This window comes from Amborella trichopoda, chromosome 3 (genome assembly GCF_054954075.1).
Source record: "Amborella trichopoda isolate Santa Cruz 75 chromosome 3, AtrichopodaSantaCruz75HAP2 v2.0, whole genome shotgun sequence".
NCBI classification, from domain to species: Eukaryota; Viridiplantae; Streptophyta; class Magnoliopsida; order Amborellales; family Amborellaceae; genus Amborella; species Amborella trichopoda.
Window position 1 is genome coordinate 16987249 of NC_142338.1, and position 144179 is coordinate 17131427.

General features: G+C 36.8%; 2 protein-coding genes, 1 long non-coding RNA gene and 1 other non-coding gene across 14 annotated transcripts; 2 read left to right on the top strand and 2 right to left on the bottom strand.

Annotated features, from left to right (window-relative positions):
- The first annotated feature begins 1122 nt into the window (after positions 1-1122).
- Positions 1123-16599, top strand: LOC110006935 (uncharacterized). 2 transcript variants are annotated; one of them, XR_002280332.2, is made up of 3 exons: positions 1123-1327; positions 2080-2160; positions 16040-16599. It is a non-coding gene; the product is annotated as an uncharacterized LOC110006935 (long non-coding RNA). The 2 variants fall into 2 exon arrangements; XR_002280333.2 differs by lacking the exons at positions 2080-2160; positions 16040-16599 and adding an exon at positions 1532-1836.
- Positions 16600-25609: 9010 nt separating this feature from the next.
- Positions 25610-81718, bottom strand: LOC18430470 (RNA-binding (RRM/RBD/RNP motifs) family protein). 10 transcript variants are annotated; one of them, XM_088860265.1, is made up of 9 exons: positions 81309-81716; positions 79571-79654; positions 65419-65499; positions 47610-47749; positions 47012-47144; positions 46812-46881; positions 41292-41351; positions 40973-41114; positions 25610-25702 (listed from the first exon to the last, which is right to left on the bottom strand). In XM_088860265.1, the coding sequence occupies exons 1-8, from the start codon at positions 81371-81373 to the stop codon at positions 41004-41006; spliced, it is 744 nt and encodes a 247-aa protein (XP_088716391.1). In that variant the 5' UTR covers positions 81374-81716; the 3' UTR covers positions 25610-25702; positions 40973-41003. The 10 variants fall into 10 exon arrangements, 7 of the variants coding, with proteins under 7 accessions (XP_088716391.1, XP_088716389.1, XP_020520709.1 ...); XR_016050839.1 differs by lacking the exon at positions 25610-25702 and adding an exon at positions 25723-26164 and having other exon boundaries at positions 47644-47749; XM_088860263.1 differs by lacking the exon at positions 25610-25702 and adding an exon at positions 25723-26147.
- LOC148782782 (U6 spliceosomal RNA) lies at positions 80818-80919 on the bottom strand. The gene has a single exon (XR_016053150.1). It is a non-coding gene; the product is annotated as a U6 spliceosomal RNA (small nuclear RNA).
- Positions 81719-97508: 15790 nt separating the features above from the next.
- LOC18430471 (phosphoenolpyruvate/phosphate translocator 1, chloroplastic) lies at positions 97509-117761 on the top strand. Its single transcript, XM_006840624.4, has 9 exons — positions 97509-98257; positions 102624-102746; positions 102866-103018; positions 103309-103394; positions 116002-116086; positions 116261-116380; positions 116478-116546; positions 116650-116779; positions 117517-117761. The coding sequence occupies exons 1-9, from the start codon at positions 97883-97885 to the stop codon at positions 117597-117599; spliced, it is 1224 nt and encodes a 407-aa protein (XP_006840687.1). The 5' UTR covers positions 97509-97882; the 3' UTR covers positions 117600-117761.
- Positions 117762-144179: the final 26418 nt, after the last annotated feature.

Consider the following 144179-nt stretch of genomic DNA (forward strand, 5'->3'; position numbering starts at 1 on the left):
CAAAGGTTTATGTTGTGATTGGTGTATTTATCAAAATAATCATTATTTTTTTTATTAAAAAAGTATTTAAATAGATAATTTTTCCATCAAGCAAAAACAAATTTAAAATTTTCATAAAAGTACAATGGTATTTTAGAAGTTGTGTGCTGGAATTTTATTTATAGAGTGCCATTGTCTTTTTGTTAAAATTTCAACTTTACCTTTTATGAAATTGACAAAAGTACTCTTTGCCTTGTAGTAAGATTTACAAAATTGCCCCACAAAATTAACTTTTTTTAAAAAAATAGACTACAAAATTAATAAATCCACTCTTCACAACTCTCTATATCTTGGACCTTTGTAATTAGAAGGTTGTGAAGTTTAGATTATCCCTATATATATATATATATAAAAGAAAAAGCTTTTGTGAGCCAATGGGCTAACAAGAAAAAATAAACTCAATGGCCCTGATTGAATCTGGGCCGATCTAACGATCACAAATGCCCAATAGTGTTTGAATTTTAATTTTTTTTTTTACAAATCAAAATCACTTGAAATTTTAGATGTGTGTTGATAAAAAATAGGTTAATATTAAAAAAATATTTTACATGAAAAATAAACAAAATAGCCCCATAAATTTTCGAGGGTATTTTGACTATTTTTAATTTTACGGATTATTTTTTTTATATTTTTATTAGATGCATCTTGATGAAAAGAATATTTATCTAAAATTTCAAGTGATTTGAATTCGTAAAAAAAAAAATTAAAATTCAGACACTTGTGGCTGTCAGATCGGCCTAGATTCAATCTGGACCATTGGACTTATACTATTCTGTGAGCTTGTGGGCACACTCTAGCATCTTCTATATAAATATATATATATATAGGATTTTCTAGCGTTAACAACCCTCCAAATTTCATAGATTCCTTTTAGAGACTCTTGTAAACCGTATTTTTACATTTATTGTACCTATATATATATGAAAAGCCCGCCGATGCCAATGGAGTGAGCCGAACGGGTGGGATCAACTTGAGGAGTTTGAATGGTTGTGATTCTTCTTAGCTTGATTTTAAGCTCAACCAATGGAAATAGCCTGACGAACTATATTCCTATATCTCTCTAGTGTCATGGGACAGGGGCCTCTCTCTCTCTCAAGCAAAAACCCCTTATCTCTCGCTCTTCTGCTGCCCCCTCTCTCTCATATCTGGTTCAGGCCTGTGCCTTTTCGCCCGCCCTGCTTCTCTCTCTCTCTCTCTTTCGAATTTGTGCCCCCTGCCCTCTCTCTCTTGTTTGTGCCCTACCCCCTCTCTTTCTCTTTGTGCCCTCTGCAGCCTGGTCGAGAAAAAGGTACAACTCTCTTTCTCTCTAGAAAAACTTTTGCATTCTCTCTCTAGGAAAATCTTCTCTATGATCACAGGAGCCAGAGGTACAAACTCTCTCTCTCTAGAAAAAAATTTTGCATTCTCTCTCTCTCTAGGAAAAGCTTCTCTCTGATCACAGAAACCATAAGTAAATTTTAGTTCACGCAATGGAAACCCTTTGTGGCCACAGGAACCAGAGGTAAATCTAGGAGAGATGGGTTAATGTTCAAACAGCAATGGCTGCTATTGTTTTCACTGCAAAGAGTGCAGGCACCAGGATCTTTGTGGCCTTTCTTTGCCTTTTTCATGGAACTGTGATTTCCAGTTTTGCCATTGTGGATTTCTTTTAAGCTTCGAAGAGTTCTCTTCCTGTAACAAACCCGTGAAATCTTTTTTAAGGGAACAATTGAACATTGCTGAGTTTGTGCACTTTATGCACAGAGAACTAATAATATTTGAATGACATAGATATGCTCAATTAATCTTATAGACCAACCATTTCAGCATGGGTAAATGCTCTAATTCACAGCATGTTTCAAGGGCTAGTCTTATGAAAAGTTTGAGTAGATTGTTATTCTGTTCAACTTCAAAGAAACACTTACTCCACATGAAGTCCCTTTTATTAAAATATATCTGATTTATATTAATGTGCACCTGCTGATGTTTTCCACATGGTCTTGTGGTGGTGCTGCTGTTGTTCCATTATACATGCTTCTTCCTGTTGTGAACTTCATCTAGATCTAATATGCACTTGACAAACTTTACAAGTGGCTCCTTATGAACGTCCAACACTTAGCAAGAGCTATCTTTTTCCTGAAGGTATGGGAAAACCCTTGAGCTTGAGGAGTTTGTAAGCATTCATGCCTATTAACTATCATTTAAAAAGAAACGTACTAATATTGCTGATTATGCAGTATTCATATGTTAATGTCTATTTGATTTGTGTGGGTATTAGTTGAATTTCCCTTATTTTATTGGCATCAAGTTGACACTTAATTTTGTGCATATGCAGTGCGCAACATACTTTTAATTTTAGGTGATGTGTGCATTCAAATGTTAGAAATTGCAACACCATCAATGTACTTGATTTTTAAACGATGCATTAGCACAACGTTTAGATCATTATTGCATCGCTTTATTTTTGTTTGTCATGCAATATGAGTTAGCATTGCCAATAAGGTAACTAGCTGCCTCATGTAAACCAGCTGATGTGTGCATTCAATAGGTTTGAAAAAATCCCTAACCTAAATGCTGATGCAGCCTTGTTCATCTTTAGCTTACTCCATGCATCGGTTTCCTTTGGAGCTATGTCAAAGTTTAGGTTTGGGGTACTTTACCTTAGGGTAATAATATCCAGCAACCGGGATCGCCCATTTATATTCTTATGCAGTTTTGATGCCTTCCATGATTGTTAGTGTCTTGTGTAACTGCCACAATTTCATGCTCCACCATATAAAAATTGCCATTCATTTACATTTATTCTTTTGAGTGATTGGTTATTGTATCCATATCTTTATAAGTATTACAGTACTAAGAACTTTGTGTTTATTGTAGGGTCTCTCGGACCAATTTTCTTAGATGTAAATTTAAGTAGGTTTCTACAGTAATCTTGTAACGTTTAACTCTAACAGTTTTACTGTTTGGCTCTGATACCACAACGCGCCAAGATCTACAGTAAAATCTTATGGTATTGTTTAGAGTAAATATGTGAATATCATGCTATTATATTTGACTATTTCTTGTAAAATTCTGTAAAAATTGAGACAGAATAAAATTATGCAAATAAAAGGTATTACCGATATATCAATGACTAACCACTGTGTGTGGTTGAAATCTCCTATTTTTACACTAAATAATATTTTAAATTGCATAATATTGGTTAACAATCATTCATGCAAACTGAGACAAATTGTATTAACCAAAGTATAATCTTACAGACAGACAAACCATACTATTACAAACAAGTTAAAGGATTACAGACTATATCTGAAAAGATTACAGGAGAAATTCAACTTGAAAATATGAAAACAACACACTTACTGTGTACATATGCAATAACTGGAAAAAAGTTTCCAGTGTCGCAGGCAAGAGGAAGGCAGAGAATTTATATTGCAATCACACATGCTGATATAAAAGAAAAGAGGAGAGATAGAACCTGGTAGGTGAATAGATATGAAGCTATGAGGTCAAGATAGCTTGAGGATGATGCAGTATCTCCAGAGAGAAAGGTAGAAGAGAAAAGAGGAAGAGAAAAGATGATGAGTAGAAGCGGAGCAGAGGAAGTGGTGTTTAGAAGAGAGGCTCAGAACTCAGAGAGGTTTGAGATCTCTGATGGGGATTAAGCAAGGGAGTCCTGAAGGCTTTGGACTGAGGAGTGAGCGACCTGCCGAGGAGTGAGCGACCTGCCGAGGAGTGAGCGACCTGAGGATTAAGGAAGAGAGAACCTCCTTATATAGGCGAGGTTCCTTCGAGGCGAAGCAAAGGAGATAAGACCAAAAGGGAGAAAAGACAGCGGAGGAATCAAACAAAAAAGAAGAAGACAAAAAATAAAAGAAAAGGATGCTTTGAAAAGCATCTTTGTACAGTATTTCTTTTTGTTTCTTATGACGTGGCTACAGTAGCAGCATCTTGCACAGGGAGATTTGTCGGGGAAGTGGCCACAGTAAACTACTTTATGTACAGTGCCTTGTTGTCGTTTATAAAAGTGGGCACAGTGATTGGTATCTTTGAATAGTCTTTTTTGTCTTTTCTGTCGGTGGAGCTTTGTCTTTTATGGAGCTTTGTCGGTGGAGCTTTGTCGTGAAGCTTATGGTCTTTGACTGCATTCATCTAGATCTTCTTCTTCCGGATCTGTTTCTTCTTTTGGATCTGCTTCACTGAGTTGTAAGTATCTATTGGTGTGTAGTGGAGAGGACTGGACAGTTTCTTTTGAGGACACTGGTTTTCGTCCTGCCTCAGCAAATATTTCTTTCATTTGTTGCTCTAACATTTCTTTTGAGGCATTGGGATTGGATTGGAGCATGTTTCTCAAATATGTAGGGAAATCAAAAGAGGTATTGGCTGTATTTGGGCTTGGTTGATATATAGGTGTTTTCTGGGGTATTCTTTTAGGAGTGATGGTTGTGGGATCCATGTTAAATATGTCCCACCATTTGACTGAGATAGTTTTGCGCAGTCTAGGAATATAAGTATGGTCAGCCGTATTATTAACAGAGATTGTATATTCCCATTTCATGATCCATGAGATTTGGTATAATGCCATAAAGTAAAGGTGAGTGTCAATAGTATTATCAATATTGTTGTATTGCACAAATTGTTTCTGCACTGTTTTGTAAGCAGGAGGTAAAATTGAAGTTGTTGATCCCCATACTAAAAACCAGTTTTTAAACCATGTGGGGAATCTTTCAAAAACAGGTAACCGGAACTGGATGTACCAGCTGTGAGTATTGTTTGGATTTTGGTAGTAAAAGAATTTATGCCAGGCTTCAATATATTCGGCATATTTGTAATATTTGTATGAGAAATCTGGGTTGTGTAATTTCTTGCCTTGAGCGGGATTGTTACCCCACTCATCATAAGAAAGCAGTTTCTTTATTTGGATTTTTGAGTAAGCAATTACTCGAGTGTTCTGCTGGTAATAATGGACAACAGAGATGGACCCTGTTTCCATAAGAATAACCTCATAATATTCTCGGGTTTTAACCCCATTGGTTGGGTTTAGATGGTTGATCAAATATAAAGGAGCAAGTTTAATAGGTTCTGTATTGATATGATGTTCATCAATAGTGATGTCCATCAAATAGGCTCGTTCAATATATGAGGACTTAGGCATAGTAGGTCTTGAAGTGGATTTTGATTGGGCTGGAGTATATATAGGATTTGAAGTATGAGCCTCAGGGTAAGTGATCTGATGTATAGGAGAATTTGAAGGTGAAAGGGTTGCCAAAGGCGGAAAGTCACCTTCGAATGGTATTATATTCATTGGGCGTTTATCGTTGCGAGAAATGCCACGAGAACCCATGGAATGAGGTGAAGGTGAAAGTGTAATATTATTATTTCTATTAGCTTTGAAAAGCTGTAGTGCCAAGGACAGTGGTGATTCTTCGTCGTTGGCGTCAGTGTTGCCCCCTTGCAAAAATTCACGGGTGAGAAAATCAGGAAGTGCATTGGAAGTCCCGGGAAGGTGTTCTATTTAAAAATCGAAAGCGGACAGGATAGCCTGCCAGCGAGCAAAAATTTGCTTGGAAACTAAATTTTGAACATCTTTTTGCAGAATGTCCTTGGCTGCTTTGCAGTCAGTTCGTATAAGAAATTGTTGATTGAGAATATCACTTTGGAATTTGGTAACACAATGAACAATGGCTAATAATTCTTTTTTAACCATGGAATAGTTTTTCTGAGTTGGATTCCAGGCCTTAGAAGTATACCTGAGTAGTTGTTCTTGGGTATCAATACGCTGCTTGAGAATACCACCCAAGCCTATATCTGAAGCATCACACTCTATAATTTTGAAAGCAGTGGGATGAGGAAGGGAAAGGCAAACAAGGGTTTTTACCTTTTGTTTGATTACTTGAACTGCATGGGTATGGATATTTGTCCATGGTGGATGATTCTTTTTGAGTCTATCATGTAAAGGTTTAGCATCGATAGCCAAATTAGGATAAAAATCACTAACATAATTTAAACATCCTAATAATCTTTGGAGTTCTTTTTTATCAAGTATTTGATCAGGGAATTTATCAGTAAATTGTATAGATCTGTCTATTGGAATAATAGTGCCGTGGTTTATCATGTGTCCTAAAAACCTAATATTCGTTTTAAATAAGGTGATCTTTTTAGCAGACATTACTAACCCAGCATTCTGGACTGCATGAATAAAAATATTAATATGTTTGATATGGTGATCTATAGATTCAGAGAAAATCAAGACATCATCAATATATACAATCATGAATTGGTAATAAGCATTAAAAACATCATTCATTATTTTTTGAAATTCTGATGGAGCATTTTTTAAACCGAAAGGCATTACATTCCATTCATACTGGCCAAATGGTACATTAAATGTTGTTTTATATTTATCTTGTTCTTGGATTTGTATTTGCCAATATCCAGACTTCATATCGAATTTAGAAAAGATACAAGCATTGGCTACTCTATCTAATAAATCTTTTTTTTTTGGGATAGGATAGCGAATCCATCTTAAGACTTTATTAAGAGGTTTATAATTTATAACTAATCTGGGAACTCTTCTTTCTTTCTCAGCATTTTTATTTACATAAAAAGCTGCACAGCTTCAAGGTGAGGAGCTTGGTCGTATTAATTTCTTTGATTGGAGATCACTGATTTCTTTACGACACATTTCTAGTAAGGTAGTATTTATTTGTATTGGTCTAGCTTTTGTAGGTATTTGTTTTTCATCAAATCCTTGTTCATATGGTAAAGAAATACTATGCTTTTTTCTTTCCCAAAAAGCATTGGGATGCTCACTGCATATCGAAGTTTCTATTTGTTGTTGTATTGATTGGATCTTTTGTTGGATCAAAGGATTTTGTATTTGTTCTTCTATATGCTTATATTTAAGCTCTTGTTTTAACGTACAGAGAAATTTTTCTTTATTCTGTAATTGATCTTTAACATGATTAATTTCCTTTAATTTTGGTTTATGAATAAAATCAAAATGTATTGGTACATTTTGATATTTTGAAGATATTCCTGTTTGATCTATTGACAATGGATATAAAAGGGTAAGGAATGGAACTCCAAGTATAACTGCTTGGCTTAACCCTTTGACCATAATAAATGGTGTATTAATACATTGATGATTATTACAAACAGAAGCATTAGATAATTTATAATTGATAAATAATCTACTTCCATCTGCTGTATTTAATATTTGAGTTGTCTTATCAAAATATTTTGAGGGTACTAAACCTTTATTGATACAGTTGAGATCAGCCCCTGAATCTATTAAGGCTGAAGTTTCAAAACTATAATCTTTTGCAACTATGATTTTGACTTGAATGAACCATTTTTGAATCATAATTTTATCGATTAAATTAACAGAGGGAATAGTTATCACATGAGGTTTAGCTTCTGAAGTTTCTGGTATATCTGGCTCATAAGTCATGAGTCGATCAAATTCTATTTCATCTGTATCAGTTTCTGGTTGAGATAATTGTTGTAATTCTAAAGTTTTAATCCTATTTTTTAATTGATATACGTCTTTTTTGATTTCTTTGATTTCCTGCTTTAAGTTTGAAATCGAAGGTTCTTTTTGTTGAGAAGTATGTTGTTCACTAACTCTTTTCATAATTGAAGCAAAATTGTATTCATCAGGTGATTTATTTATTGGAGGTGTTTTTGCTTTTGTTTTTGTTAATGTGATAAATTTTATGATTACAGATCTTTTTTCCTCTGGATCTGTAATTTTTTCAATAATATCTAATATTAAATTATCTTCCTGAATAAGTGTATGAAGATTATGTGTAGGTATGGGACAACGACAACTATTATCTTTTATTGACTTGGATGATTCCGTATCTGATGAAGAATTGGAAGAATCAGATGATTCAGTCCATAAAAGGTCATCATCCTGAATATTTTCTATATGTGATTCAGTGGAATTGGAAGATGTAGAATCATAATTAATTATATTGTATAATTTTGATTTAATTGTGTCATCTAAATGTAATGATTCTATTTTCTTTTTTAATTTACATTGGTGTTTATAATGACCAACCTTTCCACATTTATAACATACTGGAAGCTTCTTTTTATTCTTTGTGTTTGGAGAGAATTTATTTATAAATTTTCTTTTAGATTTTTTGTATTGTTTATGTACTTTATTGGATTAGGATGTGTACTTGTCTTTCTTATATTTTTTCTTTTTCTTATATAATTTTTCAGGCATATTTTTTCTATCAAAATAATATCCAAATTGTTCACAAAAGTCACCAAGTTCTTTCCTCTTGGTTATTTGTTGTTTATCCAATTGTCTTTTGAGTTTCATATCTGTACATAAAGCTAAGCCTTCAGCACATATTTCTGCTGAGAGTTCTCCTAGTGTATAATCTGAATAAACTATAATTCCATTATGTTTTTTTCTTAGTCTATCTTTGACTTTTTCAGCAAATAAATATGGTAGTTCGGTTATGAATTTTTCTTTCCAGTGGTCTAATTGACAGTCTTCTCGTATTAATAATCGTGAGAAAAATACATCTTTATACCATTTATAATGAGATAATGTAGAACAACGAAGATTGGAGAGCAGATCTTTTGATCTGGCTGCTAATAATGTTGTGCTTCCTACGAAATGAAGTGTAATGGTATATATTAAGGTGTTGACGGCATCACTTTCAGTGTAAATTATTTCTTGATTTTGTTCATTCCTGACGGTCCATTGTCTTGTATTGGTAAGGATTCTATTCTTAGTTTCATCATCTACATAGAAATTCCAACATCCCCTTAACCAACCAGTGAATCCATTTACTATTGCTTTAGCAACTTCTTGATCTGGGTTGCCTGCCATTTTGTTTGCAGAAGCAAACATTGTCATATGCCTCATGACATCTAATATTTTTAATTCTGATAGGCCATCTATTGTCCAATTGACTATTGATCTTCCTGAATATGACACAACTTGTTGTATAGCATCTTCTTCAAGTTGAACGTCAACAGGTGTGGGTCTTTTATGATATGGTAAGGCTGTAATAGGTTTCAAATTTTTTCCATAAGCTATTCTATTCAAATCAATGGGTGTAGTATCCATGAAAGCATTTTCTTGGTTTTGTAAAGTATCTTCTATGATTGGTTCTTCTTGGAGCATCATTGTTTCATGCTCTGGTATTTTGGCTTTTCCTTTATCTGAAGATTCAGATATTGGACTAGTTAATAGCCAAATTATCCCAATTAGACATAAAAGGAATTCTTTCCCCTAAAATCAGTATTCCTACACCAACTATACCATATATATATATATATATATATATATATATATATATATATATATATATATATATATATATATATATATATATATATATATATATTGCGAACAATTTGGTTATTACCTTGATAAAAACAATATGCCTGACATGCTTTATAAGAAGAAGGAAAAATACAAAAATAAAAATAAAGATAAAGACAGAAAGAATTATAAAAAATCTAAAAAGAAACTAATTAATAAATTTTCCCCCAATATCAAGAAAAAGAAAAAATTACCACCAACTTCGGCCAGGATCTACAGTACTGTCATAACCCTTTGTTTATAGGTTGAAACCTTATTAATTTTGTAGGAAAGGTATGTACTGATTTTATAATAAATAAGTGAACAATGAACTATTGTATTTAACTAGTTCTTTTAGGATAAATAAGTGAACAATGAACTATTGTATTTACCTAGTTCTTGTAGGATCTTATAGTAATTAAGAATAAATAGGATTATGCCTGATAAAGGGATAATTGAAATATCAATTACAAACCACTGGGCATAACTATGTTCACCAAGTTTTATATTAAATAAAATCTTGAATTGCATTATCACATATAACCATAAGATATAACAAAATCTTAAACTATTACAGATAACCAGAAGATATAACTAAAACAAACGTACTGTTTTTATTTATCAGAAACTTTACACCCTGATAGTAGGCGAAATATTTTACAGAGAAGTAAATAGCATAGCAGAGAAGAGAGAGAGTATCAAAAAGCATATTACAGAGAATAGAGAGAGAAAGTATATCACAGAGAATAAAGAGAGAGAGTATCAGAAAGCATATTACAGAGAATAGAGAGAGTAATACCAGGGAATATCAGAGAATAGCAGGATAGCAGTATAACAGAGAGACTTACTGTTTGCACAGACAATAACTGGAAAACAATTTCCAGTGATTTGGGCAGTATGAGGGAAGAGATTTGAGATTACAGTCACACATAATAAAGTGAGAAAGGTAAAGATAGAACCTGGTTATTTGAGCTATGAAGGTCAGGATAGCTCTGATTGCACTATTACTTCGGGAAAGCGGTTTGTATCAGAAGAAGAGATTGGCAGATGGTAAACACGGTTTTAGAAGAAGAGGTGAGAAGGTTGAAGGTTTTGAAACGGTTGAAGGCTTTGAAAAGGTTGAAGGGGTTGAAGGCTTTGAAAAGATTGAAGAGGTTGAGGGCTTTGAAACTCTTCTGGGTAGAGAGTGAGAAGAAAAGTAGAAGAGTGTAAGAGAGAAGCGGAAGACCCTCCCTTGAATGAAGAAGGTTGGGTCCTTTTATAGAGGGAGGTTGCTTCTTCCTTAAGAAAGGAATAAAGGAGCTGGAGGAAGAGGACAAGAATGAGAAGACTTAAAGGAGATTCGCCACAGTGGAAAAGGGTGAGCGAGGAGACATAAAGAGATTCGCCACAGGGGTAATACAAAAAAGACAAAAGAAGAAAAAGAAAGAAAAAGGATGCTTTTGAGCATCTTTGTACAGTGTAGCTTTTGTCCGTATTGAATTATGGCTACAGCAGGGCATCTGGAACAGTGTCCTTTGTCGGTGACGTGGCCACTGTTTCTTGTCGTATCTGTCGGTGCTTAGACTCTGGGAATAGTATTTTGGCGTTTATTGTTGATTGCTTTTGTCGTTTATGTGCCAGTGTTGATGGAGACTTTATGGTCTTTGACTGAATTCTTCTGGATCATCTTCTTCTGGATCTGTCTCTTCTGGATCAGTCTCTTCTGGATCAACTTGACTTAGTTGGAGATATCTATTGGTGTGGAGTGGGGAAGACTGTACTGTTTCTTCGGAAGATGTTGGTTTCCTTCCGGCTTCAGCAAAAATCTCTTTCATCTGTTTTTTTAGTTCTTCTTTTGATGCATTGGGATTGGTTTGCAACATACTTCGGAGGTAAGTTAGAAAGTCAAAAGAGGTATTTGCAGTATTTGGGTTTTCCTGGTATTTAGGTGTTTTTGGGGGTATACGTTTTGGTGTGGTCTTGGTGAGACCCATTTGGAAGATATCCCACCATTTTACAGAAATGGTTTTACCCAATCGAGGGATATAGGTATAGTCATTTGTGGTATTGGATGAGATGGTGTAATCCCATTTCATAATCCATGGGATTTGATATAAGGCCATGAAATATAGGTGAGTGTCAATCATATTATCAATATTATTATATTACACAAATTGTTCCTGCAGGTTTTTGAAAGCAGGAGGTAGAACCAAAGAAGTTGAGCCCCACACTAAAAACCAATTTTGAAACCATGTGGGGAATCTTTCAAAAATAGGCAGCCGGAACTGAAGATACCAGCTGTGTGTGTTGTTTGGATTTTGATAGTAAAAAAATTTGTGTCAGGCTTCTATATACTCGGCATATTTGAAATATTTGTATGAAAACTCTGGGTTGTGTAATTTCTTTCCCTGTGCGGGATTGCAACCCCACTCATCATAGGGAAGAATTTTCTTTATTTGAACTTTGGAATAAGCAATGATTCTGGTATTTTGCTGGAAGTAATGGACAACAGAGATGGACCCTGTTTCCATGAGTATGGCTTCATAGTATTCTCTGGTCTTTACCCCATTGGTAGGGTTGAGGTGATTTAGTAAGTATAAAGTTGCAAGTTTGATAGGATCCATATGAACCTGATGTTCATCTATGGTGATATCCATTAAGAATGCTCTTTCAATGTATGCAGATCTTGGGATATTTGATGTAGGAGCAGATTTTGATTGAGCTGGAGAGTATGTAGGAGTAGAAGCATGTGCTTCTTGATAAGTAATTTGATGTATTGGGGACTGTGAAGGTGAACGGATATTTAGAGGTGAAGGTTCTCCTTCATAAGGTACTATGTTTCTCATGGGTTGTTTATCCCTGCGAGAAGTGACACGGGATCCCATGTATTCAGATTAGTATAAAATATCAGTATTAATTTGGTTCTCTTTAAATAATTGGAGAGCAAGGGATAATGGGGATTCGTCGTTGGCGTCAGTGTAGCCCCCCCTGCAAAAATTCGCGGGTTAAAAAATCAGGCAAGGAATTAGAAGACCCGGGAAGGTGTTCGATGGAAAAATCAAAGGCGGACAATATAGCCTGCCATCGAGCAAAGATTTGTTTTGAAACCAAATTTTGAACATCTTTTTGCAAGATATCTTTGGCTGCTTTGCAGTCAGTTCGTATTAAGAAATGTTGATTTAAAATATCACTTTGAAATTTAGTCACAGTGTACTATTGCTAATAGTTCCTTTTTTACCATGGAATAATTAAGTTGAGTAGGATTCCAAGCTTTGGAAGTATAACGAAGTAATTGTTCTTTTGAATCAATTTGTTGTTTTAGAATTCCACCTAGACCTTTATCGGATGCATCACATTCAATGATTTTGAAAGCAGTTTGATGTGGAAGGGAGAGACATTCTAGTGTCTTTACCTTTCTTTTGATTACCTGGACTGCTCGAGTATGAGTATTTGTCCATGGTGGAGGATTCTTTTTGAGTCTATCATATAAAGGTTTAGAATCTAATGCAAGGTTAGGATAAAAATCACTAACATAGTTCAAGCAACCTAAGAATCTTTGAAGTTCCTTTTTATCAATTATTTGATCAGGGAATTTATCAGCAAATTGTATCGATCTATCTATGGGAATGATAGTGCCATGATGAATCATATGGCCTAAAAATCTTATATTGGTTTTGAATAGTGTTATCTTTTTGGCTGAAACAACTAGTCCAGCATTCCTTACTGCATGTATAAATGTGTGAATATGTTTGATATGTTGATCTATTGATTCCGAGAATATTAGGACATCATCAATATATACTATCATAAAATGATGATAAGCATTAAACACATCATTCATAATTTTTTGGAATTCTGATGAAGCATTTTTCAAGCCAAATGGCATAACATTCCATTCGTATTGTCCAAATAGAACATTAAATACAGTTTTGTATTTATCTTGTTCTTGGATTTGTATTTGCCAGTAACCAGATTTCATATCGAATTTGGAAAAGATACATGCTTGAGCAACTCTATCCAATAAATCTTTTTTATTGGGGATTGGATATCTTATCCATTGCAAAACTTTATTTAGTGGTTTATAGTTAATAACAAGTCTAGGAACTCCTCTTTCCTTTTCAGCATTTTTATTGACATAAAAGGCTGCACAGCTCCAAGGTGAGGAGCTTGGTCTTATAAGCTTTTTGTTTTGAAGATCTTGAATCTCTTTTCGACACATATCCAATATGATAGTATTCATTTGTATTGGTCTAGCTTTTGTAGGTATTTGTTTTTCATCAAATCCTGGTTCATAAGGTAGACTTATACTATGCTTTTTTCTTTCCCAAAAAGCATTAGGATATTCACTACATATTGAAGTTTCGATATGTTGTTGTAACGTTTCAATCTTTTGTTGTATTGAAGAAGTTTGTAATTGTTCTTCAATAACCTTATATTTAATTTCCTGTTTTAGAGTACAAAGAAATTTTTCTTTGTTATTTAATTGACTTTTGACACTATTAAGTTCTTTCAATTTTGGTTTATGTATAAAATTAAAGTGTACTGGAATATTTTGGATAACTGACGATATTCCTGTTTCATTTGTAGTTAAAGGATATAGCAGTGTAAGAAATGGAACTCCAAGTATGATTGCTTGGCTGAGTCCTTTGATCATTATGAATGGTGTATTTATACATTGGTAATTATTACAAACAGAAGCATTGGATAATTTATATCTAATAAATAATCTACTTCCATCTGCTATATTTAGTATTTGAGTAGTTTTGTCAAAGTATTTTGAAGGTACAAGTCCTTCATTGATACAGTTTAAGTCAGCTCCGGAATCTATTAAAGCTGATGTTTCAAAACTATAATCTGGAGCAACAATTATTTTAACATAGACAAACCATTTTTGGACTACTATTTTGTCTATTAGATTGATAGAAGGAGGAGGTATTTCTTTGGCTTCTGAGGATTCAGGGATGTCTGATGATGGATTAATTTTTATTAATTCATCAAAATCTATTTCATGTGTGTCTGACTCTTGCTGTGACATTTGTTGTAATTCTAATGATTTAATTCTATTTTTTAAGTGAACTATTTCAGTTTTTATTTCTTTGATTTCTTGTTTAAGATCTGAAATGGTTGGTTCTTTTTGTTGAAAAGTATGTTGATCACTTACTCTTTTCATTATTGAAGCAAAATTATATTCATCAGGGGTTTTATTAATAGGACTTGGTTTTGCCTTATTTTTTGTAATATTAATGAATTGAGTAATGACGTTTCTTTTCTCATTTGGATCCACTATTTTATCAATAATGTCTAGGATGAAATTATCTTATTGTGTAAGTGTGTGAATATTATGTGTTGGTATTGGACAACTACAATCATCATCCTTTGAGCTAGATGACTGTGTATTTGAATTACTAGTGGAGTCAGAGGAGTCTGTCCACATGAGATCATCATCTTGGATTTGATCAATATAAGAATCTGAAGAAGTGGTAGATGAAGAATCATAATCAAATATGTTATATAATTTAGTTTTTATTGATTCATCCAAATGTAATGATTCTATTTTCTTTTTTAATTTACATTGATGTTTATAATGTCCTACTTTACCACACTTATAACAAACTGGTAATTTTCTCTTTTTTTTGGTATTGGGGGAAAATTTATTAATTAGTTTCTTTTTAGATTTTTTATAATTCTTTCTGTCTTTATCTTTATTTTTATTTTTGTATTTTTCCTTTTTGTATTTTTTCTTCTTCTTATAGAGCTTGTCATGCATATTGTTTTTATCAAGGTAATAACCAAATTGTTCGCAAAAATCACCAAGTTCTTTTCGCTTAGTGATTTTCTGTTTATCCAATTGTCTTTTGAGTTTCATATCTGTGCATAAAGCTAAACCTTCAGCACATATTTCTGCGGAGAGTTCTCCTAATGTATATGAGGAATAGACAATAATTCCATTATGTTTTTTCCTTAGTCTTTCCTTGACTTTTTCAGCGAATAAATATGGTAGACCGGCTATAAACTTTTCTTTCCAGTGGTCTAACTGACAATCTTCTCTTATTAATAATCTTGAGAAAAATACATCTTTATACCATTTATAATGTGATAGGGTAGGACAGCGTAGATTAGATAGCAGATCTTCTGATCTTGCTGCGAGTAAAGTTGTACTGCCTACAAAATGAAGTGTAATGGTATATATTAGAATGTTGACAGCATCACTCTCTGTATATATTATTTCTTGATTTTGTTCATTTCTGGCTGTCCATTGCCTAGTATTGTTGAGGATTCGGTATTTGGTTTCATCATCTACATAGAAATCCCACCATCCTCTTAACCAGCCAGTAAATCCATTAACAATGGCTTTTGCAACCTCTTGATCAGGATTGCCTGCCATTTTATTTGCAGATGCATACATAGTCATATGTCTCATAACATTCAATATTTTTAATTCTGATAATCCATCTATTTGCCAATTGACTATCGATCTTCCTGAGTATGATACTACCTGTTGTATGGCATCTTCTTCCTTTTGTATATCAACAGGTGTGGGTCTCTTATGATATGGTAAGGCTGTTACTGGTTTCCAGTATTTTCCATAGGCAATTCTATTTATGGTTTCTGTAATGGGGGTAGTATCCATAAATGCTTTTTCTTGATTTTGAATTGTATCTTTTATGATTGGTTCTTCTTCCTGAAGCATCATTGATTCATGTTCAGGTATTTTTGCTTTACCTTTATCAGAGGACTCAGGTGGTGTATTACCAATAGGTGAAGGAGGGATATTTATTGTTGGAGAAGGGATTCCCTTGATATCTAGTTGGGATAATTTTGATAGCAATTGATCCATAAGAGATTTATTATTATCTCCAATATGAAATTTATTCTTATTCAATTCTGGAGGTGGTTTGAACAAAACTGATTTAGGTATTTGTGTAGCAGAAGATTGTTCTTTAGTGACAAGTCTTTCTATCCTTTCTGCTTACTTTCCTAACGATTGCATATACAGATTGGTATAATTATTTTGTTTTACAATATGAGGTATTAACTCTTGTTTCTTACCAAGTTCTTTAGGTACGATTTTATATGGAGTAGCAATTATATCATATAAGGATGGAGGTTGAGTAGGCTCATCCTTAACTGGGACTTTTGTTTTAAGTATAATACTTTTTTCAGGTGGATGTGTACTAGCAGTGGTAGTACCATCAGTGCTTATATAGGTTTTTACTTTTATTGTCTGAATTTCATCAAATGAAGAAGGGATATGAAGTTTATGTTGATAATTACTTATTAACCATAAAAAATAACCTTCTGTTTCCCTTTCCTTTTTAAGGAATTGATTATATTTAGCCTGTAATTTTTCTCTTAACTGTAATGGTACATTTGTAAGATACCATTTTCTGATATGTCTATTTTCATGTGACATAAAGTCTTGCTTAATATAATTGTGATCAATTTTTTTCTTTTTTCTTTCTAATTTAGCGGCTAAATATGCTACTATATATTCATCTGAATATTTATCATGAGGATTGTCATATTCTTCTACTTGTAAGGTTAATATTTGAAAGTCTTGTAATTCTTCTATACTAGGTTCAGTAGTATTTGTAGTACTAGTTTCAGGAGTATATGTAGGAATAACAACATGATCTGTTGTTCTCCTTATTCCTTGAAATTGTAGGTCTGAACTAGGTATTGAAGAAGACTGAGTAGGAGGTGGTAGTATTATGACATTTGGATCAGTAGAATAGGATTTTCTACTTGGTATTGTATTTTTTATATTCCTTTTTCTGTTTATATTTATATCATCTTGAACTTGTAATTGTTGGAATTTAATTTCAATATTACCATCAGGATGTTCTATGATTTGATTAGGAATATGATGCTGAGGAACCTCTTGTGGTTGATTGGCATGCTGTAATGCCCATGACTGTGGTAGTCTAATATCTGACCATTTTATTGTTTTGGGAACAATCATATTCGATTTTTCCATGTTTGTTTGGAATAAAATAGTTTGATCTTTTTGATCAATTTGCATAATATTTGGGCATAAGGTGTTCATGACTTTGTAATATATTCTATAAACTATTGCTAAGTTTTGAGATCCTTGGGTCATATGAAACCCATGTGTTTTTAAATTAATTGTTAATATATCTAATATATTTGGGTCAGTCAAAGAAACAGAAAAATTTGGAAAACAGTTAAAATATATGGGACCACTACAATGGCTGGATTCAACCATGCCGAGTAGCGAGTCTGTGAATATATTGTGTCTTGTATCTCTTAGGCATACAAGCACAGAAGTGTTCAACCCTAATCGGGTCAAAGGTTTTACGGCTATTTGAATTAATCCAATATGTAAATATTTGTAATTATGTTCTTTATGTTTTCAATGATTTTCTTTGACAGTAGGTGAAAGTTTTCTTGATTTTGAGTGACTGACAAACTTTCTCCTACAGTCTTGATGGCATAACCCATCTTGAATCTGAATGATCCTTTATTATAAATGTCATGAATTGGTACCTTAGGTATGTTCCAGTTTTGAATATTATGTTCAATGTCATTTATAACTATTTGTTCTTTGTTTTTACTCTAAGTGTTTGAGATGAAGTTGCATTTTTACTAGTTAGATTCCTTATTAAATTTACTATCCGTAAGTTGCGGATAATGACAATCTAAACATTCAGTGGCCCAGCGTTTTCCCTAAGCGGCTCTTCCTGGCCTTGGCGGTACTTTGCAATAGGCTTTCACTTGTCTCTTGTCTTAACTCTCGGACCAACTTTCTAGGATGTAAATTTAACTTAGTTTCGCTAGTCAAGATGTAACTTTTATCTCATACTACTTATTGGTGTACAAGAACAGATTCACTGTTTTGACAGTTTAACTTTTTATGGTATATATATATATATATATATATGTGTGTGTGTGTGTATGTGTGTGTGTGTGTGTGATGAGACCATTTATCTTTAGTATAAAGTGGTCACAATTAATCTTGATCATTGGATATAAAATTGGACGGTTATGTAATTTGAATTTGTAGAAAAAAATTCAAATTAAAATACGAGGCGAGGTCATGACCGTTAGATCGTCCCAAATTGAATCTGGGCTATTAGGCTCATAGGTAGTTGTGAGCTAATAGGCCTATGCTTGCTTTTTCCATATATATATATATATATATATATATATATGGAGAATATGAGGTTAACCCACTAGCTAATAATTATAGTGTTAGCCCTGTTTTTCCGATTGAAAAAGCGGCGATCCGTATCGGATATCGATCACGACCTTATTTTGTAATATAATCTTACTGTTTTTTCTATTTTCCAACAATAGAAAAAATGGCGATCCGAATCGGATATCGCCCAAGCCGTCTCAGATCCAACGATTGAAAAATCAGCGATCCGAATCAGATATCGTCCAATCTGGATCGGATATCGTCCAAGCCATCCCAAATCCAACGATTGAAAAATCAACGATCCGAATAGGATATCACCCAAGCCATCCCTGATCCAAAAAAAAAAACTGGATTCAAATTTTTAATGTTTAAATCGCATGCTTATGTCATGGAGCTACACGGCACAACGACCAATTTTGTATTTAAAAATTCCTTGGTTTTCTTTTCCGACCCACCTGATTTTGCTTTGTATTAAAAATTCCTTAGATTTTCATTTCCCATCCACCTTTTGCTTGGGTGGAAGAAGCCCTCATAGATTAACCCTATTCCCAAACAATCCCTTAACAATAATGTTGTTTCACCTCAAATTGTATGCCTTTTTCGTCCCACGTCTCTTCAATGTGGGATAATTCTCATGGCCCAATCCAAAAAAATGATGGCATTAAATGAGCATATAAATTAGTGCTATTAGGTATGGATAGGTGGGCCCTATAAATAGATCTTTCTTTTTTATACAAGGACATCTATAAAAATGAAATGGCCTATAATTCTTTTTAAGATTATTTATATATATTTATTTTTAAGATTTAATCATTTTTAAGATTCTTTATATTTATTTATTTTTATAATATACAAACATAAAGTACACATAATTAATCTTTAATTATATAATTACAAAAATAAAATTTCATATAATAATTTACAAAAATTAACATAATTATATGAAATTGTTGTGCTAGCTCATAGGATATTAAAACAAAAAACAAAAAATAATACTAATACTTGTTTATTGAACATTAAAAAAATTACTAGTTTATAGGATATTTGAAGAGAGAAAAATAACACTAGCTCATATTACTTTAGAATTTATTTAAAGTTTCTTTATCAAGTAACATAACATTCCAAATTTATGTTACTAAATTCTATATTTCTATCAACACTAATTATTATACATTAGATTTATTTATTTGTGAGGGTCATACCCTTGTTTTTTTTAATCACGTTTATTTTAATGTTGTAATTAATAATTATATTAATTACAATGATAATCAAATCTTATATTTTATTTATTAATTTATTTACATTATAAATTATGCAATATATTATTTTTTGTTATAGTTGTAGATTAGATTTTTAAATTAAATGATATTATAACACTAATTTCAAATTTATTCTTATTTGTATAGTAAATTCATGAGAAAAATAATAAAATACAAACCAATAATTCTAATTTCAATGTATAAGATTATATTTAGTTAGGTTTTAATAAATGTTTGATGAGAATCTTTATACAGGAAAATAACATCTCAATATTCGCATATTGATGCAAAAAAATACAAGTTATTAATGTAGTACCCTTACTTCTAATTGGATTCCTAAAAAGCAACATTTATAATGATTTTTAATAATTGTTTTGAATTTTTCTAAGGCTAAATCCAACTGATTCGGCCGATTACTAATCCAAAACACCGATTCACTGATCCAGATGGGTTTTTGGGGTGTCCGATTTGGGGGCACCAATCTATTTTTTAAACCACTGGTTTTTTCTATAAATCCAAATCATATGAAATTTTAGGTGTCCATTCTTTATACACCTAATAATAATGATAATAATAATAATAATAATAATAATAATAATAATAATAATAATAATAATAATAATAATAATAATAATAATAATAATAATAATAATAATAATAATAATAGTAATAATAATAATAATAATAATAATAATAATAATAAAATACTTAATAAAATAAATAAATTGATCAAAATACCCCTGAAATGTTTCAAGGGTATTTTGGTCAATTTATTTTTAAGAATTTATTTTTGATATTTTTATTATATTCTTCTATTTTTATTATATTCTTCTATTTTTAAATAATAAAGACTCAAAATTTTAAAAGATTTGGATTTGTAAAAAAATATTAAAATTAAAAAACTATAGCTATTAGCTTGTGGGCTAACAACATGTTTTCCTATAAATATATGGATGTGGTTTCTACCTTAAACAATCCAATTAAGGCACACCTCCAAATTTTGTCATAACATGTAATTCAAACACTATAGCTATTAAAATCAAGACTCTAATACTATAGCCATTAGCTAGTGGGCTAATAACATATTTTCCTATATATATGGGTGTAGTTTCTATAAGGTTGCAATCTTAAACAATCCAATCACCTCCCAGTTTTATTATAACATGTAATTTTGGTATAAAAATGCTTAGGATTATCTAAAATTCTATTTTTCATATCTAATTATAAAATTTTAAACTCCATAAAAGGTTAAAATCAAGTAGATCTTCAAACATATGAAAATCTTGAAAACGGATGGTCTAGATAATGTATTGCAAGATACACTATTTTTGGTACTCAAATTTTTTCTTTTTCATAGTTATACATATCAATATCGAGATGATCAATTAAACAGTTTTAAACATTAAAACAACCTTTTTCAATGGATTTTTGAGGTGCATCTTTAATTCTATATTTTAAGGTTGCAACCTTATACAAACTTTCCATATATAATATGTGTGTTGGTGTGGTCGTTATTTAACAATTTCTTAAAATAGATCTTCACCTTTTATGTGGAGAATCGTTTTCAAAAATTGTTAAATGATGACCACTCTGGGAGCTTAGCACAGACGAATCATCGACATAAATGATTCAGATGTCTTAGATACTTTTATATGGTTAGGATATCTAAAGTGAAAGAATATTTGAGAAAAATAAAGATAGGAAAGGCTTTAAGGCCGATGATATATCAATAAAGGTTTACAAGTACATGAGCAAGATTGGCATATTCTCATTTGACCAAGCTACTCAAGAAATGCTAGATGAATGAAGGAAAAATATTGTGGTACCTATTTAAAAGAACAAATGAGATATACAAACTTTTACCACTTATCATATGATCAAACTTACGAGTCATGCTATAAAATTGTGGCAGAGAATAATTGAGTAACGACTATGACATTAACGAGTATATTAGAAAGTAGGGAAAATATCTCAATACCCCCTATTTTTAGGTTTCAATTCACAATACACCTAAGGTTTTAAAAAATATCTTGGGGCGTAAAATTTATAGATTTTATTTCTTCTAACCCCCTGAGCTACTTTAAACCTGTTTTTTAGGCCAAACAAATCTAAAAAGATAAGCCTTTTCTGGAAGCCATCATCCCAAAATTCTCTCTCCCTACACCCCTTTTCTCTCTCTCTCTCTCTCTCTCTCTCTCTCCTTTCCCATCTCTAGCCCATCGCACTCTCTCCTCCCACTCTCTCTCTTCATGTTTCCCATCTCTCTCCCCTCACTCTCTTTCCTCCCAAATACACAGTAAGTATATGGATAGAAATATAGGTATTTGGATAGACACAGGAAGAGAGAGAGGTGTTTGGTGATGAGAGGTTACCAGGAGGAGAGAGAAATACGTGTTTGGTGGTGAGAGGTTATTAGGAGGAGAGAGAAATACGTGTTTGGTGGTGAGAGGTTACCAAGAGGAGAGAGAAAGAGGTGTTTGGATAAACACAGGAAGATAGAGTGGTGTTTGGATAAACACAGGAAAATAGAGAGGTGTTTGGATAAATACGGGAGAAGATAAATGCTTGGTAGTGAGAGGATATCAAAAGGAGAGAAAGAAGTGTTTGGATAAACACGGGAGGAGAGAGAGAGTGAAACACGTAGAAAAAGAGAGAAAGAGATAAGTTTGAGGTATATAAATGAAGAGAGAAAATGTATTGGGTTTAGAAAGAGCATGTCTTTCCCACATTTATTTAGGTTAAAAAATAGGTTTCAAGTGACAAGGGGGTTGGAAGATATTTTTTAAAACCTTGAGTTTATTAAGAAATAAAATTTTAAAATAAGGGATATGTAGATATTTTCCCTATAAAATATTTTGATTGTATGCAAAGGAGAACAACCATTGAGGCCATTTTCTACTTAGGCAATTGATTTAGAAGTTTACCAAGAATAGAAAAGTCTTCCATATGGTCTTTTATTGATTTAGAGAAAACGTGCAATAGTCAATAGAGTACCTAGAGAGAAAATTTTATAGGTTCTAGAAAAGAAAGGAGTCTCAAGATGATATATTGACATGGTTAGGGATATATTCGACAGAGCTAACTAATATGAAGACAACTACTAGAAAGCAAATTAGTTTTCAGTGACTATACGCCTATATCAAGGGTTTGTGTTAAGTGCATATCTATGTTCTTTGGTTATAGACGTGTTAACTTGACATCTACAGGATGAGATCCTTGTATAATGATATTTGCGAATAACATAGTTTATATTGATGAGAATTGAGACAATGTAAATGCAAAATTAGAACTTTAGATGATACTTTAGAATTTAAAGGTTTTAAAGTTAGTCGGACTAAAGCAAGATATATGGAATGCACAAAAAAAAAATTAAAAAAAAGGAGAAAAAATGATGAATTAGTTAAAATTTCATGGCCAACTACTATATTATGTTCGATATCTTGGATCGATAATGTATCAAAAATAAGAGATTGAGGAAGATATTGCTTATAGAATTAGAGTTGGGTGGACAAAATGGAGATGTGCTTTTGGAGTCTTATATAATTGTCATATACCATTCTATGGCACAAAATGTTGAGAGGATAATAAATAACATTTCTATAGAATGAGTATAGTTAAGATGAGGATGTCGAGATGGATATATGGTAAGACAAGAAAAGATAGAATTTGAAGTGAATATATTTGAGGAAACTTAAAGGTAGCTCCAATAAGTAATAAAAAGAGGAAAAGTACTTAGGTGATCTGATCATATATAGCAATAGTGAGGAAGGACGATATGGTTCGAGTGGAAGGTTCTAGAAGGGCAAGAGGAAAGCCCCAAAGAGCATGGATAGAAGTAATGAACAAAAATATAGTGACTTATAGTCCTACTGAAGTTTTGAGCCTTGATAGAACGGAATGACGAAACATAATTCGTATAGCTGAACCCAAATGGTTAGGATAAGGTTTGGATGATGATGATGATTATAGTTATTACCTTTATATATTCCAAAATGGTTTTCCTATCAAAATCCCTTGAAAACTTATTTTTAAATTTTAAAAGAACTCTTTTTTGCTTTTTGGATCATGACTGAATTTTAAAAGTAATTTTAAAATTATAAATATGCCATTCTTGAAATTTTTTAAGTCAAATATTTCGGAGTAGTAAATTATAGGTTCAATATTAGTATGAAATATCCTAGAGTAATATACATTTTCAGAGCATGCAACTCTCCCCCTCTCTCTCTCTCTCTCTCTCTCACACACTCTATATATATATATATATATATATATATATATATATATATATATATATGAAAAACACTATAAAACGCCTATAAGTGAAGTTCTACAGCACTTCACCTACGGCCTTATCATCGTTCACAGTTTATCACACGGTCATAGATGTCTGATAGTATTTGAATTTTAATATTTTTTTTAACAAATCATAATGATCTCAAATTACGTAGGTGTGTGTGCCTTAGTGAGATGCACATGAATAAAATATAAAACAAATAATTTGAGTAATACAAATTATGAAAAATAACCCTATAACATTTCAGGGGTAAATTCATTTTATTTTATGACTATTATTTTTAAATATTTTATTTTGGTACGACTTAATCATATATACACACGCCCCAAATTTTAGATAAATATGATTAATACAATAATTATAAAAATTCAAATACTACCAAACAATTTTGACCGTGTGATAAACTTTGGACGGTGATGAAGTGTAAGTGAAGTACTGTAGTACTTCACCTATAGACGTTTTGTAGATGCTTCCATTATTTATATATTATTATATATTAAACGAGAGGAATACCCTATCTATTTTTGTAACATATGTTTTATTTTTCCTCATCCTTAATAAATATCGTTTTACCTACAAGATTTTATCTTCTCTCTCTTATTTTTGTACCACGTATCTCATTTTTTCTCTTTCTTAATAAATCTCTCCTCCACCCATATTATTTTCTCTCTTCACTCTCTCCCCATTATTAATTAATAAAATATTCAATTGTGAAGATAAATAGATTAAATTCTCTCTAATATACCATGCTTTATTAAAATTATTTCAATGATTAATATTAAATATCATGTGCAAAGCACTACATATTATTGGCATATTGTTGGTACGTGATATATATATATATATATATATAGATAAAGCTGAAGTAAACCCACTAGCTAATAATTACAATGGTAACCTGATATGATAGTCGCGACCTCATTTTGTAATATAATTTTAATAATTAATATACGAATCCAAAACACACAAAATTTTAAATGCTCATTCTTCTCATCAGAGCACACCTAATAAAAAAAAATAAAAAAATAATTCGTAAAATATATATTAACCACAATACCCATGAAAAATTTCAATTGTATTTTGATTTTTTTTTTTTTTGTGAATTATTTTTTTGATATTTTTATTAAATTCTTCTATTTTAAAGAATAAACTCTCAAAATTTCAAATGATTTAAACATGTAAAAAAATTTATTAAAATTAAAATACAAAATACAATCATGACTATTTGATCGGTCCGAATTCAATCTAAACCGTTGGGCTAATATTTCTCTACTTATTTCTACCAATCACCTCAAAGCTATCAATTATTTTAAATTGTAAGGCCATAATCATACCATTCTTTTGTGCCAACCATCCGGATTCTAGTTCCTAGATTTCGCTGAGAGGGAAAAAATATTCTCACTTTGTTACCTTCGTAACCCTCCTGCATCGAGTCATTGACAATAATAACATACCCTCTTAAGAACCTAGGGCCTCCTGATCTATTCCACAAATTTCTCTTTCTAAAATTTTCAGCGCCCTTTTTTGATTGGGTCATAACGAATGTACATTGCAACCATAGGCCAGAAAAAATTTTCTGACTTTAGTGTAATACATTTGTATAGAAAAAATCCATTCCACATATTACAGTTGGGGAAACCTAGCTTACAATTTGCACCCTGTAATGTACAAAGAAAAATTTCACAAGACTTTTTGATCATTGTCCCATAAATTTCAAAATGGGTAGTTGTCACATTAAATAGATTCCAAAAAAAATGCTCGGATTTTGTAGCTCATCTCGAACGATCCAATTTGACAATGAAAATAATTGCAACTTCCATATACAAAAAGACAATATCTTTGCCGATAATCCCTTTCACAAATAATAGAACCACACCATGGAAAAAAGGAGGAAAACCAAGTTTAAAATTTATCAGGCTACGCAACAACAACACATGCATTCCATTCCAGGCTCTAACTTGTTCAATAGGTGTAGGTAAAGCTCCATTTTCTTTCATGTTCTTATAGAACTTGCATGCACAAGCTTTGTGGTTGCCTTGCTTGAGTTGACTGGGATGAGAAAATGCAAAAACAAGTACTTCCATCTGGTTTCTATCTGGTTTGCTGACAGGTCGTTAAACCTAACAAATTAGTGTAGGCATTACCAAAAAAATTCAATTGTCATGTACCTTACTTTTGCTGAAAATAAGGAGGCGATTGTATTCTACGAGACCATCCACTTTTGATACATAAAGGTCATAATTCTTGACCATTGGATTTCAAATTCAATGAATTAAAGTGTCACCACATTGGACGCATTTTATTTTGAAATTTGGGCCGTCAAAGAAACATCTCCCACCACCCAATTTCTCATCGGTCAAAGAAACATCTCCCACCACCCAATTTCTCATCGGTCAATAATGAATGTGATATTGTACCAAAAATAAATGGTCTTATTATATACATTTCCTATACGAGACAAAAACCCTCTCTCAACTGTGGCTGTTAAAACCACCATCAGGAAAACACGCCAAATATGCATAAACGTACATCCCAGCTGAGAACTTGCCCCATAGGAAGAATTACTGGTCCATTTATTGATTCCTCTCTCTCTCTCTCTCTCTCTCTCTCTCTCTCACACACACAAAAGGAAGCTACAATGCTCTTTGACATCCCTCAGCCATTGGGACTGATTAATCACCAGTCTATGGCCAAGGATACTTGGACATGGAACCTAATTCTTCATTAACTCCCTGATTTTCACTGAAGCATCCTCTTCCCCTAACAACAAAGGAAAAGAATCAAATACTACTCGCTTATATTTTCACTGAAGTATCATTTGCAATACGAATCCTTTGTTATTGTCATCTTCTTTTGTCACACTTTTCTTTGTGGTAGCTAGCTTTCATTCTTTTTTTCTTTCTTTTTTCCTAGGTTCATTTTCCTTCCAGAATATTGCAAGGACTAATCAAGATAAAAGTTAAATTAATTAAGAGTATACAAAGGGATCATTTACTTTTTGTACAAAGATGTCAATCAGTATTGTCCATTAGATTTTGAATTGGGTAGTTGTATCATTAACTAGACTCGAAGTTCAACAAAAGAAAAAATTCTCAAACTTCATGACGCACCCCTAAATGATCCAATTTGACATCTAATTGCTATGAGCAAGTTTCATCTCCTGGTAACAAAGATGCATAATGTGACACATTCAATACTCAATAAAGAGAAATTATCAAAATACACCTAAATTTTTCAACAATATAATAATTTTTATTTTTTCAACTATTCCAATTCATGGTCATGTGTACATCAATCAGTATTTTGAAATTAAATTAAAAAATATGAGTAAAATGTTAAACAATTGATCCCTTGCGATATTTTGATAAATTATAAAATTATACGTATACTTGAGAAATATGTAACTAATGATTAACCAAACGTGCATAGTATTTAGTCATAATTGCTTGCAAATATAAATGTCATTACCATAAGTTTTACATGCAAGTGAAAAAAAATAGAAAAGAAAATAAATTATACTAGAAGCATAGGTGATTAGAATTATATGAAAAATAGTCTCCTCTTCCATCATATAAAAATGGGATGAGAGTCACTCGCTAGAGAGGTATGCAAGGGTGTTCTTTCTAAGAAACGTATAGAATATGATCATTTATTTTTTGTATAAAGAGGTCACAATCATTATTTGACTATTCGATGTGAAATCGCGTGGGTGGGGATATATTATTAATTGGGCACAAAATACAAAATAAAATTTCTCGAATGTTGTAACACTACAACTTGATTTTCAAAAAAAAAAAAGTCACACACTTTTGTCGGATTTCACATCTAATAGATAATGGTGATTGTGACCTCCTTGTACCGAGAAGAAACGGTCTATGTAGTGTAGAATCCCTTCTGTCTATCATAAGGTTGAGGTTCAAGAAACAGGAATAACATAACAGTTCAAGACTAGTTCATTTTTGTTTTATAGCAATAACGGTTGTTATATCTAGAAAATTAGTGGTTAAACAATAGTTGTGGGGATTAAGAGTACGACTAGGAATGGAATCAGGATTGGGAGCGGGGGATGATGAAATGCTAAAAAAGATCCTTAATGGTTGAAAGCATCATCTCTATAATATGTATGTTGGGAATTTAGATCCCCAAATGTTAGGATCGAAATCCCAACCTATTGGGGGTCTTGATTCAACCTTTTTGGAATGTTGATCCAAACTTTTTGAAATCTTGCTCCCAACCTTAAAAAATAATACCGTCTACGATTATATAAACTTTTTAAAGTAGGGATCTGTTATTTACGACCAACCAGCTATGCAACTATATAAAAAATATACTTGTGCTTCTAGCTAGCTATAAATTAAGAAAATCATGAGTTTGGTTGTTATCTTGGTCTTTTAATTGGGATCGCCTGATAGTAGGAATCGGGATTCCGAACAATGGGATCGAGGTCCCAAAGTTTAAAAATCGAGGTGCCTTTCCTGGACATCAGTTCAGTTATATGCCGGGAAGGTCAACCATCGAAGCCATTTTCCTACTTAGGCAACTTATTGAGAAGTTTGGGGTGAAGGGAAAAGACTTTTACATGGTCTTTATTGATTTGAAGAAAGCCTACGATAGGGTACCTAGAGATTTAATTTGGTGGGTGTTGGAAATGAAAGAAGCCACCAGAGGCTATATCAACATAGTGAGAGATATGTACGAGAAAGTGTTAACTAGTGTGCGGACAACTAGTGGAGAAACAAGTGAATTCTCAGCGACAATGTGCTTACATCAGGGATTAGTGCTGAGCCCATATATCTTTGTTTTGGTTATGGACGAATTAACCAAGCATCTACAAGATGAGGTACTATGGTATATGGCATTCGCGGATGACAGTTTTGATCAATGAGACTAGAGGCGGCGTCAACGCAAAGTTAAAACGTCGGAGGAATGCTCAAAATATATGGAATGCAGAGCATAAATGAGAAAGTAGTTAAAATTGATGGTCAAAATATATACCTAAAAGATATTGTTTCCAATATTTAGGGATGATAATCCAGGAGAATGGAGAGATTGAGGAAGATGTCGCGCATAGAATCAGAGCTAGGTAGGCGAAGTGGAGATGTGGAATCAGAGTTTTATATGATCGTCACATACCATTGAGATTGAAGGGGGAGTTCTATAGGACGGTTGTAAGACCAATGCTTTATTTAACGGAATGTTGGGCAGTCAAGAAACGACATATCCATTGGATAAGTGTAGTTGAGATGAGGATGTTGTGATGGATGAATGGCAAGACAAGAAAGGATAGAATTCAGAATGAACACACAAATGAACTTAGGTATGGCTTCAATAAGCAATAAGATGAGAGAAATAGACTTAGGTGAGCTAGCCATGTGTAGCATAGACCTAATACAACAACGGTTAGGACATGGACTTGGTTCAAGTGGAAGGCTCTAAAAAGATAAGAGGCAAGGCCCCAAAAGGACATGGATAGAAGTAATGGGAAAATATATAGTGACTATTGGTTTTACTAAAGTTATGGCCCTTGATAAAGAAGAATAGAGGAACAAGATTCATGTAGCTGGCCCTAATAATTGAGAAAAGGCATGGATGATGATAATGATAATGATGATGATGATTAAGATGATGATGATCCTTTTCTCGAAACGTCAGAGCGAGATTTTCTTTTTGAGAATGTTCACTTATATTAAGTATATGAAAATTTACAAAAATTGGTGCCCCCAACCAGGGGTGCCTAACATATCTTTCAGTTGTGCCTAACGGGCGAGAGAAAGTTAACAAGGTGCTGCCATTGTGTCATCTGAATAAGTCTCGTATTCCAGAGGGTCTAGGTTGCCCAGGGAGCAACCATCGAAGTATAGCTTGATGTTCCCTTCCTCAGTGGGTCTCCAAAGAGAAGCATGAGAGATTCTTCGAGATGACAAAGATAACAAGGATTTCCAATTGCTGAAAAGGTCACTGTATGCAAAGTGATGAGTATATGATTTTTGGCTTAGAGGGAGAAAACCTTCAAATCTTGTCAATCATGGAGGTGACGGAGGACTTAGCGCTCCTAAAAGTTCTATTGTTCCTTTCAGTCCATATGACCCGAACTGTGGCAGCAACAGATGCGCTCCACAGAATGCGAGCAGCCTTAGGCCAAGGAGAGGAAAAGAAGGCCTTGAATAAGTGAGGTATAGACCGAGGGGTGACCCAATACCAGTGGAAGAGTTAGAGCAGGTTGCTCCACAGAGAATTGGCCACTAAGCAGTGGATAAAAAGGTGATCATTGGTTTCTTCTGCTGCTATGCACATGATGCATCAGTTGGAGTAGGGGACTCCTTTCCTTTGGATTTGGTCGATGGTTAAAATTCTCCCATAGAGAGCCACCCAACAAAGGAGTTGAATTCTTGGAGGGATGAAAGGAAACCAGGCCTTAGAGGCAATGAAAAGCGGGGGGGGGGGGGGAGACATGGACTAATAAGGTAGCTCAGGCAACGAAAAAACGAAGACACAAAGAAAGTGCCTGACGTAACAGGTTCCCATAACGAATTCAATTTTGACCTTCGAATGAGGCTAGTTCAATCTGAACCATTAAAATGTGCTTGTGAACCTTGTACGGGTCGACAACATGTGGACAGCATACCAACCCTTACAAATAACATCATCTTCTTTTTTTTTAATAGATAAAAATCAATTAGTTGTCATTTTCCATATTTAAAGATTATAAATAAAACTGAGAACCAAGACCACGGGAATGAGACCTCTTGTAACAGCCATTTTATGTTTGGAACATTTTTCACCCCCAACCCATTACCTTCATATATTGTAATGGGTGTCCCCTCCTTTCACCACCCCCGTGGTGCTGGTTCATATATGCTCCAAGCCACGTAACAAATGTAATGTTTGTTTTTTCTGCATAACGATTTCTTTGAACCTTACTAAAGATGTAAAATACCCCTGCACCTTATCTCAAGTAGTTCTTTGGGATATAACAACTTTCATTAGTTTTAAGCAGTGATTCAAAAAGCAGACTGCCCAACGCCTAGGCAGTCCGAAAGACCTGGGTGCATCGCCCAAGCCTAGGCGGCCAATCTGGCCGGTCAATCCCTAGGCAGCCGCCTAGGCGGTACGGAAACCGCTTAGGCGGCCGCCCCAGGATGGAAAAACAAATCGTAAGGGCATTTTATGTAGTTCTTTTTTGTTTTTAAGGCCCAAAAATTAGCGTTTTAGGTTCATTTGAAGCCTAAACCTTGTTTGAGCCAAATCTAGAGAGAGAAAACCACCAAAAAACTAGATTGTGATGAATTTTTTAAGATCGAAAGGTTACTCAAAGTTAACCAAACTTGATCAAACCATCACCCATTGGTATTATATTTACTTTTTGATGTTTTGTAAAGTTAGTAGGGGTGTTTTAGAAGATTTTGAGTATTTAGAAACATCTTGGGGGTGGAAGTTTGAAGATTGAGCAATCAAACTCAAAATAAGTGATTTTTTTTATTGCTTTAGTAATTTGCATTATTTTTTAGATGTCTTCTTCGGAATCTAATAGGAGTGGTGATCCCGGTTGGAAATATGGCTATAACCCAGATACCAATGATAAAAATTGCATAAGATGCAATTTTTGTGAAAAGGATACAAAAGGGGGTATAAACCGGTTCAAGAAACATCTTGCCGGTATCAGGGGGGATGTTGCCCCATGTAAAAAGACTCCTAATGCTGTTAAAGAGGAAATAAAGAAATTTTTGAACTTGGTGAAAATGAAAAAAGATGAGAGATTTGTCTCTATAGCAGAGATTAGGTCTAGGGTTCGAGTCAATTTTGATGATGATGATAGTGATGAGGAAAAGATTGGGAACGGATTTCAAGAGATAGAGCAATCCTTTATTAGGGGAAAGGAGAAATGAGTTGTAATTGCTTCTGGTTCTGGTTATAGGAGTAAGAAGCCTCGGGTTAGAGGCCCTATGGATAGTTTCTTACCTCTGCCTGACCCTAAGATTGTAGGAGAGAAAACAAAAAAGCCAAGCACCATTGAAAATAGAATCAAGAAGGAAGAGAGTGATAGAGTTGCGTATTATTTGGCTACATAGTTTTATAAGGCAAACATTCCTTTCAATACCGCTCGCTTGAGCAGCTTTTACGCTGCCGTAGAGGCAATTGGCCAATTTGGCCCTGGGATGAAACCCCCAACCCCATATGAGCTTTTAGAGCCGTTTTTAAAAAAGACAGTGCGTTCCACGAAGGAAGCTGCAGAACTTACGAAAGATGCATGGGCTCAGTATGGGGTTTATCTTATGACTGATGCTTGGAGTAATAAAAAGAGAAGAAGTCAAATAAATTTGCTTGTGAATTGTCCAGTAGGTACTGTTTTTTTGAGGTCTATTGATGCCTATAATCATATCCATGATGCCCATTACATCTTTCAAGTGATAAAGAAGGTAATCAAGGAGGTTGGGGAGCATCTTGTTGTACAGGTTGTCACAGACAATGCTGATTCTAATGTTGTTGCATCTAATTTGTTGAGCATAGCTTATCCTAGAATCTTTTGGACATCATGTGCAGCACATTGTATAGACCTCATGCTTGAAGCTCTTAACAGTTTAACCAAGATATTAGGTGCAGTGAAGAAGGCCAAGTATGTTACGAATTTCATATATAGCCACCATATCACCCTCAGCATGATGAGTACCTTTACAAAGAAGAAAGAGATTGTGAGGCCTAAGGTCACGAGATTTACGTCCTGGTACTTATGCCTAGATAGCATACATTCGAGGAAAGTGCAGTTGAGGCAAATGTTTACCTCGGATGAGTGGAGAGCATGCAAGTAGTCTAAGGTCGGGTTGGGAAGAAGGTGAGAGATATTATACTTTCTAAAGTTTTTTAGCGAAGGGTGAAGGACGCTCTTAACGTATTTTTTCCTCTTATCAAAGTCCTTTGCATAGTTGATAGTGACAAGCCTTCTATGGGCTACATATATGATGCTATGGAGAAATACAAACGAGAGATAGCCCAAAATTTCAATGATGAAGAAACCCACTACAAGCCTGTTTGGGAGATTCTTGATGAGAAGTAAGATCGGCTGCTATATCGCCCATTGCATGCAACTGGTTATTATTTGAACCCAGCTTTTTTTTATATTGACAAGGATATACAAACAAATGATACAATTATGAACAGATTTAATGAGTGTATAGAGGTGCTAGTCCCTGATCCTGATATGCAGGATATTATATGCGTTGATAAATTACAAGTGCGCATTAAAGTCTTTTGAGAGTCCAATGGCGATGAGGCAAAGGACCAAAATTAATCCAGGTATTACATATTATTATATTAATAATATTCTTAAGTTCATCGTCATCAAGTTCAATTATTCAAGTAATCAAGTATTTCTATTATTTATTTATGATTTTTTTTTATTTCTTTGCAGCCCATTAGTGGAGCCAACAGAGGCATAGTTCTCCAAATTTACAAAAGTTGGTCATTCGGATCTTAAACCTAACCACTTCTTCATCCAGTTGTGAGCGCAATTGGAGTACTTCTGAAGGGGTAAGGCCATAAGGGTAATTTGTATAATTTTATAAATAATAAATGAACCATAGATAGTAGATTTTAATGAGTTCACTTTCATTTGATTTTGTTAGGTTCATACAAAGAAAAAGAACAAGCTTGAATCAAAGAAGCTCAATGACCTTGTCTATGTCAAGTACAATCGATTCTTGAAGGACAAATTTGCTAAGAGAGATAATAGAGACCCCATCAGATCAAAAAATATGAACAATACTATGGAGTGGTTAGTTGATGATGATGAGGTCGAGGAGTGGTTAGCTGGATATGGAGTGGTTAGTTGGATATGGATTATGGAGTATGAACCGACTTATGGATTATGGTTATGCTTATGGAATGTGTGCTAAATGCTAATATGTAGTATAATTTGAATATAACTGATAGTCTGATACTCAAATAACTGCATAATCCTTATTTGGATTCAACTGGGCCGCCCAGGTTCTGGGCGCCCACCTAGGCGCTGGGCGGCCTGGACCCCCCAATCCGCCTAGAACCCTCCTAGTGCTTTTTGAAACACTGGTTTTAAGTTGTTTTTCATTTTCTACAGATAACTACAGAAGCTCCAGATAAAGCATGAGCATTACATTGTCGTTAATCAGCATCATTGGATCACTAAATGTACCTTAATGCAGAACATTTGTGATTGCTCTCAGCAAATGACAAGAACTACAACCTAATTGATTTACATTGAAGGTTAGAGTTTTTTTACGTTAGAAAAAATCTCCACGCTCCCAAGAGTCTCTTAACAAATCTTGTCTGTCATTATTGAAGTTGGCTTCAAACAGTGCCTCAAAAACCATCGAGCCAACTAGGAGCCAATTGGGGGTCTAAGCTTAAAACCCACCGGTTTTGCATGGTTCCTACCGGTTCTTGTGGGTTTCCCTATTTACATTTTTAATACAATAAACCCCTGGATAACTAACAAGCCATCCCTTGATGATGGAGGAAATGATCAAGCAAAAAGAAAACAAAAGAAACCTGCTAATGGATCGAAACATAGTTGTTGGGACCAGAAGCAAATCGGGAGCAGGAGCGGGAGCGTAGGGATCTTGAAAGGCTAGAAGACCCTATGGATGGGAGCATTATCTATACAATACATATGTTAAGGATTGAGATCCCTAAATATTAAGGATCTTGATCCAAACTTTTTGAGGATCTTGATCTCGACCTTTTGTGATCTCGATCCCAAACTATTGGGGATTGCTCCTAACCTCTTCAGAGTAAGGCTCTCTTTATTTATAGACAACAAGCAATGCAACTGTATTAAAATTACAATCGCATTGCTAGTCGGCTTGAAAATAATCATTTCGGTCTTTATATTGGTCTTTAAGGTGGAGATCGAGATCCCTAAAAAGTGGGATCAAGATCCCAAAACTTAAAAATCAATATCCTTTGAAGATCCCTTTTTTTGAGAGAGATTCCAAAGCAGGATTGCCACCTAGGTTGGGAGATCCCAGCAACCATGGATCGAAATAGTGAAGGGAGCTTATAAGTGAAGCTCCATACCCACACCTCTAGAAAAACCAGGAAAACCCAAGGATAGGCTCCAAAGCTCCCCTCAACCTTACATCATAACCTATATCTGGACCATCTTTTACAAACTTCAAATAACAAACATAAATAGAAAGTTATAAAAAAAAAAGAAGAAAAAGACAATCTAGTCCAAAATGCCTAAAAGGATAAAACTACCCTTGGTCTTGCGGTTTTCACCTTGAAGGCCATATCTGGGCATCTAGAGACTTTTTTTGACAAAATTGGTTGTGGCTACTGGCAGAACGAGTTGGAATGTCATAGAGCTCTGAAGAGCTTTCCATAGAGTACTAATATGCCCTATTCTGAGCTCCAAGCGCATAATCAATCACTGTCAAAGGCATGCTGCTCACCAAACCACCTACATCAATCTCCCTTGGTTGGGGAGGACTAGACCTCGAGCCACGCTCAGCCATGAACCTCCTCCATGCTTCCTCATTGATCTATTTCAGGTCCTCTTTTCTCTAACTCCGATATACCCATCCACTGGACTAGGTCTTGGTTGTATGAACCATGCTGACTGATGACGGTCTGAATATCCGAAACGCCATGAATGGCTTCAGTAGCTCACTCAGGCAGCTAGGTTTCCTACTCGGGTTTGCCTAAGCTCACTGGTGCTCCAAGGTAGTCATAAAGGTCAGCAACATTGGAGACATGGGATACGTGAAGACATGGGATATGTTATACCCCTGGGTAGCTCGATTTCATAGGTGTTGCTACCTATTCTTAATAGCACTCGACAAGGACCGATCTTATACTTCAGCTTATGATAGGTGCCAACCAAAAAGCACTCTCACCACAGCTACATCATCACCAAGTCCCTCTCATGGTACTCTCTCTCGTCGGTGTTGGTCAACATCATCCTTGTACTTGGCAATAGTTGGCCTATAGCTTCTCTTGCACCTGCCTATGGATGTCTTGAAGTTGCTCGGCCAAACCTCTGCATCATCACTATCTCATTCTTTTTAAGGAAGGGAAACCAGGTCAAGCACTTTGCTTGGCTGCTGACCATACATGACCTCAAAAGGGAACCTTCCAGTTGACCTACTAACAATATTGTTGTATGTGAACTCAGCTTGGGATAGGACCTGATCCCCACTTCCTGGGCTTGTCCCCAATGAGACTTTGAAGGAGATTTCCCAAGCTTTGGTTCACCACAGCTACATCATCACCAAGTCCACCGCATGGTACTCTTGTCTCTCATCGGTGTTGGTCAACGTCATCCTTGCACTTGGCATACTTGGCCTATAGCTTCTCTTGCACCTGCCTATGGATGTCTTGAAGTTGCTCGGCCAGAGCCTCTGCATCATCACTAGCTCATTCTTTTAAAGGATTGGAAACCAGGTCAAGCACTTTGCTTGGCTGCTGACCATACACGACCTCAAAAGGGGACCTTCTAGTCGACTTATTGACAACTTCGTACGCTGTATGCAAACTCAGCTTCAGATAGGACCTGATCCCACTTACAGGCCCTGTCCCCAATGAGATTTTGAAGGAGATTTTCCAAGCTTTGGTTCACCACCTTAGTTTGTCTTTGTGGTTGGTAATCACTGTTGTACTGAAGCTTCGTGCCTAGCTTCATCCACAGAGTGGGCCAAAAGCGATTCATGAAGCACGTATCCTGATCAAAGGTGATAGTTTTGAGACTCCATAGAGGTGAATGACTTCCTTGGATCAACCACATGAGTTGCCTCGAGTATGGGCATTCCTACATTGGATGAAGTGCGTCATCTCCGAAAACCAATCCACCACAACAAAGATGGAGTCCTAACATCTAGCAGTGCAATGGAGTCCTACCACAAAATCCATGCTAATGTTGTCTATCCAAGGGTTGGATGGGATGGGCAGAAGGGTGTATAAACTTGTGTTTTGGGACTAGCCTTGGCGAACTGGTACATTTGACACCTCTCCACTAGGGGTGGCAACGGGTCGGGTTGGGTCGGGTCGGGTCGGGTTGGGACTGGGTCAGGTCCTGCTAGACCTGGGCCCGAATAATATTCGGGTCCAGATTTTGGACCCATACACAAACTCAAGGTCAGGTCTAGCTGTCGGGTCTCGAGTCTAGTCAGATCCATTGAGCTTCTTTTTTATTTTGCCTTTTTTTTACCATCATATACCCACATTATTGGCAACATGTACAAGATTGCACAACATTTATGAATACCCACATATAGCATATATCTACATTCCTTATTGGTTTATGTAATAACTGGAAATTCTTAAGAAACAAACATATTGGAAACATTTATGAATACCCACATATTACCCATATTATTTGGGTCAAGTTCGGCAGGAGGTCCAAAATTTGGACCCATACCTAAACCCAAGGTTGGGTCTACCTGTCGGGTCCCAGGTCTAGTCGGGTCCATTGCCACCCCTACTCTCCACAAACCGGCTGACATCTTGTTTAAGTCTAGGCCAACATTACTTCATTTCTACACCCACAATTGTCTAATCTCGCCTGTAGTGGCCAATGAGGCCTCCACCATTCATTTCAGTGATCGTCTTGATGCGAAGCCACCGTTTTAGAATGCACTCCCTAAGAAAAGAAAGCCATCCTGCAATATAAAGTCAAAGGTCCCTTCCCTCCCCAACACATTCGGCCCAGTAGCATATAGTTATGGCAAGATCTCAGATCCAACCACTGAAGATGAAAGGTCTCCCAGTAAATAGGCTCTACAGCTCAAAGCGTCATCCATTGTGTTTTGGTTGCCGACCTTGCGTCGAATAACAAAGTTGAATTCCTATACGTACGAAATCCACTTGGCATGACACCTACTGAGATTTTTCTAAGCATTCAAGAACCTCAATGCCTCATGATCTAAGAACATAATGAACTCTCATACAATGTCATAGAGCCTGCATAATGGCATAGAACTCCACATAATAGATGGAATATCGAGTCTAGGTTTCATTTGATTTCTCACCTTAGAAGGCTATTAGTTTGATTTCTTGGCTAGGGACAGACATAATGCCCACATGAGAGGGAATCAATGTCCACTTGATAAGACCTAAAATCCAGTAATGCTACCAAAGGGGCAATAGTAATCTTCGTTTTGATGAGTTTGAAGATCTCTTTGGCGGCCTTAGTCCATTGAATGGTGCTTATCTTTATATAGTTAGTTATAGGCGTGATCATCATCATCATTGTCAAAGCCTTTTCCCAACTAATTGGAGTCGGCTACACGATTCCTGATTGGTCATTCTACTTTATTAAGGGCCATACCCATAGTGAGCCCATAAGTTCCCATATATCTTCTCGCTACTTCCAACTACGTCCTTTTGGGCCTACCCCCTGCCCATTTTGAGGCTTCAACTTGAACTAACTCGCACCTCCTAACAGGTACTGTATTGGGTTGCACCACATAGCTAACTCGCACCTCCTAACAGGTACTGTATTGGGTTGCACCGCATAGCCAACCCATCCAAATCTACTTACTCTCATCTTATCACCTATTGGTGCTATACCTAAATTCTTCTGAATGTATTCACTTGGAATTGTATCCCTTCCTGTCATGACAGCCATCCATCTTAACACCCTCATCTCAACTACACTCATTCTATGGGTATGTTGTTTCTTGACCGTCCAATATTCCGCCCCAAAAAGTAACGCTGGTCTCACAGTTGTCCTATAGAACTTGCCCTTCAGCTTCATTGGTATGTGGCGATCACATAAAACTCCGGTTGCATATCTCCATTTCGCCCGCCCAACTTTAATTCTATTTGCGACAATAAAATAATAATAATAAGACTCAAAGAACGATAACCGGAAGAGAAATAATAGAAACAACTTAATAAAAAGGGGATGGGAACAAGGATAACTCAATATTCGCCTTGAAATGTGTATGGATATGCCAATCTAATTCCTTCCCATTGAAAATAAGTTACTATAGCAAACAAAGTTCACATCAAATTAAAAGATCCAATACACTAGAATAGAATTAGGAGCCTTTGTGTCATTCCACATGCCTCTCACACAAATTTTGAATTTCTCATGTAGTTTCCCGTCGTTCATGTAATTGGTCATTGGGGCGACAACAGTGCTACACTCTTGGTAAATATCCTCCAAAAGGTAGTGAGACCATGGAAGCTTCCAACTTCCCCTATGGCCATCAGGGTGTCTGCCACTCTACAATAACTTGCACCTTGGCTTGGTCCAGCTTAACCTCTTCTACCGACACCACAAATCCCAAGAATATCAAGCTATCCATTATAAATGAGCAATTCTCCACATTTACAAACAGTTTCTCCTTTCACAAAACCTCGAAAATTTGCCTCAAATGGCCCAAGTATTGTTCGGCAGTGAAGCTGTAAACAAGGATGGCATCAAAATGCACTACTACAAACTTTCCAAAAAAGGGCCGCCGATGCACTTGGTTCATCACCCTCATGAAGGTGCTTAGGGCATTGGACAATCCAAATAACATGACGAGCCAGTCATATAACCCTTTCCGAGTCTTGAATGCGACCTACTAATCGCCACGACGTGAAATTTAAATGGTGATACCTGCTCCGTAATCTTAGAAAAGACCCTCAGGTCAACTAGCATATCAAGCTTGTCCCCCAACTCAGAGATTTCCTTCTTGCCTCTTCGCAAGCAAATAGCATGTAATTGCTGCCACCAAATCAGGGCATGCCCCTTCATCCAGGTGGCGACAAACTTCACCTTCTTCCGCTCAGGTAGCTCCTTCCACTCAAACACATCTCGATGCTGGCAAGCCAATCTGAGAGACCATCTAATTCCAACTACAGAATTCAGGCACATCTACCGAGGCTCACACTAGACACTTTTCAAGGGGCCCGTTGGGGTCCCTCCCTTGGTTATCGAAAGGGTTCTCTTCTCCAAGGTCCAATTAATCACTCTCATGGACAACCAAACCCCACTCGGAATGAGCTTGGTGTACCTCCTCCTGTGCCAATTCCTCAAATTGCCTCAACACATAGTCAAAATCCTCCCTCATACGCCCAAAACTACCACCACAGCTACGGCCTCCATGAGCTCCTCTAGTGGCCATCCTGCACAGTTGCACTGGCCAAGGTGCTGTGGGAGCTGACGTGCTCTGATGCTAGTTGATGGAGGAAAGTGTCAAGCAAAGGGGAGACAAAAGAAATATGCTAATGGATTAAAACACTATAGGAGCTTAAAAGCCATGCTCCAAAGTCACACATCTAAATAAATAGGAAACCCTAAGGATAGAACTCAAAAGCTCCCCTCACTATTACATAACTATTTAGAGTCTTCAACCTAACAAAAGCACAAACTGGACTGCCTGTTACAAAATTTAAATCAGAACTGTAAACAGAAAGCTCAAAAAAAAAGAAGCAAGAAATGACGGTCTAGTCCAAATTGCCCAAAAGATGAAACTACTGCTGATTTCGCGGTTCGCAATTTGAAGGCCATTTTTGGGCCTTTTTTTTTTAACAAAATCAGTTGCGGCAACTAGTGAAGAAAATTGGGACGTCTCAGAGCTCTGAAAGAACTTTCAGTAGAGCACTAATATGCCCTATTCCGAGCAATGAACACAGGTTTTCAACGTTGAAGGTATGCTGCTCACAAAACTGCATACGTCATGAGAATTTCTGAGCCCAGAAATGGGAGGGTGACCTGTTTGACCTGCCGGTCAATCACATCCTTGATATGCAGTTCTTCTTTTTTGGGGTCTAAGTTAGCAAGACTTTACTTCTAGACATTTGGTCCTGACCTTGATGCCTCTCCCACCACAAGGTCAAACCCCACCTTCATATGTAATTTCATCATATATCATTCAAAAAAAAATCATCAAATAACATTTATGTGTAAAAGAAAATATTTACTAGACAAAACAAAATATTTATAAAGGAAATACAGCATGTACCAGTGAAAGCATTGGAATAAATTCCGATTGATCAAATTCTCCTCCTATTGTCCACACGTAACTTCTTCAAGGCCGGCCCTCCTTGGGCATTTTGAAGATGAACACCGGTTACAGAAAATTGATTGTCACCACATGATTGTATCTAGTCAGAGAAACCAAACAAATCAATAGTGCATGATGCTCACCCCCACACAGCTACACAATTCACCCACGGAATTAATAGAAATACATAATCTTAAAGTGATAGTATTGGAGACAGTAAAACTGTTCCCCCATCCCTGAAAAGGAAACAACTATTACATATGAGAGTGATGCTCACCTCATCGAGCTTTTCCCGGACCAATTGAACAGTCTCGTTCATTGACGATGATGAGAAGTACTACCAAAATTAAACAAAGGAAATTAGCTTTATATGCTCAACCATACATAAAATAGGTATTCATAGACTTTAGATATACATGCCTCCAACCATCTATTCACGCACATACATGCATAAATATATTTACACCGGCAGGACTGGCCAAAATTCAATTTCATCGTTTTTATTTCCAAAAATGCTATCAACATGAAATTCGGGTGTCGATGCATCAAAATATGGTGCATCCAATCAAAAAAAAGTATCATCATCATCATCATTTGAGCCTTATCCCAAATATTTGGGGTCGGCTATCAAGAGCCATACTCTCAATCAAACCCTAAGTCACCAAATCTTTTCTCACTACTTCCATCCATGTCCAAAGAAATATAGTTTAAATTAAAAATTGACCAAAATAGCCAAAAAGCGTGCAGCGATATTTTGGTTTTTAAGGGTATTTTGGTCAATTTTTATTTGAATTATTATTTTTTATTTGGTTCACCTACTCTAATGCATAGACGCCCCAAATTTCATGTAAATAACATTTTAAAAATTTAAAATAAAACATGAAAGTATATCACAGTTGTCCAACGACCTAGATTCAATCTGGGTCGTCGAACATACAAGGTGAGGTACACAAGTTGGCATACCTCATATTTAGAGAGAGAGAGAGAGCGAGAGAGAGGTGAGCATCATAATATGCTTCAAAAGTTTTTGAGAAAAATGCCCCCAACTTTGGGTCGCAAAAGTTTTCTAGCTAATGACATATTTTATCATTTGTAAAGGGGAATATGATGAAACCTATGCATAACAGATTATTGGTAAAATGGTGAGAGAGAGAGAGAGAGAGAGAGAGAGAGAGTAAATTCCACAGAAGGAAACTATGTTAACCTCTAATTATCCTTTGTCATCTGCTGTAAGTCAATTTCAGGTGAGAGAAATTTATCCTTTACTACTGTGAATTGCAAAATTACGACAAAGTATGTGCTAATGTTGCAAAGATATAAACTCTATTAATGTGTGCCAGGTTAGTATAAAACATGAACGTAATGGTGTTAACATATGTTCCCTTGGATAACAAAGAGAGAATGGGAAGACAGAGGAACCTCGTAAAAGCTAAACAAAGGTGCCGACCCACCAGTGCTACATGAAACTGACACCAGTGTCGGTGTCTTCCAAGTGTTTTGAAGGTTTTCTAGTACTTCAGCCTAAAAAGCAAATACGGCAAGACGCGACATTATACCCTTACTATTTTATAAAATAAAATACTGTGTTTTTAGGTACCTATAATAGAATTCACATTCATTAGACGATTATTAGACGCCGCATCTGGAGTTGTGGATGCTTCACAGCTGCCACAAGGCTGGAGTGTCAGGACAACACTGATAGCCACCCAGTATGCAGATTATTAATATATGATCATGAAATACTCGTGATCATGATATACATTGGTCTATCACCAGGAATGCAGAATTTAGTAAAAGGAACATGAACACTCACAATAACAAGATAGACATATTCAGGCACTTTTGATAAGATCCAAAATCAAGAACCACATTCTTATTGATTTTAGAAAATTCATGACATCCAAATGCAGAATAGACATAGCTAGTGGAAACTATAGCTTTGCCATCAAATTTTAAGGACATACTGGATTCCCATGATAATGGAAATGTTCTCCCCTGCAAACACTAGTTATGTTCAAGGCTTTGACCCTTAGTGCAGCCAAATAAAAACTAGAACTGAAGTGTCTTAGAAGGAAATTCCTAAAATCACACTCAAGAAAGTATGGCACTACAAATAAAAAGAACTTGGAAAAAGCTAGAACATTATTGATTAAAAGGAGAAAAACAGAGACTAATGAAAGTTGACAGAAAGGACACCCATGATTCATAGAGAATTTTGGGATTTCTTGTAATATACATTCTGGGGTTTCTTGGCATGGCTTTGCCCATGGCTGTATAATAAATATATAAACATATAATCCACAGGTTGGTACTCTGTAAATATAATATTTATCAAATAATTATGTAAAACTTCCACAGTAACTTACAAAGTGAGACAACCATAATAGCAAAAAACTCCTCCAAATAAGTGATATGTTGCAGAACTCTTTAACATCGTAACATTTTTCACAAGCATAGTTCTTGGAAACATCGGAGATTCTGAATCGATTTAAGAATCAAAATCATGGAATCACAGGTGGCTAGACGATTCCTTTTATCGGAATTGTTCTCCGTACATTGGGAATTGCAGGAAACGAGATTCCTACCTATTTTAATCGAGGTTCGACCTCTTTGAAATTGAGTTTCAATCCAAATAGAATCGAGATTCCTACCTCTTTGAACTCGAGTTTTAGACTAATTAGAATCAAGATTAACACCAGTTTGGAATTGAGTTTTAAGCCAAGTGGAATTGAAATTCCTGCATCTATGGGATAGAAATCTAATTGGAATCGAGATTCCTACATCTATGGGATAACACACCCAACAACTTAGAAACGCATTAGAAATCATAAGAAATTTGTTTCATAGGACAAAAGGTTCAAAGTTCTAGAGTAATAATATGCAAGAATCCATTCGTAATTTTTTTTTTTGAAGAAATGAGTATCGGAATCGATGTATTAAGTATGCTTAGCCATGGTTCCCCTAGTACTAGAATTGAGATCCTCAAAGGTCATAAAGACCTGAACAAGTGTTCCCCTAGTATTGCAATCATTATATTCAGCCTTAATCACAGTTTCAGAATTAAAGTTGGGTGGTCGTAATACTAGATTTGGGTTAAGTACAATTATCAGACACCCATAGTCCACTAGGGAATTTGTGATGGTGTTTACAAAACATAAGATATAATCTCAAGTACACTTGAAACTATTGATTTCATATTTATAGTTCAATATGGGAATTTTTTTTGCCATTGTGTTGCTCTGTGTTGTAATCTGAATCAAACCAAATCTCTTTCTTCAATTATCCATAAAAAAATAGCCAAGAAGTGTAATCCGTATCGAATCCAAATCTCTTTCCTAGTTATCTTTAAAAAATAGCTACCAAGTTCTACCCCTAACCTTACTTTCAAGATATACCCTTTAATTGACATGATGAAATGAAAGTACATTTAATGAAAGAGAAAACAAAATAATATGTTTTGTTAACATTCACATTGTGCTGTAGCATCAGTGGACCAAGTGCTAAATGCTTAAACTTCACAAGCCAAGTCATGGACAGAGGGTGAGATATTTCAAGATTAGAAGACTAAAAAATTACATGTAATAAAAATAATGTTGAGGAATCTGGATTCCATAAAAATCATATCAAGATTCAGAAAATGTGGAATCGAGATTCAACAAATGCGGAATCGAGATTCAATATTGGAATCGATATTCAGAAAAAGTTGAATCAAGATTCCTAAAATCTGGAATCGATATTCCTGACTTCAAGGAAATGGGTTCCATGAAGATTCCTTGACAGAATCGCGGACTCGGGATTCTGAGGCAGAATCACCACCTAGGGAGAGAGATTCCAGCAACTATGATCACAGAGACACAAAAAGAGTAACATATCCTTTAAGCAGCACATTCAAAGAACAAAAGATGAATACATGTTAGGCGGCCCATCATTTTCCAAATTCTGCCGACTGCAGAACAGAAAGAACACCCTAAAACACAAAGTATGATTCTTTTCATGTTTTATTTCTAAATAATTAAAATCCTAGAAAACTGGACTGAATATTACCAAGATAATTCATAGAGATTTGGGGAAAGGGTTAAGCTAAGTTTAAGCTAGATGAACCTATTTACACCAATGTTATTAGTCGAAGACACGAAATTAAATCAGCATGCAGTCCCGTCCAAACTATGACCAGCGATCCAATTAGTTGAACCGGTCATAGGAAACAAAGGTTAAACACCGAAAAAAAGGTCTAAACCAGCAGCCAGTAAGCTCATGGGGAAGGCATGCTAACATTGATTTAGACTCAGCATATCCATTTTATTGTGTGTGTGCATGGCACTTGATGATATGAGGGCAAAAAACAAAACAAAAAAATCTCATTTAATAATGTTCTCTTCTTGCAACATGGATCTTATGCTTCATATTGTCATATTATGATAAGTTTCAATTAAGCTATGAAAGGTATCAAACAATTAAATGAACCATAAAACAGAGTGTGATTCATGTAAAAAGATACACGAACTGGCAAAACACAAGCTATGTCCATGGGGGAAAATGTTCCTCTTTTGTTTATTTTAAACAAAGGTTAAAAAAAACAGATCGGTGAACCGGATCGGCCCCCCCAAAAACTGTGTCGGATTGGTGGATTAACAATCCAAATCGGCCGAATCAGCAAGAGTCGGGATTGAAAAAATTTAAAAAAATCACTAGAATTTTTTAAAATCTAGCTTTTTAGCCAAAAAAAATAATGGTATTGCATTATAATTTTTCCTTATTTTAGTAAAAATACATAAATACTGAGAACCAGTCTCATATCTGAGTGTTGGTTATCCATTTTTATGATCAAAATAAGATTTAACATGCAACTCATTGTAATAAAATGGATCTCGCTAACTAAAATTTTATAGTAAAAAAGAAAACGGTATTATACAATAGCTTCTGACCTTTTGATTTGAATAGAAAGAAAATAATGTAATGATGGGTTATAATATCGTGATTGTTATGTACATAATGGAAACATTTGTTGGCTTCTTTTAAAAATGTGAAATTAATGAGGAACACATGAACCAAAGTCTTTAAAGTATACTTAAGTTGTACTTTAAAATTGCACATACAAATTTTTTGCAAAAGTTAGAGAGAGAGAGAGAGAGAGCCAACTAAGCTATGGGCTCAAATTGAGTGAGAGAGAGAGAATGTGCTCATTTTCCATCTGTTTAAAAAAGCTTGTATAAAGACCAAAAACTTAGTTGAATAAAAGATTGGGCTATGGGCTCAATTTGTCCCACATTGGGGATTTCATAAACGTTGTATAATAGGATGGGCTAACACGAGATGCAAAGAGCTTTTCAACTCGCATGGGTGGGCCCACGAATGTTTATTTGGTGAAGTACTATGATGAAAAAGCAATTTTATTGGGGTGGGCCACTATACCTTAGTTAAAAAAAATTAAAATTGCTCATACAAAAAGTTTGTGTCACTGCCCCTTTGTTTAAAAATTTAAAATTGCACGTATGAAAAGTTTGCAAATAAAAAAAAAACGAGGGTCAAAATGAGTAGGAGGCCGGTTGGCTGGGCCACCCCTTGAACCGGCACATTCTTATCTAACAGAACCGAACCGGCCAGTTCTGTCAGAGAGCCAGCCAGTTCAAAGGGTGACCCGGCTGGTTCCCGATATATGATGGAAACCAGAAAATAGAAATCAACAATTATGCAACAAAAAAAGAGCTTCCATTTACATTTTCATGGAAATTTCAGTAATTACCATAATAATATAAAATCACATGCCACATAATCTGTACCAAGATCTAAGAAATACCTCTTGCGATGGCAGCCTTCTGACTGGAGAATCTTCTAAGCCTTCTTCTCGTGCTGACTCCACAGAAACACTGTGGTACGGGAAAAGTATATTGTTTTTAGATACCAAAACTTGGATGTCACATAATTTCCAGCATTTCCCGTCCATACATTTCTCAATACATTATAAGAAACATATAGAATGCTTAAGACAAAGTTTACCCATCATAAGAGGCAATCTGTGGGAGAACAAAGCTTGTCTGTGAATGAGAAGGAGCCAGTAAAGGTCCAACAAATATATCTGGATTACACCTGCTTTTTGAACCCTGTGATTTTGGCATTTTAGGCTGTCCAGCTGCAAATTAGGGTACAATTGCAAATTAGGTTCAATGAAGTACAATATGTATGTCCTATGTGCAAATCTGATAGTGTAAAGGTTATCCTTACTTTTCCAAATGGATTGTGCAGTTTGAAACTAGGCCTCCATAAAGATGGAGAACACAAACCCACATACAGTGGGGCATGCTAGACTAGTAAAATGCCCATCCCCCCGCATCAGCCAGTGCAATGCATGTGCCAGTCATTACTAACTCATTTAGTTTAAAATGGAACAAGCTTACACTAAGAATGCATGGTAATGCTGATTATGCTTAAAGAGAACACAAACCCACATACAAGGGTGTGCTAGACTGGTACAATGGCTAACCCCCCACATCAGAGCAAAGACACACCAGTGCAATGCATGTGCCAGTCATTACTAATTCAAGTTACAAATGGAACAAGCTTACACTAAGAATGAATTTACAAAAAAAAAACCCACAATTTAATCTGCTCAAAACTTCCTTTCGCCTTACTTCCAACTTCTCCTTTGTGTCAGAAAGGCTCTCATACTGGGGAGCATAGAAAACTTGTAATCGGTTCCCAAAGAAAACATGCTCGTCAAGCTTTCTCTTTGCAAACCTGCAACATAAGAATGCCTTCATGTTTAAGAACTGTAGTTTTAGTTTTGGTGGAAGACCAGATTGTGATATTTTGAAACTTTCAAACCAATATATTATGGATTAACATCAGGTTATGTAAAGCCCCAAAGCATGCAACAATTCAACAAAGAGGTCAAAGAATAAAATACACTTGCAGCATAGAAGCATTGCAAATTTCACATGCATACCATGAATAAACCCCAAGAGTTTGAAAACTTCGGCTTGTTCTAACATATCAAAAGCAATGTTGTCAGATTCGCTTCAAAGTCCGCTTCAGTTTGGTCTAACAATGAAGCAATTCGGTGCTTCGGGGGAAGACTTTGGGTTTTTAAAAAAAAATATATCTTTTTTATAAGTTTATAAAAATTTAGAAAAAAAATTACTAATAAATAAATTTGTTACTACTTATATGTTCAAACTATTACCATTGACAAACCATAATCACAAAGAGCTAAGTTAGAGCTTTGGTATTCATCATTTTACGTTCCAAACAAACATGAAATGATAAATATGTGAATATCTATCATTTTCTGTTTTACACCAAATGAAAAATTGCCAATACAGTGATCAAATACAGATGTAAACGAATATAGAACCATAGAGATCACAAAAGCACTCACGCACTATAAATAAAAACCATCAAGATACAAATAATAACGTTCATGAGGTCCATAACTCCATATATAGTCCAAATGTACATTGTCAAAAAACAAAAAAAAAAAAGCACATAGAGACAGTATTAAATCCTCATTTTAATCTAATCAGTGTCATCATTGGGATCCAAAAACACTATCACTGTAATCGACACCAACATTATAATAATCAACACCAACATCGTATCCTCCCTCATCAGCATGGGGCACATATATCCCATCCTCTTCTTCTCTTGGCGGCTCAACTTCTGCCCATCATGAGTCTTCTCCCTCAAAGTCCTCAAGAAGCTCCAACACCCACTTGTCAGTGTTATGAATATAATCTAAGCTAATGTGATTTGTGGTCGGCCCCCTCTTCCTCTAAGTTGCCTACGTTGTATAGATTTAATTTACAAATTTAAATGCATCCCTACATTTTACAAATTCATAATCGAATAGAAGGCAAAAATGATCATAAAACACGAATTGTCCAAGTTACCTTGCTTGTAGCTTCAAATTGTATTGGACAAGGACTGGATCACTGAATCACTTATGTTCTAGTTTATTCCTCTTCTTTTTGTGGATCCGCTAAAAAACACTCCAATTCCTTTCGCAACCGGTAGCGGTACAAGTTTGGCTCAACCCTTTAATAGCAAAGCATTGTAATTCACGACATTGGTTGCCAAATTGAAACCACCATGCAACTGCAAAAGTTAATCATAAATATGAAATGTACAATCAAAGGCACTAAAATAAATAATTAGAAAGAAATCAAGATAGGAATTTTACCTAGACTTAGTGTGGAGCAGCTACAGATTGCCATCGGCAAACCAAATTACCACTTGCTGTGCGATACTCTTCACATTGCATATTGATTTTGTTTTGGACATATTCATCATGTACAAGCCTTTCAAAGACATGAACCAATCTTGTTGTCACCTTTGATTGCTTAGAGGGATATGCTTGAAGGAAATAATTGCGTTAAAATAGAAGCCTGCTGCATGTAGGGGTAATAAAGTTGAGATTGCCACCTATCATAATAATTTTAAGATAATGTTCGTATAGAGATTTCCTGTTTTCAAGCCTACACTATATTTCATTTATAGCCCTATCCATTACCTCATAAAAGTACCCAATGAGGGCCTCTCTGCACTATCAGCTAGGCGTAAAACTCTGACTAGTGGCTCAATTACATCTACCACATGCTCACAATGCTTCCAAAAGAAAGAATAAAAAACTATCTCTGAGACCTCATTCTCGGCCCTCGTTTTTGGATGTTGTGACCCATTCCTCAGAAGTAAACATTTTCCTATGGGAAACTTTGATTTCAACAGGCTTTCTAAACTAAGGAAGCTGGTGGCAAAATGTGTAATAACTGGGCGAATCAACTCCCTTCCACAATCGCGCCGCATCATGCTCAAAACCAATGTGTAATTGTAGATATATTTTGCAACTTTTCTTTTTCTCACCAACTTTAGGACCTCTTCAATATCCCAAAATTGAAAATCTTTTGGACATTTATCCGGATTTCCTATATCCTCAAAAATCGAATCCATACAATGGCCAGCACATGTCATCCAATACATGGTTTTGTACTTCCCAGCCGACATTAGTCCAACTGCCCTGTAATTTGTTGTGTTATCAGTTATGAATTGAACCACATATTGAGGACCAACTATTTTGACAACATCATCAAACAAACCGCAAAGAAGCCCAGTAGTTTTTGATACATCAGAAGCATCCACAGACTTGATAAACATTGTACCCTTGGGACAATAAACCAAAAAATTGATCAAAATTTGGTTTGCTCTATCTAGCCACCCATTTGCCATAACTGAACATCCTGATGTTTTCCATGACTCCCTGTATTCATAAAAAAAAATCCATTGACCCCATTCACATTCTTTTGCAAAAGCTTGCACCTTAGGTCATGATAACTTGGCTTTTTATAACCAGGACCAAGGACAGCTATTGCATCAGTCATCGGTTGGAAATAGTGTAATTTGCTGCATTAAATGGCATAGCAATGTCATACATAAATCGAGCTACAGCCATGTCTGCTTGCTCAACAATTAATTTAGAAGCCAAAGCATTTTTTATGCTTGTTTGTGCCCCAGGTGTGTCCCAAGGGGTAAAATAGCCCCTCATTCCTCCCTTCTTTCCAACAACACTACCTCTACCACCACCTCTCTCATTTCCTCTCCCTTGAACTACATTACTTTGTATAGTAGCAAACACCATTTTCAATCCCTTCATATTCTTCGTAATCGAACTATTCACCTTCCCCAATTGTTTGGGGTGCGTAAGGATTACTCTTTGGCTCTTTTGCTTTTGAGAATTAATTTCATCCAAAGCTTGCTGTGTTTGCCATTTAACATCTGATGTAACTTCTTACAAGGTGCAACATTACCTTGCACTCTAGCAAGATGTTGTTTTAATCGAAATATACCAGACCCTTTAATTCATCTACCACAAAAAATGCATGTGAACTGGTTTAGAACCCCAGGAATTACCTTTGCATATTCCCATGCAGGGTCTGAGGATCTAAACCCTGCTATCCCTACTGATGAGTTGATCCAGAGCCTGCCATGACTCTCACACTAAATTAAAATATTCTAGAAACTAGTAGTTTTACATTTTTAACAGTCTTAACGTTTGAACTAAAAAATCCAAAAAAAAAAATTTAAATATGGTTATAATATGCAAAACAAAAAAAATATGTTCATAAACTCAACAATGGCAATGAAAAAAATTTGATGATTCTTCATGAGTGAGTTTATTAACATCCATTTGATAACAATGGCTTGATGAGATCAATCCATTTAACAACATTCATTTATAGAATGCATAACAAAAAGATATTAATAAACTCAGTAAGGAAAAAATATTTGATAATTCTTCATGAGTTGAGTTTATTAACATCTATTTGACAACAATGGCTTGATGAGTTCAATCCATTTCACAACATCCATTTCTAATATGCAGAAAGAAAATAAAAAAGGATGTTAATAAACTCTATAGTGGTGATGAAAAAAAAGTTGATTATTATCCATGAGTTGAAGTTATTAACATCCATTTGACAACAGTGGCTTGATGAGATCAATCCATTTGGCAACATCCATATATAATATAAAAACAAAAAATTGTACAAGATGCACAAACTTAATAAAGATACATACATGCCAAACAAGTAGATTAAGCACATCAATTTAACGTATTTATCAATGGTGCAAAAACAATTTAGATAGAAACCGAAAGAAGCCCAAAATTTGGGCATAGTATGAGAAAACCAAAAATTAGGGCAAATTTTGGGAATACCTAATATCATGGCACAATGTTGGGGCAAAAAAGTTGAGATAGAGAATTTTTCAGTCATGGAAAAATTTGGGAACCGTTTGGGTCTTTGGGAGCCGAAAATTAGGGCAATGTTTGGGTATTTGGGAAGCCCAAAATTAGGGCGTAGCTGCACGTGACTTAACATTTAGGAGAAGAGAGAGAGAGAGAGCCTGTAATGTGTTGCAAGGGCCGCTGTTAAGACCTTGAAGGTGGAGAATGCAAACCGGCATGCTGTAAAACTGTAAAAGACTAAAAGTGCAAAGGCGTTCTAACTTTAAAGTTAAAATATCTCTATATCTCTCTTATAAGGTAAAATATTTTAACTTTTAAGTTAAAATGTCTTTGCACTTTTAGTCTTTTACAGTTTAACAATGTGCCTGTTTGGACTCTCCACCTTCAAGGTATTTCCACCGGCACCTACAGCAAATTACAGGTACTCTCTCTCTCTCTCTCTCTCTCTCTCTCTCTCTCTCTCTCCCCCCTAAGTCCCTATGCATATCTCTCTCACTCTCTCCTTCTCGTTCTAATTCCTAAATCCAATGCAGCTATGCCCTAACTTTGAGTTCCCAAAGCCCCAAACGATGCCCAAATTTTTCCATAACTTCAAATTCTCTCTCTCATCATTGTGCCCTAACATTGTGCCATAATATTGGGTATTTCCAAAATGTGCCCTAAGTTTGGGGTTTCCCACATTATGCCCACATTTTGGGCTTCTCTCTAAAAATTTTTTGCATAATTGAAAAATATGTTAAATTGATGTGCTTAATCTACTTGTATGGCATGTATATATCTTTATTAAGTTTGTGCATCTTGTACAATTTTTTGTTTTTATATTATATATAGATGTTGTCAAATGGATTGATCTCATCAAGCAACTGATGCCAAATGGAAGTTAATGAACTTCAACTCATGGATAATTATCAACTTTTTTTTCATCACCACTATAGAGTTTATTAACATCCATCTTTATTTTCTTTCGGCATATTAGAAATGGATGTTGTCAAATGGATCGAACTCATCAAGCCATTGTTGTCAAATGGATGTTAATAAACTCAACTATGAAGAAGTATCAAATATTTTTTCATTACCACTATTGAGTTTATTAATATCTTTTTTTATATACATATTATAAATGGATTTTGTCAAATGGATCGATCTCATCAAGTCAATATTGTCAAATGGATGGTAATAAACTCACTCATGAAGCATTATCACATATTTTGTCGTTGCCATTGTTGAATTCATTAGCATCTAGTTTTCTTTTTTTTTTGCATATTATAACCATATTTAATTTTTTATTTTCTAGATGTTTTAGTTCAAACTTAAAAGTTAAAATTGTTAAAAATATAAACTATTAGTTTATGAAATATTTTACTTGAAAATTGAAACTGTCTTGAATTATTTTTTTGTAGTTGTGTGTGAGTCATGTCAAGCTTTGGATCTGGATCGACCTCAACAGTAGGGATAGCAAGATCCAGATCCTCAAACCCTGCATGGGAATATGCAAAGATGGTTTCCTAGGGATCAAAAGCAGTGCACATGTACTTTGTGTGGTAGATTAATTAAAGGGTCCGGTATATTTCGATAAAAACAACATCTTACCGGAGTGCAAGGTAATGTTGCACGAAGTTACAACTGATGTTAAATGGCAAATGCAGCAAGCTTTGGATGTAATTAATTCTCAAAAGCAAAAGAGCCAAAGAGTTCACAATGTCATTGGGAATCCTTACAGACCCCAAAAAATTAGGGAAAGTGCAGAGTTTGATTATGAAGAATGTGAAGAGTTTGATTATGAAGAATATGAAGGAATTGAAATGGTGTTTGCTCCTATACAAAGTAAAATAGTTCGACGGAGGAAATGAGAGAGGTGGTGGCAAAGGCAGTAGTGTTGGAAAGAAGGGAAAAATGAGGGGCTATTTTGCCCCCAGCACCACACCTGGGGCACAAACAAGCATACAAAGTGCTTTGGCTTCTAAAGAAATTGTTGAGCAAGCAGACTTGGCTGTAGCTCGATTTATGTATGAGAATGCTATGCCATCTAATGCAAGAAATTCACACTATATCCAACCGATGGTTGATGCAACAGCTGCCCTTGGTCGTGGTTATAAAATGTCAAGTTATCATGACCTAAGGTGCAAGCTTTTGCAAAAGAATATGAATGAGGTCAATGGATTTTTTGATGAGTACAGGGAGTTATGGAAAACATCGAGATGTTTTATTATGGCAGATGGCTGACTAGATCGAACAAACCAAAATTTGATCAATTTTTTGGTTTATTGTTCTGATGCTTCTGATGTATCAAAAATTGCTTAGCTCCTTTGCAGTTTGTTTGATGATATTGTTAATATAGTTGGTCCTCAATATGTGGTTCAATTCATAAATGATAATGCAGCAAATTACAGGCCAGCTAGACAAATGTTAGCCAACAACTACAAAACCATGTATTGGACGTCATGTGTTGCCCATTGTATGGATTTGATTTTAGAGGATATAGGAAATCCAAATAAATATCCCATAGATTTTCAATTTTGGGATATTCCAAAGGTCCTGAAATTGGCGAGAAAAGTTACAAAGTTTATCTATAAATCACACATTGGTTTTGAGCATGATGCGGCGCTATTGTGGAACGGAGTAGGTTCACCTAGCTATTATACGCTTTGCTACCAACTTCCTCAGTTTAGAAAGCCTGGTGATATAAAACTTCCCCTTAGGAAAATGTTTACTTACGAGGAATGGGTGAAATCACAACATGGAAAAACGGGGGCTGAGAATGAGGTCTTATAGATAGTTTTTTTATTCTTTCTTTTGGAAGCATTGTGAGCATGTGGTAGATGTGACTTAGCCACTAGTAAGAGTTTTATGCCTAGCTGATAGTGAGTAGAGGCCTGCAATGGGTACTTTTATTACGCAATGGATAGGGCTATAAATGAGTAACAGTGCAGGCTTAAGAATCTCTATATGAACCTTATTTTAAAATCATTGATGATAGATGGCAATCTCAACTTTATAGCCCCTTAAGCAATCAGAGGTGACAAAAGAATTGGTTCATGTCCTTCCAAGGCTTTACATGATGAATATGTCCAAGACAAAATCAATATGCAATGTGAAGAGTATCGCATGGCTAGAGGTGACTTCGGTTTTCCAATGGCAATCCGTAGCTGCTCCACACTAAGTCCAGGTAAAATTCCATTCTTGATTTCCTTCTGATTATTTATTTCAGTGCCTTTAATTGTGCATTTCATAGTTATGATTAATTTTGCAGTTGCAAGGTGGTTTCAATTTGGTAACCAATGTCATGAGTTACAATGCGTTGCAATTAAAGTGCTGAGCCAAACTTGCAGAGCTACCGGTTGTGAGTGAGAGGAATTGGAGTGTTTTTTGAGTGGATCCACACAAAGAAGAGGAATAAACTAGAACATAAGCTATTACGTGATCTAGTCTTTGTCCAATACAATTTGAAGCTAGGAGAAGGTAACTTGCACAATTTATATTTTATGATTATTTTTTCCTTCTATTCGATTATGAATTTATAAATGCAATGACACATTTAAATTTGTAAATTGAATCTATACAATGTAGGTAACTTAAGAGGAAGAGGGGGTCAACCACAGATCGCATTAACTTGGATTGTACTCATACAACTGACGATTGGGGTGTGGAGCTTCTTAAGGACCTTGAGGGAGAAGACTCACGATGGGCAAAAGGCGAGGCGCCAAGAAAAGAAGAGGAGGCACTATATGTGCCCCATGTTGATGAGGGAGGATACAATGTTGGTGTTTATTATAATGTTGGTGTGTCGATTCCAGTGATAGCATTTTTGGATCCCAATGATGACATTGATTAGATTAAAATTAGGATTTAATACTTTCCCTATGATTTTTTTTGTTGGAATTTTGGCAATGTACATTCGGACTAGATATGGAGTTATGGACCTCATAAACTTTATTATTTGTATCTTGATTTTTTTTGTTTATATACTATGTATGTGCATGAGTTATTTGTATCTTGATTTTTTTTATTTATATACTATGTATGTGCATGAGTACTTCTAAGATCTCTATGGTTATGGATTCATTGACATGTTTTCTACCAATGTATTTGCAATTTTTCACTTAGTGTAGAACAAAAATTGATGGATATTCACATAGTTATCATTTCATTTTTATTTGGAACCAAAATGATGAACACCGAAGCTATAACTTAGCTCTTTGTGAATATGGTTTGTCAATGGTAATAGTTTGAACAAATAAGTAGTAACAATTTTATTTTTTTTCTAATTGTTATAAACTTATAAATTTTTTATTTTTAAAAAAAAAAATCTTCCTCTGAATCACCCGAAGCACCGAATTGCTTCATTTTTCTGACCAAACCGAAGTGGACTCCGAGGCGAATCTAATAACATTGGCACCAACCACCCAACACGCATCCTATATATATATATATATATATATATATATATATATATATATATATATATATATATATTAGAGGAAATATTCAAAAAGAACTTCCTCAAAAAGAAGAACTCCGATCCAAAGAACTGCAAAAAGTATCTCTTACATACTGAAATCTAAGATCAATATCCAAAAAAATTGCACCACCAAAAAACATTGAAAAATATTCCAAAAGACCACTATTTCATGGTGATTTTAGAGTAATATATTAACATAAACTCCACCAAATCCGACTTTTTGGACATGATATATGTATATATATATATAGAGGAAATATTTTAAAAAAAAATTCCTTAAAAAGAAGAAGTTAGATCCAAAGAAACTGCACAAAATATCTCTTAGATACTGAAGTCTAAGATCAATATCCAAAAAAATTACGCCACCAAAAAACATTGCAAAGTATTCCAAAAGACCACTATTTCATGGTGATTTTACAGTAATATATTAACATAAACTCCACCAAATCCAACTTTTTGGACAGGATCTATATATATATATATATATATATATATATAGAGAGAGAGAGAGAGAGAGAGAGAGAGAGAGTAAACTTTACAATAGCTGGGCAGCTATAATGAATAGTAATATAGGTGGAATCCCAGCCTTCAAATCTACATCATGTGGTTCAGAATGCATATCACCATATGAATTTTAATTTTTTTCCTATAAATCTAATTAAGATGAAATTTTGGGTGTATATACCTAGCACTATTGTGCACTATATAAAAATATAAGAAAATTATTTTCAATAATTTAAAATGACCAAATTACCCCCATAATTTTTCAGGGTTTTTTTATCATTTTATATTTTGAGAAATATTTTTTAATTGTGCGCCCTATCTTTTAGGACACACGTCTAAAATTTCATTATGATCCAATTTCTAGAAAAATATTAAAATTCATATAGTGATATGCATTCTAAACCACATGATGAAGATCTGATGGCTCCCATTCTACCTATATTACTATTCATTATAGCTGCCCAGCTATTGTTAACTTTTTCCATATATATATATATATATATATAGAGGAAATATTTTAAAAAAACCTTCCTCAAAAAGAAGAACTCAAGTCCAAAGAACTGCACAAAGTATCTGTTAGATACTGAAGTCTAAGATCAATATCCAAAAAAATTGCACCACCAAAAAACATTGCAAAGTATTCCAAAAAACCACTATATCATGGGATTTTACAATAATACCAAATCCAACTTTTTGGACATGATTTCTGGATCATACTTATCCCTCCTCTAGAAAGACCTTTAAAAACAGCAAAGTTCAAGAACTATGCTCCACATGCCACATATTTCCAGACCAAGATCATCACCTGTTAACCACGACCTTATGTTAGCCAATTTGGAAATCACTAGTTAAAGATCTTACTCTCCAAACACCAGAAATGCATTATTTCTTCTCTAATTTTCACTTTATGATCTCTCTTCATAGTCCTCCTTGCTACCTATGCACAGTGAATATTTTGAAAAACATAGCGTTAACAACACCTTTTCCAAATATTCAACCCACCATCTACATCCACAGTCCTCTTCCACACTCACTGGATGGATTTTCTCACTCTGTCCCTTCCCCATCATAAAAAGATCATGATGGATCTTCTGTTTTCATGGATATTTCACGTTGTTTTAAAATTTATCAATCTTCTTGGATGTTGAATAAAGGATTTAAAGAGCGACAATTCAAAGATGCTTCAAATGAGTCCCTTTAATCAAGGTGTTAAAATGCAATCCTGCTGGGCTGCCAACTATGTATTTGTCCTTAACACAATAGAAGAAAGGGTGTCAATAGAACTGATACTACACTGTTTGCTCAAGAGGTTATGAGAAGCAAGTTCTGCTGAAAAGAGTCTAAGAGGTTCAAATCTGGAGATCCAATGCCTCTAGCCTCGTCAAATAGGATTTGACATATGGGCTCAAAAGAGGACCTTTATCCTATTGACTTACGATAAAGGGGTTGTAGTACTACTACACTGGTCCTATAAGCACTGAACTTTAGAAATGAATGAGCATTTGGCAAAGAAAAGAAAATTTGATGGAAGAGAGACCTAAGCATGCTGAAAAGAAGCAAGTCCAGTGCAAAAGACAGAAGAAAGAGGATTAAGAGATTTTACGTGAGCAAGGTCCCCACGCCCTCAGTAATTTAAGTGAGGCCAAAGTCAGATCCTACTCCAGTTTAGGCAATGGATCCTCCCTGATGTGTTGTTTAATGTTGATCTGCGCTAAAGACGCTTCAAATAAGGAAAGGAGAATTAGATATGGGCTAGGGCACCATAAGGATTAGGGTTTTAAGCCAGACCAAGGTTTAGGGTTTCTTGGAGGTTGGTCTTTGGTTTCTAAGGATCAAGCTAGGGTTTGCTGGGATTCGGAAGACAAATATGTGATACATGACAACATCGTATAAACACAAGGTGATGTTGTTGTAAGCAGAAAGTGACCCCTATTCCAAGTAACTAATTCATTCCTAATACCATCCATTGTCAATAAAGATTGCAATAGGAGATTTTACCCACGTTGCACACTAGTTCAAAAGAAGGCATAGTAGACCCCATCCCCTCAATTGCTTATAAAATGTCGTGAACAACCTAATGGCCCAAACTAAGCACCAATACACGTTTTAAGATTTGCACGATGTGCATGGTTGGAAGTCAGAATTTCAACACAATCCCTAGTTTTCGGAATAGAGAAAACACAAGTGAAAATAGCAAAAACACGGATGTAAATAGCAATCCACAGAGTTTATTTAGAATGACCGAGGAAAATTCCTGCTCCATTGTAGCATCCCAATCCCCAAAAACAATGGTATTATCCATGACTTCGATATAGACACCTTTCAAAACAATTCCCAAGAGAACTTCCTTTGATAAAAAACCCAGCTCTGCTACCTAACCAACCTAGAAGTCAGTTGAAGGAACTCGATCGTGTTCATAAACAAAAGAGGCCCCATGAATCACAATAGAAAGATCTTGCTGTCATATGGCAAGGCCTTCTCCAACTCTCCTATCTCAATCAGTGTGAAACAAAGAATCCCAATCCAGACACTTATATGCATTTTTCCAAATCCATTCAATCACGAGTCCAGCACACCCAACAAGCACGTTCTTGAACAAAGCCTTTCGAAGAAGTTAAGCTCATTTTTGTTTTTTATGATTGTTGGTGAGGTACATTATCGTTTTTTATGACTGTTAGTCAAATGCAATGTTCTTAAATTCACTTTGCTTTGGTGGGTAAAGACTCAGTCACAATGATGACTTGCAAACAAGTGGCTAAAACAACCCCTAAGCTCCTCCTCCCCCTCCTCCCTCCCTCCTCCCTCCTCCCTCCCTCCCTCCAAGGATTCTGGCCCCACTTTTGTCCCCAAACAAATGGTACTTAGATTGCCTTACTAGCAATTTTTCCTTTGGCCCCCCAAACAGACAAAAATAATGGTGTATGCACAAGCGAGTATCTAAATCAACAAACATGTGTGCACATGCATGCAATCACACAGCTAATGCGTGCATGTGCATATATACACACATGCATATCTGTGTGTGTACATGTGTATATATACACACATGCATATCAACAATGCATATATAAAGACACACACACACACACATATACATATATGTGCATGTATATAATAAACCAGTGTTTTAAAAAACGCCGAGTCGAACCGGACTCGCCCAGTTCGACTCGGAAATCGTGAAAAGGGGACCGGATCGCCTAAAAAATCGAAAATCGTCCGGTTCTAGAGAGAACCGGACGATTCTGTACAGTGAATCGCCGATTCACTGTACGGAATCGGCGAGTCCGAACAGTGAATCGGCGAGTCCGTACGGTTTTTTTTTTTTTTTTTTTTTTTTTTTTGTTTTTGTAATCCATGATAGATTTTTTTGTAATACTTGATCGATTTTTTTGTAATCCATGATCGAATTGTTTTTGTTTTTTTGTAATCCATGATCGAATTTTTTAGTTTTTTGTAACCCATAATAGAATTTTTTGTAATCCATGATCGAAATGTTTGTTTTCTTTTCTTGTAATCCATGATCGATTTTTTTGTTTTTTTTTTTTTTTTTGTAACCCATGATAGAATTTTTTGTAATCCATGATCGAAATGTTTGTTTTTTTTTTGTAATCCATGATCGAAATGTTTGTTTTTTTTTTTGTAATCCATGATTGAATTTTTTGTTTTTTGCATTTTTTGTAACCCATGATAGAGTTTTTTGTAATCCATGATTGAATTTTTTGTAATCCATGTTCGAACTGTTTTTTTCTTTTTTTGTAATCCACGAGTGAATTTTTTGTTTTTTTTTGTTTGTTTTTTTTTGTAATCCATGATCGAATTTTATGTAATCCATGATCGAATTTTATGTAATCCATGATTGAATTTTTTGAAAATTTGTGATTTTTTTTTTTTAATCCATGATTGAATTTTTTTTTGTAATCCATGATAGAATTTTTTGAAAATTTGTGATTTTTTTTTTAATCCATGATCGATTTTTTTGAAAATTTGTTATTTTTTTTTTTTAATCCATATTATTCAAAGAGAAAATGAGAGAGATGATGATTCTGAGGCCACCCTATCCCAGCCATATTATTCACATATCGAGTCCCAACAGCAACAGTGTAGGGATGACCACGAAATACTGTAAATTAAATGCTGAATGGCGGTTCATGCAGGGAAAGAACATATCAATATTCGCATATTCATTCAAAAACATGAAAATTCTTAATGGAGTACCCTCATTTTTTATTGAATTCCTAAAAAACAATATTTATAATGAATTTTAATAATTTTTTCAAATTTTTTTTAAGCTTTATTCTGACCGATTCACCCGATTCCCGATCCGGATCGCCGATTCGTCGATCCGGATCGGTTTTTTGGAAGCCCGATCCGGGTCACCGATCCGTTTTTTAAACCATTGTAATAAACACACCATATATAACCGACATCTAGGACCCCAGTTCACCCACAAATATAAATATGTACACAAACACGCATACTCACCCAAAGTAATATAATAAGTCTTAGGATTATCTAAAAATCTAACAATCCAATTAACACGCACCTCCAAATTTTATCATAACATGCAATTTTGATGTAAAAAATTCTTAGGATTATCTAAAAATCTATTTTCATATCTAATTATAAATATTTAAACTCCAAAAATGGTTAAAATCAAGTAGATCTATAAGCATGTGAAAATCTTGAAAATGGACGGTCTAGATATTATGTTGCAAGATGCACTATTTCTAGGACAAAATCTTTCTTTTCTTTTTATATTCATACATCTCGATGCCAAGATGATCAATTATAGGGTTTTTCAACATTAAAATAACCTTTTCCGATGGATTTTTGAGATGCATCTGTAGTTCTACATTTTAAGGTTGCAACCTTATATAAACTTTTTACTTTAGTTAATCTGCTACAAGTAATTGCATACGTGCAACGCACATAATTCAACTAGTTTTTCTTAAATCAAGGACATCATGATGTTGCAGTTTACATTGATGCTGATTGGACTAGTTGCAAAACTGAAAGAAGATCCATAACTGGCTATTGTACCTTCATTTTGGGAAACCTGGTTACTTGAAAAAGCAAGAAGTAAAATGTAGTAGCAAGATTAAGTGATGAAGCAGAAGACAGAGCAATGGGTCATGGTACATGTGAAGTAATGTGGATCAAAAGTGTTCTTTTTTATTTAGGTATTAGAGTTAAGCTTCCCATGACTCTATATTGTGACAATGAAGCAGCCATTCATATCGCAGAAAATCATATTTTTCATGAAAGACTAAACACATTAAAGTACATTGTCACATTAGCAAAGAGAAGGTTGCAGCCAAAATCATTCAAACTCCTCATGTGAAGTCTAAAGATCAACTTGTTGGTATCTTCACCAAGGCCGTTGGACAGGACAGATTACATGATATCGCAAGTTGGGTATGATTGATATCTATGCACCAGCTTGAGGGAGAGTGTTAGAAATAAAAAGAATAAGTTTTGTTGTATTTGATGGACAGAACTGTCATTTATCTATTGTTAAGTCCTAATCTGTCTTATGTCTCTAAATAAGGGCAGTATTGTCTATAAGTTGTAATTAAGGTTATTACTTAATGTTATAAGAGGGGTAGAGGTCACAAGTGACCTCCAAGCCACTTAATTTATCTTTTCATCTCTCTCCCCCTTATTGTTCTTCTTCATCATCATCACTTTTATTTTCTTTGTTCTCTTTCTCTCTAGATCCCACCAAATTGTTTTCTTCTCTATTTAATTTCTACTTCAGTGACAGGTTGCATAATGGTGTTGAAACAATGCATGAAGCGCCGATAGAATGAGGCTAAGCCATGAAAACTACGCACATCATGGGTTGACCTCGGAACTGGCCAATCTACAATTGTTTGGACCTTGGATTCATCGGCTCTGATACCAACCTGGCCCAAACCTAGTAGCTTGGAGCTAGGGTTTGGCAATGAAGAAGATAGGGAAGATCCAAAATTAGAGAAAGATGCAAAAACCAGAGATAAAAGGACCACTTGTTGCTCTCAGGTTTTGAATAAAGTCCATAACATAATCTGATTATGCATGAGTACATCCCTTATATAAAAAAACCCTATACAAGAGTTAATCCTAGCCATCTATCTAATCTAATCATAGCCCTTTATTATAGAAGACTTTAAGTGAATGAAAAGACATAAAGACTCTAAAAATTACTACTTATACCCCAAGTAAATAAAAAGACTCAAGAAACAAATAAAAAACAAAAAAGAATATTTTATGATATTTTCACTTTAACCTCATCACATATGTGGTCAATCAAAATGTAGCATGTAGGAAAGCTACTTCACACATAGGATGAGCATTCAACCAAATTCCAAAATGCCACTTGACCTTAGGAACAAATAACCAAGGGCTGCCTCTCAAATCCCAAAACATATGACAAATATACATACTTCCATAATAGCCCACCAACAAATACAAGTATGACCAAAAAGGACTTTAAGATCCAATAATGGCACATCACCACCATATGCCACATGTGGGCCCCAAAAGCCCATGTGGAGTCCATTGGCCATTTCAACTCTATTTCTCACATATTTAGGCCTTTTGTGTCATTCTCAAATTTGTTAACCATGGCCAATTTCTCTTTTGGAAAAATTCCCAAAAATTAACAAAAATAATTTTTTGCGATATTTATTGAAACCAAGTAATTTTGGACTCCTAAAAAAAATTGTCAAATGGAATTAAGCGCCAAGGGCTTGGTATCATTGTATTAGGGCGACTATCATTTATACCACTAGCACTCTCTCAAATCAACCCAACAGAACCCATGACCCACAATCTCCAATAAGGGCTCGTGCTTGGCCCATCAAAGTTGATCGATAGGCAGTCGATTTCTAGGACAATGGATTATGGATGAACCCTAAAGGACAAGTCCACAAAACGCCATCCAAAGGTGTGGAGATTCCTCTCTATGCACATGTGCATGTCCTTCACCAGGTGTTGTCAAGGCAGCTTCCCATATAGGGCAGTTATCATATGCGCATTGTTGCAGATAAGGTTGGGTCGAGGGTTTAGCCCTTGTCCTCACATGCCACCTCTACCATTTGGGAACTCTTTGTCCCAGCTCCGACCACGGTCACATGCCGACTAGGAGTCTAGGACCACTGCACAAACCTTGTGGTCAAGGATTTTGTGTCTCAAGAGACTTCTCTCCTGGGCCTCAGACTGCCTAGGCCTGGTGAGTCGCACAAGTAGGCGAGCCAACCAACTATTCACTTTCAGGGACCGAACTGCAATTAGAGCAAAAACACAAATAAGGGTACAAGATAGAAAGTCACAAGGCCTCCAAAGGCACACAATCCCAAGAATAGGAACTTTCAATGTAGATGACGCAGATGTTTCACAAGAATTACACAAATGAGATAGGACAATGGGTGTGTCAGTCATTAATAAGCATGTGCATGTATATTCACATATGCACATCGATTAATACATGCACAAACATGTATATATGCATTCATCTATACCCACACATGCGGATGCATTTAGAAATTTGAGATTAGAGGTACAACATTGATTTCGTTTCGACACATATATAGCCATATAAATTACACATATTCATATACATACATCCATCCATATGCCATCTATATGTGTAGTTAGTTATACACACACTGACACACTCCTCTTAGTTTAGTTGTTTGGGTGCAAGGGATACATAACTGACATCAAGGATTTGCATCCACATTCAACCACCAATGTAACTATGTGTACAAACACACATGCTCACCCAGTGTTTCAAAAAGCGTTAGGCGGCACCTCCCAACGCCTAGGCAGGTGCCCAGAACCTGGGCAGCCGAGACCAAAAAAATTTCTTGTCGGGGTTTTCTCTCTCTAAAATAGCCTCTAATGGGTTTCAGGTTTCAATTGAACCTAAAACCCACAATTTTGCCCCTTAGTATTAAAAAACAATGACCTAAAAAATACCCTCAAGGAGCCGCATTTCCGCCCCTGGGCGGGGAACAAGCTCTGGGCAGCCGCCTAGGCAGGTTCAGGCGGGCGCCTAGGCGGGTTCAGGCAGGCGCCTAGGCAGGTTCCCGGGCACCCAGGGATATCCGCCTAATTTGGCTACCTAGACCTGGGCGATGCGCCCAGGCCTTCTGGACCGCCTAGGCCCGGGCAGTCTGCTTTTTAAAACATTGTGCTCACCTTAAGTATAATACATATACAAAAGGCTCATTATAAATCCATTCCTCAAAGAAAGCCTCATAAAACCAACATAGGTACCATAGGACTTTTAACGCGGATGCAAAAATTGAGCATACGGAGGTTTCATAGGAATTACATAATTGAGAGAGAATAATGGGTGTCTGTCATTACTAAGCACATTAATAGCAAACAGTTGACCATTATCAAGTCACAGAAAATTCAAGTTAGAGGAGATATAAACTTCGGCAGTGCCTCACATGCTACATATTTGAGATACTGAGTGAACTTAATCCATCAACTAGAGACAACATAATATATGGAGATATATAATAGCTGCATAAGAGAGAAGGAAAAGCACCAAAGCAGTGAACTCAAAACATACAGCCAGTTTAGCATGAAATAATGTAGCCATTAAAGCATTTGAAAGGAGAAAACAAACAAAATAGGAGCATGAGCATTTACAAAATCATAATAGTACAACATGTAATATATATAGCTAGTCAAGTTATAAATATCCATTACCTAGCATTGCTGACCTGTACATATTTGATCCAGCAGACATCCGTGTAGGGCTCACTCTCTTCTTCATCCATATATCTACACCTGGAAAGCATTAAGTGGATTGATCATTAAAAAACATGTAGAATTTTAATTAACATAATAAATTTCCAATTTTTGCAAGAACTCTATAAATAATTTCCTGAACTAGTTCTTACAAGAATACATGAGTAATAGAAGACCAGGTACTCCAATTTTGATGTTTTGAATGCTATTATGAACAATAAAATTTTTAAACATCTCTCAAGCCACCTCTAGCACACGTGCGATAGACTAAGGTAAGATGGAAGCAAAACCGGACAGTCAAATTTCCTGGAGATTTAAAGAAAATATAATGGGCATATTTGTGTAATTGATTTAGTCTGCATAGTTTCCATAACCTCATGAAGGATGCCAGTCGTCCACTGGATCTACCCGCTGCTGTGTTTTGGCTACACAATTTATACTACAATCTATGTTATGGATATGACAATCTGTGTCCCACTCAGATTAGAGGAATCCAGCTCGCCATCCTATATTTGCCAAGTCTAGTAAAACACATCCATACAAGTCTGCAGGACAACCACATGTCTTTATCTATTATAACATCAATATGTGAATTTCTAGTAACGAAATTAACCAAATAATATAAAACATGTGAGTCCAAATCGAAGATGCACATTCCCAAATCATAAGATATGACCCACATGTGACTTACAAATTAGACGTGTGTGTCTTGTTCATCCATTCCATAGACTCATGCATTCCCATGGCAGCCACGCCATGCCTGCAAATCCAGAAACACTGAAACTTACCAAACACCCATGTCAGGGTGGATTTCCTAAATGTGTATGCATGCCTTATGTGTAGTGATGCATGACTAGTGTGTTGTCATGTCGGATTCTCCTAAACACACATGACACACATGCCATTACTAGATAGTGTTGTCAAAGTGAATATTGGCTCCTTGTCTTTAAATTGTATTTTAAGCCCCAAGGACTTATTTGTCCTTTTCGCTAAAAGCACACTTCTGCACTTCATTTATAATTAATATAAAACAATAGAGAGGTGTGTGGAGGTCAAAATAGATCTCACATGACGTTCTCTCTTCCTTTTCTTCTCATAGAGAGGTGTGTGAAGGTCAAGTTAGTTAGATCTCACATGGCATTCTCTCTTCCTTTTCTTCTCTCAAGGTATCCCTCCTCCCTCCCTTTCTTTCTAATCACGCCTTTGATCTCTCTTTCTATCCTCTGCTCCATCTTTACTCCTTGGTTGTTATTGTAATTTTAACTCGGTATCAAAGCAAGGTTATTTCAAAAGGTTTCTTTTGAAACCCTAAAGGTGTGATTTGACCATGTGAAGATCTCCAAAAGCCACATGGTCAGAAAATTTGATCTGGAAAAGGTATGGAATCAAGAAACCCTAGTTTTCAAGGTTATTTGAGTTTTTGTTGTGGGTTCAAAAACCCCAGATCTGGTTGGTGTGGTTGACACTGTTAAAGTCAATGAAGAAACGGGCTTGGGTCAAGACGGTAGAGGCTAGGTTTTCATAGCCCAACGTCTCAAGTTTCATTCCTATATAACATTGTCAAAAAAAAAAAAAGACAGTGTTAAAGTCAATGTTGAACCCCTTAAATGGATTAAACCCTTATCTATAAGTTGTGAGACTCAATTTTCTTCAAGATCTCTTGTATGGATATTTTGTCTCCCTGATTGAGTTGTTTTTTGAGTGGCTGTGTGTGTTAATCAGCGGGTTTCCTTGATGGTTTTTTTTGCTGTATTTTGGTCAATATGTCGAGTATGAGTGATTATGAACACTCTTCCACCTCTACTATCTAGGTGTAAACTCTCATATGGGTATCCATGGGTATCCATGGATATAACCCTGGACTACAACATACAACTATCAAACTCGATTACTATTTAGAGTGGTCACATTCTGCAAAAATGTTCATTGGTGGATTAGGGAAGCTGGGATATATCAATGGTAAAATTACTAAACGCGAAGAAACAAATCCCTCACATGAGAAATTGGAAACTCAAAATATGACTGCAATGTCTCAGTTATGACACTCCATGCAAACATCAATTAGTAAGGGTTTTTATTTCTTAAAATTGCAAGATAGATATGGGACTTACACTCAAAGCAAGAATATGGCTCTCAATTAGTATACTAAACTTACTCTCAAAGCAAGAATATGGCTCGAGTGTACCACTTAAGGTAAGAAATTTCCTATCTTCATCAAGGAGAGGTTTCTTGCGAGATATTTTCTTTACTTCATAGTATGTGGGACGATTTGGACAACTATGAGATGTTTAAACCAGCCTATAACATGGAGAATAATGCAAATTTCTTGACGGGATTGATCCTAGAGTTTGAATTAGCTAGGGTCCAAATAGTCATTAGCGATATTCTTCCATCACTTAACCAGGTCTATTCCTTTGTCCAAAGTGAGGAAAGTCGAAAAAGTGTCATGCTGGTTAAGTACTAGATCAATCCGCCCTTGCTACAGTCTCGTTATCTCCTGAGACAATAAAGGTGGTAGAACTCAGAAATATGCAAAATGGGGGTAGAATCAAGGAGATAAAAGTAAGTTAGGTGTAACCATTGCGGTACAAATGGTCAAACTAAAGAGACTTGCTGGGACCTAGTTGGTCGGCCAGCTAAATTTAACCATCCAAGTCAGTTTAATGGTGACAAATCATCATCCATTGGAAGTTCAACTCCTGCTAGTACAGATCAGCCAATGCGAAATGCAACGATTCTTCAGTTTCTACTCTAAAATAGATGACAACAGTCCCTAAAGAGGAGATTGAAAGTCTTCGCTGATTGTTCACACATTTAAATGGCCCTCCACACCCTCTATTTCATCTTTTGCACACTCAGGTACTCATGCTTCTACTAATCATGTCTCCTTTGTTCCATTTGGATAGCCTCGGATTATTGATTCAGGAGCATCAGATCCATGACCGGCATGTCAACCTTGTTTCCCTCCTACTCTGTTTGTTCTAGTAGAGACAAAGTTAGGATTGTTGATGGGTCTTTTTCCTCTATCACTGGAAAAGGAACTGTCAATGTTTCTCCTCAAATGTCATTGTTAACAATGCTTCAAGATCACAGCTTTGCTACAAACTTAATATCTATCAATAACATCACCAAGAGTTTGAATTGTAGTGTGACATTCTTTCCTTCCCATTGTGTTTTTCAGGATGTGGATATGAAGAAGACAATGCCATTAGTCATGAAGATGGTGGTCTCCACATTCTGGACTTGGCAACAATTACCTCTCACGCCCTACAGTCCAGTTCCAATGCTAATAGAGATCAGATTTGGCAGTTGCATCTCCAACTTGGTCATTTGACTTTTCAGTCCTTAGAAGTTTTGTTTCCTAAGTTCTTTATCTCTTCTTGTTTGTCAAAGTTTCAATGTTAGGTCTGTGAGCTATCAAAACATTGTAGAAACTCTTATTTACCAACCAATAATAAAAGCAAGGTTCCTTTTGCTATTATTCATTCTAATGTTTGAGACCCTTCCTCACTATTATTCATTCTGATGTTTGGGACCCTTCTCTTGTTACATCTTGTTTACACTATCAGTATTATGTTTCTTTTGTGGATGATTACTCTCAATGTACCTGGATCTACCTTAAGAAAAAAAAAATGAAGTTCCAAATAAGATGGTTCTCACTCAATTTGATACTAAAATTAAGGTACTTCAATCTGACCAAGGTGGGGAGTATTATAATGGACAGTTACAGTCCTGTTTGGATAAGTGTGGAATAACATGTCAAAATTATTGTAAATAAACCACAACAAAAGGGTTCAACTGGAAGGAAAGATACACATTTTTTAAGAGTGAATCATGCTCTCCTCTTCAGTATGAATGTACCCAAGATATGCTAGTTCCTAGTTTGAAGTTGTGCTTACTGCACCTTAACTTATTAAATCAGATGCCATCTAGTGTTTTAGATTACAAGTCCCAATATAAACTTCTTTGTCCTAATTGTCCATTATTCGATGTCCGCCCTAAAGTCTTTGGTTGCGTTTGCTTTGCTATTGTTCTGGGTCGGTACTATACTAAATTGGATCCAAATCTGTAAAATGTATTTTTCCTGGATATCCATCGTTGCGAAAGTGTTACCAATGTTATGATTCAGTTTCAAGGAAAAAATTTGTTGCAATGGATGTAACCTCTTCTTAATTCAGTGCCTTCTTTCACACCTCTCTTCAAGACGGGGATAGTGTGGAAGAGAGGCCCTCTATACCACCACTTCATATCCCTATAATTTCTGGTACTAAAAACCAGAATGATAGTGGGCAGCATTCTCACCATGCAGAAGAGAGAGAATTAAAAGTTTATACTCAATGGAAAAACAAGGCAACAGAGCTCATCATAGCTGGCAGACCTTCACGCCAATTGTATACCTCTAATCCAGGTAATATTTCTAGACCCCAGTATGACACTTCAAATCTGCCCATTGTTGTACGCAAAGGTCGACAAAGTTGCACAGTTCACCCGATTAGCAATTTTATTTCTTAAGAATCCTTGTCTCCTTCCTATCCTGCTTTCATGTCCTTTCTATCTTTTGTTTTATTCCATCCAATGTCACAAAAGCTTTAGGTCATCCCAAGTAGAAAGAGACTATGTATGAGGACATGAGGGCATTAATGAAGAACTGTACTTGGGAGCTGGCAGACCCTCCTAAAGGGAAGAAGCTGGTTGGTTGCAAAAGGGTTTACACCATAAAACACAAGGCTAAAAGTATACTACACAAATACTAGGCACAATTAGTCGCCAACGGGTTCATTCAAAATTATGAAATAGATTATCAAGAGACATTCACTTCTATGGCTATGATGGACTCCATCCAGGTCCTTTTGTCTCTGGCAATTAACATGGAGTGGCCGTCACATCAACTAGACATCAAGAATGCACTCCTCCATGGGGAATTACAAGGAGAAGTATACATGGTTCCGAGACCTGGATTTGGGGCTCCTGGATATGAAAGGAAGGTGTGTAGGTTGAGAAAGGAGGCCATTTATAGACAAGCAGCCTCCTCGAGCCTAGTTTGAAAGGTTTAGGGGTGTTGTCCAGAGTAGGTATACTCGAATTTTCATCCTGATAATAATTTGATTGTAAGACATACAAAACTCAGTACCATTGCCTTGATTGTACATGTGGATGACATTGTCTAGGTAACAGTCCTAAGGAAATGCAGCACCTCAAGAGTTTTTTGGCAAGGGAATTTGAAATTAAGGATCTAGGCCCATTGGAATATTTTCTAGGAATAGAAATGGTCAAGTCTAAGGGAGGTTTTTTATTTCTCAAAGGAAGTATGTGCTTCATCTTCTTAAAGAAAAAGGGAAGCTTGGGTCAAAGCCAGCTGATACACGTATGGGACAAAATCACAAACTCGATGACAAGAGGGGTAAAACACTTAAAGATTGCAGGTATGTTCCGAAAGTTAGTGGGTAGAATGATGTATCTCTCTCTCATATGCCCAGATATTGCATACGTTGTGAGTATGATTAGTTAGTTCATGCATGCTCCTAGTGAATTCTTAGATATTTAGACTTACCACCAGGTAGAGGACTTCTATCTGCTAATGATGGGCAACTACAATTTGAGGCTTACATAGATGCAGTTTGGGCTGGTTGTATTATGGAATGGAAATCTACATCAGGTTATTGTACACAGGTGGAGGTAACCTTGTGACTTCGAGGAGTAAAAAAACAGTCAGTTGTAGCCCGATCAAGTGCTACAACAAGATCCATAGCTCATGGCTCATGGAGCATGTGAGTTGTTGTGGTTAAAAAATCCTATTACAAGAGCTTGGCTTCCCGATAAAGGGAACAATGGGCATATATTGTCATAGCAAGGCGGCCATTAGTACAGCTCACAATCCGCTCTAGCATGATCATACCCAACATATAGAGGTAAACCGGCATTTTCTTAGAGAGAGAGTTGCTATAAGAGAAATTAGTCTTCTTTATGTCAAGACAGAAGATTAGCTATCGTATATGCTAAAAGGCCGTTGGGAACCTCAACTACTACTTATCCTAGACAAGTTGGGAATGATTGACATCTATGCACCATCTTGAGGGGGAGTGTTGTGAAAGTGAGTATTGGCTCCAAGTTGTCTTTTAATTGTATTTTTAAGCCCTTAAGGACTTCTTTGTCCTTTCTTTTCCGTAGAAGGGTAATTTTATACTTAAGCCATTTTATAATTAATATAATATAGTAGAGAGATGTGTGAGGGTCAAGCTACACCTCATGTGACATTCTCTCTTCCTTTTGTTCTCCCAAAGTATCTCTCCTTCCTGTCTTTCTTTCTAATGAAGCCTTTGATCTCTCCATCTATTCTCTCCTTCTCCCTCTTTCTACCCTTGTTGCTGCTGTATTTTTAACATATAGGTTACAATCATAGTGTAAATGTCTCAGAATATCTTCTGATGTTATTTATTTTGGAGTGACTCCCTATTTTACTGACATTCTGTAACTTCAAAATTTCTGTTTTATCTTCCATATTTTCCTCAGACCTCTAGTGAAGAAGATCACTTAGAAAATCAATTGACTCAAGATAATTCAGAATCCATAACAATTTATGATAGAAGAGATTCACATGCCGTATAATATACTTTTCAAAACATATATTTCCTTTGACTTCTTCCATTCTTCTCATGTCATTTCTCTTGCACTTTGTGTTGCCAAATATGTTTGGTTTAAATTGTTCATTTAGCATCCAAGAGGCTTTTTTGGATTCTCTTAGTTCTAAGGGACTTCTTCCTACAAGGAAATCCTAAAGAAACTACAACATGAGGTCATGATCAAAGCTGTGGTACCGCATCATTTCCAACCAAAGAGACACCTCTAAGTGTAAGGGAAAGGTTAAGACGTTAGCTGACAAATACCTCTATGAGAAGACTCCTGCACTGGTTGCAGAGCTTTCACTGAGCAAGTTGTATTCCTTTTTCCTCTTGTTCAAGAAAAGCAATCGTATCAAAGACACATTCTTATTAATAGTGGTCTTAGTGGAAAGATTTGTATGCAGCATACGGTTGGCGATGGCCACCTTGTAAGGCTCAAACAAGCAAACGGAGTTTCATGTTTCACAATTTTGTGCTTTGGCAGACATTCATAAAGCAATCGCTGTTTGCACGCATTCATGCAGTTAGACGTTAGACCTCTGGTGATCCGATCCATGTTGATGGTTGGAAGTCATTATGGCTCTAGTAAATCACAGCTTGAGGAGGAGGGAAAAATAACATTGGAGGAAATCTATGTGATAAAAATCATTTTATTTTTGTTTCTCTTTCATTTAAGTTACTAGAACCTATATGTCCTATTTTCAATTTGTATGGCCAGTATTGTATTTTTTATATATTTCATTAACATAAAAAGAGTTCAGAGGTGCGTAAGACTAATTTGACTCACATCTCTCTCTCTCTCTCTCTCTCTCTCTCTCTCTCTCTCTCTCTCTCCTTTGACACCATGCATGAAGGAAGTGCAACAGGAAAGTCGAATAACAGCTGGGCCACCATAGCTCATCCAAAAAGTGATATGCACATAAAGTGCAAACAGTAAATGGTCTTTACTTTTATTGTAAGTGGACCTATAAAGTTAAAGGCCGTAGATCATAAATCCCTCAAAAGATAATAAACACAAGGAGATAATCAAAGAAATATACTCAAGTGCGTTAATAGGCCCTTACACTTGTCAAAAAACTTCATCAAGACTAAGTTTTTTAAATTGTTACATTAAGAATGCATTCCTTAATGGTTCAAATTTCAACATGAAAAATTGTGCTTGTATGAAGAAAATTATACTTTTGTTGACAATAACTGCACGCCACACCACCTAAACACCAATAGAATATGTACATGATCGACGAGAAGCATACAGATTAATTTGGCCAACAAAGAAAGCTAGGGATTTTTCTCTTAGCCCTGAGATGGAGCACTGATAGACAAACAGGAGAAGTATCCACACTTATCCGGATGTCCAAGAGCTCATTGCAACTATGTGATGAATCCTTAGAGGTGGAGGACCTCATTGCACCCTGTGCAAGGTATTCTTCGAGGCGATTGTCACCATGTTCTCTATGGTTACCTGAATAGCTCTAGTTTAACCACTTATCCATCTATTGCAAATTGTTTCTCATGCTTCAACACAAGTTTTTATTTTTATTTTATAGGATAGCTCAGTTGGACAACAAGTTACATGGCTTAAGCAAAAAATACAATGGTTACTAAAGGCTGGTAACAAATTTCTAAAAACAGAAGAATCTCTTTAGTCCAATCATTAGTTTTGAAGACACGTGTTGCACATCTTCAACATATTGTTTCTAGTGATTCTAAATTGATCATTGGACAGCTAACTGTAAAAAAAAAAAAAAAGAAATGAAAGGAGCCTTAAATGAAATTTGGGTTGATTTCTTGAAGTTTGATTTCATATGTAGCCAATGCTTATCAGAGCCCATTCAATCTATTTAAGCTCAAAACAGGAGATTTAGAACGAATTTGGGGGTATCCATATCCTCTAGAGGTTTCTTTATGTACTACACTCCTATTTATTTCCTATCTTACTTTATTGTGGAGAAAAGTGACGAAAATACTCACAAACCGTATTATGACTATCACAATCCCTAGTTTGAAGCTCAAGTTGCTGAGGTGACCTGACAATCTTCTATCTTCAAACACTCAACTTGCCTCAACAAATGCATAGATAACTTTTGATAACAAAAATGACCACACCTATCAATGTTTCAAAAAACGGTCCGCCCAGTGCTTAGGCCCCCAGAAAAAAATTTCCGCACACCTCGATCTAGGCACCCCAACACAGACGGTTGTACCTGGGCAAGTGCCCAGCGCCCAGTTCTGGGTGGGCGCCCAAGAAAGTTAACACCTTTTTTTTTTTTTTTTAACTTCACCCTAAAGGGCAAAGGGGGTCATTTTGACCCTCAAGTTTGTATAAAAGAAATTTTGGGGTTTATTTTAGGTTGATATAGGTGGTATTAGAAGACTTTTAGTTGATTTGTAGGTCGATTGAGGTAACCAACATCGAAGATCAGAGATTGGGTACAAAATGTCAGTCTGTAATCTTTATTTGAGTTTTATTTTTCCAATTTGAGTGTCCTGCGAGGTCTACTAGGAGTGGAGATCCGGGATCGAAATATTGTGTTAACCCTGATAAGAATGACGAAATAAAATTATGTGTGCAATTTCTGTAGACATGTTTCTAATGCCGGCATAAATAGATTTAAGAAACATCTTGTCCGAATTAGAGGTGATGTTGCCCCATGTAAGAAAGTCCCAAATCTTGTAAAGAAATAAATTTTGGAGTAAATTGAAGTTGAAAGAGTAAAAAAGTTGCAAAAAAAAAAGATATAGCAGAATTAAAGTCAGGGGTCCATATTTTTTATGATAATATTGACATTGAAGAAGAGGATGAAGAGGGGGAAGAAGAGGTAGCCATGGTTGGTACACAGAGCTCTAAGACCAAATGGGCTTTTGGGTCTAAAAAGGCTCGTACGAGAGGGCCTATAGATAGTTTTCTTACACCTAGCCTTGAGACAGTAATTGAGAAAGGCAAGGGAGAAAAGAAGAAAAAACAAGTGACAATTGAAAATAGGTTTAAGAAGGAAGATAGAGCCAGGGTAATTCAGTATATTGCTCGGTGGTTTTTCCATGGGGGCATTTCTTTTAACATTGCTCGCTTGAATAGCTTCCATACAATGTTGGAAGCAATTGGGCAATTTAGGCCAGGTTTGAAAGCTCCAACTCCTTATGAGATTGGAGAGCCACTACTAAAGAAAAAAATCGAGGACACTAACGAATATCTCAAGCCTCATAAGGAGAGATGGGCTAAATTTGGGGTTTCGTTAATGACAGATATGTGGAGTGCTATGAGGAGGAGTAACATGAATTTATTAATAAATTGTCTCACGGCTACAGGTTTTTTGCGCTCAATCGATGCTTCCAATGATGTTCATGATGCGCATTATATATTTTCTTTCATTGATAAGGGCATTGAGGAGGTTGTGGAGGAACTTGTAATTCAAGTGATCACAGATAATGCTGCTCCCAATCTAGCTACAGGTCATTTGCTTTGACAAAAGAGGCCTCGCATATTTTGGACTCCTTGCGCTGCACATTGCGTAGATCTTATGCTTGAGGCAATTGGTGAATTCCCTACTATTATTTTTAAGGCTAAGGAGGTTACAATCTTCATATACAGTTACATACTTATCCTTAGCATGATGCACAAGTTTGCAAAAAAGAGAGAGCTAGTGAGGCCTGGGATCACTAGATTTGCCACTGCCTACCTTAGTCTACAGAGTATGTATAGGAGGAGAATCGCATTAAGTTCTATGTTTGCTTCAGAGGAGTGGAGCAGGTATAAGTGGTCAAGAGATGCCAAGGGAAAGAAAGCACGAGATATTGTTCTTTCAAAATATTTTTGGCGTGGGGTGAAGCATGCAATATTAGTATTTCTTCCCTTAGTGAAAGTCTTGCGCTTGGTTGATGCTGATAAGCCTTCCATGGGCTTTATATATGATGCAATGAAAAGGGCTAAAAATGAGATTGCAGAGAATTTGAGCAATGATGCCGCGAAGTATGCCCCAATTTGGGAGATTATAGATGACAAATGGGATAGGCAACTCCATAGACCATTGCATGCAGCAGGGTACTACTTCAACCCCAAATTCTTTTATGCAGATGCAGATATCGAGTCAAAAGGGGTAATTATTGATGGTTTTAATGAGTGCCTTGAGAAATTAGTTTCTGATCCACATATCCAAGATAAGATATCAACTGAAGAGCTAATTTTCTACAAGTGTTCTTTGACGTCATTTAGGAAAGATATGGCATTAAGACAGAGAAACAAATACGAACCAGGTACTATTATTTTGACTTTTGCTTTATAAAATATAAATTTATAATTTTCTTTCAAGTTATAATAATGTTAAATACCTAAATTAATTATAAAGGTTGGCCACATATTGCAGCCCAATGGTGGAGACAACATGGGAGTAACGATCCAAACCTCCAAAAGATGGTTATACGGATCTTGAGTTTGATAACTACCTCTTCTGGTTGTGAGCACAATTGGAGTTCGTTTGAAATGGTATTTTACTATTTTACAATTCATACGTTTTTTTTGTTTATAGGGTCATTTTGTAATATAGATTCATAAAAGGTAAGAAGATCATAGATTCATAATAGTTACTTATACATTATTTTTCCTTATAGGTGCATACAAAAAGAAGAAATAGGCTTGAACAAAAGAAGCTCAATGACTTGGTTTTTGTTAGAGAGAATCAAAGGCTCAAGGAGAAGAAAAACCAGCCAAAGAAGGACCCTATCTCTTCGAAAGACATGGCGAATGCTTCAGATTGGCTAATTAGTGACCCTAGTACTGAGTAGGTCTTCCCTGGGGAGGGTTTGACATGAGAAATGGTCGAGGAGGCTTCAGGGCAAGCTTCTAATCTTAGGAGGGCCACTCAAGCAACTTCTTCTACTGGTACTTCATGGAGGGAGATAGAGGAAGAGGAGGCAGATTCAGAAGAATCTCTGGAAGAAGAGGAATATGTTGAAGAGGGTGATGATTCTCATGATGACAGCCTCAATTCTGATGCAGATGAAAGCACTGAAGATGATGATTCTGATTCTTATTGATGTCTTGATTGTCTTCTCTCTTCTTTTGAAGTAACTTTAATACTTTATTGCACCATCTTGATTTGGGCTTTAAACATTTGGACGATTTTTATTTAGTTATGTGGTTTGTAATTTTTTTGCCTTTTTGGACTACTTCGTTGTGTGGTTTACTGATTTTTTTTTATAGTTTTGGAAGTTAGTTTGTTGATGACTTGGAGAGTTGGAGAATTGGATGTTATTATGGTTTATTTTATGGATATGGAATATGGAAAATATGAGAGTTGGAGACCTTACAATACCTTATTAGACTTTTAAAATGTTTTGTATGGTTTGAAATTCTGAATAAGTTTATTCTCAACCTGATTACCTGAGAGGCTGAGACATGTGATATGTTTGTATATAAAAACGTATGTTGCGCACTTGCGATATTTTCAAATGGAATAAATTACAAAATTTGACACAAATATATGCACATATGTGCATTTGAATAGCAAATATATAAAAAAAACTAAGAATTTGCACCACAAGGCACCCGGGGTTCTGGGCGCCCGCCTAGGTACTGGGCACTAGGTGCTAGGCACTAGGCGCCAGGCAGGCCGCCTAGCATTTTTTGAACCATTGACACATATGCCAAAATGAGATACCTAATAGATTGGCAATATAACTAATCTCTTTCTCAAGAAGCTAAAGGCAAGAAACAAATACAAGAGTGACATCATTTGAGCCTTAAATACAAACAGCGACATAAAAATCATAAATGACCACAATCATGAATTTAATATTGGGAAAGGTTTCTATATTTTCCCTACAGCATAGAAGATATATACTTCCCCCTCCAACCAGCCGTTCAATTTAGATCAAGTGAGCCACTGACCGTTTGATCTAGATCCGACGCCTCATTTTATTTTTAGTTTTTTTTTTCTACAAATTGTATGAATGTGAAATTTCGCATATGTCATCTTCTCAATGGGGCGCACTTAAAAAAATATTAAAAAGAATTTTTCGACAAAATACAATGACCAAAATACGCCTTAAAATTTTCAGGGGTATTTTGGTCATTCTTTTTTATTGGGAATATTGTTTTTATATGTTTGACAAATGCGAGTTTAAGAGAGCAGTGGACGCCCTTTTGTAGAAAAAAATTAAAAAAAATAGCGTAGTGATGTGACATTGTGATTGGGGCTACATCTCAGCCGTCCATTCAGAATGGACGGTTGGATAGGGGGAAGTATATAAGTTTTATGCTGCATGGGAAGTATAGAAAGCTTGCCCTTTAATATTAACTTTGGATTGAAGACAGTTGCAAACATTCCGACAATGCAATAAAAAACTTGCAGCTTTGGCCTAATATCCCATGATGGTATCTATTACTGCACTCAACAAAACCAAAATGTAGGCGTGCGGGAAACGTATCCATAGAGCAGTCTCCTCTTCTAATAATTTTTTAGAAAAAGCAGGCCTTTTAAATTGGGATAAATTAAATAGGCAAAAATGTCAGGAAGTGATGAAATATTTTTAAGTATGGTGACTATTGATCAAGTTATAAAAGATGCTTTGCTCATTGTTCAAGAACAATGTTTACTGAGGCAAGTCCCTTTGTTTGTCTCCTCCTTCAGAAATTTGTGCCAAGGCTTGAAGTTTCATTAATCAACCCTTTCCACACTTTTGCATGATCATATTCCCATAACCGTTCATTCACAGGTTATTGGAAAACCACCACTTTATCCAAATAGTGTGCCCATGTTTAGACAAAAGAAGTCAAGGGAGTTTTCCACCAGCTCCTTGCATGGACATTGATGCACAATCAAGGAGACGTGTATCCACTTCTTACAGGAAACTATCACTTTAGAGGGTTTTGGTTCTCTATAATTATCAAAGTTCAGAATCCATATGATCAATACTTGAGAAATTCACCACATAACTCCACAGCAATCCAGTTCATCCAGACTCTAGATATTTACCAAAGGTTTTCTTAGGGATTGGAATATTAGACAACATTTTGTCAGTATTGTAGACTAAAGAATAAATGGGGTCAATATATAAGGGGACCTGAATACTCATTGAGAGAAGGTTCTTATCCCAATCCTTACATCAAAAAGACCCAGTCTCTTAAGATAGCAGAAGCTATCCTTCATAATGATTTCCAAATATAACCAATAAAGTTATTATAAAGGTGAATGACTTTGTTCTTGGTTATCTTGCAGTCCCTTTAGGATAAAAAACTCCACACAACTAAGGTTAATCAAACTGCAAAATCATTTTGTGGTAAAAATGTAAAGAAACACCAATTATGAAGTATAGAATAATCACGAAAATATTGTCTTGTAAGAAGAAGATTATTACAAAGTCCATGTGGCTAACATTATTGAAAATGCAGTAGTTGTGGTAAAATTACAAATACACAATCAAGAAAACCACATCTTGCATGATAATTCTATATAATTCTTAATTTCAAAAGTGATACAAAATAGAGCACTTACTCATCTATTGGTCCATAAGAACCAAACAATTTGACAAGCTCATCAATACATCCTAAAGCTGGTACATTTCTAACAATCAAGTATCTGCAAAACACAAATAGATTAATTTGAGCACATTCCATGCAAATCAAAGTCTCAAAACTCTACTTGGACTCGGGACTCACCCCCTTGCCAGAGTTATGCCAAAACAAGGCCAAAAAAATAAAAAGAAAAATTTGGAGAAAATAAAAAAGTACAAAAACTAAAAAATAAGTTCCTTTTTTATTTTTGTGGACAAAGTAGCCCTTGGATGGATTAAGAACACAAAGATAATCCTAGGCTTTGATTTTAATCAAAGATCAGATACCGGAATCGAAGAAATTGAAGTTTCCAAAATTGGGTAAAAAATTCCCCAATTTATTTATCTTCAAAATGTTAGAAATATAATATTTTTAGACAGTTCTAATTTTCCAGTTGGTAGATGTAGTGATTTTGTAGCTATATATGAAATTTCGGCTCAAAATGACTCAATTTGGGGCTTCTATGACGAATTTTTGTGACAATGGGAGCAGGTTACTGCTCTTTTATTGTCAATCATGGCAGGGCTAGTACTATACTGACTTGCCTGAGTACTGTAGAACTCAGGGGAATCATGCCCAAGTTCTATAGTACTTGGGCGAGTCCGTATAGTACCCTGAGTACTGTATGTTTACCCATTGGAACTCGCCTCGGCCAATCGCTGAGGCGAGTAACTCGGCCAAGGTTTCCAAATTGACTCTACCGAGCTCTTGAATACTGATGCAAATAAAGAAAATGTATTACGGCAAAGAATCATGAATGTGAATGTGTAATACTAAAATGTAAAAATATCAGTTCCCTAATGTTAAAGAATAAAACCATGCAATAATTAACAGTAATTAATGTGGTGGCAGTTTTGGGTGAGCATATATAAAGATGCGTTAATAACTTTCATCAAAATCCGGCATCATGTGACATTATCCTGATCCAACAAAAACTAAGTGAATTAAAATTTAAGAAGCTTCCTAAACTCAAAATTACAAAAAAAGTAATAAAACTCCTAAAGCAAGAGAAAATGATGTTTGATTTTAGGAAATTCAAACGTTTTGTGCTTTATGGGGCAACGAGGTTAAGTGTGAAGTTCTCTTGGAGAATAATAAAGAACTTCACTGTACCAAGAGTAGCCTAGTAAAAAGGACCTAAAAATACTCTGTACCATTTCAATTTCATCGGATGTCTCCGAAGAAACAAAAAATTTGGAACATTTTCTCGTTTGTGCATGTCATCCTTGTGCAGGGGCCATGCTAATCGCCTCGGTATAATTCCAATTTATCGGATGTCTCTGAAGAGACAAAATACTCTATCAAAAACAAGCATCTGATTTGTTATCAATGCAATTGCTCCCAGTCAATAACTTACGCCATGATTATTATCTAATAAAACACACAGAAATTTAAATTAAAATAACCGCTCGAAATTTTATGTCTTAACCATGTGTAATGCATATGTTACAAATAAAATTACAGAATTCATGGAGATTATTGAAACTATAAATTAAACCCCAAACAAATGAAAAAGATTAAACTCTAGGGTAACAATTCGATTGCTTTTGGGCTTGGAACACTAACATATGTGAAGGGAAAACAAAAGAAAAAGAAAATTAACTACGAGCCCAAAAAAAAATAAAAACAAGAGAAAATCTAAAAACAGAAAATAGAAACAAAAAAGAGATTGAAGGAACCTGGACTCGTCGCACACAGTGTAAACCCGAACGGAGGGAGGTTCTCCTTTCTTATTCCTTCCCATCTCTCTCTTGTTTGAAAATAAACAAAGGAACGAGTGTGCCTTTCCAGTAAGTCTTATTTAAGGATTGCGAAAACACCGTCTAGCGATGGATCGCCGTTCAATTTGGACTGTGTTGATGAGTTCGTGAGACCGACCAAAGGCGAACCCGTCGCATGTTCTTCTCTGGTCTGCTCTCACCTCACAATGTCCTGCACATTGATTGAACGGTGATGGACATCTTGAACCTATGATCCATGTGGTCATGAGAATTCCAGCGTACTTTCCCTAAAGTAACATGTAATGTGCTCAATTGGAAGCAAAATATCCACCCACCCCCAAAGGTAAAATTATATTTCTAATTATCAATCAAACTAAAAGAACTAAGAAGAATAAAGGAGCAAAAGATCTATGTTTTGAAATATTTTTTAAATGAAATTTTTATATTTACTTTAGAACAAATACATAAGTAATTTCTTAAACAAAGAAAAAAATTATTAAGTACTTGAAGACCTAGATCTAACCATCCAAAACTTCAAAAATCTATCTTTGATCTTGTGGTGTAATTATTTTGTAGGCACTCCTACATTGTGTATTTTATACTCTTTCTTTCTAAGTTAAACATTAAGTTTTACGGGGGATTATGGGTGATTTCCTAAGGTTTTGAGATATCACGAATGCTTAACTAAGTTTTCAAGAAAGGACTAAACATCTAATAGGAAATATTCACCCAAAATTGGAAGGCAGTCATTTCGAGCGAATCCCGAGTCGACACATGGTTGTGTGAGCTTTTCAAGTGGATTTCTCATTCATGCACGGTGCAGCTAATCACATTTGAATTACACTGATTTTCTCTAGATTTTGATCACCATTACATTTATTTGACATTTTTGTTCAAAATTGCACACGTTTTAACAGTTTTCATAATATTTTGTATCCAATTCACTTTAAAAAGCTGCCTTTCCAGGTAATTGGATTCCTAAGTTTGGATTTTATGGAATTTAGAGAATATTTGGCAATATTCTAGTCTGGATTATGCCACAATCAAACGATGGTGTATTGAACTACTATGGTCCCTAGAAATTAAATATGTTGATCTAAGGTTATTTTCTGTCGCTTATGGCTTATTTTCTGTACATTAGAATGAGAATCTAAGATTCATTGAAAAGGTCAATTTCAAGTGGGGTGTTAAGAGGTCGACAAACTATATTTCTCATATTTAAGAAATGTAGAATTCCGTTGTTCTTCATAGTTGTCAAACAAGTAATAGCTATACGGTTCCAAAATTCCAAGTTCTGACAATCAAATTTCTAGTTTGCAAAATGCACCCTGCAGCAACTCCTAGCATGGAAACTAGGATTTTGTATACAAGCCCCTTTGAATTTTATTTTATGTCTGAGTTTTAAAACCCTGGAGCATACTATTTTAATACGTCATAATCCATATTGAACCATAGTCCAGATATAAACCAAAGTCCAGATTATAATATTCCTAAGATATTCTAAATACCCTAAATATCTAATTTTTTGGAAAATAAATATCCTCATATCACAAAGTTTTAAACTTAAGAAACCAAATATTCCCTAAATATTATCCAGATATTCCGGATATCATAAATATTAGAAATCCAAATATTCCCAAAAACCTAATATATCAATATTTCTGAATCTCCAAGGTCGGAAACCAACATCCTAGAAAGTAGGTTGTTTCTAAACCCAGCGAGGAAAAAAATCGTGGATCGCAACCTCAAAGAAATTTATAATTTCGATTGACCAACACCATGGGACTCCATGCAACTTTTTATGCAAATTGATAAAGATACCTTTTCTACAATGCAATATGCCCCATATTCCCCAAGAATGACGCATATCAGGCCACGGATGTTAGATTTGGTGCTATCCAAAATCACCCACATATGGAAATCCCATATATTTGTGGGAATGATTGAAATTGATCGATATTATGTGGGATTGAGATATTCCCATATTTTGTGGGATTGAGATTTATATTGATAAGTTTCCTAAAAGAAATAAAAATCCAAAAAGATTAGGACTCTTAGATCTATCTTGTGGTTTTGAGATATATGTAAGATCTATAGGAAGTTTTCTATTTAGTATGGAATCCTAATATTATATATGGGATGAAAGTGCTGAGAATTTGTGTGCCTTATTTGGGTCATCATATGGAAATGGTGGTTCCTCTGGAGAGAGAGAGGGAGCTAGAGTCACCTGTGCATAAGATGCAATTTCCTTTGAGAGAGAAGAAAGCTTCCTTTGGACATAAACATTGTGATGGTGTCTCTTTTAGACTCTAAAGATTGAGATGCTTGTTTCTTGTAGAGATGCGGTTTCAATAGAGATGTTTTATTGTTCCCCTTTTAGTTAGAGAGAAAGTAAGTTTCTCGTTGCTCTTTTGTTTGGTGTTGTTGGTAATGATTGTCATAAGTAAAGAGAATGAATGGAGAGTGGTTTAAAAGGATTTGCTCGACTTTGGTTTTTTTGTCGATGTTTGTTTCAAAATCTTTGATGTAACTTTCATTAGTACAGTGGATTTCTGTTTGTCGTGCCCGTGGATGTAGCCATCTTGGGTGAACCACGTAAATCTTTGTGTTCTTGTAGTGTGTATTCCATATTTTATTTCTCGTACTTTATTTGCCTAATATTAACCCATCGAGTTTAGAGCTTCCGCGCAGAACAAGTATCAGAGCACAAAGCGGACACATGTCAGCCCCTGATTTGTCCAATAACATGGCCTTCCTATTTTTGAGACATTTATGATTATAAATAGAGTCTTTTCAGTCAATTTTTTGAGGACCTGAAGATGAAACCTTAGTCTCTAGTCATAGAACCATGTAGTCATATAAATAGAGTCTTTTTAACCACCAGGTTCTTTCTCTACGTCATTAAATAAAGTCTTTTCAACCACCAAGTTCTTTCTCAACGTCATTTCTTTACTATTTACTTTGCTTTATAATCTTTCTTAAGTTTTATTGCTATTTGTCTTCATTCTCATAGATAGTTTTTATTTTTGTTTGTTTTTGCTTTTGGTGGATTTCACACTGCTTAAGCCGACTCCTCCGCAGGTTTATAAAGAATGGGTATTTTAAAGATTGATTTCTCTGTTGACCTGAATTTGACAGGCCTCTTTCGGCTCTTAAATCTAAAGTTTAGACACAATATAGGCAAGTTTAGACTTTGATTAGTATGGTCAGTCTCAAAATCACCCATTGCTGTAATGAAAAGTTCGAATTTGAGACAAGGAATTCTCATTTTTAATAATTACATTGTAATACCCCACCCCACCCCAACCCAATAAAGGAAATTTCTCAAAAATTGAGAAAAGCAAAACTCTCATTTTTTTACTGTGTTGTCATTTTGAAAATGTTGCCCTATCTTCATATGATTTAGTTTATCTCAAAATTAGATCTTTGTGAAATTTGGAGGGTGCATGCACCTCTCGTTAAAAAAATAATTTTAATAAGATTAAGGCCCAGTTTGGATGTCAAAGAAAAAAATATTCACATTGAAAAAAAATGCAATTGTTTTCCTCCTCAATTGAGAAACATTATCGTTTTATTTTATTATGTTGGTAGACTGTTTGGATGTCTATTAAAATATGAGAATAAAATTTTATTTGTCAAATATGTATGTTGGATGTGTTGCAAAGAAATCGATAAGAAATCCCAAACCCAATTTATGTAATTTCATAATTTAATTATTATTGATTCCTCTCTCTCTCTCTCTAGATGTACAGTTTATTCCGATAATACATAGAGAATCCTATAATACAGAGATAATGAGAAGAACCCATAAAGTAAGAGCAGGGAGAAGTTCAATATTATTATTTGAGAGAGAGTAACTTCTAGATGTGTAGTTTGTACAAGACAGAGAGAATGAGAAGAACCCAGAAAGCAGGAGCAGAGAGAAGTTCAATATTATTATTAGAGTGAGTAACTTGATGGATGGGCAAAATGTACAATGCAGAGAGAATGAGATGAAAGCAGGAGCAGGAACAGATCAATATTATTATTAGAGAGAGAGTAACTTGATAGATGAGCAAAATAAGTGAGACGTCCTTTACAAACCTTCGTCTGCAAATGTTTTGAGGTTGTAAAACATCTCCCTCTGCATATTCAGAAAACTACTCCATTAACTTTAGATAGAGAAACTCTATGTTATTTAGTTATCTAGGAGTACAACTACTCTTCAGCAACCCGTCGAAATGCTATAGAGTGCTGTGTGAAATTAGGGGCGCGACTTTCTAGAGAGAGAAAGATGGAAATGTTTATTTTTTAGAGAGAGAACTAGGAGATGGGACCTGCAGAGTCGAAGATGAGACAAGGAAATAGCTGTGAGACAAGGAAAGAGCTATGAAAGAGCTATGAGACTGCTTGAGAGTGCGAGAGAGAGTAGGAAAGAGGCTTTTGTAAGTGCGACTGGGAAGGTTTGAAAGAAAGGTGTGAAGAAGGAAGCCAAAAAAAATCTACATAGTTGAAGATGACATAAGGAAAGAGCAGTGAGACCTGCTTGAGAGTGGGAGAGAGCTTTTGTATGTGCAACTCGAGAAGGTTTAGGGGAAAGACGCAAAGGAAGCCAAAAAAATTTGAGCGAAAACGTTTTTGGGCAAATTTTGCTGAGCATCATAATCTGTTTTGTTGGGAATAAAATCTAATGGGGTTACCCAAACGGTAACCAGTTGCTATCTCAAATCTTTTTTTCTTGTCATTTGAAAATATTGCAATTTTGGACCAAAATTCTAATAGAATTTCACTCATTCTCTTTTGAAATATTTTTTATAGGTTTGTGAGTGTGAGAAGTATGTACGTTGTGTATTAAACTCATACCAATGTATAATAAATAAATAAAAATAATAAAAAAGTTGAAATACCTAACTTTATTTGTTCTATATATTGATATGAGCTTATATGAAAACGAATCCTGATCAGATGGTTGATATTGATAGCATTTTAGACCAACAGTATTGTTTACTATTATTTTTCTAAAAACATATCAAAATGAAATTCGATGAGCATGTGCGCCTCAATGGGGAGCATATGTGAAAATATAAAAATACAAATAAAATAAATAACCAAATTACCCCTCAAAAATTTCAGTATAATTCAGTCATTTTATTTTTAGGGATATCTTTTATTTTTTTTATCTTTTATCTTTTTTGGGGTGTGTGAGTGTAGGAAATACGAATAAATGATGTCTTAGCTCTGTTTAGTGCATTAAAAAAATTTGAAATACTTATAAATGTTTTTTTTTGTTTGGTAAATCAGTTGGTATTTATGCCACTACACATTTTCATTAACAATGAAAGAAAGAAAGGAATACAAAGCTTATATTAGAGTTCTTTTGTATTTAGTTCTAGTCATGTTGTAGGTATTTTGGCCAAGTCGTTTGCCACCATGTTGGCCTTGCGATAAATGAGTAATGCTCCAAGAATAGCCAACAAAATGGTAAGGGCAATTTGATGCAAAAGTGTTAAGATTCCAAGGGGCTCATGGCATCCGAGAATGGAGTGCACAAAATATGTGAATCACTTTCCATAAGCAAGGGGAAGCGTTGCATCTCAATAGGCAATTGGATGCATCTTTTTAGAGCTGAAAATTTGGCAACATTATTACAACCCAAGGGAGCAGCAAAAACAGCAAGAAAGCTATTGATATCATTCCCGATGATACCATTGTAACGAACCACTCCAGAATTGACAAGGGACGAACCATCAATGTTGAGTTTGTAGTGGCCCACCGGAGGAGGAGACCACGAGACTAGGATGGAGGTTTTGGGTTGCATAGGGCACTATTAGATCCAGATATTATCAACTATATTCCTCTTTGATGGGTGAAAGGTCCATCATTTCGTATTATCCAGACCTACAACAAAAGAAGAGACATGCATCAATTGTTCCATTCTAGTGTTCTTCCATTCAAAGATGTGTTGGTTCCTTGTGGTCTAGTGGAGCCAAATTGTAATAGAGAACAAAGAGATCTGCACATTGCAAATTCCCACCGATTTAAACTGGAACTTGATCCACTTGGCAAACATCATGACTGTGGACTGTTTGAGAAATATATACTTAGACAAGTTCATGTTTTGCTAGTGAACTACATTATTTTTATGTGAACTAGATTATCCATTTTGTTAGTTCTACCGATGATGAGCTGTGATTTTGAAAATTCATTTACTTAACAAATATCACCCAACTGTTAACAAAAGAATTTGATGAATGGTTAAAATTGTCCAATTTTCATATTTGTAAATTTTTAATGTCCTAGATTAAACTACACAGTTTCCATGATCCGGAAAATTTTAGATAGTTTGAACAAACACAACATTTTCTATTACTAGCTACTCAAATTTCAAGCTTTCGAATTTCGGAAATGGAAATTCCCACTTATGATTCCAACTTCTAGTTGCTCAACGACCCTCTAAAGTACAAAAACCTCTAGCAATACAGAAATCTCTCTCTTAAGAGATGAGAGAAAACCAAGAGAACAACTCCCCATGTCATGTTTACATAAATCACATCTCATTAGAAATCAAACTATAAGCCATGTCCACTCTATCATGCAACAACATTGAGGAGCCATATGGCAACTAGAAATTTCAGTGCCAAATGACAAATGTTCTAGGACAATGTAGAAGCTTTGCATTTGTTAGCAAGAACTTTTGAAGATGTTTCTCATTCAAAAATCCGTTCTCGTTCAGAGAAGCAACCAAATGAGTGTGCTACCTACCCATGACATAAGGTTAGGTTGTCACCACAACATGCCATCTTGAGTTCGATTATAGGCTGTCAATCGGCCTGGCCCAGAGCTCAAAAAAGCTTGGACCTAATTCTGCCTAGCTTGGTAAGCCCCGGAACTATGCCCGGTAAGACCCGCCTGTTAAGGCTCGGAAGCCCGGCATGACCCATTGAAACTATACCCGGAAGCTCAGCCCATCCAATTAGGCTTATTGGGCTTGGCCCGGCCCAAATTATTTATTTATTTTTTAAAAGTTCTCTTTTCAGACTTTTCTTGTAAGCAAAAAAATTGTTAATTATTTTATTTGGGTTTCTAGAGAGAGAAAATGGGTTTTTACAGAGACAAAGAGAGATTGAGTTCCTAGATATTCAGTTTTTAAAGATAGAAAGAGAGATTGGGTTTTTAGAGAGAGAAAAAGATATTGTGTTTCTAGAGAGAGAGAGAGTGGAGTTTAGAGAGAGAATGAGAGGGGCACAATAATCCATACAATATCAAAATTCATATAATTTGATCTCAGTAACAATCAAACTAACCCTAATGCAGCTAAAATAAATGTTAAGAACCAAATCCCTCGGCAATTAACCCTCAAATCTTACCCTAAACACTCCAACAATTAAGATCATCAAAACTCACAAACCATCTATGCCCAAAACCCATAATCAAACTAAACAAAACAATCAATTTAATAAATAAATAAAAATCAAATGAGAGTAAACCAATGTTTACTCACTTCCAAAAGTATTGGATTATTAGATAAGAGATGGAATCCTCTCCCATGAATACTGACAGCGTCGTGAGACTTGGGATCGCAAATATCAGGACCTTTCCCAGAACAATGAGAGCTCAAAATTGATTATGTGGTCTTCCTCTCCATGGCCATGAAACCCTTCTTAAATAGGGATGGAAGGAGGCCGTTCTCCAACGTTTGGCTGAGTTCTTAAAATCTTTGAGAAACGTGGTTCTGTAATCTTGGGAGGTGAGTGGTTATTTTCTGCTCGTTAGATAACGGTACTTTCTCTCTCTAAGAAGTCTCCTTATTTTAGTGATAAGTATTAAATTATAAGAGAGAGAAAAATGACATGTTTAAAGGCCACATGGCCACACACACACGTACCAACATCTCCCACTTGGCCATGAGGGTCAGATATATTAAAATATCATAGAGTCTTTACCACTTAATGAGTTTAATATTTATGAGAATATTTTGTCATGAGGCTTTTCACGCTAGTGAGTTATACATCTCATAACAAAAAAATCCAAACTCATGTCATGGGGTTTCTCACGCTAATGTGGCTTTTCCTCACATGATCTAGACATCAAAGAAAAAGATCCAATTTGTGAGTTCCAGACTTAAGTATTTCCAAGTCTCATCAAAGTTACATGTTTTAATAATATTTTTGCACTCAACTCTTTTGTTAAAGGGTCTGCAATCATATCTAAAGATGGCAAATAACCTACAGTTATTTCATTCTTTCCAATAATATCATAAATATGATGATAATCAATTTTAATCTGCTTACCCTTGGAACTATAAGCTCCATTTCTAATTGATGAAATAGCAGCTTGCTTATCACAAAAAAATTTAACAGGTCTGTCAGCTATATCCAACTTCAAATCATTTATGAAGCGTTCAATCCAGACAACATAAGTTGTACCAATGCTACAAACAATATACTCAGCTTCCATAGTAGACCGAGCTACACAACCTTGTTTTTTGCTAGATCAAGAAACATATCCACTTCCAAAGGGGAATACAATTCCTGAGGTTGATTTTTTATCATCTGGGTCTCCTACAAAATCTGCATCAGAGTACCTAGTAACCTCTAAGTTGTCAGCTTCGAAGCACAACTTGTAATTTTTAGTTTTCTGAATATATCTGAGTATCCTTTTTACGGCTTGCCAATGAGTCATCTCAGGATTACTCTGAAATCTACTTACAAGACCATATGCATTACTCAAATCAGGTCTTATACACAACATGACATAATTTATGCATCCTACAGCTTGAGCATATGGAATTTTTTCCATTTCAGCTTTTTCACTATCATTTAATGGACATATTTTCTTTGGCACTTTTAAGCCTTTACAAACTGGTGTATATATGGGCTTTCAATTTTCATCTTAAATCTCTTTAAAATACTTTCTAAATAATTCTCTTGAGATAAACATAGAAGTCTTGAACTTTTATCTCTTATTATTTTAATGCTTAATACATATGAGGTTTCTCCCATATCTTTCATCACAAAATGGGAACTTGACTACGATTTGGTATGGTTAATCATGCCAATATTATTACCGGCTTTCAAAATATCATCCACATACAGTGACAATATAACAAAATTGCTCTCACTATTCCAAACATATACATAATGATCTAACCTATTGGCTATATAACCAATTTCAGTGATTGTATTATGAAAAGTAAAATGCCATTGCTTAAAATATTGTTTTAGACCATATAAAGATTTATTAAGTTTATATACTTTGTCTTCTTGGTCTTTAATTACATATCCTTCTGGTTGTTTCATGTATATATCTTCTTTTAATTCTCCATTTAATAAAGCTATTTTGACATCCATAAAAAATAATTCTAGATCTTAATATGCAACTAATGCAAGGATGATCCTAATAAATGAAAATTTGGCTACTGGAGAATAAGTTTCTACATAATCTACCTCCCATTAGGTAAATCTTTGAGCTACCAACATAACTTTATATTTATCAATGGATCCATTTGCATTAAGCTTTTTCTTTTGGACCCATTTACAACCAATGACTTTTTTATCTTTCGGGAGGTTATCCAACTCCCAAACTTGATTTCTTTCAAGAGAATCAAGTTCATCATCCATGGCTTGAGTCTACTTTGCTCAGTCATGTGAGCTAATAACTTCACTGTAGCTTTGAAATTCATCTATTGTATCATCACTCATTGAAGACTAATTATCTTCATTCATAAATACATAAAATTCTTCTAAAATCGTAAGTGAGGCTTTAGTTCTTTTAGGCATGTCTGGTATACATAATTCAATTGAATCATTCTCACAAAATGTAGAGGGAGTCTGAGAAATAGGGCCTTCCAGACTCTTATCTTTATCAATTTCATGTAAGTCAACATGCTTATTTAAAATATTTTTATCATCTATATTTTCTAATAAATGAGCATCACGACTCTCTACTAATGATCTAGTATCATGGTTATAGAATTTATACCCCTTAGAATTTTTTGAATAACATATAAAAGAGCATTTTATAGTTTTACTTTGTAATTTATCTCTATTTTGTAGTGGTATAAATAAATGTCCCTAGAACCCCAAACTTTAAAGATAGTAAGGTCAAGTTTCCTACTTGTCCATAATTCATATGTGGTAAGTCTATAGATTTAGTTGGGACACGATTAATAATATATATTACAGTGTTGAAAGCATCACCTAAAAAATGAAGTGATAATTTGAATGGCTTATCATGGACCTAACCATGTCCATTAGAGTTATATTTCTCCTTTCAGCTACACCATTTTATTGTAGTGTATATGACATGATTGTTTAGTGAATTAGACAATCCTTCTTACAAAATTCGGTAAATAAGTTGGAGTAATATTCACCTCCCCTATCTATTTGAAGAATTTTAATATTTCTACTTAACTGATTTTCTACATCAGCTTTATATTATTTAAAAGTTTTAATGCATCTAATTTCTTACTAATTAAGTATACATATCCATAATGTGAAAAATTATCTATAAATGTTATGAAATATTCCATACCTCTATATGTTTTTACATTTAATGGGTCACATATATTAATGGGTCATATACATTTTACCTCTAAATTGGGGAGCAAACCTCTTTTAAGCATTTGATTCATTTTGTTTTTATTTATATGTCTTAATCTTAAGTGCCATAAATATGAATCATCCATACATATATAAGCATCAAAATAACCATAAAAGAGATGAACTTTCATTAATATTCAATCGGTACAAATTGTCAACTTTAGTATCGTATACCTATGCTTTAGAATTCTTCCTAATGGTAATTCTACCAGACCTGAATCTTATTTCATAATCTTTGTTGTCTAGCTGAGGGACAGAAATCAAATTGCGCCTTATTTTGGGCGTATACAATGTATTAGTCAATAGAATATTTGTTTCTCCTGGTAAACACCGCTTGAAAGTTTCGACATCTAGTACATCGCAATAGGTGTCATTTCCCATGTAAATCCCCTGGTTACCGGCTGCAATCTCCTTCAATTATGTGAATCCATCTTTAGTCATCGAGAAATGTCGGGTAGAGGTTGAGTCGACCCACAAATTTATCAGGTCATGGTCGGCAACTATTGATTCTAAGACTTCGCAGATCAAGTCATTTCTCTTATTTTAATTATTTTGAGCATGGTTGTTATTCTAGTTCTTATTTTTATTTTTTCAGCTTAGGACAATTAAACATGATGTGCCCAATTTTCTTACAATAAAAACAGGTCTTCTCAACCTTATTTTTTTTATTTTTAAAATTTCTATCATTTCCCTTTCACCTATTATTTTTCTGATTATTGAAAGGTTTCTTGAGGATCTGAGAAGATGAACTTTGGGCAAAGTGGAGCTCATTTGACTTCTTTATCATTCTTCTCTCAGCTTCAATACTGATATGCATGGGAAGATTTAACATGGTTATCCCTTGTACAGAATGGTTCAATGTAATTATAATAAACTGTCAAGATGGAGGAATACTGTTAGATGTATGAAGACTGTTAAGGACAATAGACACATGCATGCGATCGGGAACTGGATTCCCGGCTGCAGCAAGGTCCTTTGCGAGCGCTGTCATTTTATTGACATACTCGATCACTGAGTCTGATTTTTTCATTCTATAAGAATTGTATTTTTCTATCAACAATTGCATATGGGTCTCAGAAGTCGTCCCATACTTTTCATATAGAGCACCCATCATACTTTGAGCTGTGGTGTGATTCTCAAAGACTCTAATTAAATCATCTTCTATAAAGCTTAACATAGTAGTCCTAGCTACTTTATCATCTTCTAACCATTTGTCAAGTCGTCTTCTGACTTGACCATTGGCATTAGGCTCTAAGACAGGTAGCTCTGTTTCTAGGACAAAATCTACCCTATTTTGGAAAAGAATATACCCAAATTTTGTTTTCTAGATAGAAAAATTGGTCCCATTGAGTTTTTCTAGTTTGGATAGTTCTGATATGACTAGCCTAGATGTCATTTTAAATTTTTAGATAATACCTAAAAGTTCAAAAAATTTAATTGTGTTTAAGAAAAGGATTGTCTGCTAGTTAAATCAATAAGGATGCCGACTCTCAATGAGCTGCAACCTCAAATAAAAATTTTCTCGAACAATTTATGTTCGCACTGCTGTGATGCAACAATAAATTAATATAGTAAGGCAACAACTACTTTTATGTCAAATCTTGTATAAGAATAATTTTCATAAATATGTGAATATGTTTTAGCACAAGAGAGAGAGTCTACAATAATATTTGATATTTTTCAACAAAAAATAAGGCATTGCATAATCACAAAAAATGTATTCACAAAATCAAGATCATGAAATTTTATAACTTAAAGAGACCAAAGCATAGGATAATTATACAATGCAATGACAATTATTATGCAAATAAAATATGTCGAAAATCCCTAAATTATTGGTTACAAGAAAATGAATGCAATTAATATGTCGGCCTTTACTCCAATAGAATTGACGTGTGCATAATAATTTTCAATAAAAAAAAAATATGCACTAATTTTCAGCAAAAAAAAAAAAGATGGAAGAAAGAAGATGCAAGCCGACTGATTTTCAGCAGTCCATGATCAGTAAAAAGTATATAACAGTAAAGTGATCTACCATCGAGAATCAAGGTTACGGTCGTGGATTACAGGGCGTGCAAAAAAAACAACGATAATCAAATTTCTGCTAGATTATCAATTAGCTTATCGCTAGAGTGAGACTTTTGATAAGAAGATGTTATTTACAGTGATAATCAATTAGAAATTTCTAGTAGAAGTTATTTACAGTAGGGGGTTATCGCTACAGTGAGACTTACGTGCTTATCAATTAGCTTGAAACAATCAAGTCTAGAAGGGATGAACTAAAAATTTTCACAAATAAATTATTATCTTTGCAGCAGTAGCTCTATCTCTCTCTCAACAATTGTTATCAGCGACTTTTGTTTTTCAACAAAAGTTCTCTCTCAAATTGTTGCTACTGATTTCTCTCTCTCTAATTGGCTGCGAGTATTTCTCAACAAAAGTTTTCTCTCTATCTTTTCTTTCTCAATAGCCCTATGTTTCAACATTAACTTTTCTCTCTCAACAATTATCGTTGCTCCATCCCAAGGCTGCACTGTGAACAAAATACTCGCAGCCAATTTTATTTTGAGCCATGAACAATGACTTCTATTGAAAGAGTCCACTTCAAAAAAAAAAAATATTGGTTATACCGTAGCACGCAAAAAAAAAAAAAAAATAGCATTAAAAAAAAAAAAAAAAAGGTGTTACCTTGATGATGAAAAAAAAAAAAAAAAAAGGCGAAAAGAGAAAAAAATATGTGATTTGTTTCTGTCTGTCTTTGCGTAATTAGGTTGTAAAGTTAGATAATGCCCTTTTCCATAGCAATGAGTACTCATAATTGATTATGTGGTCTTTCTCTCTATGGCCATGAAAACCCTTATTAACGAGGGATGGAAGGAGGCTATTGTCGAATATTCGGCTAAGTTCCTTAAATCGGATGGAAGGAGGCTGTTGTCCAATGTTTGGCTAAGTTCCTTAAATCTCTGAGAAACGTAGCTCTGTAATCATAGTAGGTGGGTGGTTATTTCTGCCTGTCAGATATCAACACTTTTTCTATCTAAAAAGCCACCCTATTTTAGTAATAAGCATTAAATTATAAGAGAAAAAAAATAACACGTTTAAAGACCCCTTAGCCAATCATTAGCCATGCATGAGAAATTGAGGCCATCGGATCTTAAGATATGGAAAATGTATTGATCTTGGGATAAGCAGAGTCGTGAATCAGCCTGGGAAGGGATCTCCATGATTCTTTGCGCTGCAGCCCCCGTGTTACTAGTCACTACACTGAACTCTGAGACTACGACTGTTCCCCTAGCTACTATTGTATACAGGATCGCCGTGGCCCAAACTTGCCATTTGCTTATGCCCACAAAGATGTGATCAGAGAGAGAGATTTTGAGTTTTTTTCATCCGAGCCCCGCCCGGCCCAATAACACCATATACTAAGAATAACTCTGCTCTACCCGGCGTGAGGCCCGGCCCTGTCCATTGGCAACCCTAATCACAAATAGGGGAACCCATCTCCATTGAACTACTCTTAACATTATAAAGATTGGAATGATGCATAATTTTCAGGTAGAAAGAGATGGTAAACTATAACCGTATTATTATTTTTATCGTGATACAAATTATCTATTTTTGTTAAGACTTACTATGTATAAGCTACGTTTTTAAAATCTCTTGCATTTAATTTAAATGTCACTATTTGTCGCTGAAAACTTCAACGAATAACTAATTGAAAAAGTTTACAATTACATGTAAACTCTCTCTCCCTTCATTTACTAAAAGTAACTCTCTCTCTCTCTCTCTTAATTTACTCTTCTTATCTATTCCCCTCCCACATTTCACCTTTACTAAATATATTATTTATTTATAATGAAAAGTTATAGCAAAAAATTAATTAGAACAATGATCAAATATTATGAATACATTATTCTCATAAAAAATAACTAAATACAATGACATGTGATTATAATAAATAATATTTGCCCTGCACTAATTATTTAATAATATATATTTGCTACTGGATTCTACAAACTTAGAAATATTTGATAAAATTTATAAAAATTATTTTGATTATGTAAACATAATTTATTAATAATATTTGTTTAGTAAGTGACTCAATACCTAAAAAAAATAAATTATTAACAAATATTTATTTTGTTAATTCTTATGTTTAACAAATATTTCTTTTGTTAATTCTTATGTTTAATGAGAATTATGTTTTATATTAAAAATTATAAAAACAATTTCAATCATATATTGAAGTTTTTGTGACATGATTTTGAAATTACAATTACTTGAAATAAAAACTAATATTCTACTATTTCTTTTCTTTTTTGTATTTTAATTTTCCCAAATTTTTGTGGTTTTATTTACATGAGTAAATAATACTTTTATTAGCCAAAAAATGTAAATTATTAATCAAAAGATATAATAAAAAGAAATATACGTAACCAAGAATACAAATTATTTTATCTAATTTTTAGAATAATATCTACTTATGGGTAAATAATGTATGTACTGATATAATAAAAAATAATTTCAAATTTAAGAACTAATATGATTAAAAATACTAAAGAGACAAAACAAAAAAATAATTAACTAAACATACAAATAATATAAGTTAATAATCTATTGTTATAAAAAAAGCTAATACTTATATTGCTAAATTTTAAAAAAGAAAAAGATAATTCTTTCTCTGTTTATCTTTTTTACATTTTTACATTTTTTCGATTTTCTGGAATAGTATTTACTTATAAGTAAATAATATATTTATTACTATGAGTAAAATTACTTAATTTATATTGGTGAATGATATAATCGAAAATACAAAAAAACAAAAAAAATAAGTAAATGTAAATACAAATTACATAGGGGAATAATATAATTGAAATTCTTCATTACATCATCATCCGACCTTATCCCAACTATTTGGAGAGCTACAATAGTCTTATTCCACCATTCCGTTCTATCATTGGCTGTACAGTCAATCAGATCATAGGCCACCATATTTCTTCTCACTAATTCTATCTAAATAATACAATTGAAATTACTTTTAAAAATATAACTACCTTAAATTGCAAGTTATAAATAGAATTATAATCATATTATGAAAAATGATATAATTGAAAATATAAAAAAAATAATTATTATCTAATAGAAGCCCAATTATAAAGATGGATCAATCAAAATTTCTCTCTTTCAATACGCTCTCTCTATAATCGAATATATATTTTGAAAATTTTATTTTGATGTTTAAATTTTATATTAATAATTAATATTTAATACAAGTGCAATCCACTTGCATATCATTAGTAACTCTAAAGTAGCAGCTCCAAAAGATATTATACTCTTGCAAGAGTATACTGTCTATTTATTCCCTTGGGTAAAATTCCATTTAGCATTTATTTTAGACCGTGAATTATGGTATATAATATTTTCAACCCAAAGATTAACCTCAATAATCTTTGAATTCCAGCCTGGTATCCAGATCATCCAGTGATCCTAAGTGGCCCCCATGGATAAAAAAAAAAAAATCCTTCCAAATAGGTCGAGGGAGCAGAAGTAAATATACTCCCAAGGGAACATACCATACGATGCTTAGTATAATTGTCAAATAGATAACGGCGGCTTACCTTTTCGTATATCCTCTCTCTAGATTTCTATTGCAAAAATACACTTTCTCTCTCCTTTTCCAGATTCTCTCTCTCGAAACGTTCAGATTTGCACCAAGATTTTCAGGCCCGGGAAAAAATTGTAATGACCTTTCCACAATTCACAATCCACAACCCTATAATTCATATTCAAAAGCGGAGACTCCAATGAAACCCACCAAACAAACATGCTTTCTCGCTCTAAATATATCTGTGATGATTATATATAAAGCACACCCACTAACACAAATTGCACTTTGTACTCTTCACCCGCTCTCTGCGTAGCGAACGAGAGAGAAAGGAAAGCCCAGAAGAGATGCAGAGCTCTGCAATTTCTCTCTCTTCGTGTAACCCATTTTTGAAGTCCAAAAGCCCATGTAAACCCACTTCCGGATTTCCCCCAAGATTCAGTCGTGGCCTAGATCCACTCCCACCAAAAGGGCTTCACCTTAGAGCTAGTATTGGCCGTTCTGATCTTAGGCAGAGGATCTCTTTTGGTAATGGGGTTTCTCCTTCTATGCAAAAACCCCTCTTTGAAGGGCCTGATTTTAGGGTTGGGGCTAGCGCTTCTGTTCCTGAGAGTGCCGATTCAAAGTCGAGTTCCAGTAGTTTGATTCAGACCTTGCAACTTGGAGCTCTGTTTGGGCTCTGGTATTTATTTAATATATATTTCAACATATATAACAAACAGGTAAATGACTTTGGACTTTTTTCCTGTTCTGATCTGTTTTTTTGGAGTCTGCTTCTCATTGGATTTGTCGTTATTTAAGGATTTTTGTGTTATCATTGCCATTTAATTTATTTATATATTTTTGAGGAGTTGCATGTCCAATGTTGAGGATCCAATGCTAACATTGCTGTTTGGCATATGAATAATAATTAATCTAGTGAGGATCAAATGCTAACTTTGGTGTTTGGCATAATCATTCATGAATAAATAAATAATCTATGCGCTCTGATAGTACGCTTCTAAACTACATCAATATCACAATGATCTGGTGTACCATTTTGAATGTCATTCATCTGCTTTCCTTTTTATTTTGATTTTCTTTTTGTTCCTTTTTCAAATAGGAAAAAGAGATTGTTTTAAATGCTAACCTTTACTCGTATTATTGGAATTATCTTCTCATTATCAAAACCTTAGAGTTGTTTCTACAGTGGTTGCATTTGTATTCATATTGGAAGTTAGGTGGTGGGAGCGTGCTTATACATTCTCTAAATGTGAATTTTTTATTTTGTTTTTACATGGATAGACATTTGTGTTCATATGTTTACTTATCATCATCACTGTCAAAGCCTTTTCTCAACTAATTGGGGTCAATTATATGAATCCTAGTCTGCCATTCTGATCTATTAAGGGTTATATACCCTTAGCGAGGGCATAACTCCTTATATCTTTTCTCCCTACTTTCAACCATGTCCTTTTCTTCCATTTGAACTAATTCGTTCCTCCTAATAGGGCTTTATTGGGTCTGCGCCACATATGGCCAGCCCACCTAAGTCTACTCTCTCTCATCTTATCGCCTATTGGTGCCACACCTAAATTTTTCGAATGTATTCATTTCGAATTCTATCCTTTTTTGTCTTGCCACTCATTAATCTCAACATCCTCATCTTCGCTACACTCATTCTATGGGTATATTGTTTTTTGTCCACCCAACATTCCGGTCCATAGAGCAAAGTTGGTCTCATTGCTGTCCTATAGAACTTGCCTTTCAGTCTCATTGGTATGCGGTGATCACATAAAATTATGGTTTGCTTATATGTATAATTTTTGTCATCTGTATGTAGGTTTTTGTATATGAAAGTATTAAATGCATGCACGTAAATGATTGCTTGAGATGCGATGCTTTTAGTCTTGTCAGTTAATTTTTAGTTGGTCGTCATAGAGAATGTGCTATTCATGTAGCTCATAAACTAAAAAATTGAGGAGATGTGCATGAACAAAACACAAACAAGTTAATGTGTTTGTAGAGAGACTTGTATTGCCTTTCGGACTTGTGTCTCATTTGTGTGTCGGTTCAGATGCAGGTTGTATGTGTACCTCTTCTTGCTTCTCTCGCTCTCTCTATTTGTGTGTGTGTGTGCATGCAAGGTGTGTGTGTCAGAGAGAGAGAGAGAGAGAGAGAGAGAGAGAGAGAGAGAGAGAGAGAGAGTATGCTATTTACTTAAAAGAATATATAGCTAGTTTGTTGTCATAATAAAAGTAGTTGTCATTTCTGCAATTTTCTTTACAAAGAGATTTTTTTCTTGTAATTTTTGTAAATGGCATGTTTTGGTACTCATTCCATTCCTTAAAAGTAGTAATTCTTAAGCCAGCCTGGGTTAAAGGTGATTTTCTAAATCAATTTTTGGGTAAAAAAGGTGCTATTCAAGTAACTTAGTAGGTCTTCTATATTTCCCTGAAATTATCTTACTCTTGAAATTGAATTGTATACTTATCAATACTTCTAAGACCCACCCGGCACGTTGATTCTTGACGTTACTGGCCTAACTCCACATGACGAGTCAATAATTGATTGATGAAATTGGTCTTATATAGGCAAGGCCAAAACTCAACCATGTCTGCGTTTTTCGAGAGTGGCTTAGATGACTCACTGGAGTCTTGGTGTTTTAGTCGAGTTCATCATGCTGCCTCCCCAAGTTATTGTGGATGGTTTTTAAAAGACGCTAAGTAGTTCTCTCATATCGCTAACAATGATGGGGCTTTTAAAACCTAGTATAGACCCGTAACTAACTACATGGTGCCTTAACAAAGGAACAGTTTTTGGTGATTCCAGCGGGTTCATGAGTCCGCACCAGGTTTCAAGGCTTTTAGGACATGAAACACATCCTAAATCACTGGAGATATATTTATGCTTCAGATCCATAAGTTGAGAGCTCCAAAAAAAGTGTAGATCTAATGATCTTTGTAGAAGGGAGATGAATGGTCCAAAAAAAGGGTACAAGATGGACGATTTTAAGGCCCAACAGTTTTTGGTTATCGTGGTGGTTGAGATGCTGGACTTGTAGATATTTGGATCCAAAATCCATCTCCAAGATGTGGTTTGGAAGGGTGGACAGGACTAGCTAGTCATTACAATAGGTGCATCCCCCGAACTAAAACCTACACCTTAGACAAAATCTAATATGATTTTGTTTTTGGTAAATAAAATCGTATAGGATTCATTTGGTGTTTTCTGGTTGTCATTTGATAATTCTTGTGTCATGCGTGCCCATATATCTAGACTACCTGCTTCTAGGCTAGAAGTTAGGCTTTTAATGTCCTTCACTGCCATTACTTGAACACTTGTATAGTTTTTATTGGCCAGAAGGAAATAACACTTTCATATAGATCAACATTATTAATAGTCTTCCTAGTATACCACATAAGAGTTACTAACCTATAAAACAAACATAAGCTATTTATTTGTTACACTTCATCTTTTAAGTTCACGGTGAGTACAGTTTCTAAGGAGTAATATGTGGACAGAAAAGCCATTATCTGAAATATGATGGACAGACAGTTGTCATAATGGTTTCTATGATATGCATGGATAAGCCTATGGTGCTTATAGATTAAGTCTAGAGGTATTTAATCATGGCATAGGCTTTCTTTAACTTTTCATGTAAGTACAAGGACATAAACCATTCTACAAAGTGTTGTATGCTAATTTACTTGATCTCTGGCCAATTTTTGTTTGCTTGTAGGTGGGTCATGTGAAGTCCAATCCTCTTAAAATTATGTCATTCCTCTTTTTCCTTTAGCTCCAATATGATGTCTGCAAGAAGCTCCTCTATAAAATTCTTCTTCACTTCTAAAATGAGCACCCCCTTTATGGACTTTACAAACCAATGACAATTGGAGAATCTCATGTAGCTCCATATTGATGTCAAAGAGGCATAGGAAGAAGTTTTAAATTACTTTGGCAATTTTGTTGTAAATAAGGAAATTCTCTCTTATCTCTTTGCTGAATATATAAAGAGGGAATGAGGGAGGTTTGCCACCGCATCCGCCTTGCCCCTGTATGCATTCAGAAATTTAAAACCCTAAGGCTATACATGTGATGGCCAACTGCTAACAGGTGCCGCCATCATGGGGTTGAATCCACTACACTCAGCAGATGATAAAGTTACTAGCCCTTACACACTAAGAACTCTATAGAAAGTAGACCTAACCCAAAAATGTCCTGATGATAGTTAGTCAAAACAGTGCTATCTCCCCCTCAACCAGGATTAAAGACACTCTAGTAACCTAAATAGGCTGTCAACTCTCTGTACTCTCCTCCTCAAATCCCTCCTCAACTACTTAAGCACATTGATTGTCCAGAATATCTTCTTACTTTTAAAGAAGTCCTCAGTTTTTCTCCTTCAGTGTTTCTTTCAAATGTTCCGGTCTATCCGGGCTACCAAATGTGAAATTAGCAATAAAGCAATTGTAAGAAGCCCATGACAAATGAGTGAATGTTTAGCAAATGTCAGGAATATTTTGTATTTTCTTTTCCTAGATTAAAAATCGAGATATAATTGCTCAGAATTCCACTAGTTATTATTCTGAGATACTTTTCTGAATATGAATTGTGGAGGTTTGTAATTTTGGATGGCTTAACATCATGGAAGGGCAATGACACGAACTCTAGTTTTTGGGGAGTCTAGCCACATTGTCTTTCTGAAATCATTCCCATTTTGCTGGTTTTTAGTTTCCTTTTTTCTGAATAGTTTTTTGGTCAATTCTTTGTTTAAAGTATGATTTTGGTGCAGTTGTGATTAAGAGCTCTCTAAAGTAAGATTCATCTGAAGAACAAAAATGCCTTTTCTCGAGATGTGTTATCTTTGTTGTGTTAGTAGTTCTAGCCTGGCAACCCCCCCTTCCCCTCCTTTCTCTCTCCTTTTTTCCCCCCTATTGTAAGCTGTAACAAGTGGAATTTTTTTAGAAGATACGCTGTAACAAGTGGAATTTTTTTTCACTTAATCACAGTCCTACTTCTATGCCCTCCACATAAATGACTATACTTGTTTGATCAAACATCATTCTTGAGAAACGGATAACAACTTTGCTTTTGATGTCATATATAAAGGTCTTGAAGGTCTTTCCCTTCCCAATCACCATCACAACTTTACAATTTGCTGTTGGCACTGTGCTCGTTCTTATCATGTGGTCAACTGGTCTATACAAGAAGCCCAAGATCAATTCTTCACAGGTATCCTGCTGATTTCATTTTATCATCTTTTTTTTGTTTTTTTGAAATGTTTCATTTTATCATCCTTTTGTTATTTATGTTTGGTAATTCTAAATGACTATATCATGTACCATTTCCAGCTCATTGCAATCTTACCTCTGGCTGCTGTTCATACATTGGGCAACCTTTTCACTAATATGAGCCTTGGGAAAGTTGCTGTTTCCTTCACCCACACAATCAAAGCCATGGAGCCATTTTTCTCAGTTGTTCTTTCTGCACTTTTCATGGGAGAGGTGAGCCTCTCTTTTTCATTTTCACCTTTCACTAGTACTAGTCTCTTGTGGACTTCTTGGTATCAGTAAAAGTAGGGACATGGTAAGTTCACTTCATGCTCTTTTGGTTTGAAGGAAAAAAGGAGTGAATTAATAGAGATAACTGCTTCTATGCATGCTGTATATGATTACTCAGCTTCGCAATTACCTTTCATTGGTCTGTTAGTTCTTATTTCTTCTTGGGTAAATCAATAATCTGTTATTTCACTCTTCTCTGTGGAACTTCTTTAATGTGATTACCGGTCATGCAGCTGCCTACTCTCTGGGTTGTTTCTTCCCTTGTGCCAATTGTTGGTGGTGTAGCATTGGCATCTCTCACTGAAGCTTCTTTCAATTGGTAAGGAAATGAAACCTGATCAAGTTTTCAGCTTTAGTTTCATTCTAGTAAATTAGGCCTTGTTGTTAGGCTACAAATTAGAATCACAAATAAGATTAAGAAAATAACAAAGTAATTTCTTTGTTGCATTAAAAAAACGATAAATTAATCTGAAAATTGAATTGGTTGGTAACAAAGGGTTTGTTTTCTTTCTTATAGTTGAAATACCTGCTCAATATATTCTCAATCAAATTGTCTTTTATGACCTACTCATCATCGCTGATTCCCTTGTCTCATATTTTAATTATGAATGAGTTTTCACACGTACAGGCATCGTTGGCTTGCTTGCTTCTAGATTTTGTGAATATTTGTGTGAAACTGCTTTAATTTTCACTTGTGTTGTGCATTCAACTAATTGTTTACTATTCAACATCATTGGAACTTTATGCCATGCCTTTTGTTGTGTTTTTTTTTTTTTTTGGGTGGGGGGGAGGGATGACTGCCTAATTGCGATGGAGAGCATTCCAGCCTTACACAAATGCTAATATATTATGTATGTGAATTGTGCATACATTGTACAATATTATTGTTAATTAGATTATATATAAATGTTTGGAAATATGTGATAAAGTATTTCTTTATTAGATTATATATAAATGTATGGAAATATATGATAAAGTAATGAAAGAAATACTTATATAAAGTATATGTATGATCAATTGAGCATTACATGTTTGAAACGATTGGTTAAATCAAAGTTTGGAAGTAACTAGCTAAATGTTGAATCGCCTAAAATCTCCTCTTCTACCCTTTCTTGGTATATCACAAAGAATCGAAACCAATTTTATATGAATTCTTGAAGTTCTTATCTTTTTAGAACTTCAAAAATTTTCAAAAATACTTATTTTTTTATTATTTTAGGAAAAACGTACTTAGGAAGCATGTGGTAGTTTTTTTTTTTTTTGGTTTCTTTTTGTTTTGTTTTGTGGGTGGGTGGGGGCAAGGGGGGGGGGGGGGGGGGGGGGGGGGTTTGTTAATATAGGGGAAAGTCTAAAATGCCCATGGTCCAAGGGCATTTTACTCTGCTTGCCATGGGCACACAAGGCAGGCGCCTCGGCTGAGGCACTAGGTGTACCTATGCTCCCATCTGGTTTTGCCACGCTTTGCCTGCCATGCCTCAGCTCTCGAGGTGCCGCTTAGGGGTCCGAGGTGAGCACCTTTTTAAATTCTTGTGTGTTGGTTTCAGCCAAGATGGTTGGTTCTCCCTTTTATAGTCTAACTCTTCTATGCGTTATGGAAGTTAATGCTTGGATTGCTAATATATTCTTCTTCCCACAGAAGGGGTTGAGACCATAGTTATTGTGCCTTCCAACCAAGGTGTTGACTCGATTCCGGAATCTTGCTCTTGTGTCCAGGAAAGGGAATCTCACTCCTTGATTTTTAAACTTTGGAATCTCGATCTTTCATATTAGGGATCTTGATTGTGAGTTATATGGGATCCATATTGCCTAACATTGTAGTATGGTATAACAGTGTGCAATAATATAGTAGTGTGGTATAGTATAGTAGTGTGAACTATATAGTATAGTGTATATTATAGTTATATATAATATAGGAAAGGATGAAGATAGGAAAGGCTTTAGGACCAGATGGTATCCCGATAGAGGTTTGGAAGTGCATGGGGGAAATTGGCATTGATTGGCTGACAAAGCTGTTCAACAAGGTGTTGAGAACAATAAAAATGCCAGACGAATGGAGAAAAAGTATTGTGGTACCTATTTACAAGGACAAAGGAGACATACAGATTATGCAAACTATAGAGGGATCAAGCTTATAAGCCATACTATGAAGCTCTGAGAAAGAGTAATTGGGCAACAACTAAGGCATGAAACGAGTGTATCTGAAAACCAATTTGGTTTTATGCCAGAAAGGTTAACGACTGAGGCTATTTTTCTACTTAGGCAACTGATTGAGAAGTTTAGGCGAAGGGAAAAGACCTTCACATGGTCTTTATTGATCTAGAGAAAGCTTATGATAGAGTACCTCAAGACTTGATTTGGCTGGTGTTGAAAAAGAAAGGCGTCTCTAGACACTACATCGATTTGGTGAGAGATATGTACGATGGAACAGTAACTAGTGTACGAACAACTAGTGGAGAGACGAGTGAGTTTTCAGTGACAATAGGTTTACATCAAGGGTCAACATTGAGCCTGTATCTCTTTGTCTTAGTTATGGACTACTTAACTAGGCACCTACAGGATGAGGGACCATGGTGCATGTTGTTCGTAGATGACGTAGTTTTGATTGATGAGATTCGAAACGACATCAACACAAAGTTAGAACTTTGGAGGGATGCTCTAGAATCCAAATGTTTTAAAATTAGTCAGATTAAGACAGAGTATATGCAGTACAAATTTAGTAATAATAGGGGTAAAGACGAGGAAGTAGTTAAGATTGACTGTCAGGAAGTACAAAAAAGACTACACTTTCGATATCTTGGGTCAATAATCTTGGAAAATGGAGAGATCGTGGAAGATGTCGCGCACAAAATTAGAGCTGGGTGGGCGAAGTGGAGATGTGCAATTGGAAGTTTATGTGATCGCCACATACCAATGAGGCTGAAGGGCAAGTTCTATAGGACAATGGTGAGACCAGCTATGCTCTATTTAGCGGAATGTTGGGCAGACAAAAACAATATACCCATATAATGAGTGTAGTGGAGATGAGATGGATGAGTGGCAAGACAAGAAGAGATATAATTCACAATGAATCTATTCGAGAGAATTTAGGCATGTCACCAATAGACGATAAAATGAGAGAGAGTAGCCTTAGGTGGACTAGCCATGTGTGGCGCTGACTAAGTACAACACATATTAGGAGGTACGAATTAGTTCCAGTGGAAGGACTGAAAAGGCAAGGGGCATGCACAAAAGGGCGTGGTTGGAAGTAATCCAAAAAGATATAAGGACTTATGGCCTCATTGAGGATAGGGCTTTTAATAGAGCAGAATGAAGAACCAGGGTTCATTTAGCCAACTCCAATTAATTGGAAAAATGCTAAAATGATGATGATGATGATATTATATAGTTATATATAATAGATTGATATGTTGTAGCATGTGTTGTGGTGTAGTAAAATATAGTATATAGCATACGATTGCAGTATGGTACAACATTATATTGTTTTATAGCAGTGTTGTATATTATTGTATAGCAGTATTGCATTGTACTTTATACAACTGTGCAAGTTAAGTGCTCTTGGACGGCCTTGAGTTTTAACTAGAAGGAACTCGGTCCTATATAATTGATCCCATTTAAACTTCGATCAAGCTCCGCCACATATTTGGATTAAGATCCCTAGATTTCAGGGTGTACGAACCGTGATCCCTACCATAGGGAGCTTCCTACTTGTCACTATCCTGTGGTTCTGATCGTGATATTGGATTTGATTTGATCCCCCGACCCAAGCACTATGGTTTGGACTAGATTTTAGATTTCTAAGTGATGCTTCCCTTGCCCTTTGAGTTTAAGTCTCTCTTGCACTTTCTCTCACTCTCGCTCGCTCTCTCTCTGTATCTCTCTCTCGCATGCGCTTGTTTCATAATAAATTTATTGCTTTGGTATGCCTTAAGTTAATCAAGTGATGTAAGTCTATTGATTAGGGCTGATGTTTGTCCTTTTTTTTTTTTTTTTTAATTTTCTTGTCTATATTTATTGATGTGAATCTCGAGAAATGGGAGGCTACATCTTCCTGCATAAAAAATACGACCAAGGACATAACCTGAGACTTGGACCAGAAAGACATTTGCCGCTATCAACCAAAGGAAAAGGAAAATATAATAAACAACGTGCCTCTACATATCCTAATGAACACTAAATCATCCTTGGCATTGAAGAAAACGTGAGGCCTACTACTTGGGCTTTCATATCTGTATATTCTTTTCTTGTTCAACAATACTTTACTTGTGGCAACACAAATTTATGGTTTGATGTTGTCAGATGCAGTGTTTTAAAATGCGGCCGCATCATGCGGTATATGGTGGGCATCGCATCTGGAATGACCGTTTGGAGGTATGCGGGCACATATGTGCCGCATAACGCATCACTTGCATCTGGCCGCATAGTTTTCCGCCTTTTCTTTCAACTGTGCCCCTTGGGGACGAGCAAAATGGTCTTTTTGACCATCAAAATTTGGGGGAAATAGTTTGGGGGGGTATTAAAGCCCCTAAATGAGCATTTTCAGCCACATTCGTGGCTTTTTTGGGATCAAATCGAGCAAAAAAAAAGGTGGAAAGTTTTTTCATTGAGATCTTGGATTTGGGGATTGTGTGATATTTGGATATTGATTTGAACATTTTGGTTGTTGATTTGGGGAAGTTTAGGTGAACTTGTGACGACATATCGAGGGTTTCAGAGGCTGTGAAGAAATCGAGCATTGCTTCAAGAATCGGTAACTTTTTATTCTTTCTACAATAATACTTATTTTTGGGGGCAATGTCTTCTTCCCAATCTTTTAGAAATAAGGACCCGGCTTGGAAATATGCCATTCTAAAAAATTCGAAAGATCGAAATTGTGTAATTTGTATGCTATGTGGAAATACTTATATGGGTAGTATTTTTTGACAAAAAGAACACTTAGCTAAAATTTCTGGGAATGTAAGAGCATGCCCACAAGCTATCGACGATAGAAAAAAGGAGATTAGAGAATACATGGATAGCTTGAAAAAAGATAAGGGAAGAAAAAATGAAAAAAAAAGAATTACTTGATGATATACAATTATTTGATGATGATGATGATGATGATGATGATAATGATATATCTAAAGTTGCAATGATGCAAAGGGGTACTCGTACTCCAATCTCAAGAGAGGGTTATAAATACTGGTGGTAGTGGTGAAAAAAAAACACCTCTCTAAGGGGTCAATGGATATGTTTTTCACCCCTAGCATCGAAATTGTGGTTTAGGAGTGGAAGAAAAAAAATAAAACAAACCACAATTGAAAATAGATACAAGAAAGAACAAAGGAAGTCTGTATGTAAGTGGATTACAAAGTGGATTTACATGGCCGGTATTCCTTTTAATACTATTACCCTCGATAGTTTTGCATGTATGGTCCAGGCAATTGGGCAATGTGGCCCAGGACTTATTCCTCCTTCACTACATGAGGTTAGAGAGCCCTTATTGAAGGATGCTGTATTTGATGTCAACAAAATTTTGATTTGTCAAAGAGAAGGGTGGGAGAAATATGGGGCCACTATTATGTGTGATGGTTGGTCCGATGGGAAGTCGAGGGCATACATTAATTTTTTGGTTAACTGTTCAACAAGTACTTCTTTTGTTATGTCTGTTGATGTATCAAACAAGTCACATGATGCTACATACTTATGTGACTTGATGGATGAGAGTTCAAAGTTTGTTGGAGAGAAAAATATGGTACAAATTGTCACTGTCAATGGTCTCAATTATGCTGTAGCTGTGCATTTCATGACTTTTAAAAGGACGCATATGTTTTGGACTTCTTGCGCAGCTCATTGTGTTAATCTTGTGCTTAAGGAAATGGGTATAACATTTTTATTTAGTGGGGTGATTTCAAGAGACATGTTTGTTGTTGGATTTACTTACAATCACACCATAGTCTTAAGTATGATGATGTCTTTTCAAAAGAAGAGAGAATTAGTGAGACTGGGTATCACTAGATTTGGCATGTCATTTATCACTCTTCGAAGCTTAACCAAGCAAAAAAGGGCCAAGCAAGTAAATGATTAAAGCATAAGGATGGGAGAAAGATTGAACAAATTATTTTGAATACATCTTTTTGGAGTCAAATAATTCTTGCTTTGGAGGTGGCTCGCCCTTTAGTGAGAGTGCTTCGATTGGTTGATGGTGATATGAAGCCTGCCATGGGCTACATACATGAAGCCAATGACTGGGGCAAGAGCAGCTATTAAAAATGTTTTAAAGGATGATGAAAATAAGCACAAGGCTATACTTGAAATTATTGATAGAAGATGAGATTCCCAGCTTCACATGCACCTCCATTCAGCCGGTTACTGTGTAAACCCATCTCTTCAATACAAGCACCCATCCATTGATTCAGATCGTGTAATAAATGGTCCATTGAGTCAGATCGTGTAATAAATGGTGGGTTCTTAGATTGTGCTTGAGAGGATGGTGCATGACAAAGATATCCAAGATAAGATTCAGGGCCATGAATTGATTAAGTTCAAGTTAAACTTGGGAAACTTTGGGAGAGAGATTGCTACTTGAAATAGGGACACTACAGATCCAGGTAAAGGTGAAAAGTACCCTTACTTGTCTGTGACTTTATGTATAGTTCCGTTGTTATATGTTTACCCTTAATTTTTATCTATAATCTAAATTATAAAATATTATACAGCTGCATGGTGGGCATTTACGGAAGCGAGACACCAAATCTACAACGTCTCACCAGTGTTTCAAAAAGCGCTTGGTGGCTATAGGGGTCCAGGCCGCCCAGCGCCTAGGCGGGCGCCCAGAACTTGGGTGGCCCAAGTGAAAAAAAAAAACTAAGACCATTATCCCAGTATTTTGATAATCCATAAGACCTTAATCCATATTTTTTATACAATGCTAAAACATTAAAACCATACAAGCATACACTGATAGTCTGATACACGGTAGACTCTACACACAAAAGTTAGATAGTAGAACTTAAAACTAGAAAGTAGAAACTAAAAATCAAAAAAAGAAAATATATTGAAATTCAAAAAATATACAGACACAATAATTAACACTCAACACCAAGAGTCTTCAGTCATCATCATCAGAAGGAACAACATGTACAACTCCTTACAGTTATGGGCCCCAAATTTTAAAAATCTTGCGTCTCCAACTAGATGGCCCATCTCATGGTCAATGAAGTGGCCCACTAGAGGGAAGAGTCCCTGGGAACAGTGATTTAAAAAGCGGTCGCCAGGGGGCTTGAGCGCATCACCCAGGCCTAGGCGGCCCTTCTGGGAGGTGGTTCCCTCATGAAGGGGCATTTTCTTCCTCCGGGTGGTGTTATTTACATTTTTGTGAGATTGATCGGGTATTTCAAAGTTCAAAAAATAGATCCAAATAACATCCTTTTGGTTGGGATTTTATTTTTTAGATTTTTTATGCTTATTAGAAGGTTTTAAGGAAGCACTTGAGATTGGGAAACATCTCAAACATTAAAAATTAAAGATTGAGCAAAAATGTTAGTTGAGAATCTTCGTATCTGAGATTTTATTTGCTATTTCAATGTCTTCTTTGGGTTCTTCTAGAAGTGGGGATTTGCGTTGGAAGTATGGTTATAACCGATATCTAAATGACAAAAATTATATAAGAGGTAATTATTGCGGAATGGGGTATAAACCGGTTCAAAAAACACCTTACCAGTATTAAGGGGGATGCTGTCCCACCCCTCGTAAAAATGTTCCTGAACCTATCAGGGATGAGATTAAGCAGTATTTGAGTTCAATAAAACCAAAAAAGGAACAAAAGGAGCCTTGCCATTTGGATAAGTCTTCTTCTGATTCTTTTAAAAGTGGTGATCTGGGTTAGAGTATGATTATAACTTGAATCCAAATGCCAAAATTTTATAAGGTGTAATTTTTGTGGAAAAGATAGCAATGGGGGTATTTATTGATTCAAGAGACACCTTACTGGTATTAAAGGAAATGTTGCTTCTTGTAAAAAAGTTCCTGAAGCTATTGGGGATGAGATTAGAAAATATTTGAATTTGGTACAATAAAAAAGGAAGAAAGGAGCCTGTTATATGGAAATGTCTTCTTCGGGTTTCTTCTAGAAGTGGTGATATGGGTTTGGAAATATGGTTATAACTTGCATCCGAGTGATAAAAATTATATAAGGTGTAATTATTGTGGAAATGATACTAATGGGGTATTTACCGGTTCAAGAAACACCTTACCGGTATTGGGGGGATATTGTCCTTTGTAAAAATTTCTTGAAGCTATCAGGGAGGAGATTAAGCAATATATGAGTTCAGTAAAACACAAAAAGCAAAAAAAGGGTGAAGAGGTACTAAGTAGAGTAGCCAACATGCCTAAGGTCTCTAGTCCATCTACACAGAGCAAGAGGGGAGTAGAAGAAGAGGAGGAAGAGGCAGAATTAGAAGAAACAGAGGAGGACGAGTGTTATGTTGAAGAGGGAAATGACTCTAATGGTGATGGACTCAACTCTGATGCATATGATGAGGCGTACCCCACTGTTTTTGGTGACTGAAGACTCTTGAGTCCTCGAGTGTAAATTGTCTTTTTCTTATTTTCTAGTTTCTACTTTTAAGTGTATGCCTCTATGATTGTATCATTGTATGGAAATATAGATTATGAAATGGTATGGACTATTGAGCATGGAGTATGGTCTATGTAGTATGGATTATGGATTGTGCTTGTATTACTAATTTACTATTATATTTTATTTTTGGTTGTGCTAGTAGTCTATTATAAATTTGCAATAGTTTGGAACTTGGGATTATTGGATTTTAAATTTTTTAATATTTTATGATGTATTACTCATATTCTCCTGCCCATCTTTTTCAACCTAGGCCGCCCAGACCTAGGCAGCCAGGACCCCCATGACTGCCTAGGAGCACTGCCTAGGAAGGAAACGGGGGCTATTGTCTCTATAAACGTTTGCCTGATTGTTTGGGGCATCACCTGCACCCAACCAAAATGCTAGAGCTAGAAGGGCCAGATGCGGCCTGAGAATGAACAATCTTCGAAGAGGTGATCAGTGGTTTCCTTTGGCTCCTTAGACTTTTCACAATGGTTAAGCATTTGGACACCTCACCTCATCTCTGCAGCTGGTTGTGAGGTTCTTTTGGATAGAACTAGCCAACTGAGGGCCTTTATCTTTGGGGAGCTGGGGAGAACAAAGTTGTAGGGGCTATGAACTGGCACTTTCCCCCCTGGTTAGTTTTGCTGATAGCCAGGTAAGGAGGCCCTGAGAAAGGCCCGGAAGTGGCAGGGAGCCAGGCCATCCTCTCTCCTTTTTCTTGGGATGAGTTGTTTCCTTAGGAGGTCCACCAAAGATGCTAGTTCAAGTCTTTCCAAATCTGAAAGGTTCCTCCTGAAAATAGGGTGACCAGCTGGCCTCGGGTGTTTTCATAGTATTGAGCTGCCATTACATGTGAGAATAACCTCCGTAATGAGAAACTAAAGTAGCTTCTCCTACCCAAAGGTCCAGCCGCAGCTGAATCTTCTCCTTGGCTTTTGCCATGAAATGAATATTGGAGACAAACCCCGTTTAAGATGATACGATCCTTTCCAGGCTCTGGAGGTATTTGCATTGGCAGAGCCCCTGGGAAGCTAACTGAAGCTATCTACTCTGTAACTCTGCTGGCAACCTACTGCCACATGTGGCCTTCTTTGTTCCTGACATGGCATCACCACTTGCCAAAGAAGCTCAGTACTACATGCAATGAGCTATCTAATGCCCAACCTGAGTTTCTTTTCAATATATAAACCTTGTCCCACTTAATTTTTGTACTCCACCAACTCAGGATCACTAGGAACGTCTCATTAGTTGCTCAAAATGATAGACCTCAGCAGTAGGCTTCCTAAGAGTGACATCCCAAAAACAGGGATATTTGAGAGAGTTTCTTTGAGGTAGGTGATTCTGCTCCTAGAGACATGAATCTGCATTTCCAAGATGCTAGACGGTGTTCAAAATGTCAACCACAGCATCCAATTGAGCATTACACGGCTGGCCGATGCAAAGGAGAAGACCCAAGGACTTATTTGGAAAGGAGTCAATGTCGTACTCCAATATATTGGCCAACTTTGAGACTGCTTCTGGCCAGCACTGACCCCAATAATTTATTTTTAGCCACATTAATCTTGCATGTGGAAACTTCAAGCACCCAATGAACAACTAGAGGTTGTTGACTTTTGGGGGGGTTAACTTGGCAGAAGGTTTAGGTGTCATCTGCATACTGAAGGTGGGATATCTGCATACCGAAGGTGGGAGATAGAAGCTACCCTTTGGGACAATTTAAAGCCTTGGATCATTTTGTTTTTGAAAATGCTTGAGATAGATTTGCCTGAAAACCATAAGGCCAACAAGAACGGGGAGCGAGGGTCTCCCTGGCAGAGGCCTCTTGAAGCGGGAAGAAGCCTGTAGGGGATCCATTGGCTAGAACTAAGGGCCATGGGGAAGAGAAAGAGCCCCAAATTCGAGTCCTCTACCTGCTACTGAAGCCCATCAAATTTAGCACTTGACTGAGAAGGACCTAGTGAACATGATAGTAAGCTTTTTGCTAGTATAGCTTAAGGGCAAGATCAAAGGTCTTGGAGTGGTGCGTGGTGTGCGCGCTCATATCTAATCAATGGTCCACCCAAAATCTGGGGTTGTGGATGAAAGAGCCATGTGGGAGATACAAGATGTTTGATCACATTTTACTAGTGCAAGGCAAGCACTCTGGATGTGATTTCATAAGAAGGTAAGTTTTCATTAATATCCTTTTTTTTTGCGTTATTTAAAAAAGGGTGCGGTTTGTATAGAGCCTAGGCTCTAAACAATCAAAGTAGAGCCTACCTTCAAATAGTGTCGAGAAATGTGGTTTTAATACGGGAAATCTTTGTAATAGCTTTAAAATATATTTTTATATTTATTTATAAAGTTTAAAGCTTAAAAAATAGTGTAGATCGACAGATCTATGAAAACTTAAAATCTTGAAAATTGACAGTCCAAAAATGCTTTATAACATGCACTATTTCTAAACCTTGAAATCCATTTTTTTCTCATTTCCATGCATTTTGATATCGAGATGATCAATTTGAAGATATTTGGGCATCAAAACAATTTATTTTAGTGAAATATTTGAGGTAGGCTCAAATTTGATTGTTTAGAGCCTTGGCTCTATATAAACTTTTCCCCTTAAAAAATATCCCATGTGTTCTGAATTTTACACTCACGTCCTCTCTTTGCTTTCTTTTTTTTTTTTTTTTTTGAATTCTTTTATTTTGTGGAAATGCCCTTGGTCGAAAGTCCAAGTTGTAGGCCCTTGGGTCGGAACTCCTATTACCCTGTTTTTCTTTTTCCCTAGTTTTTGGGTCAGAACTCCAAGTTCCAATCCCAATTTTTTGTTACAAAAAAAAGAAAAAAGAACAGGTTGGAACATGTAATTCAGATCTAGTCTTAAAAACTTGTTATTTCTTTTTGAAAGACTGGTTCGGATCTCTGACTTCCAACCCTGTTTCTTGCATTGATTTTTTCGTTTTTTAATTAAAAAAAAACAGGTGGGAACATGAAATTCTGATAGGTATTAAATACCTATATTTTTTTGAATGAACAGATTGGTTCTCCAACTTCCCAACCGGTTTCTTACACTTTGTAAAAAAGGTTGTTGGAACATGAAGATCTGATCCAGTTTTAAAACTTGTACTCCCTCCCCCCCTCCTCTTTTTTTGTTTTTGAATGACTAGGTCGGGCACTTCATTCTACTACCCTTTTTGTTTTTTTAATAAAAAATTCAGGTCAGAAACTGGAAAAAAAAACAACAAAGAAAAAGTCCAGGTCAAAACTTGGAGTTTCAACACGGGCGTTTTGGGAATAGCAAAAAAAATAAAAAATAGGGCGAGTGTAAAATTCAAAATATAGGGACATTTTTTAAATAGTCCCAAAAAAGGGATATTTATGAAGATTTCCCTTATAAGAAATGTTTATTTAACTTATAGGCCTAAGATGTTCTAGCACTTCTGCCCCCTCCAGCTTAAGAACCTGTGCTATGAATGTGGCGTTCAACCCTGTGCTAATGATCCCTCTATGAAATTTTCCAAGAAAAACACGAGACAATAGTGCCTCCTGATTCGACCGACCAATGGGGCGAGCTGATCCACTTTGATCCAGGAGAAACCCAAGTCAGCCACATTTCAATGCAGGTCACGTGACCTACAGCTCGGCCTTTGCTTTTTTAGGCTCCCTCTACCCACATCTTCCAAGACACTTATGGAACAAGGTGATAAGATGGCCATCAGGGCCTGCCCTTGTCTTGTCCCACAAATCTCATTTTGAGTAAATTGTCTCTCGAGCCTCACTAATTGCTTTCTAGGAGGAATAGAGCTTGGGTCAAGGTGGTAGCAGCTGGGTTTTTATAGCACTACATCTAAAGCTCCATTCCTGTGTACACCTTGTCAAAAAAGAAGGAAAATTGCTTTCTAGGTGGAGGCTGGGGTGGGAGGTTAACAATTCTAAGCCTCGCTTTACTAGATGTGGGGAAGAGTTTTTCAAAGAATGTAGTAAGGACCGTACTAATGCCACAGGGCTCCTCGTATGCATTGTCTCCTTCGCAGCAACTGACAGGTTTTCTGGGAGGCAGACTAACCTGTTTCCTCATAAAATATGGTCTTTTTCACAGCCATCTATATTGGGGTTTTGGGTCTTTCTGTTCTTATGTGTTGTATCCCTCCAACGGCTACTGCATTGGGAGAATGAGAATAATTTAGACCCCTCTTAATAATTAGCAGGCACATTTGTCCTCTTCAAATTCTTTATATCACACTAAAATGTGTGAGTTATTATATTTCACGATGGCACGATCTGCCAATTATGGTTGTGGTTGGTTGCTCCTGATTTTGGACTCTGTTTCTTTTTTGGGTTGCAGGGCCGGGTTTTGGAGTGCTATGGCTTCCAACCTCACGAACCAATCCCGCAATGTTCTTAGCAAGAAATTCATGCTCAAGAAAGAGGTGATCCATTTTTTTCATGTCTCTAGGTGGAATATTGTAGATAAATACAGTTAACGTGGTTATTATTATTGTATATGTGCAAAGTTATTTCTGTATTTTTTCATTGCCAAACAAACAACTAGCCTATTGTGGAAAGTTAATACGGTTTTTAAGTAGTTATTTGGTGTGTATCAGGAATCTCTGGACAACATAACTCTCTTCTCGATAATCACTATCATGTCACTCATCATGTTAGCACCTGTGACTGTCTTCACTGAAGGCATCAAGTTTACTCCATCATACATGGAATTGGCTGTAAGTTATAGCTAAAAGTCAACTCCATTGATCTCTTCTTGTTTCTCCTCTCTTTTTCTTTTTTTGTAAATGACTCCATTTACTTGTCCTGTTGCAGGGTTTGAATGTAGAACAGGTAATCCAGAGGTCTCTCTTGGCAGGGCTATGTTTTCATGCTTACCAGCAGGTATATCTCCTGTGCTCCTTCGTGTGTGTATGTTAGTGGGTGTGTTTGTGAAATGATATTTCTCATTGCTTTTTATATGCTTAATGGATATATTCATGTGCAGGTTTCCTACATGATCCTTGCCAGGGTCTCGCCTGTCACGCATTCTGTTGGCAACTGTGTGAAGAGGGTGGTGGTCATTGTTTCTTCAGTTCTTTTCTTCAAAACACCAGTCTCCCCCATCAATTCTTTGGGTAAGTCTTACTCGCTCCTCTCCCATAATAATGCCTATTCTCTTCTACAGGGTTCGGAATTGGTATTTGATTATTTTAGGTATGGTTATTGCTTTATGTTCATAAATAGGGAAAATTATTGTGGTTATGGTTATTGCTTTATGTTCATAAATAGTTATCGCTTTATGTTCATAAATAGGGAAAAATTTCTCTATTTGTTTCATACTATAAACCCCTTGCATAATCCCCGTAGGCTGTATAAATCTCCCGAGAACAAGATTTCATGATGTTTAGAATGGGGGCCGAGTTTGGCACCACCCATTTTCTTGATTGTCCACCCAAAATAGTCGGTAATCCCTCGGAATTTATTTGCCTTTAATTTTCAGTTACTTGTCTAATATAAGTTTTTAATTGTTAATTAAGAAAATATGGGCATCCATTTATTGTTGTTGTTGTTGATTGCATATCACATGGGTTTCCCACAGTTTGCTAACACTTCCCAACTGTCCTATATGAACGATGTAAACAACACATTTTTGGGGTGTGTTCTTTCGCTCAAAGTTTCTCATTTTTATCCGGCCACAGACTTTGAACAGAGGAGCGGAAGTCCTTAATCTTCCATTTTTTACATTGACGGTTGGGAAGGTGCTACAAAACTGTGGAAAACAAAATTGTTAGCATAAAACACTTCCATTTACTACTATCAATTTATATTATGGTTTTCATGGTTTCAATATGATTTGCTTCATGTATTTCAGGGACGGGCATTGCGCTGGCTGGGGTTTTCTTGTACTCAAGGGTGAAAAAGATTAAGCCCAAGCCTGAAGCCAAGTCCGCATGAGAAGGAAGAGAAATTTAAATGCGGAAATTATTTATTAGGTTTTTCCATTGTCTGTCTTTGAAGGCTGACTGTTTTGTTTTTTCAAGATTTTGTAATTTTTCTCTGACGATTTTCGCAATTTTCAGTGGTAGTCCATGATTGCTCCATGGCTTGTCACCTTCCTATGTGTGTGTATTTGTTTCCTTTTCTTATTCTTGTTGGTTATTTGTGTGTTACGGCTTTTAAGTTTAATCTTTGGGTGGCCTTGTTTTTGTTCAATTTGCTGTTAGTTGTGAGAGCAGAAAATGGAGAACTGGTTTCAAGGTGAGGGTCCATGAAACCGAGGAAATTCGAGGATTATTTGGATAATGCGAAATGGTATAACCTCTTTTGGAAGAGCATTATGGGACAACTTGAGATGCTTTGCCTAAGGCTTGCTTGTAAGATAAAATGTTTGGATACGTTCATATACTACTGGGGGGGCACTTGTACATTTAATCCCTCAGGCAGGCAAATCCTTGGTTCGGGGGAGCACTTGTACATTTAATCCATAAGGCAGGCAAATCCTTGGTTAAGGGTGTTTCTATGAGACTGGATTTTGGGATGCTACCTCTCAGTTCGACATGTGAAAAGCTCTTGATTTTGGTCAGGGAGCATACTATACAAGCAATCTCCTGTGATCGATTTCATGAGGGAAGAGCTGATCTCCAAGGGAAAATTTATTTCTTCGAGCCCGAAGAACACATAGATAAAGCAGAAAGCATCCACAGAGAGAGAGAGAGAGAGAGAGAGAGAGAGAGAGAGACATTTGCAGCAATAGCACCGAGATCAAAATACCAACGAAGTGTAGTGTCTTCTCTGTTGTTTTCAATGTATATTCTAGCGGTAGAATGTGCACTTGCATGTTTTAACTCAATTTTTTTTAGGTAAAATTGATATATTATTAAGGAGACGATTTATTTTGATACAAGGAGGTCGCAATTTTCATTGACGGTTAGATTTGAAATTGGGGGGTTGAGGATGTGTTTTGAGCACGCAGAGTCTAAATTAAAATTTTCCTATAATATTGTGATATACTTTCATTTATTGGATTTCACATCTAAGAGGTGATTTTGACCTCGTACCAAAAATAAATGGGCTCATGGCATGCAATCCTATTATTAAAAGCTTATAGTTGAACGGAAATTTATAATTTATTTTTTGTCGAAACTCTTGTGCATATGCGAGGAAAATATTCGCAATGTAAGCATTTTAAATACGTATGAATATGTTGTAATGTGAATTTGATGTTCTCGCTATAAACTAGTAAGTTGTTAAATATAAAAGGGCATTTTAGATTCTAATATGGGAGCGCAAATATGAAAATTTGTGCTTTCACTCTTTCAAGTAAAATCCAATTGAAGAATACTTCTAGGACCCCAAGATTTGGAGATGTGACATACTCGACGTAGCAATCAACCTTAAAAAAAAGAGAAATAAAGAGAAAAATCAAAGACTGCCCATTTTTCGGAGGGTTAGGTCCTCGTATTAAAAATCTCAATATCCAAATTCTTTTTGGTGAAAATCAGCAAGATGTCTTTATATGCACCACGCATTACCTGTGTGTAATTCCTCCCCATGGAAAGGGTCGGTTCTGAAAAGATTGGCAGGATTAAAAATTTTTCAGATTAAATGCTATTTAGAGAAAACCTTTAAAGGGAATTGAACACTGTCTCGTGCGAGGATGAAATGCTAGTGCTTGTCACCGCCAAAATGATATTTCATCCATTTAGTTTCAGGGTGTTACGGATGATGATTTGGAAGGTTTGGAGTCGGAGTTTGTAAAACATTTTTCAGGAGTTTTCGAGTCTCAATGGCATACCCTTTAATAAACTGGCTCAAGCTCAAGCTAATTTTTGGAAAAGCTTATATCAATGGAGGTGCTAAAGCGTGCTGTCTTTTCCTTGCCTGGATTTAAATCGCCATTTCCCTGATGGTTTTCCACTTGCATTCTTCCATAAATTATGGGATGTCATTAAATGTGAGCTACTTGCATTGGTGGTAGAGTTTATGGAAAGTAGTATTGCAGGATGTTGTATCAATTCAGTATGCATTGCTTTGATTCCCAAGAACGAAATAATCTCTTGCATTGCTGATTTGAGGCCAATCAGGTTGTTGAGCAGTATATATAAGATCTTAGAAAAGGTTTCATCTAAGAGATTAAAATTGGTTTTACCTTTCATTCAAAGTGCCCCAATCAAGTTTTGTGAAGAATAGGTTTGTCACAGATAGTGTTTTGTTTATACAAGAATGCATTCATTATAGAGTGGTGGATGGTTAGGCCGGGGTCTTGATAAAGTTTGATATGGAAAAAACTTATGATAGAGTAGAATGACAAGTTTTATTGAAGATTATGAAATGTACGGGATTCGGTCTTAATTGGAGAAGGTGGATTTGCGGTTGCTTATCTTCTACGCATTTTTAAGTCTTGGTTAATGACTCTTCTAAAGATTACTTTGCAACGAGTAGGGATTTAAGACAAGGAGATCCTCTATCTCTTTTAACAAAATTATTTTTGAAAGTTGAAGGTTTAGGTAGGTTAAATGGTTTTGAAGTGTCTGCAGCTAGTAGGGCAATAACACATTTACAATATGCAGATGATACTTTGGTCTTTTGTGATACCAAGGTGGAAGAAGTAGCTTACATTATCAAAATATTTACGTGTTATGAGGAAGTTCTGGGCCTGAAGGTGAATTTCAAGAGGACCTCACTAGTTGGAATTAATTGTGATAGAAATTTGGTTGAAGTTTTAGCTAAAGAGGTTGGTTGTAAGATTGATACTTTTTCCATATCTTGGTATGCCTATCTAATATGCTAGGTTATGAAAAGCAGTTTGAGATCCGTTCCTAAAGAGAGTTTATGTGAAACTTGACTTGTGAAAGAGTAAGGTGCTTTCTTTGAGAGGGCATATCACTTTGGTAAGATCTTGTTCAACTAATCTTCTGATTTTTTGGATGTCATTACTGATTATGCCTGTATCAGTGTGCAAACCTATTGAAAAATTGATGAGGAATTTCATTTGGAGGAATGTGGATAGTAAAAAAGAATTATCATCTGGTGAGCTGAAATAACATTTGTGCACCCAAAGTGAAGGGAGGTTTGGGGATTAGGACATTGGTCAATCGAGCTTTGTTGGCCAAGTTGTGGTGGAGAACATTACATTATGAAGATCAAATTTAAAATTCAGTGATAAGAGAGAAGTATGGGGCTGCAAGAGACTCCATTATATCGTACTCTACAATGAGAAGAGTTCAAGCCTCAAATTTTTGGTAGGGTATGGTGAGAGTTAAAGAGGTATAACACAAGATGTAAGGTGGGAGATTGGAAATGGAGCGAATATCAGATTATGGCATCACAAATGGATTGAAAATAACACTTTGAAGCTGGCTTTTCAGTAGGTGTATACAAGAATGGTGGTCCAAGCAGCTAAGGTGACGGAATGTTGCTCTATTGTGAATAATAGTCAAGTTTGGTACTTTCCATTTCTTTATGGTGGGGTGCTAAATATTGTGGGTGAGCAATTTGCAGCTTTACTACATGATTTAAACTTGGTGTATATTGTGAGGGATTTAGAAGATGAGCTGATATGGGAGGTTAAGAATGATGGTGTCTTTTTGGTTAGATCAACCTATAGACTGCTGTATAACGATAGGTATAGAGACGTTCCATTTTTTTAATGGGATTCAAGCTTTTTTTATGGATCCTCCTTCAAGGGAAAACTCTAACTGTGGATCATCTACATAAGAAAGGGCGAGGATGGTAAATATTTGTCTGCTATGTAAAGAGGATGAAGAAAATTGTGACCACTTGTTACATTGCTCTTTTACATGAGCTGTTTAGGATCAGGCTTTGTTATTATGGAAATTCAAATGGTGATGCTGAGAAATCATGGAGAGCTTTTGTATCAAATGGATGTTCTTAGAATACCAAAATGTGGCTGGATTGTAAGGATGATATTGGAGTAGCTATTTTGTGAGAAGTTTGGAGGGGAAAGAAACTGTAGAACCTTTGATGGGACAATCCGTGGTATGATGGAAATTTAAAGAGAGAATTATATATGGAGTTTGGAATTGGTTCTCGATATCGAGTGAAGGAAGACATATTGCTAAGGTAGACATATGGGTGAATCTGAAGAGTGTAGTCACAAATAAAACATGAAAGCTTAAGCTTAAGGGTAGGTGGCATCCCCCAACGAAAGGTTGTATAAAGCTAAATTTTGATTGTAGCTCTTTTGGAAATCCAGGACCAGCTGGTTTTGGTGGAGTCCTAAGGGGTTCGAGTTGGGCTATTCTTCTCTCTTATGCAAGGCCTTGTGGGGTAGCAACATCAAATGAAGCGGAGTTTCGTGATATATCACAAGACTTGAGATGTATTAGGGAGAAGTTTATGGGGTTTTCAGTTTTGGTGGAGGGTGACTCACATAATGTTATCAATTGGGGCAACAAAATTACAAAATCACCATGAAGAATTATTAACTTTGGGTTGAGATTGTGGATTTGTGCCAAGGACTAACCATCTCTTTCAAACATGTATATTGGGATGCGAATGATAGAGCGGATGGATTGGCAAAATTCGGGATCACTTTGGATGAGATAACTGTGGTAGATGAGCTTCTTCATGTATAATCTGTTTGTAATTCTTTTTGAGTAATAAAATTTCATAATATTATTAAAAAATAAAATAAAACGAATGATATGAAATATAAACAAAGATGACCAAAAGACCGACTTTTGGGTGCAATAATATCCTTATCACGTACTTTACTATAAAGAAAAGTTGTTCAATTATTATAATAGATGGTTGAGATGGACTCCAATAGGTACATGTATGTACCATTTGGGTCATCCATGCACCCATGCAACACAAATGAGTGGGGCCATATGTGATGAGATTAATGATATTTATTGCTCAAAATTTTCGGGGGAAATTATGGCAATATCCCTTATAATCAGCAGTATTTAAAAACTCTTACATATTTTACATTTTACGCTCACGTCCCTTTTCATAATTTTTAAATTTTTTAAAATACACTTGCTTTGGAATTATTAGTTCCGCATCATTCTTTTTTTTTTTTAACATGTCAACAACAAATTTTCATTAATATAAGGAGATAAACTCCAAAAGTACAATTACAAAGAGCAAAAATAAGGAAAGAATCCCTACTTCAAAGAAATACTGACCAACGCTTTCGAAACATAAACAATTACTAAACCTCGAAGACCCTACTTTATTGACAAGCTTCGAGACCCCACTGACCACTTGAAGCAAGTATTGCCTATTCCTCTCTAATCCTTGAGACCCCATTGACCAATTGAAGCAAGTATTGCCTATTCCGCTCTAATCCCTGAGCCCCAGCCCCATCAACTAATTATTGCTCCAAAGCACCATCTCTTCCACAAAAAACACACATGTTGGGGTTGGGGAGACACCCCGACAATGCCCAAATACTCTCGCTAAGCCAATAGTGGTGTCTAAAGGGAGTCAGCAAAACCAGCAGCCAAAAGTAGAGTTTAAAATATAGGTATAAAGAAGAAGGTGGAAAGAGGAACGAGAGAGAGGGCAGTTGAGGAACCAAGACATGGAGATAGAGAAAAATGTCGCACACATCTCCTTTAGGATGCTGTATAAGGCCAAAATTGGAGGTTTTACTCCCAAAAGGAACATAATCCTCTACGACAGGGAAAAAGTGGTCTTTAACATGGTCTATCATGCCTTGGGGATTAAACGCACATGACTTAATATAAGGAAACCCTCAGGAGCCCTGAAGAAACCACGACATGGTCTCAGATCCTCAGAGAAAGGAAATTTCCATTTTAGGCATTAACTTTCCTAGAGGAGGTGAAAGTCAAGGAAAAGAGATAGAATGCAAAAGAATTAGAAGACCTTGGATGAGGGGTGGAGGAGGGAAGGGATGGATAGAAGCGACGAAAAGATAGAGAGAGGGGTTAAGCTAAAGAAAGAAAGATAGGAAACATAAAAAACAAAGTGCTTGGTGGCCGGATCTGTCTAACAAAATAGCTAGATATGACGTATCGGTGGCTAGATCTACCTGGGCAGTATCTAGATCTGGCATGCTGAAGCCTAGATTTGGCTACATGGAGGCAAGCTCTGGTACTGTTGTTGCTGGGTGGTGGCAATGGCTGCTGGTGTCCTAATCGGTCTCACAGAGCAACTAGATCTGATGTATCAATAACTAGATCTGCCTTGCGGTGTCTAGATTTGGTTCACTGGAGGTTAGATCTGGCTCTTTGGAGGATTTGCTATTGTTGTTGTTAAGTGGTGGCGATGGCTGCTGCTAAGCGGTGGCTATTGCTGTTGGGCGGTGGCTTTCTCTGCCTTAGCAGTGGCAATAGTTGCTGCTACGCTGTGGCTACAACTAGGAGGGGGACCATGGCTACTGCTAGGCAGTGGCTACTGCTGTATTAGTTCCACATCACTCATTGTAAACAATCAACACAATCCAGAACTAATAGGTTTCAGATTGCTCATCGTAAGGAATCAAAACGATGTGAAACTATTAGTTCAGAATTATCCATTGTACGGAATCTAAGAGGTCTGAACTAATAGTTTTGAACCACTTATTGTATGGGATCAAAGTTGTAGGAATTAATATTTTTGAGCAACTATTGGTTCTAATCCACTTTAAATCCTTACAATGATTGAAAGATAGTTCAAAGTTGTTTGGAACTACTAGTTCTAGACACTTGTTGGAATTCCAATGAGCGATTGGAACTGCAAGGGAAAAAAAATGAAAGAGGTACATGAGAGTAAAATGTAAAATCCAAGGCTAAATTTTAAGAGAGCGTAGTTTGTATAATGTCATCATCATCAAAACCTTTTCCCAACTAATTGGGGTCGGCTTGTGGTTTGTATAACGTGTCAACCTTAAATAATCTACATAAGTCGCACCTCCAAATGCGAAAGAGGCTTTCTATTACCCTAAATGCGAAAGAGCAGGGGCTGAGGAAAAGGAGCTCTAAGGTATATATATATATATATATATATATATATATATATATATATATATATATATAGAGAGAGAGAGAGAGAGAGAGAGAGAGAGAGAGAGAGAGAGAGAGAGAGAGAGAAGAAAAGATAGAGAGAGGGGTTAAGCTAAAGAAAAGAAAAGAGGAAACATAAAAAACAAAGTGCCTGGTGGCCGGATCTGTCTAACAAAACAAATAGATATGACGTATTGGTGGCTAGATCTACCTGGGCAGTATCTAGATCTGGCATGCTGAAGCTTAGATTTGGCTACATGGAGGCAAGCTCTGGTACTGCTGTTGCTGGGTGGTGGCGATGGCTGCTGGTGTCCTAATCGGTCTTCCAGAGCGACTAGATCTGATGTATCAATAACTAGATTTGCCTTGCGGTGTCTAGATTTGGCTCACTGGAGGTTAGATCTGGCTCTTTGGAGGCAAGATTTGCTATTGTTGTTGTTAAGTGGTGGCGATGGTTGCTGCTAAGCGGTGGCTATTGCTGTTGGGCGGTGGCTTTCTTTGTCTTAGCAGTGGCAATAGTTGCTGCTACGCGGTGGCTACAACTAGGTGGGGGACCATGGCTACTGCTGTATTAGTTCCACTTCACTCATTGTAAACAATCAACACAATCCAGAACTAATAAGTTTCAGATTGCTCATTGTAAGGAATCAAAACGATGTGAAACTATTAGTTCAGAATTACCCATTATACGGAATTTAAGAGGTCTGAACTAATAGTTTTGAACTACTTATTGTATGGGATCAAAGTTGTAGGAATTAATATTTTTGAGTAACTATTGGTTCTAATCCCCTTTAAATCCCTACAATGATTGAAAGACAGTTCAAAGTTGTTTGGAACTACTAGTTCCAAACACTTGGAATTCCAATGAGCGACTGGAACTGTAAGGGAAAAAAAATGAAAGAGGTACATGAGAGTAAAATGTAAATCCAAGGCTAAATTTTAAGAGAGCGTAGTTTGTATAATGTTATCATTATCAAAGCCTTTTCCCAGCTAATTGGGGTCGGCTTGTGGTTTGTATAATATGTCAACCTTAAATAATCTACATAAGTCGCACCTCCAAACTGTGCTGAAAGCTTTGGTGCCAAAAACCCTCGTGATAGTTTGAGAATCTATTCTCACCCCTAATAATAAACTTTTAAAGCTCCAAAATGGGTGCAGATCGGGTAGATACTTGAAAATCTTGAAAATGATAGTCCAAATAATGGATTATAAAATGCACTATTTTCAGGACTTGAAATCCTTTTTTTCCTTCATATCCAATCTTAAAACGGAAATGATCAATTGAGGGGTTTTATAGTGTCAAAATAAAATTTTCAATGGGTTTTTGAGATGCATATTACTTCCATAGTATGAGTTTTCACTTATGTAAACTCTTTCTTTTTTAAACACTGTTAATTATAAGAAATATTAGCATAGATTTCCTAAATTTCTAATTAAATTAAAATATAATTTAATAACTCTATATGAAAGAACATAAGAAATATTAGCATAGATTTCCTAAATTTCTAATTAAATTAAAATATAATTAAACAACAACTCTATCTAAAAGAGCATAAAATATCTTTATTTAAGATGTAATGTTTTGTATAAAATATTTCCATTTGAAATAAAATGTTTTCAATGCAACAAAATAAACATAAATAATACTCCTATGGGAGCACAATTGGATGAAAGGTTGGCACATTTGAAATTGGCCGATTACTTGTTGAAGCTTCAAAGGTAAGTGTTGGACAAAGCAACTCTGCTTTATATATCTCAGCTCCAAATGGGATGCTCTTAGGGTACTTGGAAATATATTATCTGGGAAATACATTCCTGGCGTAACGCATTACTTGAAAATAGATTGTTGCTTTTTGGGTAACATTTGGATGTAAATTGGGAAATACATTACTATTGTTTGCCTATTTTTGGAAGAAATATGAGAAATGCAGACCGACATTTTCGTCAGGAAACATTGCGTCAATTTTATTTATAGCAAAGTGTTTTTTTTATAGATTGTTTTTTCCCTTTTGGAATAAAATACCAATTAAAACTACTTTGTTTTCTTATATGTAAAGGTAATATCCACATGGGTTAATTTTATCCCTCTTCTTCCTATAATTATTTTAGCATCACCATTTTCCAAAGAGAGAATATTGTAATCATCACCACTTATTAATATGTGAAAATAAATGGCGTCACCAATTTCCTGCACATGCCAAGTCCTGTAACGCAAAAAGTTTGACATTCTAATAAAATGGTACACTTTCCTATAAACTATCACTACTTTCTTTTTTATCATGAAATTCTACTAAAATGCGAAAAATAAAGGTCATCATCCAATAAGATTATCTAATACTGTCATCATCACCATTCTAGAGAGAGAGAGAAGTCTTAATAATCATCATTCCAAAGAGCGATAGAGAGTGTAAAATAAAAGTCTTAATCATCACCATTCTAAAGAGAGAGAATGAGAGTGTGAAACAATACTGTCACTATTCCAATAATATTTACTAATACTAGTGTTATCAACATTTCAAGGAGAATACCGTAAGCATCATTCCAACTGAATTTTCTAATATGATATGTAGTTCATATCATAAAGATATAGAGAGACTGATAGAGAAGTCCATCATCATTCCAACAAGAGAGAGAGATAGTGGATTTGTGTGTGTGTGCGCATGTGTGTGTGTGTACATGCGTGTGTGTGTATATGCATGTGTGTTTCGAAGTCCAAAAATCATCTCGATCAAAGAAAGAGAGAGGCAAATAAAAAAAGAGTGGATTTCACTCCACTTTATATGGCACCGACTTGTTGAAAATACTTCATGTCAATCCAAAGCACCTGGTTTTCTTCAGTCATTTCTAGAAATGCCTCACTAATATTCACGTCTGCAGTGATTTCATTATATGCTCGTAGGAAGAGGGGGTCAAACAATGTTGTAAACCTGGTTGAGAGCTCTGTGGAGTTCTCGTATATGTGAGTTTGTTGTCGGTTTCCTCAAGTCTATAATTGCAATACCAATTTCTTTTACGGCTACAACTATTGACTCCATAGTATCAACAATGAATTTCGTTTTCTTCCTCGGTGGCTTGTCAATGTTTATTTCTCCAAGGGATTGGTAGTCATTCCATTCGTCCTTGATAGGACCGGTTTCGCTGGGATGCCCTCATTGCCACCTACTTCCTCAACACCGTCACGATCATCTAAGCCTACAACCATCTCTACAACTTCCTCAACATCATCGTCAATGTCCCTTTCTAGTTATGCTTAGTTCATTCTAGTGTTCAAAAGACTTCCCTTTGAAGTTATTTGCATTTGGATTAGACTGCAAGATTAGTACAATAAACATTAACCTAAAGAAACAATTTATAGTTTTTCAAATAATGGCAAATTAGATAGAAGAGAAATATACACATATCATTACATAATCATCCTAACAAGATTATTTGATGATAACCGTATGTGTTTCTTCATTCTATCCACAGCCACTTTGATTCTTCATTTACTTGACAATCTTATAGTTCTTTGACGATGTTCTAAGTTTATTATTAAAAATATTTATTCCTAGATTCATTCTAAGTTGGGCATTGAACTTCTGCTCAATTGTATTCCAATGCTCATTTTTAAAAGCCGATTCGGGCTTCTTAAGGAGCATTCATCACTCAACAAGTAGCTCCAATAGTACTATCTCAATTTTGGATGACCAGTTAATTTTCCTTCCTGTCTTGAGATTTGACTAAGTCACTAGAATTTTGTTCTCCATGTCTAAAATAAATGATCAAATATCACCATAACATCAACTATTGAAATTTTTTTCACATGCAATGCATTCATCCAATACATCGATGTAGAATGCAACTATAAAGCAAAGTTATACATGATTGAAATAGAAATTTGCATAGATTTAAAAGGGTATGAAGGAAACATATATTTGTGTCATAATGTCTAACAAAAAAACACAAAGTAAAGTGAGGTTCTCATTCCACTAAAACAATTCTCATGAATTCATCGCAATTTCAAAAGTGAAAATTGTGAGCTTCAATTATGACGACTCCTATACTATGCCCACATCCTCATCGCAAGCTCATCTCTCAACTCAGACCACTCATCTCTCTCCCTTTGACTCCTCCCAAATATTTCAAACTCTAGAACTTCTATTAACTGTGATTGGTTTCGATCAATTATGATAAGTTATTACATCTTCATTACCAGGAAGGTCACCGTCTTCATTCATGATGAAATCTTGTAAAATACAACATGCAACATCTATATTGACTTGCGTTTTGATTGGATATGTAATAGCCATTTTGAAGATAGGAAAACATGCCTTGAAAACTCCAAAAGCATGTTCAATGGTTTTTTTGAGCGAGGAATGTTGTTTATTAAACAACTCATTGTAGTTCTATGGTCTTTCTCTACCACAGCCCTAACCATTCAAATGGTAACGAGTCTTATGATAAGGAGTGGGAAATCCTAGGATATTAGGGTACCCAGCATCTATAAGTTAGTATTTCCCTAAAAAATAAACATTTGATTGATATTAAAATCAATTGGTAGCTCTGCATATAATTTTATGCGAACCAATATAATATCAAAATTATAGTTGAAATACCATTGGGAACTACAAGAGGATCATCGTAGGTGAGTGTTAATTGCAAAATAGGAGAATGAGCGGCATAACCCTCCCATCCAACAAGAGTGTATTGGAATTGAAAGTTAAATGAATAAACGTCCAAAATATTTTGTGATGTAAAACTCTTTCTATTACAATATTTTTCCTGGAGACTAGTCCGAAGAATTGTGGAAATATGAGTGCCATCAACAGCTCCAACACAATCTTATTATTGAGACGCAATTAGAATATTGTTAGATACCACATTAATAAAATAAAAAACAACAAGTATGACCAATATGCATTACCTTAAAATAAGAAAAACACTTCCTCTTATTACGAGCGATTTTTGGTGGTGCATTCACTTTGGTGGTTTAAAGAATTCTTTGTAAAGTCCTATGATTTCATTCAACACTAAGTTAAAGTGTTGACTAATAGTTTTTCCCGAGTGACCAAACTCATAACCAATCTTTTGGTTTTCAAGTTGTGGCTTAGAATGTACAACAACTCACAAGTTGTTCGTCAAATGAAACACCCATTCTATCAGTGATACTCCATCTCTCTAAACGAATATTCCTCAAGATAGACTAAAGCTCTTTTACTCATTATAATCTAGTTTCGACAATCCACCTCATTGGAGTTAATTATAGTTTTATGGTAACAATTAAATTACGTTTTGATGCAGATGATTTATGCACATAGGTCACCAGAACAATACCTATTATAGCTAGAGTACTACCAACAACAGTAAGTGATACGGATATAAGTATTGTTCATGCTCGAGATTTTGATTGTTATTCACCATGGTAAAAGATTAGTAATTATAGAAGACCTAAGGAAAATACTAATAGTAATCACAAACATATACATATATACAAACTAATAACAAGAATGTAAAGTTACAACTGTTTGAACACATATTTCATCACCTTGGTTCCTGATGCGGAATAAAGAGGTAGCAGGTCAATAAAGCCTACAAAACAGTGGAAATTTTGACAGTTTCATAATGGCCAAATAATCGATCAAGATCATCATCAGTACTAAAAAATGCCACCTGCCAAAGTTTCATCGCAATCAGACATGTCTAATGCATTGAACACAAAGAAGCAATTTCGATAAAATCGGCCTCTAGCATCCTGAAATGAACCCCGTAACTAGAACTATATTTTGGTGTGTCAAACAGCTGTGGGACCACCGCCATTGAATTTGACACGGTCGAAAACTCCTATGGGTCAAGTTTCGGCTTAATCGGGTGCTTCAGGACAAAGTTATGGGTAAAATACCAAAAGCGGTAGGTCACACACTATTCTCGGGTGGCCACCCTGCACTAAAACACCATTAAAGATGATTGTTGCATAGTCACAAGCAATGACTTTGGGGGCTTATATCTCACTCGATCTGAGTCGGATTACGCTCAAATTTTGTGAGCGTGTTCGTCTCGTCAAGACGGACGTTCTGATATGTGGTACGCTTCGTGAGGATGCCCGAACAAGGAGAAAAACTAGAGAGAATTTGTTGATCCGTGAAGAAAGTTAGAGAAAATTCAGTAGCAGCACGCCCCACTCCGGCGACCAAATCACGACGCTCGCATACCCAATTGGTACGAAACCAATTGCATTATGTGCATGAGGTCCATGGCTATCTCTGGTCCGAACCATGTGTACGATGAATGGTTGGATTTCACACATGGAGGTGTAGAAGCTGCTGTAAATTTTGACTGTTGGACTTCAAGATTCCGGCCAAAAACTCAAGACGATGAAATCTTCATTCAGACACAAAATCGAGTTGTGTTTGTTGCAACGTGATTGTGACGGCATGCTCAGTGTGATTCAGCAAAGAAACTGAAGAAAAACATTAAGAAACGAGCTTACAATCGATCCAAGCAAATTTCAAGCAAATTTCAAGTTTCATGATCATTGCCTAAAAACATGATTTATGGCTCGAAGTTGGTATCAAATCGATTGCCATACTGAGCCTCATAAGAAAACAATCATCTTTCGATCAAACGGGCTTCAAAAGAAACGGGATGGTACCCTTCGATAAGGTAACTTTCTCTCCTCCCCTATTTCTCTCTCCTCCCCTCTTTCTCTCTCCTTTCATCTTTTTCTCCCCTCTCCTCTTTCTCTCTTATTCTCGTCTTTCTCTCTCTCTTCTTCTCATCTATATCTCTCTTTCTCTCTCTTCTTCTCATCTCAATCTCCTTTTTGTTCTTCTTAAAATACAGCCAGCAATGCTTAGTGCCGACTGTGTCTTTCTCTCTCCGCTCTTCTTAAAACACAGCAGGCAATACCTAGCACTGACTATGGTTTTCTCTCTCTGCCCTACTTAAAAAATAGCCAACAATCCTAGTGCTGACTGTGTCTTTCATCAATGCTTAGCACTGACTGTGTCTTTCTCTCTCATCTCTTCTTAAAAACACAGCTGGTGATGCTTAGCACCGACTGTGTCCTTCTTGCCCCCCTCTCTCTCTTTAACACAGTCAGCGATACCTAGCACCGACTGTGTCCTCTCTCTCTCCTTCTTGCCCCTTCTCTCTCTAACATAGCCAGCAATACCTAGCGCCGACTGTGTCCTTTCTCTCTTCTTCTTCTAACACAGTTGGTGATTCCTAGCATGACTATGTCTTCTTTCACTTCTTCTTCCAACACAGCCAGCGACGCCTGACACCGACTGTGTCCTTCTCCCTCCTCTCTCCTTCCTTCTCTCTTCTCTCACACTCTTCTCCTTCTTTCTTTCCCTTCCTCTCTTCCTTTCTCTTCTCCTCTTATTCTCTTACTTCTTATTCTCTCTTTATGATTTCCATGCCTTCTGTTATCCTTTCGTTTGACGAAGAGGGTTTGACATTAGCCTCTTATGGTAGCCCTGTCGTCTAGTCGTAATGTTGTTGTGCCTGAATTATTGTGCCCGCTTTATTGCCACGACATACTAACCATCGCATCTAGCTAGTCAGTAGCGATATTGACGTCTAATAGAAACTCTGTTGAGCTGGTCTGAGTTATCGAGCCCGTTTTATTGCCAAGTCAGACCAATTACTTACCATCTTAGTCACTCTGCCGATCTCCCTGTCTTGTCAAATTCTTTTCTCCCCCACTTTCTTCTCTCATTATTCTTTTCTTCTTTGAATGTGTATGCCTGCATGTATTCATCAAGAAGTTAAGGTAAGGTCTGCTGACCCACCTGTCTTATGACCTTTGTGTATGTGTGTGATTATAGAAAATATGAGAATACAAGCCAAGGGAGGCGATATCAAACCAGTTTTACAACTGAGGGGCTTTCTTCGTGATCTAAGAGGGCGCCCATGTGAGCCAGCCCAAGTAAGTTCTGAACTTACCTTAAATTCCTCTCTCATCAGTTGGTAATACTTGCCCTTGTTCTCGAACGAGGTTTCTTAGAGAGCGATCTCAAAACGTCCAGGGTCTCCTCTGAAACCTGAGACGCATGCTGCTTGATCATTCAGATCTCGAGGGTGAGATCGAGGAACCTAATCAGCTTGGCGAGTCCATTGGGGACTTATTACCACTTAGTTGGATCGTACTTATTCAATTAGTTTCTCTTTTTCTTTTCTACTTTCACAGATCACTTATGGCTTGCAGGTTCTGTGACCCATTCATCCGGATCGGAGATTTTCTAATCCTTGCATTCGCGAGTGTCCCTAGGGAACAAGTTCCTCCAACTTCGTTCCTAACCATCCTTTGAGAGGAGGGACTTGAAGGTCCCTCACTCCCCATCTCCTCGCTCTGGTGGAACCTCCACCAAGACACCCTGCATTGGCAGCACATCTGTTGCCACACACAGTATGCACCCAGCCACCGGCAAGTCACTTGTCGATTGTACTGTCGAGGTACGCTGGAAGGCTGCCCAGTCCCTCTTTGCAGAAGGCAAGAAATTTGCCATTGCTTCTGTGGGTCGCCGCAAGGCTGCCCCCCACATTCTTGTATCACCACGAGTCTCTATTCCTAAAGGCTCGACACATAGAGGTTGTGGCCTCCACCTCTCACAACACCATAAGGCTCGTGGGTCACCCACTCGAGCCACACCTCGGGGCAACTCTTATGTTACCTCGAGTCCATGTCCAAAATTAGACCTCCCAAGGCCAGGTCTTGCACACGCTGCTCATATGCATCCCACCACTTGGGGCAACACCGTCATTGTGCCAACCTGAGTACACAGGAGACGACCTCCTCGTCCTCCTGCTCAACACACACAAGCGCACCCTGTAAGGGGTAGGTCTCCACCTATTCTCTTACAAACACCTTCTCACAGTTTTAGACCTCCTAAGGTCAGATCACTTGCTCGAGCCCGGGCTGACCCTCAGGTCCCCCATGATCCTTCTTCAATGGGCGCACACGCGTCGTCGGCACAGACATCCCCTCGCCCTCGACTCAGGCCTCCTCATGAGTCAACCCTGCTCCTGTCTGCTCCTACTTCTTTGAGCAAATATATTTAGCCTTGGTATTCGAAGACCTTCCCCAAGAGTACCATCCTGAACCAGCCCCATCATTTTAATCGTGTCTTTGGGGCCCACAAGAGAGCTCGGGGCAATGACCTGATGGAAGATCGAGTTCTTCATCCTTCCCGGCCCAAGATGACCTCAGTCCTTGGCCCTCATCCTTTACCGTACCTAATGGAGATAGCTCTCTCTTGTGCAAGAAGAGCTGACCAGCCGCAGTCCTGATCACAGTTTTGGCACGAGGTCCATCAAAGCCTCAAAGCTAAGCATGATAGAGGTCTGCAAATTCTGACCAAGGTGGTCGGGGCAACTAGCTCTGATAACCCTCCACCTGAATCCCTCTACCTTCTTCAAATGATGAAGCCTGAAGAAGAAGGCCATGAGCCCTACACTATAGTTAGTATCGTAGAAGATGACCCAGCTACTCAGCAGCCACGGTTCTAGCACCCTAGAGAACCAATCCTCAAACGATCGACATACAAAAGTCGAGTCCGGTCGGGGCATGCTGGCCCCCTACTGACCAATCTACCACGCTCGCCTCGTTAAGTTCGCAAGCCCTCAGCTGCAACTAACACTGACCTCCATAGAGAAACAATCAGTGTAATGGTTGTAAGCGAGCCTGACGACGCGCATGAACAAATTCAAAGATATGGTGCGTGTGATGATGGAAAAGATCGATCGTATAGACGTCGCACGCCAATTAGCTAACCATGAGGTCATGTCCCATCACTTAGATGGTGCACCTCCAAGGCAGCCCCCTCCTTCTTCCTCATAGGACAATTCTGTCCCTCACTCCATCTCTCATGCAGACATTGATGGTATGGTGACCCATAGCCTAAAGAACAAACAAATCCCGGGGATACAGGGTGGGACGCCTTATCAAAGGCCGTACCCTTCATACATCGACCAGGTCCCGTTTCCCTCAGATTATAAGAAAGGGAAGTTTACTCTATTCCACGGAGCTCGTCCCCAAACCAACATATTGCCAACTTCCAGGTAGCATGTCGAGAAATAGCGGCTGACGGGAGACTTCTTCTCTGTCAGTTTGTTGAAATCCTTGACGGCCCAGCCGTTCAGTGGTATGCTCGACTTCCCCCAAACTCAGTACATACATGGGAAGAGATGGAGAAACTGTTCTATCAGCGCTTCTATGAGGTCGAGAGAGAGGTCCAAACTATTGAGCTTCTCACCCTGACTCAAGATCCCAATGAGCCTGTGGACCAGTTCATATTAAGATGGAGAAATTTGGCCGCTTTCCATCCCAATCCTATGCATGAGAAGGAAGCAGTCTAAACTTGTGTGTGCAACATGCGACCTGAAATTTCTCTACATGTCAAGGCCTCTAATCCAACTTCCATGTCAGAGCTAATCTCTAAATCAGTTAGCATAGAAAGTCTTTCACGCCACCACGGCGGGTAACGACAATAGCCTGCAAGCTCTGGGAACAACTGGGGCAATGGTAGCTCTCGGAACAACTCACGGGGCAGCCTACAGAAACGAGTAATCAGTGCAGCTGTCATGGTCACTGATCCAAAGAAGGCTCCCTCCCAAACTTTGGACCTCTTCAAAGGGGTGAGCACAACAAAGACAATGCCTCAGGCAGGCAAGCAACAACAACCATATAATCGAGTACCCCCGCAGGCGAATCTTAATCGAGATGAATATTTCACTAGGCATAGGAACAAGGTCTACCCCTTTGAGAAAGAATGGGTCCCTGCACTGATCCGGTTATTATTGGAACATAATATGATTCTGCTTCCAGAAGCCAAGTTCCCTAAGTAAGCTAGTCTTGACACTCAGGCGAATTATTGTGCTTATCATAGAAGGATCAATCATCCCATTGATGACTGCTACATGCTAAAAGATATTATCGAGGCCCTGATCCAGAAGGGTCAAATAAAGCTCGAAGACTTAAAGAAGGCCTTCGGGGCAGCATAAGCCTCCCATGCAGTAACCATCAAGGAAGAAGACGAAGCCCTTGGTATCCTTCATGCCTTCTTCGTTATAATGCTTCACAAAGGCATAATCACACCAAAGCCCACAAGGCAACCTCGACGCCTTGTCATGCGAGAATGTCAGGAGTTTTACGACGTTCTAGTAAGTGATCCCCAAGCTAGTGCTCCATTAGTGCAAGAGGAGCTTCATTTAGAATCTGCTGAACCCTTGACTTCCCATCCATAGATAGTCCACCATGGGTGAAGCAGACTCAATTCTTTGAGGTGAGAAGCAGTTCACCAAGCTAAGGCTGTTCACAAGCGTAGCGAGACGAATCAAACACCACCTCAGAAAACCAGAAGGAAACGGGCACCAAGGGCTGCTCGTCAGAGAAACAAGACGGTTCAACCACCAAATGAGCGAGAATTTCTCAGTCCCCTTCCCCCACTGCCACCCTTATTGGATTTTATCCCTAGCACGATCCTCCTTCCTTCTCATCAAGAGGACGTCCTTACGCCATCTTCCACTTAGAGCACATCCAATGAGGGTGATGACGTTAAAAGCATTCCCTAATGGTCTAAGCATGGGAAAGACCTAAAAGACCCCCTGCATACGTCCAACCCTAGTAATAACGTAAAAAGCTGCTCAGGACGGTTTGATGAGGAGAACGACCTTAAAAGTCCCCCACCTTCTGACCCTTCTCCTTCTTCTTCTTCTGCTCCTCATCCTTCCTCTTCTATGTCTCCTATAGGTACAACCTTGATATGTCCCAACTTCAAGGCTCTTTACCGAGAATTTGAAGGAATCAACATAAGAAGGACACAACGGAAGCGGTTGAAAAGACGCTGGCCCAGAAAGCAGGATTCTTAGCAGTTGCTGATGCCCTGACAGCCCAAGCCAAAGCCCAACCATCCCCCTCAAAGAAGCATAAAAAGTCAAAGCCAAAGAAACACCAGTGGCCACCTGAGCCCGACTTTGAGCAGAGACTGAGAGGATCAAAGGGGCAGAGATTTTATTCCCAAGGAGCATGTCATATGGTACAAATCTCAGGATCATCACCCAGCACGGGGCAGATGAATCTCAGATCGGGGAAGATGCTGCAACCTCCACCGCAGAAGGCGGGCACCTTGAAATTTCCTAGTTCACCGCTACTCTCTAATCCAAAGACCAATCTGCCTATACTCCAACTTCTTGGGTTCCTTCCTAATCCAAATACCTCAAACAATCCACCTATTCTCCAATTCCCTGGGATACCCCCAGCGTAATTGCCTCTAAACCTCAATCCTCCATCACTCAAATCAAGTTCGTCGTGCAATTAAGCAAGCTAGCAGGCCAAAATAAACCTCTTCCACCTAAACCTGTTCCTGAACCCAATATACCACTCAAACCAGTGGTAGGACTAGGAGTACGAAGCATTGACCAAGAAAAGGTGAAATATGATGTGATAGGGCATCTGTAGAAGCTTCCAGCTCTCCTCAGTAGCTACGACGCCCTCATGCTCTCTAAGGATTACCGAATGGATTTGGTTCTGGCTCTCTCTAACCCAAAGGTGTACAAGCCTGAAGTAGAACCTATTGAAGTGGACCCAACGATTTTAGAAGGATGTATGCCAATCACCTTTTCAAAGGATGATCTGCAGCTGGAAGAAAAGTTTCATAATCGCCCTCTCTTTGTCACTGGTGAATTACATGCATGCCCCATCAACGGAATTAAGTTAGATGGAGGGTCGGCAGTCAACCTTATTCCAAGGAGGATCCTTACTCAATTAGGGTTAGGGTCCGAAGATCTTACTTCGACCCACGTCACAGTTCAAGGGTTCAACCAGTCAGGAGAAAAGCCAGCTGGCACAATTCACCTTCGTTTTAAGATCGGTGAGCTAAACGATTACTCCCAGTTTCATATAATCGACACCGCCACTTCCTACAACATTCTCCTCGATCGGCCATGGCTCCATGACCAATGGGTGGTTCCATCGATGTTGCACCAATGCTTTAAGTATAACCGAGATGGGAGAAGAATGCCGATGCTTGCAGTCAAAACTCACTATGCCGATGCTAAATATTACTTCACAGATCTGGTGTTACCTCAGAAGCTGAATGATGAAGGTCACAAGCCTACAATGAAGACATCATCTTCGCCTCATGCAGATGTTGGGAGAACATTGGTGAACATGTTCAAAGAGGAAGAAAGGCAAGGCAGAATTTTACCTCTAACCTCTATTCATTCTAATGTCTCAACCATCATCCCTAAAGAAACTCCTTCTTCACTTGAAAAGGAGTCCTCGCCCTCTGCCCCCACTTATGAGCCACCTTGGCCAGAAAATGAATCAGAGATCGTTCCTGAGATTGAGCAAGTCATGGGGATAGAGTTCCCAGCTCCAAAGATCAACGTCGGATCATAAAAAAGTCCTGCATATCCCTATTGCACTCTTGAAAGCAGAAGTGGAGCGCCAACCGTCGCGAAAGATTATTCAAAATCTCGTTGCTATAAGCATAGAGGAAGCTCCTCGCACCAGTGATCAACAACAAGTTCTATTCTTTCTAGGTCTGGCTCTAGGAAAGCAGTTTGAGAAAGGGCAATCTTCTTCCCCTCAAGGGCAGGATCCCTAGCAAACTTAAGAAGCGAAGTTCGCAGTCTCCAGAGTCAATTGGAGGTCATGCGTATCGCTTCAAAACATCTCAAGGAGTTCGTGCATGAGACCAAAAGTTATGATGGGTTTGAAGTGAATGCACCACTAATGGAGGCTAAGCCCCTCTTGACTGGACTGTCTATAGTGAGCAAGCTCACCAAATGAAGAGGAAAATGAATTATGAGCCCTTTGCCAATCAAACATTAAGAGGAGAAAAAGTATTAACTCCCCATTTCGAAGCTATACAAGCCACGACAGCCCGTCATGGGGCTAAACAAGGCCATGGGTATTAGTATATCAAGAGGCGTTTAAAAAAAAGAAAAAAAAAAAATCACATGAAGTACAACAAAGTAAGAAGAGAATGAAATTGTATATCAAAGTCAACCAGAAGAGAAAAAAAAGCACTTTATTCATCAGTTAAAACTTTTACAAGTGCTGATAAAAGAAAATACATTTTAAAAAGTGATCAATTATCCTATTGATCTCTACTCTGCATGCCATAGGAGAAGTCTCGGTGCCCTGGACATGCTCTTTCAGTTTGGCCACCATTTGGGTCTCCTCCTCCATCACCATGGTTTCGGACTCAATGGTGCAAGCAAGTTTGGACAAATTTGTAACTAAAGAGGCTTTCATGGCCCTCCTCTAAATCATATCTGTCTCAAGACCAGCAAATTCCTACCTCAATATTCGCATCTCTTCTCTTATTTCGATCATTCTCTTGTAGCTGCCTTTGCGCTTCCCTCTTGAGATCCTGTTGATGGCCAGTCATCGTGGCCTTCTTCTCAGTGCAAGAATCTATCTTCTCGCGACGATGCAAGATTGACCCCTCCAAGGAGGCTAGCTTATTGATTTTCGCCTCATGATGTAGTATTCTCGACCGCCAGCTCTGCAACTCATTCAGGGTTGCATCACAATGGGAAAGGACTTCTGGTGCACTCCCATCCGCAGCAGTCACAGCAAATTCCCTCAGTTTGGCTAAAGCCTCGCCCAACTCATTGAAAGGTAGCTCTCTTAAACCCTGAAGGCCTGCTCGAGGCATGCCTGCAATCATACTCGAAACATCGGGCCTAGATGATGCTGGTAGGATTTTGACTACTGAAGAGGCTTCGACTTCAAGGACCGGGCTTGTCGAAGTGATAGTCATTTGAGCCACTGGCCCCTAGGACGATGGAAAAGTCCAGAGCTTCTTGCCCCTCAGACTCAGAGGTAGCCCCAGCCTCAACATGCCTGGGTTCTTCAATACTAGCCTTGCTTCCTTGACCCTCGCTTATGGGGGCCTCCACTTCTGTCCCAGCAGCGTCCAAAGAAACCTGTTCCCCATGCTTCTCACCCTCCTGAACTGCCACGTCAACATTAGCAAGTTCAGAAGCTGCCTCTTCCCTTGGGCCTTCGCCAATCGCCGATTCAGCCCCAGCCATGGTTTCTTCCATTTGGCCTGCACCCTCAGCAGCCAGAACCTCAGCCACAAAAATTTCAACCCCTTCATCTTCATGATCTCTGTCCTCGGGGCCAGCGACCTCTTAGTACTAAGGGGCATCATTGATTACATGCCCTTCTTCTCTAATCGTAGCCTCTACCTTAGTCGGGGCATTAAACCCCTGAAGCATAGAGGCCACATCAACATCAGATTCCTTTCCTGGAGCAGTTGCTATGGGACCTTTAGCCTCATCAGTTTCCATCAGTGCTGGCTCTGACTCAGGAACGACCCTTAGACTCAAAGGCGCCTCCCCAAGATTTGGAGTCACTTCCCTGTCAGAAGGAATAACAATGACTCAGAAGGGTCAGAGTTATTTGCTTCAGTATTTGAAGAAGTAGAAGGTAATTCAAGAGAGACAGAAGATGGTGGAGAATGTGCAGAAGGTGACACAGGTGGAGTTTCTTAATGATAAGAGGAGGAAGAGCTACCTCCTGGTTTTGAGATCGCAGGAAGATTGGCACCCCTACGCCTTCGAGTACGCCCACTAACTGGAGACGACACAGGAATGTCAGTAGCGGTGGAGCATTTTCTTTTGTTCCCCCTGCTGGAGACGGAGCGGTCGCTTCAGAATTCCCCCTTGAGGGGGGACCCTCAGCCAGTCTACTTTGAGGACCACTCCCAATCAGCGAGTTCAGGTCTTGTGTGGGATGCTTCTCATAACTAGGGACCTGTCGTCCCTCATCCCATTCAAATATGGAATTGAGTTTTTCAAAAACACTCCCAGTTCACTATTTCATGGCTAGAAATTTTGGTGAGACATCAACAGCCGCTATCTCTCGAGGGATCCCTAGAGCTTGCCAGTTCGAGGGACATTTCAAGACAAAGACTTTGTCAGGAGTAGGAGGATCTGCCACTCTCTTCTGCCTAGTCTTCTGTCGTCAGTTGCCGTTCTCTCCTTTCCAAGGGTGATCCTCATCCTAGTATCCCTTGCTGGTGATCCTTCACCAGTTTGCATAGGCCTTGGTCATTCGGACCCTCTTACCAAAGTGAGGTAACACATACTTGCTGATCTCTATCATTTCTAGACACGTGGACCAAGCAGTTTGTATATGTTCTGGTAGCCAGCACTCACAAAGAGTCCCGAGCTCTTCTAGCTTCCCTACGTTTACTCTGCCCCGGTGCTTTTCAAAGAACACTGAGAAGGGGCAGCCCTGACAAGCCCATGCTGACAGGTGAATTGGTGGGGGAAATATCCTTTTAATATGGAACTGTGCGGAGTCCGTTAAGGCAGAACTCCTCCTCTAATGCTCAGGATGAACATGAGTTCCCTGATGGTTGTTGGAGCACCGTCTAGCTCCTTCCTCAGTTCATCAACGAAAGCACGATCAGTGAAGCTCCCAACTGTAAATCGGACCCCCCGCATATTCAAAGAGTCATTCCCAAATAAGCCTCGAGCTTCCCTTGGGCTATGAAAGATAGCCTTTTGGCCAGCAATCCACATTAAGAAGGGCCACAATTTGTTCCCTGTGCCCTGGCTTCTCACATAAGTGGCAGGGAAATAGGCCCCTAGCCACCCGTACACATAATGAATGGGGAATGGAGTCTTAAAACCCCTTCGAAATGCCTCTCATCCTACAATGCCATTCCCTCCTTCTTTGCCTTTGTAGGACTTTCCACGGGAGATGACCCCCAAGCCATGATAAATGTTACACAAGACTAGCTGAGGAAGGGCATACTCATGCCCTTTGGCCATGTCGTAGGATACATATAATACGCCTGGACAAATGTCGTTTACCCACCCGGAGAGCACGAACTTGCACAAAAATAAGGTCAAATATGCGACAAAAAAGACACAGTCATTGCTGGTCTCAGATTGATACACGAGAGGTGTCCCCTTCCAAATTGCCTTCCCTTTGCCTTTCGGAGTACCCCGACCGCCTTCGGGATAGTCCCCACAAAAGAATTTCACGCATTCGGTGAAGGTTACTCGACCGTTGCTATACTTGGCATGAACTAATTGGTAAGCCTCGAAGATATTTTGAAGACTGGCAGGCGGCTCTTTATCCCCCAAGCTAGCACCACCAAAGATGATTCAGTTCGGAGGCACGAACTCGTCATAAATGGCCCTGATAATCAGAAGACCCCCAATAAAATGAAGATCTAACAAAGAGATTCCTACTTCCCCATGCCCAAGAAGCCAGGTATTGCTAATGTGATTCTAGGTCGCCAACAATACTTTGAGAGCATTGGAGCATCAGTCATAGTAGCGGCCCTAACACTGGACCACTGCTAGCAAAGAGCACGTTCAAGAATTCTTCTGTGCGACATTAACACATTGACAGTCCATGAAGAGTATCCCTTCAAATATTGGTGCTCCCCTTGTATTCGAAGGCCTCTTCCTGGCCATAGTAGTAGCCCTTTTGCCTGTACCATTCATTTTCCTAGGATAGGCAAGTTCTCCCCAGAAGCTATGTTCCTGTGGATACAATGAAGGGGCGCCACCCCTTCTTCGATGCTAACATTGCCATCGTTAACCTGGCAGGCTTCAAAACGAACGGGGTCAGTAAGTGACACTAAGAGGCCACTCTGGTCGGCATACAGACTTGGTCAGCCAAATGGGTTCACCCCTTGATAGAGCCTCACTGGTAAAATCATCAGTACCGACCTATCCACCCCTTGGAAGCTTCTTTACGTTAGGAAATCGGTAAGAAGGACCAGCCATTATAAAGGGTTCAATGATTCTAATAAAAAGTTGCTAAGGCACTGGATCAACGCTGGCTGTACACTCAAACCTTAACGCCGGTTGGGCACTCAAACCTTAGCACCGGCTGGGCACTCAAACCTTAGCGCCGGATGTGTCTGCTAACCCTTAGCGCCAGCTGAGTCTACCAAAGCTTAGCGCCGGCTGTGTCTGCCAACGCTTAGCACCGGTTGTGTCTGCTAACGCTTAGGGCCAACTAGGTTTGCTAAAGTTTAAGCCCTGGTTGTGACTTCCAAAGCTTAGTGCCAGCTGTATCTGCTAACGCTTAGTGTCGACTATGTTTGCCAATGCCTAGCGTCGATTGTGTTTGCCAACGTCTAGCGCCGGCTGTGTTCAGATCTCTCACACATGCCACAGATTGTACACGTGACACATCGAGCCCCGTTATGCCGACCTAACAACCGTCATCATGACACATGAGTGAATGACAACCGTCGCCACATCCTTCTGTGCACACGAGTGGATGACAACCGTCACCTTCCCTATGATGGTCCACCTCCTGCGACGGTTCGTTCCCTGTCTTTTCGGTTTCTCGCTAGAACTTCTCTTCCCCTTTGGAAAACCTCTGCAAGGCCACCAAAGACACCGGTAAACCACGTAAGCCCCCGAAAAAACTCTCAAAGCATGTGGAAATTCCCAATGCTGCACTTCCTGCCTCTCCAACCCGCAAAATCATGGCTGAAGCTCTCATGTTTCCTGGAAAACTCTCGCGAGAAATCTCTTTTCTCGCTCCTTTCCTGGAACTTCACCAATCTCTGGCAAAAACTTCTGTCAGGCTTGCCGAAACCTTCCCTGTAAGGCTTGCTGGAACACTTGATCTCTTGCCGGAATTCCCTTGCTTGCCGGAGATATCACCGAAAACCCTCCACTCACTGTTAAAATTTTTGTTTAAGTTTTTACCTTTGGTGAAAAGTGGGGAAAATGGGGTTTTATCCCATTATATAGCCAACACTACCCTCAAACGCCCCTCACAAAATGGGAATCCTAGCCGCGCCCAAGGAAAGCCAAACGATGATGAGTCAGGTCGAGCTTTGACTCGATGCCCGAGGTAACTCTCATCGTCGCCTGTAAAATTGCTACAAATGGGCTGGGCTGAGTCGGGCTTTGACCCGAGGCCTGGGTAAAGTTTCATTTGCCGCCTCATCAAATGCCATGCAACACAGACCAGGATCGGGTCGGGCTCGGGTCATGGCTCAAATATCAATCCATACATAGCGTCAGCTACGCGGTCAAAGTGACCTAGCCCCGATTGTGTTTCAACAACCACAGCGCCGGCTGTGTGCTCGGTAACTCAGCATCGGGTTTGTTCAAAGCATGTGACGTCCTCAGTGAACTGGCTGTGTTTTTAACAATCTAGTGCCGACTGTGTTTCTAGCAATCTAGCGCCGGCTAAGTGGTCAAGAAGCAGTGTTAGCCGTCCTCAGGTAGTGTTTTTGAAGACTCATCGCCAACTGAGCACTCACAAGAAATAATGGTTGCTGCACTGGGTGCCGACTGTATTTTAAGCAGCCTAGGCCGAAGCCGTGTGTGTCCTATCGCTATCCCCCGCGAGGTTGCACCTTGAATCTGACCTATTGAACCTAGGTCGATCAAAATCAGGTCATGACTTCTCATCCCCAGTAGGAGAGCCATACTCGTACTATAACCTATTATCCCCAGTAGAGTTAGGGTCATTCTTGCTGCTACAACCCCCAGTGGTCTGCCTCATGCTTATTTATTCTATCTCTAAGGATATAAAAGACCCACATTTGTCCCCTCTTCCCCAATAAGGTCA

What these genes read in the sequence shown, in the direction of transcription:
- LOC18430470 (XM_088860265.1), bottom strand. Translation starts at nt 81,373, where the DNA reads ATGGGAAGGAATAAGAAAGGAGAACCTCCCTCCGTTCGGGTTTACACT. An exon ending in GTACAGGTCAGCAATGCTAG is followed by an intron (nt 47,750 to 65,418) that starts GTAATGGATATT and finishes CTTATGTTGCAG; the next exon opens with GTTTGCAAAGAGAAAGCTTG. An exon ending in TCCGGGAAAAGCTCGATGAG is followed by an intron (nt 41,115 to 41,291) that starts GTGAGCATCACT and finishes TTCTCTGACTAG; the next exon opens with ATACAATCATGTGGTGACAA.
- LOC18430471 (XM_006840624.4), top strand. Translation starts at nt 97,883, where the DNA reads ATGCAGAGCTCTGCAATTTCTCTCTCTTCGTGTAACCCATTTTTGAAG. An exon ending in AATTCATGCTCAAGAAAGAG is followed by an intron (nt 116,087 to 116,260) that starts GTGATCCATTTT and finishes GGTGTGTATCAG; the next exon opens with GAATCTCTGGACAACATAAC. An exon ending in CTCCCCCATCAATTCTTTGG is followed by an intron (nt 116,780 to 117,516) that starts GTAAGTCTTACT and finishes CATGTATTTCAG; the next exon opens with GGACGGGCATTGCGCTGGCT.